General features: G+C 38.3%; 1 protein-coding gene and 1 non-coding gene across 6 annotated transcripts; one reads left to right on the forward strand and one right to left on the reverse strand.

Moving 5' to 3' along the window:
• The first annotated feature begins 20,278 nt into the window (after nucleotides 1-20,278).
• SLC25A12 (solute carrier family 25 member 12) lies at nucleotides 20,279-120,533 on the forward strand. Of its 5 annotated transcripts, none has more exons than XM_081577797.1 (19): nucleotides 20,279-20,574; nucleotides 21,267-21,314; nucleotides 40,211-40,353; nucleotides 54,813-54,928; nucleotides 59,520-59,623; nucleotides 62,958-63,097; nucleotides 74,976-75,122; nucleotides 77,269-77,407; nucleotides 78,078-78,171; nucleotides 79,761-79,845; nucleotides 91,164-91,245; nucleotides 92,557-92,715; nucleotides 95,990-96,042; nucleotides 96,431-96,511; nucleotides 113,109-113,249; nucleotides 115,276-115,414; nucleotides 117,730-117,888; nucleotides 118,014-118,104; nucleotides 119,429-120,533. In XM_081577797.1, exons 5-19 carry the CDS (start codon nucleotides 59,572-59,574, stop codon nucleotides 119,625-119,627), a joined length of 1,761 nt encoding a protein of 586 aa, XP_081433923.1. In that variant the 5' UTR covers nucleotides 20,279-20,574; nucleotides 21,267-21,314; nucleotides 40,211-40,353; nucleotides 54,813-54,928; nucleotides 59,520-59,571; the 3' UTR covers nucleotides 119,628-120,533. The 5 variants fall into 5 exon arrangements, with proteins under 5 accessions (XP_081433923.1, XP_081433922.1, XP_081433921.1 ...); XM_081577796.1 differs by having other exon boundaries at nucleotides 20,279-20,316; XM_081577795.1 differs by lacking the exon at nucleotides 59,520-59,623.
• LOC145543858 (U6 spliceosomal RNA) lies at nucleotides 34,888-34,994 on the reverse strand. The gene has a single exon (XR_014081106.1). It is a non-coding gene; the product is annotated as a U6 spliceosomal RNA (small nuclear RNA).
• Nucleotides 120,534-134,374: the final 13,841 nt, after the last annotated feature.

The following is a 134,374-nucleotide window of genomic DNA, read 5'->3' on the forward strand; positions in this document are numbered from 1 at the left end:
GCACCACTTGTTAAAGAGATTGTCTTTTCTCCATTGTATATTCTTGCCTCCTTTGTCGAAGATAAGGTGTCCATAGGTACGTGGATTTATCTCTGGGCTTTCTATTTTGTTCCATTGATCTATATTTCTGTCTTTGTGCCAGTACCATACTGTCTTGGTGACTGTGGCTTTGTAGTAGAGCCTGAAGTCAGGCAGGTTGATTCTTCTAGTTCCATTCTTCTTTCTCAAGATTGCTTTGGCTATTCGAGGTTTTTTGTATTTCCATACAAATTGTGAAATTATTTGTTCTAGTTCTGTGAAAAATACCATTGGTAGCTTGATAGGGATTGCATTGGATCTATAGATTGCTTTGGGTAGTATACTCATTTTCACTATATTGATTCTTCCAATGCATGAACACGGTATATTTCTCCATCTATTTGTGTCCTCTTTGATTTCTTTCATCAGTGTTTTATAGTTTTCTATATATAGGTCTTTCGTTTCTTTAGGTAGATATAGCCCTAAGTATTTTATTCTTTTCGTTGCAATGGTGAATGGAATTGTTTCCTTAATTTCTCTTTCTGTTTTCTCATTGTTAGTGTATAGGAATGCAAGGGATTTCTGTGTGTTAATTTTATATCCTGCAACTTTACTATATTCATTGATTAGCTCTAGTAATTTTCTGGTAGAGTCTTTAGGGTTTCCTATGTAGGGGATCATGTCATCTGCAAACAGTGAGAGTTTTACTTCTGAATACACTAACATTTAAATTTATCTATATCCTTTCTTCTTAGGCCCACTCTCGAATGTTTGTCTCCTTCCCCTTCGCTGTCTGGTCCTTAAGGTCTATTCTTATATAAGTGAAATTATCTATTTACTGCAATACTGTCTTATATTCTCCATTTATGAAATCTTATCTAAAAGTCTGAATATTAACTTTAAAAAATATGTAATAGTCTCAATTAAGAATGAATACTTGGAGAAGTGAAAACTTCCCATTTAAAAAAATCACAGGAATAATATCAAGGGATTCCTAAAATATTTAAAAATATTAACAAATAATTATAACATCTTATGTTATATAAGTTTTGTTAGACCAATATTACAGGAAAAAGCAGGACAAAAATTTTCTTTTTCAAAAAAGTGTGATTGCACATCTACATTGCCCTTGGATGTGTAGAAGCCCTGTTAAGCTAAATTGTCTGTTTCATTTGGTAAAGATTGTTGCTTTTTTTTCCTTGTCAAGCAGACTTTCAAGTTATTTTATTCTCAGACCTTGAACTACATGTTGTTCTTTTGAATAAAATGCACAGAAGAACTACATCAGGGAGATGACAAATATCCAATTCATTTAAATAGTATTAGTATGATTTAATTATCTTAGGTTTTGCTTTGCTTTATGTTAAATAAAATAAATTAGATAATATGTTTAAATGCTAAATGACAATTTTATTTATTATTAGGAGACTTAATTGTATATGAGCCCTTACCTAAGCACAAATGAACGCTGCACAGTTAGGAACTTCTCTGGTAGTTCAGTGGCTAAGACTCCATGCTCCCAATGCAGAGGGCCTGGGTTTGATCCTGCTCAGGGGACTAGAATCTGCATGCTACAACTAAGACCTGGAGCAGCCAAATAAATAAAAGTAAATATTAAAAACTCAAAGCATGGATAACATATTATCCATTTATTAAAGGTGGATAAATATTTACCTAAATTGTCATTGTAACAGAATAATAGCTGTAATTTGAAAGGTCATTCTTTGGTGAGCTTTACTTTATTTTTATGCTATCTAGTTCATATATATTTCTTATTGGGATCATAAGGGTTGAAATTTAAAAAAAGATAGCCGTAAACTTTTTATCTCTTACTAGGCTTGGGTTAAGAAGGGGTTAAAAGGCTTTACTGTGCATGGTATCAATATGCCACAGGAAATTCTTACCCTGCTCCAGTATCCTAAAATATTCCAATGTGGGAGAAAGACTTCATATATTAGAGTACTTGTATAAATATTTCCAATGATGCCGTAGAAATTGGAATGAGAGATAGAATAAGTTATGGTAGATGATTTCACATCAGGTGGGCCTAAAGGAATCTTCACTAGAGGGGTCAAAGACATGTTTTGTGCAATATCTGCACTATTAACAATTGTATGTGTGGATTCCCTGCAAACTGGAATGATTGCAGATAATGGAAAAAGTCAAGCATAATACTCGGTTTTTAATGGAAAAGGGAGGAACTGGAAGATCACACTCTGTTTAGTCTTCTTTGAAATACCATGGTGTTAATCTTTGAAAAACAACAACCAAAAGCAAAAAAAACCCAAAAAACCCTGTAACTTATAAGTCCACAGAGGGTGGCCAAGTATCCATTGTCTGATATGAGTTTGTGAAAAGCAATCTTACTAAATAAACTTATTTTACTTCTTAAATAAATGGCAAAAAGAAGTGTGTATGATAATATGGCACAGTGGTAAAGAATCCGCCTGCCATGCAGGAGATGCAGGTTCAATCCCTGGGTTGGAAAGATCCCTTGGAGTAGGAAAGAGCAACCCACTCCACTATTCTTGCCTGGGAAATCCCATAGACAGAGGAGCCTGGTGAGCTATAGTCCATGGGATTACAAAGAGTTGGACGTGACTGAGAGACTGAACATACATGCATGCATGTTCAATTAGATATATGATCATTGCTGATCCTATGAAAAATGTGATTTAGAGAAAATTCAGTTATCTGCTCCTGGCCTTGTTTAATATATTCAGATTACTCATACAATTGTACATGCTATATATGCACAGTTTCAAGTTCTGATTAATTCATTTAACATTATATCATAAACTGCATACTACTCTTTTGTGACCAAGTTACTAAGAAATCTGAACTTGGTGGGGATATAAACATAAAATATTGTATTTTTCCTCTGGTCACTGCTCCCACTGTACTATATTGAATAAACACCCTTTCTCCACAGGCAGATTCCATAGTTTTCTGCTCTTTTAAGTTACTCAAAGTCCAGCCTGGCCTAGTTTCTAAAATTTTGGTGTCCTAAAATCCCCTCCAAAGCGGGCCAGACTTGTAGCCAAGGGGATGTGAAATGAGGGAGGGAGTATAACCCATTTTTCACTCCTCCTTCTTCGGGCCCCTAAAGACTGGGCTGGGTGTCTGGTTCTAGGATTTTTTTCCCTTTCTTTTGCAAGGCTAATTCCTCTGGTATTGAGGGCTAGAAGTAGGAATAGAGGAGAAATGAATCTTGCTCTTTGTCTTGGTCATCTATGCTTCTCCAGCTGACACCGACTACCCTCAGTGTTCTAAACTGCCTCTCCCATAGCACACATCAGTTCCTTCAGCGAGCAGAAGGGGCCTCTGTATTGTACCAACACCCTCACAAGGAAACTCTGGCACCTTTCTGTGTTATTTATTGGATTTATTTACTTGTGTTTTCCATGGCATATTCTGGAAAAACCTGAGCGAACTTTTTGGCCACTCCAACTCCAATACTTTGTTAGTAGTCTTCCCTTTTGGTGGAACACTGCAAAAACAATTCAAGCCCCAATATCTTCCCGGTGTCTCTTGACCTACAGAAAATCCACACATTATTTCTTGTATGCAATCAATGTCCCCAGTGCATTGGACACACACAGTCCTATCAGCTATCATATCATCACAAGATAATTAAATTTAAAATGTTAGCCAATGCCAATGCTCTTCATATAAGGTGGGGGTAGGGTGGGGAGTGAGAATAATGTATAGCTGCTACTGAACCTTGCCTTCTGTAGGTGGCCATGAGGCCTACGTTGATACTCATAACTTCATTTTTCAACCCTTCATTTCACATCCCTTTATCCCTCTAAGCATCTTGACCTTGCATTCTTTATCTAGTTCAGTGCCTAAATCTTAATTCCCAAATGATCTTGGTCCACTGTGGACTTATTTTTGGACTTATATTGGCTATTTTCACCGAGTTGCCTCAGTTGGATTTCAAACATCATCTATGTCCCATGTACAGCAGCAACTGAATTTCCCTTTGATGACTGGGATGAATCACCACATGGCTATGGTGACCCTTTTCTGCCTTTAATTCTATAGCTCCAGGAGCCAAAGATAGCCAGGGGAACTTTCAGCTTCCAACTCATCTGAACCCTGATGGAAGCATTCCTCCCTTAGATATAAGATCTCAGTAAGCATGAGCCCAATGTTGTTGGGAAGAAAAGCAAAAATTTCTTCAGTGGATTACTTGGTGTGATAGTGAGAGGTCCATTTTTACTTCCTCTTTTATTTAGTATGTGGGTTAGTACTACAGGAGATCCTTTTTTAATCTCCAGTGTTCTGGTATTTTATAATCTGCCTTGGTATTGAATCTTTTTCTTTCATTGTTCTGGGTACACAGAGGACACTTTGAAACTCAAAACTCATCTTTTGAATTTGAGAAATTCTCATTTTTTTCTTTGCTAATTTCTTCCCCATAATTTAAAATCTCTATTTTCTCTGGAGATCCTAGTAGCCAATGATTAGTTCCCCTGGTTTAACTCTCTGTATTTAAATATTTTTTTCTTTGATTCTTTGTGTATTGTCCTACTCTCTGAGATTTTTACAACAGTTTAATTACAATCCTTTTACTAACCTTTTTACCACTCACTAGCTGTATAACATTGGGAAAGCTGTTTAATATCTCAGTCTGCTTCCTCATCTTTGAAATGGAGATATTGGCAGGAGATAACCATATTTCAGAGTGTTTTTTTGAGGATAGAGTCGTAAGAAGTGCTTAGAATATTTTGACACACACTAAGTACTCAATAATAAATGTTAATATTAGCTATTCATCAGTATCTTGTGAGCTTGGTTAGAGTAAGTGATCTTTGGGCTTTTTAAAAGATAATTTCTAACCGGATCCTGACCTTGGCCTCTTGACAAGACCAAACAGTTGGCCTTTGGCAGTCATGCCTCTCTATCTCATTATGTTCTTCAAGTGCAGCAGTTTTCAAAGTCCTCCTCCAGTTTTGCCTAAATCTGCACCTGTGGTTTATTGTTGTTTAGTTGCTAAGTCATATCCGACTCTTTTGCAGCCCCATGGACTGTAATCCCCCACGCTCCTCTGTCCATGAGGTTTCCCAGGAGTGGGTTGCCATTTCCTTCTCTAGGGGATCTTCCCAACCCAGGGACTGAACCCAGGTCTCCTGCATTTCAGGTGGATTCTATACTGCTGAGCCACCAGGGAAGCCCTGTATCTGTGCTTACATGTGTATATTTTGTAATGTAAAATTACATGTATTGTGTTGTAGGAAATTCTTATTCTTAAAAAGGGAAATGATGGAGGGAAAATGATGATTCATGAGAATGGTCTGCTCCAGGAGTGTGCATTTATCCTTTTATCAAGCACCTTTATTTAACACTGCTATGTGTTTAACCTCTGCTAATTGCTAAGGACAGACATTTTGTTTATATCATCTTCTTACTTACTTTGAGCATCTACTATGCTTGAGAATCTATATAAGTTCACAATCTATGACAGTATTTTTAAAGTATGGGTCATAAAATCAATTCAGTGTGTTGAAACTTGGGTTAAAAAAAGAAATAGAATAGTATAAAATAGTAAGTACCAGGGTACATTGCATGTAATAAAGTTCAGTATTGCTTCATGGAATTTTTATTTCAGTGTGTCCTGGGGTTGTGATTTTAAAAACATATTTTTTACTACTTAAGTCTGGGTCAATAAAGTTGGAAAGCCATCAATTGAAAAGCCAATAAACAAAGAGGTATTTGTAACACAATGTGGTAAAATATTATGGTGAAAAGGGGAGTTAAGGATTGTATTCTGGAAGAGGGATTCTTGATCTGTATTTTAAAGGCTAGACAAATTGTAATAAATGTGGAGTAATATATTTCCAGTAAATGAAATAGCATAAAATCTCAAAAATCCTTGTGACTAAAGGAACAAGTATAATAGTAATATACAAGTAAGAGGAAGGGGCCAGATCAGGGAGCTTCTACTCTTCATCATCTGAGGAGCTTGGATTTTATATTGACATCTCTAGAGAGCTACTAGAGGATGGGGAAATGACAAAATTTAGTATCTGTTTTGTATTGAACACTTGACAGCACTGTGAAGAATGGATCTGAGGATAGTGACAGGAGGCAGAAAGTGGAGAACTGGAGGCATGGAGAGCAATTAGGAGGCATAATAAAGGCTATTTTAATCAAGAGAAGAGATTTTAAAAAGACTGAAGGAGATGGAAAACACAGGACTGGGCAGCTATTTGGATGTGTGGTGTAAGGAAGAGTCTGATACCCAGCTTTCTGGCTTGAGCCACTAAGGCAATGGTAATGGTCTTTTTCTGGAAGGTTGCCTATCTCCACTTCATTTCATTGTTTTTCTGGGGGTTTATCTTGTCCCTTCATCTGGGACATAACCTTCTGCTTTTTTATCCTGATTAACTTTCTGTAATGTGGCTTTTGTTTAGGCTGCTGTGGGACTGTGGTTCTTCTTGCTTCTGCTGTGTGCCCTCTGATGGAGGAGGCTAAGAGGCTTCCTGATGGGAGGGACTGGCAATGGGAAAAATGGGGTCTTGCTCTGGTGGGCAGGGCCTTGTTCAGTAAAGCTTTAATCCAATTATCTGCTGATGTTATGGTGTTTTAGTCACTAAGTTGCATCTGACTCTTGCGACCCCATGGACTGTAGCCTGCCAGGCTTCTCTGTCCTTGGGATTTTCCAGGCAAGAATACTGGAGTGGGTTGCCATTTCCTCCTCCAGGGGATTTTCCCAACCCGGAGATCAAACACAGGTCTCCTGCGTTGCAGGCAGATTCTTTACCAGCTGAGCTACAAGGGAAGCTATCTGCTGATGGGTGGGGCTATACTCCCTCCTTGGTAGTTGTTTGGCCTGAGGCCACCTAGGGTCTGCAAGCTCTATGGTGGTGTTAATGGAGACCTCCAAGAAGGTTGGCACCAAGAGGGTCCTTTCCAGACTGCTGCTGCCAGTGGCCCTGTCCCTGTGGTGAGCCCCTGTCAATCCACCACCCCCCACCTCCCACAGGAGACCCTCCAACACTAGCAGGTAGTTTTGGTTCAGTCTCCTGTGGGGTCACTGCTCCTTTCCTCTGGGTCTTGGTGCATGCAAACTTTTGTTTGTGCCCTCCAAGACTGGAGTCTCTGTTTCCCCCAGTCCTATGGAAGTCCTATAATCAAATCCCACTGGCCTTCAAGATCAGATTCCCTGGGGATTCCCAGTCCCTTTGTCAGATCGCCAAACTGAGAAGCCCGACATGGGGTTCAGAATCTTCATAACAGTAGGAGAACTTCTTTGGTATTATTGTTCTCCAGTTTTTGGATCACCTGCACAGCGGGTATGGGGTTTTATTTTATCGTGATTGCACCCCTCCTACTGTCTTGCTGTGGCTTCTTTTTTGTATTTGAATGTGAGGTATTTTTTTTTTTGGTGGGTTCCAGTGTTCTGTCAATGGTTGTTCAACCACTCGTTGTAATTTTGGTGCTCTCACAGGAGATGAGCACACATCCTTCTACTCTGCTATCTTGAACCAGAAGCAGTGTCATGGTCTTTACTTAGGAAATATTGATAACAGGACTAATAGCTTGTGGTCTTGACCACGTAAGAATAATCAAGAAACACTTAAGTGGTACCTATGTAGTTAATGTCAAGCATTGAGATAAGTGTTAGGGCCAAGAAGGAAGGATAGGATAATAAGATATGTCCTCGAAGAAACAGGAATCATAAATTCAAAAAGTGGCAAATCATAATTTCCATGAAACCTTCTGAATATCACTCAGCTTGAACTGATTTTTTTCTTTTTCTGAAATATATTGCATATTTACCACAGTTAAGTATATGCATTATTTTTTAATATTTATTTTATTATTTGGCTGCACATCTTCTCTGGTGGCTCAGTCAGTAAAGAGTCTGCCTACAATGAGGGATACCTGGGTTCAGTCTCTGGGTTGGGAAGATATTTTGGAGAAGGAAATGGCAACCACTCCAGTATTCTTGCATGGAAAATTCTATGGACAGAAGAGCCTGGTGGGCTACAGTCCGTGGGGTCACAAAGAGTCAGACACAACTGAGTGACTAACACTTTCACACTCTGGCTGCACCAGGTCTTGGTTGTGGCATGTGGAATCTTCAGTTGCAACATTCAAACTCTTAGTTGCAGCATGTTCCCTGACCAGGGATTGAACCCAGGCCCCCTACGTTGGGAGCACAGAGTTTTAGCCACTGGACCACCAGGGGAGTCCCCTGCATTGTTAGTTAATGGTATTATCTGTATTTTTTCTTCTTAATACATTATGAGATTTTTATCAGTTAAGTTCAGTTGCTCAGTCATGTCCAACTCTTTGCGACCCCATGGACTACAGCATGCTAGGCCTCCCTGTCCATCACCAACTCCTGGAGTTTATTCAAACTCATGTCCATTGAGTCGGTGATGCCATCCAACCATTTCATCCCCTGTCGTCCCCTTCTCCTCCCACCTTCAATCTTTCCCTGCGTTAGGGTCTTTTCAAATGAGTCAGCTCTTTGCATCAGGTGGCCAAAGTATTGGAGTTTCAGCTTCAACATCAGTCCCTCCAATGAATATTCGCGACTGATTTCCTTTAGGATGGACTGGTTGGATCTCCTTGCAGTCCAAGGGACTCTCAAGAGCCTTCTCCAACACCACAGTTCAAAAGCATCAATTCTTTGGTGCTCAGCTTTCTTTATAGTCCAGCTCTCACATCCATACATGATTACTGAAAAAACCATAGCCTTGACTAGATGGACCTTTGTTGGCAAAGTAACATCTCTGCTTTTTAATATGCTGTCTAGGTTGGTCATACGTGTCTTTTAATTTCATGGCTGCAGTCACCATCTGCAGTGATTTTGGAGCCCCCAAAAATAAAGTCAGCCACTGTTTCCACTGTTTCTCCATCTATTTGCCTTGAAGTGATGGGACCAGATGCCATGATCTTTGTTTTCTGAGTGTTGAGTTTTAAGCCAATTTTTTTCACCCTCCTCTTTTACTTTCATCGAGAGGCTCTTTAGTTCTTCTTCACTTTCTGCCATAAGGGTGAGATATTTATAGAGAGGAATAATTGTGTTCCCTTTATATTTCCTGGCTTACTATGGATACTGTGTCTAAGAGATGGAGTAGAACTTCACGGCCATTTAGAATTCCATATGATGAAATGCTCTATCATCTTTCTGTGGTTCTCTAGTATGTTTGAACAAAGTGGGGTTTGCCTCAGCTACTACTGAGCAGTTTCTTCTCTGTGATCCATGTCCCCTCTTTACCATGCCTTGGGTTTCATTCACTTGGCTGCTCTTCCGTATGTAGAACTCTGAACCTACTGTCTTTGATGAAATGATGTTGCTGCTGCCACATGGGTCTCAGTGAAGGAGTGATATGAGGAAGGCTACATTTAGCATTACTGCACCTTAATTTTTCTTCCATACCATCAACACAAAACTAGTTCACATAAAATGCTTTACTGAAAGTTTGGGGATGATTAAGAGAAGTATAACTGCTGACTGTCTTATTCCCCATCCTCATCCTGTACTGTCCAGTTAAGCCCATCCATTCATCCATCTAGGCTGAGGGAAGAGCAGGATGAGCAAACAATGACTAATTTCTGGGGCTTCTTACCAAGCCGTAAAAATAAGACATAATACAGGCAAGACCATGTAGATCTGTAAGTCTGATTTTTTCCCATGCTGACCAGAGTCAATGAAGAAACTGCAGGTTAGGGTTATCCAGAAGCTTCCTCAAAAGTGCAGAATATAGTTAACTCTCTCTCTCTCTCTTATTTTTTGGTATTTTTGCTGCATCACAAAACCTGCAAGATGATTCCCTGACCAGGGGTCAAACCCAGCCCTCTGCAGTCAAAGTGCTGAGTCCTAACCACTATGCCATCAGGGAATTCCCTAGTTAATCCTTTTTATACATAAATTTATTCTTATCCATTGTGACATCTTTTGAAGTACAGAGACCTTATACCACAGTGAAGACGTCTTATAACTATTTCATTGTCACGTTTTTATTATATTGTCATTACCTTGAAGTAAACTGAAATGTTAGTCACTCAGTTGTGTCTGACTCTTTGAGACCCCATGGGCTGTAGCCTGTCAGGCTCCTCTGTCGATGGAATTCTCCAGGCAAGAATATTGGAGTGGGAGTGCCATTCCCTTATTCAGGGGATCTTCCCAATCCAGGGATTGAACATGGGCCTGTTTGCAGTGCAGGCAGATTATTTACCATCTGAGCCACCAGGGAAGTCATTATCTTAAGGTGGTATATATCCTATTGTCAGGGCCACTGGGAATGGAAAATGCAGAATACTACTTTGAGACCTTTTAGCAGTTCTTGGTCAAGTTCCTTCTGTGTTCTCAGCTTCTGACCTCTTCCAATCAAAAGAAAGCCAGTTATTCCACAATTCTGCCCACTTTTCCTCCTTGATTTGTGTCTTTCCACAAGGTCTAACTGTCTTCTAGGTCTGGCTCACTCATGACATTTCTCCATAACTTTCTAACTTAAACTTTCAGATTATGTTTCTGGTCACTACAATTTTATGCTGATCAATATTACATTATTCCTTTATAGTGATTCTTCAGAAGGAGTTTCTTCCTGGGCATACCCTGGTTCCTAGCTTCCTTGTCTTGATATTTGTGGCCCTCTCTTCCTTTAATGAGTCCTTTCTTTAGGTCTCTCACTACAAATATGCCCTTGGCTTTTTTGGAAACTCTCTACTCTCTGGGGTTTGTTTCAAACTAGGATGAGTTCTCCTTTCCCCAAAGGGCAATCCAAGGACACAGTGACCCATTGCAGGATATTTCCCATCAAAGTCTTGAATTTCTTAGCCTAGATTTACACTCTAGGGGCATTTCAGCAGGGGCGGCCCAGAGCAGACTTCAGTTTCCAAGTCTGGTACTTTCCAAGGTTTCTGTCATTATGGTATGCAAATATACCTCTACATTCTTCCTCTAGTTTTCCTGTGGGTAACTATTAGACCAAACAGACACATGGACACAAACACACGACTCCCAAGGACGTATAATTACTGTCTAAATCCATGATAAGGAAAATATTTTTTTCTCAATGCAATATATGTTTCACAGATTTTGCCGCCCACACTAGAGATATACTAGTTGTCAAGCAGTTTCAGTTTCTTTCCCCTACTCTCCAACAATGCACAGAGGCATGTCAGCTTAAGTAACAAGTTCTATTACAATTTCTAGCCAAATAATGGAATTACATAACTGGGTGACATTTTTCAGCTTCAAAAGACCCGGCACAATTTCCCCCAGCATTTGATTATGAAAAATTTCAAAAGTATACAAAAGTTGAGAGAAGTTTTGCAGTGAATTCCCAAATACCACCCCCCACCCCAGTGTGCCTCAGTTTCCTCAATAACAACAGAATTTTTATAGTATCTGAAAACTGAGGTGGTGGTGGGGCATCCCTGGATGGCTGAGACAGTAAAGAATCCATCTGCAGTTCAGGAGACCCGGGTTCGATCCCTGGGTCACGAAGATCTCCCAAAGAAGAGAATGGCTACCCACTCCACTACTCTTGCCTGAAGAATTCCATGGACAGAGGAGCCTGGTGGGCTGCATACAGTTCATGGAGTTGCAAAGAGACAGCACTAACACATGGCCCAGTTGGGCATCACATTGTCTATGTATCTACCCATTCATTCTCTTGTTTCTTTTATGGATTTCAAAGTAAATTTAATAATACCAGTACTCTTCTCCTGAAATACTTCATGTCATCACTTAGAGTTCAATATTTATTTACAGATTTTTTTTTTTCTTTGACCTGGGCTGTCAGGGAAGTCCCCAGGTTTTTTTTTTTTCTTTTGAGGGAAAATTTACACGCAATGAAATTTATAAACTTTATGTGTATATTCCTTAAATTTTGGAAAATACGTACATGTGTGACCTAAACCCCTACCAAGACATAGACTATTACTATCACTCCAGATTCTCTCATATCTCTTTCCAGTCAATTCCTCTCCCTAAACAACCATGGTTCTGTTTTTTCTACCATAGGTTAGTTTTGTTTGTGCTAGAACATTACATAAATGTAATCATACAGTATATGCTCTTTTGTACTATGTAAAGCTTCTTTCATTTAGCATGATACTTTTTTTTAAGTTGTAAGATAATTGCTTTACAATGTTGTGTTGGTTTCTGCTGTACAACAGTGTGAATCAGTCATAAGTAAACATATATCCCCTCCCTCATGAGCCTCCCATCCACTCCATTCCCCCTATCCCGCTCCGTTAGGCTGTCACAGAGCACCGGGCTGAGCTCCCTGTGTTATTCAGCCACTTCCCACCAGCTATCTATTTTATGCATAGTATGATACTTTTAAGACTCATCCATGGTGTTGTATTTGTCAGTAGTTTGCTCTCTTTTACTCCTGGATAGTATTCCATTCTATGAATATAGCATAGTTTGTTTATCCATTCTCCTGTTGATGAATCACTGGGCTGTCTCCAGTTTTGGCTTTTATGAATAAAGTAGTTGTGAATATTCCTGACCAGGTCTTTTTAAGACTTGGTCAAGAATAGTGACCATATTTTCATTTCTCTTGGGTAAATCCTGAAAAGTAGAATTGCTGAGTCATAGTGTACTGTCTGTTTAGTTTTATAAGAACCTGCTTGATCTTTTCCCAAAGTAATTATACCATTTACACTTCCACTACGGTGCATGAGAGCTCTGGTTGCTCCACATCCTTGCCAGAACCTGGTGGGGTCAGTCTTTTTAATTTTAGCCATCCTAGTGGGTATGTAGTGCTATCATTTTACTGTGACTTAATTTGCATTCCCTGATGACTAATGATTTACAGTTTTTCATGTGCATATCGGCTACTAGTATATCATCTTTTGTGAAATGTTCACTTCTTTTGCCCATTTTCAAACTAGGCTGTTTATTTATCACTGAGTTCTAGGAGTTCTTTATATCCTAGATATCAGTCCTTTGCTGTATATATATTTGCTAATTTTTCTCCCAGATGTGACTTGCCTATTTCTTTCCTTTTTTGTTTTTTTTTTTTCTATTAATTTCTTTTTTCCCCCGTACCCTGCTTTATTTTATTTAGAAAAAAAATTTTTTGACATTACACACAGCTGTATTTATTTATTTATTTTTGGTTGCACTGGGTCTTCGTTGCTGCACTTGGACTTTCTCTAGTTGTGGAAAATGGGGTCTACTCTCTAGTTGTGGTGCACAGGCTTCTCATTATGGTGGCTTCTCTTGTTGCAGAGTATAGGCTCTAGGCTTCAGTAGCTGCAACTTGCTGGCTCTTGGGTGAGTAGACTTCAATAGTTGCAGCATAGGGGCTCATTAGTTGTGGCTCATGGGCTCTAGAGCTCAGACTCAGAAGTTGTAGAATGTGGTCTTAGTGGAATCTTCCCAGACCAGGGATTGAACCCATGTCCCCTGCATTGGCAGGCAGATTTTTATCCACTGTGCCACCAGAGAAGTAATCCTATTAATTTTCTTCATGCTGTCTTTTGACAAGTAGACATTTTTGAGTTTAGTGAAATCTAATTTCGCAGTTTATTAATTTATGGTTATTGATTTTTCTGTTCTGACTAAAAAAACTTTACCTACCTCTGAGTCATGAAGATATTCTTTCATGTTTTCTACTAAAGCTTTATGGTTTTAGCTTTTGCATTTAGGTCTATGATTCATCTCAAATTTATTTTAGCGTATATTTAGAGGTAGAGGTTGAAGTTTCTTTATGTTCCCGCATAGATATGTCTCTAGTCGAGTGTCATTTGTTGAAGAATTTCCTTGCCCCCACTGGATTGCATTAGTATAATACTTTTGTTAGAAATCAAATGACTTTATAATTTTGTAACTATTTCTGGGCTCTCTATTCAGTTCCATCGATCTGTTTATCAATTCTTTTGCTAGCCAATACCATACTGAATTGATTTCTTTAGCTTTGTACTGGGTACTGAAGCCAGGAAGTGTAAGTCCTTCAACTTTGCTCTTTTTCAAGTTTGCTTTGGATATTCTGAGGCATTTGCTTTTCTCTCAGCAGTTTTTAAAGTGCAATTTTTTTTCTTTACTTTGGATCAGATCCAAAGCTTCCTTCCTTACTGACCTCTAAGTAGGAGGGAGGCAAAAACCAGATCCAAGTAAATCTCTGTGGGGTGGGGTTAGGGGTGGGTGGTTGAGGGACCAGGCAGGATGTTTGTTCTCCCAGTTATATACTTTTTTTTTTTAATAAATTTATTTATTTTAGTTGGGGGCTAATTACTTTACAATATTGTAATAGTTTTTGCCATACATTGACATGAATCAGCCATACGTTTACATGTGTTCCCCTTCCTGGACCCCCCACCCACCTCCCTCCCCAGCCCATCCCTCTGGGTCATCCCATTGCCCCTGCCCTGAGCATTTGTCTCATGCATCGAACATGGAATGGTGTTCTGTTTCACATATGATAATATACATGTTTCAATGCTATTCTCCCAGAACGTCCCACCCTCACCTTCTCCCTCAGAGTCCATAAGATTGTTCTATGCATCTGTGTCTCTTATTCTGTCTCGCATATAGGGTTATCGTTACCATCTTTCAAATTCCATATATATATGCATTAGTATGCTGTATTGGTGTTTTTCTTTCTGGCTTACTTCACTCTGTATAATGGGCTCCAGTTTCATCCATCTCAGTAGAACCGATTCAAATGTATTTTTTTAAATGGCTGAGTAATATTCCATTGTGTATATGTACCACCAGTTATATACTTTTGATTGGAATGGGAATATGTGACAAACCACAGAGTTTTTACTGCATTATTACCTAAAGCTGCCTTGACTTTTGGCACATGCAAAAGTTTTGGTATCATTCTTTCAGCTATATTCATTGAAAAAATTAATGATAGTAGTTGCCGCAGTAAAACATTCTCCACACTTTCAGAATCATGCTATCTATTCTTTTCATATTTCCTGTAGCTGCAAGAGCTAGTTTAGTACCAACACAAGGCACTTAATAAATTTTGTTAACTAAAATTTGGGTTATTACAAATCATAATATCAGAGTGTTAAAAGAAGCATTAAAGCTCACCTAGTTCAATCCTCCATCTGATCATAAGGTTTCCTACTGAATACCAGCTTGTACTGACTTATATAGTAATAGGGTACTCACAGTCTTAAACATCTGCAACAGTTCATTCCATGAATTCCTTCAAAAATCCATTGGGGAAAAGCAAAACAAAACAAAAACCTGACTGTTACTGCTTCCATAAGGGAATAAAGAAGACTGGTCCCAAACTAAGATCGCTGTTATTCCCACTGCAAATTTATAGGACTTAGAGTCAGACTGTGAGGAAGAGCAGCTTAGGCAGATGCAATTGCAAGAGTATAGCTATTTCATCTGATTCTGATATGCCACTCTTCCCTCTCCACCAAAATGAGAATTTTATTTCAATTAGAGCAAATGTTTCTACAGGGAATATAATACTTGTACAGTATAGAGAAGTCCTGAAATGTGTCATTTATCTAGTATCTAACTGTGAGTGGCATGGGTTGAAATAATCATTTCTGATTTATTGATTTCCAGGTCAGCCTTCCAGTTGGAACGTAATTTGCTCATACTTGGACACTTAACTCTTTACACTTCTCACCTGTCTACCCTCTGCCATTTCCCCATATAGACTCTTAGCAAGGAAAAAGTTAAAAGCACAACTTATAAAATTTGTAGGTTTTGGAATATTTCAATAAAATATAAAGAACTACTTTGTAATTTTAAGTATAGACCAAAATCAATATATACCCTTAAAATTTCCAGATGTTCAAATTCCTTTGTGTCTGTGTCATTTATTTCATTATGCTATTTATTTAAAAAAAAGATTTACTTACTTACTTTACTTTTTGGTTGTGGTGGGTCTTTGTTGCTGTCCTTAGACTTTCTCTAGTTGCTGTGAGTGGGGGATATTCTGTTGCGATGCATGGGGTTCTCATTTCAGGGGGCTTCTCCCTTGTGGAGCACAAGCTATAGGTGAACGGGCTTCAGTAGTTGCAGCTCATGGGCTCAGTAGTTGTGGTTCACGGGCTCTGGAGCATGTGCTCAGCAGTTGTGACACACATGCTGACTTGCTCTGCAGCATGTGGGAATGTCTCAGACCAGGGATCGAACTATGTCCTTTGCGGGATTCTTAATCACTGGTCCACCAGGAAAGCCCCTATTCTAAATATTCTAAGTGAGCATCTTGATGTGGGGGAGGGATACAGTCCAGCTTCTTCCTCATCATAGTGTCAGTGATGACATAAGTACCTTTAGTCTAGGAGGAGCCCCACTCCTGGTTTAATTAGTCACTGACATCCTAATGCTCTACTAGTGTTTGTCGATTTACTTCTTGAAAGATGAAATCTATCATACCTGTGTGGGATATGGAAACAGGAACAAAATGTATTCCTGTCAGTAGGGCTTCCCAGCTGGCGCTAGTGGTAAAGAATCCGCCTGTCAATGCAGGAAATGTGGGTTGGATCCCTGGGTCCGGAAGATCCCCTGAAGCAGGAAATGGCAACCCACTCCAGTATTCTTGCCTGAAGAATCCCATGGACAGAAGAGCCTGGCAGGCTACAGTCCGTGGCGTCACAAAGAGTCAGACACAGCTGAGCACACACATACTGATGGCCTGTGCAGGATCTCTCACCTCTCAAAATAATGAGAGGAAGCTAGAAAATAAACCGAAAGAATATGTTATTAAAGATAAAAGGAGGGCCAAGAGTTGTGGCAGAACAAGCTCATTGGAAATTGCCTCTTGTTTTAATTTTGGTTTATTAGGGCACTAGGCATTAGCATCGAAGAAGGCAATGGCACCCCACTCCAGTACTCTTGCCTGGAAAATCCCATGGACAGAGGAGCCTGGTGGGCTGCAGTCCATGGGGTCGCTAGGAGTTGGACACGACTGAAGCAACTTAGCAGCAGCAGCAGCAGGCAATAGCATAATTCTAAGTTTCACCCACAAAGTTAATACAGTGTAAGCTGCCTGGGAGTTGGAGACATATTTCTGCGGATTGGTCTAGTAAGCACATACTTTGCTTTTGCATCTGGGGGTAATATTTTTGGGGCAAGGACTTCACAGGCAGATTTAAATTCCCAGCTCAGTCAAGCTACATATTAAATATTTTATGAAACCAACACTAAAAAGTGACTATTGATGACAGTACTTTTGCAGCTAGTTTCTTAGCCTTTAACTTCCAATTTTGCTTACTGCAATGTTATTCTTTTCAACTCAATCTTCAAGTTTTCAACTTACAGTTGTTGTGCCACAGTTTTCGGAGAAGGCACTGGCAACCCACTCCAGTACTCTTGCCTGGAAAATCCCATGGACGGAGGAGCCTGGTAGGCTGCAGTCCATGGGGTCACTGAGAGTCAGACACGACTGAGCGACTTCACTTTCACTTTTCACTTTCGTGCACTGGAGAAGGAAATGGCAACCTACTCCAGTATTCTTGCCTGGAGAATCCCAGGGACAGGGGAACCTGGTGGGCTGCCGTCTATGGGGTCACTAAGAGTCGGACACGACTGAAGCGACTTAGCAGCAGCAGCAGCCACAGTTTTAAAATTACTTCTTGTTTATAAATATCATTTTGCAATCTAAAGAAAGAGTTATATTTTTATTTTTAAAAATTGTAAAAAGTTTTGAATTATTCCTACCTCCTTTTCCCAAATATACTGTGAATCTTATTTGACAGGTTTGTCTTTTGCTATCCCATTAACTCATAAATTTTCCCTCAACCCTGATCATCTACAATTGAGGAAAAAATAAGTTTTAATATCTAATAATACTGTTAGCCAGTCATCATAATAGAATGACAGATTGCAAAGTTTTTGAGGGCAGAAGCTCCAATTCATATGTTTTTGTATTCCTTTCAATACTTAGTTCATCCCATAGTACCTACTTTTAATACCTTTATTTACTTTATTGTTTGTTGTATTTGGATAGATGAAAAATCCAGCAAAATTCACCTTTATTTAGGGTAGCTGAGTTTTTCTAACTTCTTATTATTTACGGTAGCTGGCAGCCTTAGTTTTAAGTTGTTAATATCATCTCCATTGCAACTAGATTGGCACCAGTGAAACTCTTAAACTTGCTTAAAAATCATCTATTTTTTATCCAGGAAAATTGTTATTATGGCCTGGTGTTTATTCCTATGAATTATTGTGGTGAGTTCTGTCTAAATGTAGTGTTGTCTTCCTCTCTCCAAGTGGCCAGTCTGACCCTAAATTTCACTCCAACAGTATGGATTTGGCAAACAACAATATGTTCCATTAGCAAATAATCCCTTCATTTAAATAAATACCTTCCTTTCCCTTAAGTACTTTTATTCAAACTGAGGGACTTTGGGCTACAAACAGACATCCTTCCCTTGAAAAGTAACATACAATAAACATCTTGAGATTCCTACTTAGAGAAACTTCATAAAATAAGACAACAGAGTGTCAGGGACATAAGGTGCTAGTAAAACAAATTATAAATTTGTAAATCTTGGTCCATAAGGTCACAAAGAGTAGGACACGATTGAAGTGACTTAGTGTGTATATCCAATTACATTCTTAAAAGAAGTTTGAACAGACTGAAGAAAGAGATGTGATGGTGGCAGACAGTTAAATCTACTGCAGAAGAAAAGCTCACTTCAGGAGTATTTGTAATATATTCCTTATCCACAATTTCCATCTGCTGCAGCACTTTTCTCATTTCTTTGGGTGTGTGTGCGGGGTGCTCAGTCATGTCTGACTCTTTGCAGCCTGATGGACTGTAGCTTTCCAGGCTTCTCTGTCCATGGAATTTTCCAGGCAAGGAAACTTTCCTGGAGAGGGTTGCCATTTCCTCCTTCAGAGGATCTTCCTCACCTAGGAATCCTGCTTTGGCAGGCAGATTCTTCACCACTAGTGCCCCCTGGAAAGCCCATTAACTTGGATAATTAACAGAAATAAAACCATTAGTGAGACTTTAGAAAAGGGAAACCTCTTGTGAGATTCAACACTGGCAACATGAAAGAGGGTGGAGGAGGGATTATTGCACTAAATGAGATAAGATAAAGCTTGGAGTGTTAGACTTTTTTTTTAAATAGGGAACATACTTTCTTTGGGCTTCTCTAGTGGCTCAGATGGTAAAGAATCTGCCTGCAGTGCAGTAGACCTGGGTTCGATCCCTGGGTTGGGAGATTCCCTAACGAACGGGAATGACTACCTACACCCATATTCTTGTCTGGAGAACTCTATGAACAGAGGAGCCTGGTGGGCTACAGTCCATGGCATTGCAAAGAGTTGGAGAAGACTGAGCGACTAACACTTCACTTTCATGCTTCCTTTAAAGACACAAACAAAATACACAGAGCTGGGATTGTGGCATGCACTAACCATCTGTAAACTAGAAGTAGGGACTGTATGTTATTAATCTTTGTATTCTTTATAAGCAGGACTGTGTCTGTCATATAATAGATGCCTAGCAAACAGTTGTTGAGTGACTCAATATTCAGCTCAATATAGTGGTAATGGCAAGACGCAGTTTGAGAGACATTATTTTGGTTCAAAGTAGAGCTACTTATTTTTGAATGGGGCTGGAAATGCTTTTGTAGAGGGAAGTTGGGCCAAGATTCAGTGCCAGCCCTGGCAGATAGATTTTTTTTCCCCTGAACATTTGTGTCCCACCTCAACCAGAAAGGGATCTGGGTGATTAGGAAGGTGGAGGCTACTAATAAAGCTTTATAACAGTACAGGAGGCACTCGTATATTAAGTGTATTCATCCCATGCCAATTTAAAGGCATATTTCTCAAGTTACGTTTACCTAGGTTTGCCCCAGAATGAATGAGTCCCGGTCTGTTTTATTGTCAGTATTTCCCTCTCGTCAACGATTCAATTATTATTGTTGTTATTATTATTATTGAGACACGTTCTTTGATCCTTCGAAATCCTGCTCAATCCAGGCCTCAAGTGTTCCTGTAAGTCTCAAGGGAAAACAACTTTGGCTGAAGTCGGCGCGCAAAGCCACACCCTCCAAGAGGCCTTAAGAGACCTGGGGCTTTCCTGGCAGCTACTCAGCTGCTGGCAACCACACGGCGCGTCGGAATCCCACGGCTTGGCACCGAGGTCATCCCGGTGGGAGGCCGGCCCTCCTACTCCGCGCCGCGGACCAGCCGCTTCTGGCCCGGACGCGGCCCTTCAAGCCGCCCCGCCCGCCCCGGGCTCATTTGCATAGGGACGCGCGCGGCGCCGGCGAGCGGGAGGGCGGGCGCGGCCGGGGAGGCGGCGCGCGCGCGCCCTGACAGCTCGGCCCTGCTCGCTCACTCGCTCGTCCCCGGCTTCCGAGCACAGCATGGCGGTCAAGGTGACTCTAACTCTCTGCTGCTGCCTTTATTTCATAAGAGACATTCCGGGGACCCTGCCTGCAGTCCCTCACCTCTTCCCATTGACTTTTTGGCCTGATTGTTAGATGGCGTGTCCTGGGGCTCCAGGGAGAACTGTGCGGGGCTTGGACCGGAGGAAGAGGATGCCCGGCGGGGGGAGGGGAAGGAGGAGGGATTGTGAGTTGGAGGGGCTTGTAAGGACCACTGATCGGTGAAGGAGGAGGAGTATCCTGCCCTAGGTACATGGGATTGTGAGCCAGCAGTTGGAGGGCATCAGAAAAGGAGTGGGAGGAAGTGGCATGGATAGCCGGGGATACCCAAGACATCCGTGTATTGTGGTGGGGGAGGGGGTGAGTAATTGAGTGTTTGGGGGCCTCTGGAGCCAGGGGCAGTGGTTGGCATTTGAGCTGCAGGTGGCAGGATGTCTAAAGTATTTAGAAACGTTGTAGCAGCTTTCATTATTTTAGGTTGGGTGGAGAAAGAAATAGGCATGGAGATAATTATATTCTGCATTGCTTTCCACGGGAAGAAAGGCCAGTAGGCCGTGTGATTAATTTGGGTGTTTCAACTTTGCTGTTGTTTCTACTCTTACTGGACTCTTGGTTTGAAGGTGGGTGGATGCTCACTGTGTCACTAGTGGATGTGGAGTAAAGTAAGGGCTTGATCCTCATGGCCTTTCCTTTCCAGCCCAGGGGAAATCTATCTGATAGATTTGCTGTTTCTTAGGCTCTTCACACCTGTCTTTCCACCGTGTGATCACACAACTCCAATTTGACAGTTGTTATCAGTATTAGTGCTTTTAATTTGTTTTCAACTAAATGCACTTGTAAAAGATAAGAGCATTGATTGTTAGCATCTGTGAACTCTAATCTGCAGAGATTATGTGATCTCTAGTGAAGCATTAACTGGCTTTTTTTTTTTTTCCTTACAGACAACTAAGCGAGGTGATCCTCAGGAGTTAAGAAACATATTCCTACAGGTAATGGCTTATGTGCTGTGCTTCTTCTTGGTAGGGCAGGGGTGGTGGGAAGGTGTAAGTCTAGTACTTTTCAGGCCTTAGCTTTCAGGAATGTTTTATCAGTATTTTCATGTATTCTTCAGAACATGAGAATAAATAATATAGATTATAACTCTTATTTTATTAAGATTTGATAAAAAGATTTCCCTCAAATTATTGTTTTTTTTAAATGACTTAAGACATAAAAAAAATCACTAAGGAGAAAACTTTCAGCTTCCCTTAAGCATTGTGACCAAAATAAAATTTCAAAACATATTGACACACTTGTGCAATTGATAGGTATGATTAAAATTCTTTGTTCTTTGAAAATTATGTTTATAAAGTTTTCCTGCTTCTAAGCAACCCTCTGTGCAATTTATTACAGAGATAAGAATATTATAGTTATTCTTAATTTGTGTGTGTCTTTTCTTCCTCTGTTTATTTTAATTATATCCATGGGCTTTGGGGGTTGTGTTACAAAATGTTACTATCTGTGATTCTTGCAAGAATCCACCTTCTGCTAAGTTTTTATGATCAGTGACTTGGCTGTAGACTTTTAAAAAATTGGCATAGTTCTTTGTTTTGCTTTCATTTCTTAATTTTAGAAGTTGTGCATGCAGGAAATTGTGCTTAAGTACATATAAAGGGAGACAAGCTTAGGTGTCCTACCAAATAACTGTGTTTTTCTCTGAATTCTTCTTTTGAGAATTTTTGAGAACGGGTCTATTCTGGACCCGTTCTTGTATAGAAACTTTGACCTTGGGCAGGTCCCTGCTGAGTGTTGGTTTCCTCTGTAAAATGAGAGGTGATCTTCCAAGGTTCCTTCCAGCTCCAAAAGTCTATGATTCTATATTAGGAACAGATTCTAACATGCACATCAGCCTGGTGCAGATGACATTTTTATCTGAGAAATGTGGATTGCTTAAGCTATTGTTGGGGAGGAGGCTGCATAGATGACCAATTAGTGAAAATGAGAATCTTAAATTTTATAAACTCTGGTAAAGGGAAGCATCATTTCCAGAACAAAAGTAATAGAAATGCTCTGTTTGTGGTTTGAAACCTTGATTTCTCACAAGTGTTCTTGAAAATAACCAAAAATATGTCAGTGTTAACCATGCCATGTACTCAATTGTTTCATGAGGAATTCATGTGATATAGTTAATTTTGTTTTCTAAATAAAGTAGGCATAGGAAAAATCAGTGGAAATGCTTCATGAACTAATGAACAGAGCATTGACCAGGTGTTGGCAACACTGGGTTCAATTGCCAGTCCTGCCCCTATCTTGTGGTTTTACCTGTGAGCTAATTATCTGGCCTTCCTGGGCTTCATCTTCTCACAGTAGTAGTACTCAATGGGCTATAAGGAAATGGGAATTGAAGTCCTTTCAGCTTTCAAAATCTTGTGGAAAAAAATCTGTGATTCTGTATGGATTTGATTTTGGAGAGGAGAGGGCTGGGACTATGCCTAGCTTTTTGAAAACTTTCAAATTTTATCTTTTTAACATTATTTTGATGATGCCCTTACTTTTCATACTGAAAATTTGTGGAATTCATTAACTACATGTTTAGCACTAATGGTAAAGCATTGACCCAAGAGTTATTGATAAGAGTCAGAACGTAGATACTACCTTCTGGTAACTGAAACAGCTTGATATAGAATATAGTTAGTTGAGTCAGTTTGAGGGCTACTAGCAAGTAACATAGGTTTTAAATTTATATCTTAAATACTTCAAACTATAGTTACTTGAAACTCTAGGGCATTATTTAGAAACAGTTTTGGTTTAGATGCATATGGTTTTTTAATATTTTAGAAACAGTAGCAGGCAAAAATACATACTAAGTATGCATTCTTTAGCAACTTAACATATTTATCAAAATATTCACTGGGAATTATTTACTGTTTGTCATGTATGTACTTGTATTTAGTTTAATAGTAGACACTAACATGTTGAATAATTAAAGGGGAGAATTGAGCCAAGACTTGAATGGACAGGTAAACATGACTAGCCCCTCCTTGAGACCTGTCCCATGTCCCACAACTTGTGGTTGAGGGAGTCAAGAACAATGAAGGCAAATATATAGCCTTTGGTACGATAGTCAAATTGATTTGTCTAGATCCTTGTGGTCATGTAATAATAATGACAATGGCTATCATTTACTGATCATTCTGAAGTATGCTGGGCATTGGCCTAATCTTTCAGCGTATGATATTAATTTTTTTTCTTTTTAAACTGATGTATAGTTAATTTACAATATTTCAGGTAAGGATGTTTTATTAATTTTCATAACAACCTTCCTGCATGCTTAGTCACTCAAGTCGTGTCTGACTCTGCGACCCCATGGACTGTAGCCCACCAGGCTCCTTTGTCCATTGGATTCTCCAGGCAAGAATACTGCAGTGGGTTGCCATTTCCTTCTCCAGGGGATCTTCCTAATCCAGGGGTTGAACCTGGGTCTCCTGCATTGCAGGCGGATTCTTTAACGACCTTAGGAGATAGCATTATTGTCCCTGTTAAATCATGCTCAGTCGCTAAGTTGTGTCTGACTCTATGACCCCATTGACTGTAGCCCACCAGGCTCCTCTGTCCATGAGATTTTTCTAGGCAGGAATACTGGGGTGGGTTGCCATTTCCTTCTGCAGGGGGTTTTCCCAACCCAGGGATCAAACCTGTATCTCTTGATTCTCCTGCGTTAGCAGACAGATTGTTTGCCACTGAGCCACCTGGGAAACCCCTCCTGTTAAATAGATGAAGTTAAATGAGTTGGTTAATGTCACTTAGCTCATAAATGGTAGAGAATGGATTCTAATCAAAACTCTAGAATCCATATTCTTAACCCTTACATGATACCACTTGTGGTTCTTGAACTGTAATGACTTTTGAAAGCTAGAGACATGTAAAAGTCTAACCGTAGCTGTGTTTGTTAAGAAATTAAAGAAAAAAAACCTGATTACTTAGGTGATGAAATAAAATACCTTTCCACTGTGACTATCTAGAACATTTGGCCAAGGACTTTGGATTTGAAACTGTAGGAGGGCCCTCTGGGTTTCTCAGTGGGCAAAATGAAGTGGGTAAATTCTGGCAGCTCCTTGTGTATGTTGGATAAAGTGTGGAGAGGTTGAAAGTAGGTAGAGAGATCTGTTAAGAGGCCATTGAAATAATTCATGTGGGAGATAATGACCTGGAGTGGCTGATGGCTGGGGAAATGGAATGGAAGGATGATACCAGGAACTTTGGAAGGGCTGAAATCAATTGACTGTGGTATTAAATATGAAAGTAAAGGAGAGAGGAGTGAATCTAGCATTTTTATGATAGATGTTAATTTATAAGGCATCTATTTTAGGAGTTGGGTGAGGGGATTGTTAAAGTTTGGTTGCTAAATAAATGTGTCCCAATAAGTTGAAGTCAGATACAAGTTTTGTATAGGTGGTAGATGAAACCTTGGATTAGGAGGATTAATTATAAAATAAACAAGACAGGGAATAAAGGACTGATTTATAAGTGATATTATCAACTGAAATGGAAGGAGGAGGAGTGGCAGTGAAGGAGGGAGAATGGCCTCATGGGAGTTTAGAGTGTCACAGAAAAGGGTCTAGTCAAAGAGTAAAATCTAGATTATTCTGTTATTAATAAAATTTTGTTTTGGTAGGATTTGAGGGGTCGCTTGAATTCAGGGTCATTTGAGCTACTTAAAGAGTACAGAGAAGATATAATTTTGAATTTTAGAATGCAATTGAAAAATTCTGGAAAATTTAGATCTATGGCATTGACTGTCTAAATTCACAACTAGCTGGTGTGGCTCACAGTCATTTGTTTTGTAAACAGCAAAATACTCCTGTTTGAAAGTGATGTTATACCTGTGTTTAATGACACTCCATTTTATGTGCAAGCCCATTTATGTGCAAGTTGATAAGTGAGCATTTTGATTCTGAGTATAGAGAAATAGGTTTTTTTTTATGTTCATCATTTCTCAAATTTTGATGAGCTATATTTTCTATTAATTAAAAAAAAGAACAATAGTATTCACTAGGATTCTTTTTCCTGCCCCCCCCAAGTTCATAAAATTGGAGCACAGCAAATGAATTCTTATGTCTTAGACTGCTGTAATTTTACAACCAGCTGTCAAGCTAATATTTTACCGTTGCTGCTGCTGCTAAGTCGCGTCAGTCGTGTCCGACTCTGTGCGACCCCGTAGACGGCAGCCCACCAGGCTCCTCTGTCCCTGCGATTCTCCAGGCAGGAATACTGGAGTGGGTTGCCATTTCCTTCTCCAATGCATTAAAGTGAAAAGTGAAAGTGAAGTTGCCCAGTCGCTTCCGACTCTTCGCGACCCCAGGGACTGCAGCCCACCAGGCTCCGCCATCCATGTCCATGGGATTTTCCAGGCAAGAGTACCGGGGTGGGTTGCCATTGCCTTCTCCATTTTACTGTTAGTACCCTTGAAACTGTCAATTCTGGATTTATGTCTTCTTTTACTTCTCTCAGCCACACACTATCATTGACCCAAATCTGCTACATCAGAGGTATATAGTAGCAAAAGGAGACAATGGAAGCAGTGAAGAGGGAGGTGAGGTAAGGACAACAGGAATGTCATAGGCTGTTTGTTATAAACCTGGCAGATTTAAAAATGAAGAGTTAATCTGGTTTGGTCTGTGTTTTGTGGCAAAGTAGGTTTATCAAAAAGCTGTTTTAAGGGACTTCCCTGGTGGTGCAGTGATTAGGACTTGGCTCTTTCACTGCTGTGGCCCTGTTGAGGGAGTTAAGATCCTGCAGGCCATAGAGTGCTGCCCAAAAACAAAAACAAAAAAATGTTTTAAGTGAATGATTTTTGAAGATCTCTTTTTTTTCTTTTTAAGTTGATAGATTTTCTGTTGATCGTTTACCAATGTATCCCATGATAAAAGCAATATATGTGGAGACTGTAGCATAATATATGCTAGACCCAAAATGTGTGGCAATGTAGAAATCAAATACTAGTTTTATCCTTTTTTCTCATCACCAGTGTAACTAGAAGATCGTATCCCATATCAAATTATGAAAATCCATTTTTTCTGTCTTATTTATTTTACATTAGCAAGTAAGTAGAAGATGCTGCTGCTAATGTAAAGCCAACAGTGATTCTTCTTTAGGGTTTTTATGACAACATAAATTTTTAATTGGAAGAAATGTCCTTTATTCAATAAATATTTTTTTACATATTATGTATTTGTTTACTTTTGGCAAAAACCTGCAGCTGAAAAGGGAATTCACTTTTAGCAGGAGACTCTTCTATTTTGTTGAAATATGAGTTAGGGCTATGTTTTCCAAAGTGTAGGAAGTGTATCACAATATTACAGTTATAATAAGAGAATCATGTATTGAAAGATGATAGCATCTACTGAGGCCAAATGTGGAGAAAAAAGGTGCTCTCATAGTGCATTTGTGGAAACAAAGACTCTTTGCAAAGCAATTGGCAATGGTTTAAAATAAAAAGATACCATTTAAAGAAACAATCCTATTTTGGGGATATTTATCCCAGAGAAATAAAAATACTCATAAGAATATATATGTACAAGGTTGTTAGTGGCAACACTCAGTCGTTCCTCAAAAACAAGAAAAAGTTGAGGGGCACAAAATAAATGCTATTAAAGGGCAGTGGTAGAAAAATTATGAAATAACAACTGTGGAAAATTAAGCAGATACTAAAAGAATGAGTTAGCCTTACTCCAGCTGATTTAGAGGGATTTTAAATGTACTGTAAATGAGTCTGCCTGCAGTGTGGGAGACCCAGGTTTGATCCCTGGATCAGGAAGATCTCCTGGAGGAGGGAATAGCTACCCACTCCAGTATTCTTGGGACTCCTGGTGGCTCAGATGGTAAAGAATCTGCCTGCAGTCAGAAGACCCAGGTTCAATCAGGAAGATCCCCTGGAGAAGAGAATGGTTACCCACTCCAGTATTCTTGCGTGGAGAATTCCATGGACAGAGGAACCTGTCATGCTATACTCCATGGGGTCACAAAGAGTGGGATGCAACTGAGCGACTAACACTTTCTTTTTTCTTTATAAATGAGGAAAGACAGGTGTATATACGGAAGGATAGATAATGTTAACTTGGTTGAGGTAAGAATTCAGGAGAAGTAAAAACAAAATCTCAATGTACATGTGTTAAATTTTGAGCAAGTGCATAATTTAAAAGTAAGAACTTAGTAATTCAGAACACGAAGTTAAAAGAGACTTCCCAGCATGAACTGGGTTGAAGAAACCAGTAAGAGACACACAGAAAGGGATCTATAGTTTTCTTAGCCACCCTGATTAAGAATTTTCACCATTTTTTCAGGCTATAGTAATTGAAGAGGATAGCCTTTATCTTTACTTTATAAAGTATTTGCCATAAACTATATAGAGTTCTTATTTTAAAAAAAGTATTAGGCATTAAGGGCATGCTAGCAACATAGTGAAGACTTTGTCCTTGAATCAACTAGACAGATGAAAAAATAAGATTAAAACAGAGTTATTAAATGCTATCTATGTCCTACTACCAGTCAATACATTTTTAATTGCCTAATAGGCTAGGCACTATGCGAGGTTTGTAGGTACGACAGAGGAGTTTAATGAAGGTATGACCTCACATTCTAGGTAGGGGCGAGACAGACAATAATAAAGCCCACACATTAAAAAACAAATATCAACCATAGGATTGTGACAATTCCAATGAGTAGAATGATGGAAAAGGTGATCGTTTTTCAAGGTGGTGGCCAGTGAAGGCCCCTAAGGAAGTGATATCAGGGCTGAGAACTGAAAGGTAAGTAGAGAGAATTCCACATGTGCAAAGGCCTGGATGTGGATAGGATTTGGTATGTTCAACAAACAAAAATGAGGCCAGTGCTCCTGAAACCTCAGTGAGTGAGGGGGTGAATGGCCAGTAAGAGATGAGGCTGAAGGAACCACACCAAGCAGGACCTTGTTTATAGGCCATGAAGAAGAGTTTGGATTCTTTTCTAAAAAATGTTGTGGAACCTGTTGGAGGTCTTTCACCTTGAGAGTGGAATGATTCAGTTTATATGTTAAATAGATTGTATTTAAAGATAGATCATATTGAAATGTAAGCTTACTCATATATTTCTGTGCTTTCTCATGGATATTCTACTCTACCTTGAGTAGACTGTGATTCTTCCAATTTAATTTCATCCTGTCTGTAGCATTCTTAGGATATCTTGATCTGGGCCTTGGTTGACTCCTTTTCATCCAGGAGGCAACAGAATGTAGCCAGAACCTTACATGGGCTTTGTAGTCTAACCAGAATCTGAATCCTCTTTGATCCCTTTTGCTGAGTGACCTTAGGTGTTTACGTTTCTGTGGGAGTCTGTCTTCTTATCTAAGAAAGGATAACTGCATCTAGCATATAGGGATGTTACAAAGATAAGATAATGTGTTAATAGTGCCTGGCACTCAGAGAACCTGGTGAAACTTAGTTCTTTGTCCCTTTCCTTTTCTTCTGAGCTGAGGACTTTTCTTTCCTGAAAAGGATCTCAGTCCCTTGTGTTGGCTGGACCTAGAAAGTGACTAAGGAAGCTAATAAGTATTTATGATTATGTACATGTAATCAGTTAATTAATAATTACATTCTTGAGATATACATCTGAAGATCTTCACAAATCCCCATATTCAGAAATATCTCCACAAAAGATAATTTCTCTTTTAAGTCTGTAGATCCTGAGAAGGGGTAGAGCCATGATTAAAAACTGGGAGACTGTGGAATGTGCAGAGTTTTCATTTAAACCTTCTGTTGCTCTGTCTTAACCAGAGAAGTAATAGTAGTCCAACCAAGGAATACCAAGACACAGACCTGAAAGAGAGACTTATAATTAATTCTTTATGTTTGTGATTTGTAAAAAATCATCTCCCTGTTCTGTCCAGCTCTCTTTTACTTAGCACTGCTGAAATTTCTGAAACATGGCTCACTGAAACCAGTGCCATGGCTTCTAGAACTGTACTATTGTTTGTTAACTGTTATGTTGTAGAGACTATTTTAAGCTTTTTATACAAATCACTGTATGTAATCCTCAGGAAAACTCTATAAGGTAGATGCCATTAATATTCCTCTTTTATAGATGAGAAAACTGAGCCCCAAAACGGTTAAGCAACCTGCTCAAGGTTATATAGTAAATGGAGGAGACTTGCTTTATGTTAATACAACTTGCCATATATACTTAATATTGTATGGCAATGCAGGTATGGTAGTACATATAGAATCATCTCATTTTTGGGGTAGCCTTTTTTATTATGAAAAATTTCAAACATATATGAATTTAAAGAAAATAGCATAATGAATTGCCATCTACCATCACTAATCTTCGAGTATCGTGGCTAATTTTGCTTCATTTATATTGCAGCTGCAGGGGATTATTTTGAAGCAATTCTCAGACATCTTATCACTGCATCCATAAATACTATCTCTAAAAAGATGATGACTCTGAAAAACAAACCAAACAAACCACAATACTTTCTTGCACCTAAAATTTTTCCTTAACAAATGAATTTCAATTCAGAGTTGTAGTTTCCATGCTTGTTTCATTTTTTTTAAGTTACTTTATTAAAATCAGGATCCAAGCCAGGTTCCTACGTTGCATTTTGTTGATCTGTCACTGCTCCCTACCAGGATAAGGGGCCTTTTTTCCCTATGGCAAAAATGTTGCTATGTAATCAAGGCTTACCAACAGTAAAGCATTGGATACACCTGGGAGCTGCTCCTTGATTATCAAACACATGATTTGTCCAGGCTTGTAAATGTATATGCCCCTTGAATGTTCCCATGGTTACTTAGACCAAGAAATTGAAGTATTTATTTTAAGAACAATGCAAATTATTCAACTTAATCTGCTATGAAACATTCTAGTTCCAGTTACTGAATTCTCTGGGGTCATTATTTCCAAGGTTTTTGGCCATTTTTAGGGGTTAAATTGTTTTGAAAGACTTAGCTTATTATGGTAACTTCTGTTAATTTCAGTCATTAACTGGAGTCTTGCACCTCTTCACTTTGTTAGACATTGCATGGTAGCTGACAGTAGGCCTTGATGTAATGGATAGTAAAAATACACATATTAACACAAAAAGATAGTATTTCATGAAACAATCTGAGAAAGGCAGGTTTCTGGAGAGTTTTTTTTGCAATATTAAATAGGTTTTGTTTCCAGTGTAAGTGAAATATGCGACTGAAAATGCTAATTAGATGTATAAAACTGCCTTTTCCTAAAAAATGCATGTGTAGATTTTAGGAAATAGCAGAAAAATTTTGTGTCACTCGTTAAAATCTGTTTTAAAAAATTAATGTGGCTTCATAGAGTTGTTAAAATCAATGTGGCTATATGTATTAAATTTTTTTTCCCATTAAAATATTATTTCTGCTATTGAATTCCACATTGCACTATTGTAACAGAATTTGTGTTGTTGGATCTGTTGTAGTCTTTGCTTGTTACATAGAGTGCTTGAGTAGTGAAAGGGCATGCATTCCAGACTAAATTTGGCTTGCATTAAGAGTAAGAGCAGTAATAGTGAAGGACAACAAGATTAGCTTCATGTGCTCAACTCTTGCCTTGGTACAAGCCTTTCTCTTCCTTTGCTCATGTAATTCTTTTTTCTGTGTAAGAAATGCTCTGTGTGATATTTGTGGTTACCAAATTTTGTGACATTGTCCTTTGAGAGTTAGAAATCGCAAGGATGTTGCAATCAGAAAATGTCAGTTTATCTCAATTGGAACAAAGTCAAGGAGGAACCGTTTGTTGTGACTCATGTTACAGCCACATGTTGGATAAGCAGAGATGAAGCTGCTTAGACCAGTCAGGACTGATTTTCTGGTAAACCCAAGAATAGTAGAAGCCAACCCCAAGGAAACCTTGGTTAGAATAAGGGTGAAGAGTTAGAACAGTAACTCCTTCATGTTTGAGCAAAAGCAGAAAAATTCAGTATGCAAGGAGGGAAACTGGGATCTGCTGCTTTTCTGTGTTTCTAAGCATTTTAGAATAACTGTGTCAATCTGCATTAGCTTTATAATTTCAAAGTACTTTGATGTTCAAGATCTCACTTTTTTCCCTTACAAAAAGATCTACCTTTCTGTAATTTCTTGTTAAAGAGACTCTGAGAAGTATGTGTTTGCTCCAGAAATCTCTACTATTTAACAACACAGGAGATTAGAACCTCTTTTCTGACCTTAGTTTCAGTGTCCATCATGCCATGGTCTCTGAGTGACCTGGGGGCAGAAACTATGTTTTCTTGATTCTGCCTCCCTAGTGCTAGGCCTAGTGCCCAGCACAAAGTTGGTACTTGATAAATGTTTTAAAATGAATGCAAAATAACCTGAAAGATTTAAGCAGATTTTCGGCTTAATAAGAAGTTTTTCTAGATATATATTACCTTGGTTTTGGTGGGCGTACTGAAAAAGAAAATCCTTGATCTTGACACACTGTATAATTTTTAAAAAGTAACCAACTTTCTAGTCACAGCCTATCAGAATTGTCCTTTATAATTTCTGGAAAATCTTTTAGAAATATAAAAATCTCTTTTGAAGCTAGAGGTAGTTCAGTGAAAGTGTAACATAAATCTGTGTATGAAACCATACTGTCTTTTATCAGCAATGATTTTGATTAAATGTATAAAGATTCTAATCTTTCATTAAGATCCATTTTCTTATGCTTCAGAATGTCAAGGCTTTTTCAAATACACATGAACTATACTGAAATTCAAATATTTCTAGAAATGCCAAAGCTATGGGCACTTTTGCATTAAAACACTTCAGCTAGGTTTTAAAAAAGTTTGATTGAGAAAATAGACCACCTATTTTTTTTTTTCAGATACTGTCAGCTACTTCTTGTCTGTGTCTTTTATGTGTCCTTGACTTCTTGCCCAAGAAAGATTTATGACTGCTTAAGAAACATCTTTGAAATGGCAAATGATTAACTCTAAAGTTATTTGGAGTATGGATATAATACTTGGCTGATTTCACTTCAAGTCATTTTAGTTCAGTCTTTGAAATGATAGGAACAAAATAGAAACAATATTGTGCAACTAAATTAATATATTAATTTTTTAGCAAAAGTGTTAGCTTAGGAGATCCAAAAGTTTGTTTTAAATTGCTTTTTTTCATTTTTAGTGTAAACACGCGGGTCATTTTGGTTAGCAGAAAAAGTCTTAGTAAGCCCACTTAACCTTTTCTTATTTCTAGCTGTGTTACTTTGAGGCCATGTTTCCTTTTTTTGTTTGTTTAAGCGTTATTATCCAGTCAATTAAAATCAGCATTAAAAGTAATGAAGTTATCTAAAATAAATAGGTCATTCTTATTTTAAAAAATATTTTTAGTTTAAATGTATTACCCATTTTTGAGGTACCTGCTTTTCTTTGTTAAGGAAACGTTCTAGCCTTTTGGCTGACTGTGGGTAGATTCTAGTTTCAGCTCTAAATTCCCTCTTCTGTTTTGTCTGTTCAGGCAGCAGGCTCAGTGACATTGCCAAGTAATTGTCTCTAATTTAATGAGTTAATTAGTTAACTGTCTCCTGCAGAAGTCAAGTACTGACTCCTTGTGGCTGACAAGACTTGTGTTTTTTTCCTCTGAGCTATGTACTTTATCTTTCAGTTAAAATAGACTAGGAGAGTTGGGAAAAACACTAGCAAAATACCTCAGGGTAAGTGATTCTCTGGCATCATTTATAACCCCAGATATTGGCAAAGCCTGTTCCAAGTACACGTCAACAAAAGCAATTGTTTTCCTTGTTGGCTACTGTATCCTTGGTGGTTTGTGCTAAGGCTGCTCCATTTTCTGATAGTTTTAAAGTTCAGAATGTTGGAATTTCTCTCTGTGTGTACATAATCTGTGTATATAATGGTGATAGTCCTGGCAATAATATTCAGGTATTAGATATCAGACATCTTTGTGACAGAAAGAAATGGACACTTCAGTCAGTTCAGTTCAGTCATTCAGTCGTGTCCGACTCTTTGCGACCCCATGGACTGCAGCACGGCAGGCCTCCCTGTCCATCACCACCTCCCGGAGTTTACTCAAACTCATGTCCATTGAGTCAATGGTGCCATCCAACCATCTCATCCTCTGTCGTCCCCTTCTCCTCCTGCCTTCAATCTTTTCTAGCATCAGGGTCTTTTCCAATGAGTCAGTTCTTCGCATCATGTGGCCAGAGTATGGAGTTTCAGCTTCAGTGTCAGTCCTTCCAATGAATATTCAGGACTGATCTCCTTTAGGATGGACTGGTTGGATCTCCTTGCAGTCCGAGGGACTCTCAAGAGTCTTCTCCAACACCATAGTTTAAAAGCATCAAATGGACACTTAGTTGCTTTATTTTGTTAATACTGAAATGTTTTCATATTGTTCCTTTTGAAAATTAATATCTGCTAATTAAAGCAACTCAATTGTGAAGTGAGAGAACAAAGATCACCATAACCCATCTCTTATATTTTCTTGTTTTATATTTAGTTCTTGTTTTTAATTTTTTATTTATTTATTTTTTTAAATTTATTTATTTTAGTTGGGGGCTAATTACTTTACAATATTGTAGTGGTTTTTGCCATACATTGACGTGAATCAGCCATGGGTTTACATGTGTTCCCCATCCTGATCCCCCCTCCCACCTCCCTCCCCATCCCATCCCTCTGGGTCATCCCATTGCCCCAGCCCTGGGCATTTGTCTCATGCATCGAACCTGGAATGGTGTTCTGTTTCACATATGATAATATACATGTTTCAATGCTATTCTCCCAGAACGTCCCACCCTCACCTTCTCCCTCAGAGTCCATAAGACTGTTCTATGCATCTGTGTCTCTTATTCTGTCTCGCATATAGGGTTATCATTACCATCTTTCAAATTCCATATATATGCATTAGTATACTGTATTGGCGTTTTTCTTTCTGGCTTACTTCACTCTGTATAATGGGCTCCAGTTTCATCCATCTCAATAGAACTGATTCAAATGTATTCTTTTTAATGGCTGTGTATATGTACCATAGCTTCCTTATCCATTCGTCTGATGATGGACATCTAGGTTGCTTCCATGTCCTGGCTATTGTAAACAGTGCTGAGATGATCATTGGGGTACACGTGTCTCTTTGAGTTCTGGTTTCCTCAGTGTGTAGGCCCAGCAGTGGGATTGCTGGGTCATATGGCAGTTCTATTCCCAGTTTTTTAAGGAATCTCCACACTGTTCTCCATAGTGGCTGTACTAGTTTGCATTCCCACCAACAGTGTAAGAGGGTTCCCTTTTCTCCACACCCTCTCCAGCATTTATTGCTTGTAGACTTTTGGATAGCAGCCATTCTGACTGGCGTGAAATGGTACCTCATTGTGGTTTTGATTTGCATGTCTCTGATAATGAGTGATGTTGAGCATCTTTTCATGTGTTTTTTAGCCATCTATTATGTCTTCTTCGGAGAAATGTCTGTTTAGTTCTTTGGCCCATTTTTTGATTGAGTTGTTTATTTTTCTGGAATTGAGCTGCAGGAGTTGCTTGTATATTTTTGAGATTAATTCTTTGTCCATTGCTTCGTTTGCTATTATTTTCTCCCATTCTGAAGGCTGAAAAATATGGAACGCTTCACGAATTTGCATGTCATCCTTGCTCAGGGGCCATGCTAATCTTCTCTGTATCGTTCCAGTTTTAGTATATGTGCTGCCGAAGCGAGCACTATATTTAGTTCTTAATTATTTTAAATTTCTCATAGAAATTGGCCCAGGAGTCTTTATCAATGAATATGAGCATTTTTATGGTTCTTTATGGGCTTCCCTTGTGGCTCAGCTGGTAAAGAATCCACCTGCAATGCAGGAGACCTGGGTTCAGTCCCTGGGTTGGGAATATCCCCTGGAGAAGGGAAAGGCTACCCACTCCAGTATTCTGGCCTGGAGAATTCCATGGAGTGTATATTGATGCTTTTGAACTGTGTTGTTGGAGAAGACTCTTTAGAGTCCCTTGGACTGCAAGGAGATCCGACCAGTCAATCCTAAAGGAAATCAGTCCTGAATGTTAATTGGAAGGACTGATGCTGAAGCTGACATTCCCAACACTTTGGCCACCTGATGCGAAGAACTGACTCATTGGAAAAGACCCTGATCCTGGGAAAGATTGAAGGCAGGAGGAGAAGGGAATGACAGAGGATGAGATGGTTGGATGGCATCACTGATTTGATGGACATGAGTTTGAGTAAGCTTTGGGAGTTGGTGATGGACAGGGAATCCTGGCGTGCTGCAGTCCATGGGGTTGCAGAGTCAGATATGACGGAGCAACTGAACTGACTGACTGATAGTTCTTTATATATTTTATTTATATATACATATATATATATATGTTTGTGGGTATGGATTTATATATTGCTAAATTACTTTTTTTGTTTATTTTTTTTTAATTGGAGGATAATTGCTTTACAGTATTGTGCTGGTATTTGCTGTATAGCAGAATCACTTTTTTAAAGGACAGAATGTGAAAAAGCCAGATGGATAGAACAACGTGATTAGTATGTTATCATTTGTGTTAAAAAGACATGGATAAGAATAATCTTACATACATATTTGTGGGTTCATTCCATGGGTTGGGAAGATATCCTGGAGAAGGGCATGACAGCCCACTCCAGTATTCTTGCCTGGAGAATCCCCATGGGCAGAGAAGCCTGACGGTCTACAGTCCATAGGATCGCAAAGAGTCGGACCAACTGAAGCAACTTAGTGTGCATGCATGCTTATTGGTGTCTATATATATATATCTTATATACAAAATTTACTTGTTTATGCACAAAAATAATCTCTGAAAGCGTGTGCGAGAAATTGATTGCCTCTGGAATGAGGAATTGAGTGACTGGGAAGAGGTAGGGGGAAGACTTTTTTCATTGTATATTCTTATTTTGAATGGGGTGAATTGACAGTATTAAAACCACAAATAAAAAGCCTCTAGCAATGGGTGAAAATTCCCATTGATTTTTCATTTTCACTCCCACTGCTTTGGTGCCGGCCTCAATCTCTTTCCGCTGGATCTTTGCAGTAGCCACTGCTTGGTCTCCCTGCCTGCAGTCAGCTTATCTTTTCTCCAGTCCATCTTTCACATTGCTGCTGGGGAAAGCACATGTCAGATCATGTCTCTCACTTCCTAAAATTTTCAGTGGTATCCCATGGCCCATAGGATAAAGTTCCAACTCTTTGTTTTAGCGTTCCAAGTCTTCCACTATCTGGTCTCAAATTGCCTTTTCAGTGTCACTTTCTTCTACATATCTTTGTATACCCTCTCTTTGTTATCTTTCTCCAGACAACAACGCCCCCCCCCCAAAAAAAAAATGAAATAAATTCATTAAAAAATTTTCTGTTGTTTTTTTTTTCAAAGCGTGAAATACCCTGTCTCTTGATTTGCAGTCAAAAACTGAATTTTGCTTTCAAGGCCTGTTCTGAACATTATTTTCTTTTTCCTCTTACCAACTCCCTGCTGTCTATCCTCAAAATGAATCATCTATTTTTGGTTCCCATTGTATGTTTCTCATACCTTTGGTGCTCATTCTAGTTAATTGCTCACTTATCAGTTGCTTAAATTCTATTTTTAGACTTCCTTGTATTGATCCCTCTTTCTAGTTGCAGTAGTCTTGCCAACATTGTGCCTTTCTCCACTCCTGCCTGTCTTTAACCCTGGTGGTTTTCATATCTTGGTAAATGTGTCAGATTATGTTATACATTGAAGAATTTTGAGAAGAAGCAATTGATTAGAATTAGTAGAATCCACTCAATATCATACAGTTTATTTTTTCTTTATCCTGTTTGCATGCCTGTTTTGACATGTCAAAGATTATTTAGTTTTCATTTTATAGATATGTGATACATATCTAGAGGCCTGGGAGGAGAATGGCATTGTTGAAGGACGCACAGTGAATAAGTTTAGAGCCAGGGTGTAAACACAGGAACCTTTCAGGTATGACTTTTATAGCATGTAGAGAGAACATGACTTTATTTTGGGGTTATACTAGTTAGGTGCTTTTGGTAGTACCAGCTAGTAAGAATGTGTCCACCTTTGGGCTACTTCTTATGTTGGCTGATAGAGCATTTGCTGTGATAACCTCAATGATATTTTTCAGAATACAACAAAGGAAACAATTTAAAATTTAATTCTATCTTTATTGAAAGAGCTAATGGCTTGGTTTAGGCAGATTCCCAAATGAGGACATTTGAAATGCTTGACCAAAAGCAAACCAACAGTCCTTTGATCTTTTGATCCTTGTCTTTCCTAGAAGCAACCTCTTGTAACTTTTCTAGCTCTTCATTTTTCATCTTTGAAAATTCAATATTGAATTCAGTGTTTTCATATTTGAAAATTCGTTATTCATCTTTGTACTGCTGCTTCTAGACACTATTGACTTTCTCTCATAGCAGCTGAGGTATTTGACTTCCTCTCCCATTCTTCTCCCTCCACGCTTATCAGTATATTTATAGTTGTTATTAATGTTTGATATCTATATTATTATAACTCTAAATTATTTATTTTCTGCCAAATCATGTAATGTTTTCTGTTTTTATATGACAAAAATACTTGTTCATAATTTACTTTTTTGTAGAGTTAAAAATTGCTTAACTTTTCGTTTACTTAGTGATTTGTGTACCTGTTACTGATCCCTTAACAAATAGTTACTGAGTGCCTACCGTGTGTCAGCTATTATTCTTGGTGCTTGGAATACATCGGTGAACATACTAGGCAAAAATTCCTTCTTTTGTGATATTTACATGCTACTTGAGAGATAGACAACAAACATAGTAAGTAAAATACATAGTGTGTGGTAGTTGGTAGGTGCCGAGGGGGAAAGCAGACCACCATAGGGGAATTGGAAATATAAATACAAGTCTGGGTGGTAATGCTAAATAGGGTCTTAAAGGGTAAGTCTCATTGAGAAGATGACATTTGTGTAAAGATTTAGGTTCCTCCCAAGGTTATTTTCCACAAAGCCAAATGCCTCGAATAATCTGTCATTGCAGTTTCCCTGGCAGCTTGCTCTCTTGGAGCCCTCCCTCTGCCAGCCAGGACTGGCACTCCAGAGACCTGCAGCACAAATGTTGTCCCGGGGTTTCCCTTGGCCACTTCACTGGGTTGGATCATCTGGTTTCCTGGATCCTCCATCTTTCTATTACTTGGTTCATGCTGTCGTTTTGATGGGGCAGATTATCCCATAGCTTCCTGAGAAAGGGTACATAAAAGGGAGGAAAAGCATATTGAGAATATGGATATTCCAAAGTACTTTTAACCTGCCCTTACAATTGATTGAAAGTTTGGCTCAGTTTAGAATTCTTGGTTAGAAATCATTTCTCTTAGAATTTTCAGTGCCTTACTGCATTGTCTTCAAGCTTTCAAAGTTTCTGTTAGAAAACATTGAGGCCCATGATTCATAGTTGTTTATACATGACCTATTTTTTCTCTCTGAAAACATTTAAGATTTTCTCTTTATTCTGATGTTCTATAATTTTATGATGATGAGTCAAGCCCTGGTGTGGGTTTTTGTTTTGTTTTAATTAACTGTGCTTGGCACTTGGTGGCCGCTTGTATTCCTCAATTCTGGGAAATTTTCTGATGTTACTACTTTGATAGTTGACTGAAGTAGCTAAGTTAATCAGCTGCAACCCATAGAGGAAGGCTTTGTTTGTTCATGTTTGGTCACCAGTTCAGTCAGTTCAGTCATGTCTGACTCTTGGCCACCCCATGGACTGCAGCATGCCAGACTTCCCTGTCCATCACCAACTCCTGGAGCTTACTCAAACTCATGTCTATCATGTCGGCCATGACATCCAACCATCTCATCCTCTGTTGTTCCCTTCTCCTGCCCTCAGTCTTTCCCAGCATCAGGGTCTTTTCCAATGAGTCAGTTCTTCGCATCAGGTGGCCAAAGTATTGGAGTTTCAACTTCAGCATCAGTCCTTCCAATGAACAGTCAGGACTGATTTCCTTTAGGATTGACTGGTTTGATCTCCTTGCAGTCCAAGGGACTCTCAAGAGTCTTCTCCAGCACCACAGTTCAAAAGCGTCAATTCTTTGGTGCTGAGCTTTCTTTACCATAGTACATAAAACCCTTACTATATATTGAGGTGTTTATGTAATAAGCAGGTATTATTTTTGCAGATTTTTTTTGTTTCTTTTTTCCAGCTCCTGGTACTTAGAAGGAATACCTGTGTTGGAAGGTCTTGTTTGTGATGCTGTTGTTGTTCATTTCCCTTCTAAGGTTTGGCAGGTGTGTCCCCACCCCCAACTCTTGCTGTCAGGAAGCCTCCAGAGGCTTTGAGGCTTTGAGGCTTTTTACCTTGGTTGCCCTTTCACCTTTGTTTTTCTTTCTCATATTTCTTCATGTGTATATACACACACACACACACACCCATAAAATTCACCATTTTAAAGTGTCCAAGTCAGTGGGTTTTTTTTTTGTTTGTTTGTTTTTTTCAGTTTATTTACAATGTTGTGTGACTGTCACCACTGTCTAATTCCAGAGCATTTTTATCACCCCCAAAGTAACTCCCCCCTATGTAAAGTGGTTAACTCCATTCCCCCCTCCTTCCAGTTCCTGGCAATTACTCCTGTACTTTTCTGATGCTATGAATTTGCCTATTATGGACAGTTCATATAAATGAGATCATGTGGTATGTGGTCTTTTGTTTGGTTTCTTTAAGTTAAAGTGTTTTCAAGGTTCATCCATATTGTAGCATGTATCTATACTTTGCTAATGTTCTGAACTCAGGCTCTGGGTGTCTGTTTTTGGACTATCTAGAGAAAACTTCTGCATTTATTGTTGCCTTGATTATGATACTGGCATTTAATTTATTTTTTCAGAAAACTTGTGTTGGGTACAAAAAGATACTGAACAATTTTAATTTTAAGTATGCATTATTTACTTTCTAGTATGCCAGTACTGAGGTTGATGGAGAACATTACATGACCCCGGAAGACTTTGTCCAGCGCTATCTTGGACTGTATAATGATCCAAATAGCAATCCGAAGATTGTGCAGCTCTTGGCAGGAGTAGCCGATCAAACCAAGGATGGGTAAGAACTCGTATGCTGTTCTTAAAAGCTAATGTTATTCAATATTGTACTAAAAAAATGGGAAAACCATAAACTTACCCATGACCATTTAGAATTTTAATATTAATAAACCATATCTTAGAAGTTTAAAAAAATTGTTATTTACTGCCACTATCAAGTATACTTGCGTTTCTTTCATTTTTTGAAAAAAAATTACATGCAAAGCTGTATTTTATGTTGAATAATCTGAGCAGAATGGTTTTCATATAGCTAAGTTATCTTTTATTCATTCATTCAGTAAATATTGAGTACTTACTATGTTTTAGGCACGTTCTATGTACTAGAATTCTACCAGTGAATAAACCACAGGAAAACAATAAACAAAATTTAAAAGTAAACTCTAATGTTAGGTGGTTATAACTGCTGTAAGGAATAATAAGGAAGCATTTAGAGTGATACTTGTTCATTTATCTGTCCATTTATCTGTCAGGTATTTATGAGACAGCCATCATTTGCCAGGCACTGTTGAACATTAGAAATATAAACAAAATGAGGTTCATGACCTTGAGAAGAAACTCATGGCTTAGTGAGAAAGGATGAGTAAACAAAGAAAAAAAGTAATACTTTGGGAATAAGGTGCTATGATAGAACCATATGAAATATACAAAGGACACCTAAGACAGCATATTTAACTCTGTTTTGGATGTTCAGGAGAGCATCTTAGAAGAAGTGATGCTTGAGTGAATCTGACAAGACAAAAAGAGTTTGCTGGTTGCTGGACAAAGAGGGAGAATTCCAGGAAAGGGAACAATTGGCATGAAACATCAAGGAACACGCAGTTTTGAGGGCATTAGCCTACTGTGTCCCCTTTGCCTAGCAAAGCAATAAAGCTATTCTTTTCTACTTCGCCTCCCCCAACAAAACCCATCAAGGGGCACCTGCATGTCTGTGTTGCCTCCACAGTGGGCAGGTTGTTAGAGTAATGGTCCGGGCACAGCTGGGGACCTTGGGTGCTAAGCTTTGACTGTATCCTATAGGCTTGTGACTCTCAGACTTGGAGGTATTTTTAGCCTGGCATTGTAGGCATGTGTGCAGTCACAGTAGTTACAAAGTGCATCTTACTTGAGTGTCAGTTTACTCAAATCAAGGGGGAAAGGCATTTTTATATTAAAATCTAGTAGTACTGTACTATGGAGGGAATGGAATATTAGTATTCTTTGCTTTGTGAGTTCCGCTCTAGAGCCCCAGGACTCCAAGGGCCCAGTTTCTTTCTCTTGCCTGTAGAGGGGCTTGTGTGAAAAACTAGGCAAAATTAGTTTTAACTCTTTAAAATGTTCATAATACAGTGGAAGTGTTGGTTTCTAAGTTCTTTGAATCCAGGGTTATTGTATTCATTTGTATTTTCTCACAGAATTTAGCACAGTGCATGAAATTTACTATGAGTATTTCATATCTTGGAAAGATTTGATATAATTCATCACTGACAGATATTGAGGAACTTGTATACATTTTGTGCCCAGTCTCTAGAAAAAGTCAAATTGGATGCTAGGTTACTGTGGACCATTCAGTCATTGGGTCTCTCAATAGTGATTAGACAGTGAGGCATATAAAAATCATTTTTAATCAGAATTCCTTCTTCAAATTTAGAAATTTTAATTATTGTCAGTAACTTGGTCTGAGGCTTGCCAGACATACCTTTTCAGATGCTTCCTTTTGTGACCATATGTTTTGATCCATTCCACTGGTGTATCTTATTTGAAGCTTCATGTGGTTCTGTCAGAAGCAGTTGTGTTGTTAAAGTGTGGTCAAGTGGAATTGAGTGTTTAAGTTGCCAGAGTAGAATCGATCAAAAGTGGGTTTTGGCTAGTAAAGAATCTAATAATGTTGAATACTGTTTACTTAAAAAAAGCAAGCTGTTTCTCTTTTGAAAAGGTATATCTGTTCTATTTAAAATTTTAAAAACTGCTTAAACTTCCATTTTTCCCCTCCCTCCTTAGAATGAGTAAGATTGAGATTGGGTAGGAAATTTGATTCATAGAGTTAGGTCATAAAAATTATAAACATACAGACTATTTCTAAAAGCAGAGAAAGGTGGAATTTTCTAGAAACCTCCCATTCATGGATGGTCTTCATAGTTTCCTGAACTTACTGAAATATAATGCAAAAATGAATGATTTTGTGTTTTTATTTTTCTGGGGAGAAATCACAGATTTTTCAAAGGGTCTATGACTTCAGAAGGGTTAAATATCATTGTTAAAGTTGTTTTTTTTTTAATACTTTTAATTTAAGAAAATCAAAGGCGTTGATGATGTTTAAACTTGTTCCAAGTAGCCAGCCCTTCCCATTTCACATTTAAGGAAAATGAACTCCAGAGAGATTGACTGACTTGTCCAATAACACAAGATTAATTCTCTTACTTAATTTTTAGCTCATCTTCTTGTAATCATTTAAAAAAGCTATCTTTTTTCTACTGTTCCATTTCCTACTCCTTTAAGCAGAGCAGTGATGAAAGTTAGGATAGTTTAGTTGGTTTATCTTTTTTCCAACTCCAAGAGGTATTCCTTGATTCTATTATAGTTTTTTGAGGACAAGTCTTGTAGGTATATGGGCTTCCTAGGCGGCGCAGTGGTAAAGAATCTGCCTGCCAATGCAGGAGATGCAAGAGACACGGATTAGATCCCTGGGTTAGAAAGATCCCCTGGAGTAGTAGGAAATGGCAACCCACTCCAGAATTCCTGCCTGGAAAATTCTGTGGACAGTGGACTACAGTCCATGGCGTTGCAAAGAGTCGGACATGAACGAGCACAGCATGGCCTATAGGTTTGTAACTTGACAAGAATCGCATAATACTGTTCATAATTACTCCAGACAAAATCTGAATTAATAGAACTAGCATAAACAAATCTGAGTGATTTAGTTAAGTGTATGAGAAAAGCAGGTTTAGGAGTGGTCAGTATTACGTCCATTTTGTGTTCTATCCTTGCCTGCCCTCCCAAGTTTTCTTAGCATGTTAACTGCTCCCTTTCTCTTCTCCTGGCTCCCTTTCCTCTAATAAATAGTAAAATAAGCAAGAGTTTTGATACAGGTGCTTGCTATGAACAGCCATGTTTTTTTTTTGTTTGTTTTTTTTTTTACTGTTTTTTGTTTTCTAAATATTTCGTTTGGCTGTGCCACACGGCATATGAGATCTTAGTTCTCTGAACAGGGATCAAACCCAGGCCCCTTGCATTGGAAGCTCAGAGTCTTAACCACTGGACTGCCAGGGAAGTCCCTGGAGAGCCGTGGAGAAACAACATTGTATAAATAGCATGATAGGTTGTCTAAAAGTAAAAGCCATTCAGTTCAGTTCAGTTCAGTCACTCGTATCTGACTCTTCCCAACCCCATGGACCACAGCACACCAGGTCTCTCTGTCCATCGCCAACTCCCGGAGTTTACTCAAACTCATCTGCACTGAGTCTGTGATGCCATCCAACCGTCTCATCCTCTGTTGTCCCCTTCTCCTCCTGCCCTCAGTCTTTCCCAGCATCAGGGTCTTTTCCAATGAATCAGCTCTTCGCATCAGGTGGCCAAAGAACTGGAGTTTCAGCTTCAACATCAGTCCTTCCAATGACCATTCAGGACAGATCTCCTTTAGGATGGACTGGTTTGATCTCCTTTCAGTCCAAGGGACTCTCAAGAGTCTTCTCCAACACCACAGTTCAAAAGCATCAATTCTTCGGCATTCAGCTTTCTTTGTAGTCCAACTCTCACATCCATACATGACTACTGGAAAAACCATACCCTTGACTAGACGGATGTTTGACAAAGTCATGTCTCTGCTTTTTAGTATGCTGTCTAGGTTGGTCATAACTTTCCTTCCAAGGAGTAAGCATCTTTTAATTTCATGGCTGCAGTCACCATCTGCAGTGATTTTGGAGCCCCCCAAAATAAAGTCTGTCACTGTTTCCCCATCTTTTTGCCATAAAGTGATGGGACTGGCTGCCATGATCTTAGTTTTCTGAATGTTGAGCTTTAAGCCAACTTTTTCACTTTCCTCTTTCACTTTCATCAAGAGGCTCTTTAGTTCTTCACTTTCTGCCATAAGGGTGGTGTCATCTGCATATCTGAGGTTATGGATATTTCTCCTGGAAATCTTGATTCCAGCTTGTGCTTCCTCCAGCCCAGCGTTTCTCATGATGTACTCTGCATATAAGTTAAATAAGCAGGGTGACAATATACAGCCTTGACGTACTCCTTTCCCGATTTGGAACCAATCTGTTGTTCCATGTCCAGCTCTAACTGTTGCTTCCTGATCTGCATACAGATTTCTGAATAGGCAGGTCAGATGATCTGGCATTCCCCTCCCTTGAATTTTCCACAGTGTATTGTGATCCACACAGTCAAAGGCTTTGGTATAGGCAATAAAGCAGAAATCAATGTTTTTCTGGAACTTTATTCCTTTTTGATGATCTAGCAGATATTGGCAATTTCATCTCTGGTTCCTCTGCCTTTTCTAAATCCAGCTTGAACATCTGGAAGTTCATGGTTCACATGTTGTTGAAGCCTGGCTTGGAGAATTTTGAGCATTACTTTACTAGCGTGTGAATGAGTGCAATTGTGCGGTAGTTTGAGCATTCTTTGGCATTGCCTTTCTTTGGGATTGGAATGAAAACTGACCTTTTCCAGTCCTGTGGCCACTGCTGAGTTTTCCAAAATGTCCATCGACAGAGGAATGGATAAAGAAAATGTGGTACATACATACAGTAGAATATTACTCAGCCATTAAAGAGAATGAATGCTATTGCAGCACCATGGCTGAACCTAGAGATTGTCATGCTGAGTCAAGTCAGACAGAAGAGGAAAAATATTGTATGACATCTCTTATATGCTGAATCTAAAAAGAAGTGATACTAATGAACTTACAAAACAGAAAGAATGGATACATTCTAATATGCTGTCTAGATTGGTCACATGGACTACAGCCTTGTCTAATTCAATGAAACCATGAACCATGCAGTGTAGGGCCCCCCGAGGTCATGGTGGAGAGTTCTGACAAAATGTGGTCCACTGGAGAAGGGAATGGCAAACCACTTCAGTATTCTTGCCTTGAGAACCCCATGAACAGTATGAAAAGGCAAAAAGATAGGATATTGAAAGATGAACTCCCCAGGTCGGTAGGTGCCCAATATGCTACTGGAGATCAGTGGAGAAATAACTCCAGAAAGAATGAAGAGATAGAGTCACACCAAAAACAACACCCAGTTGTGGACATGACTAGTGATGGAAGTAAAGTCCGATGCTGTGAAGAGCAATATCGCATAGAAACCTGGAATGTTAGGTCCACGAATCAAGGTAAATTGGAAGTATCAAACAGGAGATGGCAAGAGCGAACATCGACATTTTAGGAATCAGTGAACTAAAATGAACTGGAATGGGTGAATTTAACTCAGATGACCATTATATCTACTACTGTGGGCAACAGTCCTTTAGAAGAAATGGAGTAGCCCTCATAGTCAACAAAAGAGTCCAAAAGGCAGTACATGGATGCACCCTCAAAAATGACAGAATGATCTCTCTTCGTTTCCAAGGCAAACCATTCAATGTCACAGTATTCCAAGTCTGTGCCCCAACCAGTAATGCTGAAGAAGCTGAAGCTGACCAGTTCTATGAAGACCTACAAGACCGTCTAGAACTAACTCCCAAAAATGATGTCCTTTTCATTATAGGGGACTGGAATGCAAAAGTAGGAAGTCAAGAGATACCTGGAGTAACAGGCAGATTTGGCCTTGGAGTACAGAATGAAGCAGGGCGAAGGCTAACAGAGTTACGTCAATAGAATGCACTGGTCATAGCAAACACCCTCTTCCAACAACACAAGAGAAGACTCTACACATGGACATCACCAAATGGTTAATACCGAAATCAGATTGAGTATCTTCTTTGCAGCCCAAGATGGAGAAGCTCTATACTGTTAGCAAAAATAAGACTGGGAGCTGACTGTGGCTCAGATCATGAACTCCTTATTGCCCAATTCAGACTTAAACTGAAGAAAGTAGGGAAAACCACTAGACCATTCAGGTATGACCTTAATCAAATCCCTTACAATTATACAGTGGAAGTGAGAAACAGATTCAAGGGATTAGATTTGATAGAGTGCCTGAAGAACTATGGATGGAGGTTCATGACACTGTATAGGAGGCAGTGATCAAGACCATCCCTAAGGAAAAGAAATACAAAAAGGCAAAATGGTTGTCTCAGGAGCCCTTAAAAATAGCTGAGAAAAGAAAAAATGCAAAAGGCAAAGGAGAAAAGGAAAGATACACCCATTTGAATGCAGAGTTCCAAAGAATAGCAAGGAGAGATAAGAAAGCCTTCCTCAGTGATCAATGCAAAGAAATAGAGGAAAACAGTAGAATGGGAAAGTGTAGAGATCTCTTCAAGAATATTAGAGAAAACAAGGGAACATTTCATGCAAAGATGGGCTCAATAAAGGACAGAAATGGTAGGGACCTAACAGAAGCAGAAGATGTTAAGAAGAGGTGGCAAGAATACACAGAAAAACTGTATAAAAATGATCTTCATGACCCAGATAATCACCATGGTGTGATCACTCATCTAGAGCCAGACATCCTGGAATGTGAAGTCAAGTGGGCCTTAGGAAGCATCACTACAAACAAAGTGAGTGGAGGTGATGGAATTCCAGTTGAGCTATTTCAACTCTTAAAAGATGATGCTGTGGAAGTGCTGCACTCAATATGCCAGCAAATTTGGAAAACTCAGCAGTGGCCACAGGACTGGAAAAGGTCAGTTTTCATTCCAGTCCCAAAGAGAGGCAATGCCAAAGAATGTTTAAACTACCACACAATTGCACTCATCTCACATGCTAGTAAAGTAATGCTCAAAATTTTCCAAGCCAGGCTTCAGCAATATATGAACCATGAACTTCCAGATGTTCAAGCTGGTTTTAGAAAAGGCAGAGGAACCAGAGATCAAATCGCAAACATCCGTTGGATCATAGAAAAAGCAAGAGAGTTCCAGAAAAACATCTACTTCTGCTTTATTGACTATGCCAAAGCCTTTGACTGTGTGGATCATGACAAACCTTGGAAAATTCTTCAAGGGATGGGAATACCAGACCACTTGACCTGCCTATTCAGAAATCTGTATGCAGGTCAGGAAGCAACAGTTAGAGCTGGACATGGAACAACAGACTGGTTCCAAATCGGGAAGGGAATACTTCAAGGCTGTATACTGTCACCCTGCTTATTTAACTTATATGTAGAGTACATCATGAGAAACGCTGGGCTGGATGAAACACAAGCTGGAATCAAGATTGCCGGGAGAAGTATCCATAACCTCAGATATGCAGATTACGCCACCCTTATGCAGAAAGTGAAGAAGAACTAAAGAGCTTCTTGGTGAAAGTGAAAGAGGAGAATGAAAAGTTGGCTTAAAGCTCAACATTCAGAAAACTAAGATCATGGCATCTGGTCCCATCACTTCATGGGAAATAGATGGGGAAACAATGGAAATAGTGAGAGACTATTTTTTTGGGGTTCTGAAATCACTGCAAATGGTGACTGAAGCCATGAAATACACTTGCCTCTTGGAAGAAAAGCTATGACTAACCTAGACAGCATATTAAAAAGCAGAGACATGACTTTGTCAACAAACATCCGTCTAGTCAAGGGTATGGTTTTTACCCATGGTGTTGGAGAAGACTCTTGAGAGTCCCTTGGACTGCAAGGAGATCAAACCAGTCCATCCTAAAGGAAATGAGTCTTGAATATTCATTGGAGGGACTGATGTTGAAGCTGAAACTCCAGTTCTTTGGCCACCTGATGTGAAGAGCTGACTCATTTGAAAAGACCCTGATGCTGGGAAAGGTTGAAGGTAGGAGGAGAAGGGGACGACCAAGGATGAGATGGTCCATCACCGTCTTGATGGACATGAGTTTGAGTAAGCTCCGGGAGTTGGGGATGGACAGGGAAGCCTGATGTGCTGCAGTTCATGGAGTCACGAAAGTCGGACACGACTGAGTGACTGAACTGAACTGAAGCACATTCACATTCATTTCATCACCACTGTTCAACTCCAGAACTTTTTCATTTTCCCATATGGAAACTCCACACTCATTAAACATGTTCCCATTCTCCCCCAGTACCCAGTTCCATTTAACCACTGTTCTATTTTCTGTCTTTATGGATTTGTTCTAAGTACTCCATATCAGTGAAAAAATATATTTGTCCTCTTGCATCTGGATTATTTCACTTAGCATGATGTTTTAAAGATTCATTCATGTTGCAGCATGTATCAGAATTTCATTCCTTTTTAAGGCTGAATAGTACAAAGTGACTTATTTTGAAGTTGCTGATTCTTTTGTGTTGCTTAATTGACTTTCTTCAAAAATCACCCTGTATAACAAAGGTAACTGAGTATTAAGGTTTGACTGAGTATCCCCCAAATGCCTTCTTATAATAATATTCTACTTGCTAGAGATACTGGATACCCTTTCTATTTTTCAGCTATAACTTTAAATTTGGGGTTGGGGGACAGGATGGTGTACACTGGATTGATTGAAGGTAGGAGTTGAGTCTTCACCTTGGCTCACTGAGTTGCTGAATGTCTTTGTACAAATCACTTCTTTGAATTTTCTAAGGGTTCTTCTGACTCTAAATTGCATAAATATATGATTTGCCTTTCTGAATATACTAGTAGATAAAAATGTAGATATTTAATAAAGTTCATAAAATGTGTATATATTTTTTCTCTGTCTGCTTTTTTATTAATTTAACTATTTTATTTTTTAACTTGTATTTTACATTGGAGTATATAATTGATCAACAATGTTGTGTTAGGTTCAAGTGTATAGCAAAGTGATTCACTTATGCATATATATACATCTATTCTTTTTCAAATTCTTTTTCCATTTAGGTTATTATAGAACATTTTTTTTAATTGAAGTATAGTTGGTTTACAATGTTGTGCCAATCTCTGCCATACAGCAGAATGATTCACTTATATACATATATACATTCTTTTTTTCAATTTTATTTTCCTTTATGGTTTATCACAGAATATAGTTGCTGTGCTATACATGAGGTCCTTGTCATTTGTCCATTTTAAATGTAATAGTTTGCCTCTACCAACCCCAGACTCCCTTTCCCTCCCCACCTTTCCTTTGGCAACCACAAGTCTGTTCTCTGTGTCTGTGAGTCTTTCTGTTTTGTAGATATGTTCATTTGTGACATACTTTAGATTCCACATGTAAGTGATATCAACGTGACTATCCACACACTCCTATAAAGCAAATGATTGGTTTGCCAGCCAACCATTTATGACCTTTGCTAGTTAAGGAAAAAAACCTTTGACCTCTTCTCATAAATACAGAAAGTTTTACTACTGAACATGAAATATGTTTAAAATCGAATATTCTGTATTTCAGGGTAATTGTATTTTTATGTGTAGTTGCTGAGACTTGGCCTGTTTTGGAAAAATCAAGATGCTGTGCGTTGTTCTTCTGCCCCTATAATGCCTAGTGACTTTTAATTTTTATTTCAAAAGTTAACGTTATGAGCAAAAGAAATAATGCTGCTGCTGCTGCTAATTCTTCATTATAAATATAAAAATTTCAAATGTTTCTAAATTACATAATGTAGAAAGTGACAGCCTACTCTAACTGGTTCCCTAGATCACTATTGTATTTGTGTTATACATTCTTATTGATCTTGAGTTTTGTTCAAAACTTAAAATCACAAATTGCTCCTTGCTTTTTAGGAGTGTGTGGATATAGTCATGATGATACCACTGTTTTTACTACCGTAAAATTTGTGTACTCATAATCATACTTTATAGAGTTTTACTATATTTTTTAGTAATGCATAAGATGTGTTATATGACATGTGGCTTGATAAAGTTTTTGATTGGCTTGTTCCTCCCAGGATTCTTTAGCATGAGCACAGTGAGGGCATAGTCTCCAGTGCCCTGAATACTACTGCCACAAAGCCATTCTTTTCCCTCAATAAAGGGCAAAGGCTTAGAGTATATTGGGATTCCCAGGTGGCTCAGTGGTAAAGAATCTGCCTATCAAGCAGGAGACTCAGATTTGATCCCTGCTTTGGGAAGATCCCCTGGAGGAAGAAATGGCAACTCACTCCTGTATTCTTGCCTAGAGTATCCCATGGACAGGGGAGCCTGGTGGGTTACAGTCCATGAGGTTGCAAAAGAGTTGGACATAACTTAGCAACTAAATATCAGCAGCACTGCTTTTGGATATAATGTAATTTGTGTAATTTAAACATACTTCAGAATGTTTTAAGCAATAAAAATGTAACTTTGAATGTGTAATATGATTTAGATGAGTGAGGGCATAAAATGAAATGTGAAATGTAGTCATTTTCTTAATAATGTGTTGGAAAACATGTCTTTAAAAAGTCATATATCCTAAATTGAGTTTATTCAAGAATATTTGAGTTCCTGCCCTGAATCAAGCCTGTGCTCTGACAAGCCTACTTTCCAGCAGGGAATTAGATTTGAAATAATGAGTTATGTAATTCCTTTAACAGGAATTTTGTGAGGGGCACTGAACAAATGCTGTAGGGATGTGAAGTCATCTGGGGACTTTAAGATGATTCTCTTGGGGAAATGATGTTTGAAATGAGCTATATAAAGATTGTGTGTGGGGGTGTGTGTGCTTAGTTGACTTTTTGCAACCCCAAGGACTGTAGCCCACCAGGCTCCTCTGTCCATGGGATTTCCCAGGCAAAAATACTGCAGTGGGTTGCCATTTCCTTCTCCAGGGGATCTTCCCAACCTAGGAACTGAACCTGCATTAGCAGGCGGATGTTTTTTTTTACTGCTGAGCCACAGGGGAAGCCCAAATGCTCCATAGAATCGTTGAAGGCTCTTGCCCACTTTTTGATTGGGTTGTTTGTTTTTCTGGCATTGAGTTGTATGAACTGCTTATATATTTTGGAAATTAATCATTTGTTAGTTGTTTCATTGCTATTATTTTCTCCCATTCTGAGGGTTGTCTTTTTGCCTTGCTTATAGTTTCCTTCGCTTTGCAAAAGCTTTTAAGTTTTATCAGGTCCCACTTGTTTACTTTTGTTTTTATTTCTGTTTCTCTAGGAGGTGGGTCATAGAGGATCTTGCTTAGATTTATGTCGCGTGTTCTGCCTATGTTTTCCTCTAAGAATTTTATAGTTTCTGGTCTTACATTTAGGTCTTTAATCCATTTTGAGTTTATCTTTGTGTATGGTATTAGGAAGTGTTCTAATTTCATTCTTTTACATGTAGTTGTCCAGTTTTTCCAGCACCGTTTATTGAAGAGGCTGTCTTTGCCTCATTGTATATTCTTGCCTCCTTTGTCAAAAATAATGTACCCATAGGTGCATGGGTTTATTTCTGGGCTTTCTATCTTGTTCCATTGGTCTGTATTTCTGTTTTTGTGCCAGTACCATACTGTCTTGATGACTGTAGCTTTGTAGTATAATCTGAAGTCAGGAAGGTTGATTCCTTCAGCTCCATTCTTCTTTCTCAGGACTGCTGTGGCTATTTGGGGTCTTTTGTGTTTCCATATGAATTGTGAAATTTTTTGTTCTAGTTCTGTGAAAAATGCCATTGGTAGTTTGATAGGGATTGAACTGAATCTGTAGATTGCATTTGGTAGTATAGTCATTTTCCCAGTCAAAAAGTGGGGAAAAGACTTAAACAGACATTTCTCCAAAGAAGACATACAGATGGGTAACAAACACATGAAAAGATGCTCAAACATTGCTCGTTATTAGAGAAATGCAAATCGAAACTACAATGAGATATCACCTCACACTGGTCAGAATGGCCATCATCAAAAAGTCTACAAACAATAGATGCTGGAGAGGATGTGGAGAAAAGGGAATGCTCTCACACTGTTGGTGGGAATGTAAATTGAGACAGCCACTATGGAAGACAGTATGGAGATTCCTTTAAAAAACTAGGAATAAAACCACCATATGACCCAGCAATCCCACTCCTAGGCATATACCCTCAGGAAACCAAAATTGAAAAAGACACATGTTTCCCATTGTTTATTGCAGCACTATTTACAAAGCTAGAACATGGAAGCAACCTAGATGTCCATTGACAGATGAATAGATAAAGAAGTGGTATATATAGACACAATGGAATATTATTGAGCCATAAAAAGGAATGCATTTGAGTCAGTTCTGATGAGGTGGATGAACCTAGAACCTATTATACAGAGTGAAGTGAGTCAGAAAGAGAAAGGTAAATATCATATTCTAACACATATATATGCAATCTAGAAAAATGGTACTGAAGAATTTATTTACAGGGCAGCAATGGAGAAACAGACATAGAGAATAGACTTATGGACATGAGGAGAGGGAGGAGAGGGTGAGATGTATGGAAAGAGTAACATGAAAACTTACATTACCATATGTAAAATAGATAGCCAACGGGAATTGCTGTATGGCTCAGGAAACTCAAACAGGGGCTCTGTATCAATCTAGAGGGGTAGGATGGGGCGGGAGATGGGAGGGAGGTTCAACAGGGAGGGGATATATGTATATACCTATGGCTTCCCTGGTGGCTTAGAGGGTAAAGCGTCTGCCTGCAATGTGGGAGACCCGGGTTCTATCCCTGGGTCGGGAAGATCCCCTGGAGAAGGAAATGGCAACCCACTCCAGTACTCTTGCCTGGAAAATCCCATGGATGGAGGAGCCTGGTAGGCTGCAGTCCATGGGGTTCACAAAGAGTCGGACACGACTGAATGATGACATACACGTGGCTGATTCATGTTGAGGTTTGACAGAAAACAGCAAAATTCTGTAAAGCAATTATCCTTCAATAAAAAAATAAATTAGAAAAAAAATCATTGAAGGCTATCTCAATGTAGTTTTGGCCACTGGCTAGTATCACAGCCTTTAGTATTATAGGATGAATAAGCTTTGGTTTTCCTTTTGTTTTGAATTTTCCTTTAAAGTTTTTATTAGTGACATTTCAAATATATAAAACAAAGAGTAGTGTAATGAATTCAATATACTCATCACCCACCTTTTTTTGAGGTTAATTTGTGCTTTTATTTGCCAGTATAGTTTAACTACAGTGGCCTACAAACTCTTTTGATCTTTTGATCTTCTCTACTTTTTAGTAGATTTTACATCACAATGCACAAGCACACATACATATATAATATATATATGTAAAAGTGAAACAAAACTTTGTCAAAATTATTCACCTTGAGTATTAATTCTTTTTTAAGACTTTTGTTTTTCACCAAGGATAAACTGTACTGATGCATGTGATCACCCCAGTTCACGTTAGAGTTCACTTTAATAAAGTTTGACTACACCTTTTTTTTTAAATACATCTACTTTTAATAATTGTGAAGATAATTACTAAATTTGTTTCACTTATATTTCCACCCATTCCTCCATCCCCTGGATTATTTTGAAGCAAATTCCAGGTGACATATTTCATCTGTAAATATCTCAATGTGTATTTCTAAAAGATAAGAAAAATTACCAAAAACAAACCTCAAAGATGTTGATGTCTCAGTATTATCAAGCATTTGTGTTATATCAATATTTTCATTTCCTGATTTTCTTATAAACTAAAAAAATTTTTTTTTACTTTGTTTTAATCAGAATCCAAATAAGATCTGTATCTTTGTAATTTATTGCTATATCCTCTAGGTCTTTAATGTGGTTCTCTTCCATATCTTCTTTAAAAGTTTTTTTTTTTTTTTTTACCAACTCCAGAATGTTTACTTCTAGTTTCCCACATTTCTGTCGTAGTGTTTAATTTAACATGTTTCTTTGTCCTTGATATTTTTCTGCAAATTGTTGATTACATCTAAAACATTGGTTCTCAATGTGCTGGGTGTTGTTGGCATCTAGTGGGCAGAGGTCAGTGATGTTGCTAAACATGATACAATGCCTAGGAGGCCCCCACAGCAGAGTTACCAGTTTCAAATGTCACTGTTGAGTGCAGAGGTTTAGAAATTCTGACATAGAGACTTGGTCAGATTCAATTATTTTTCATCCAGTCTCTTTCTTTCTGTGATATTTAGGGACTGTTGATTATTGCTTAGATCCATTAATGTGTTAAGAGTTTACAAAAGGGTACTGTTCTATCGTGGGCTTCCCTGGTGGTTCAGTGGTAAAGAATCCACCTGCCAGTGCAGGAGACGCAGGTTCAGTCCCTGAGTCAGGAAGATTCCCTGGAGAAGGAAATGGCAACCCACTCCAATATGCTTACCTGAAAAATTCTATGGACAGAGGAGCCTGGTGGGTTACAATCCATTGAGTCACAAGAGTTCGACATGACTTAGCGACTACACCACCACCAACCAATATTCTATCATTCCTTCTTTCTTTATTATCTGGAATACCGCTATAGAGAAACTTCCCTTCATCAGTTATTTGGTTACCCTGAGCTATAGTTCATGCTGTAAAGGCAGGTTACCAGCTGATGGTATTTTATATTTTATTCCAGATTGATCTCCTATCAAGAGTTTTTGGCATTTGAATCTGTATTATGTGCTCCAGATTCCATGTTCATAGTGGCTTTCCAATTGTTTGACAAGAGTGGAAATGGAGAGGTGACATTTGGTAAGGAAAAAAAAAGATTATATGGTTAAGTGAAGTTAGTGAGGCTGGTTCAATCTTTAATTGCTAAATTTAGTAACTGCATACAGACTGCTGCTTATTTAAGAGCTAGTCAGAAAATGAAGTTTTAATTTCCTAAAAGAATTTGTGTAGATAAAATTAAAATGGTTTTATTTTCTTTAAAGCATTAGACTATTGCAAAAAAAAATTAAGGAATGTAGGAATGTTGTTGCTTCAACTCATTGCTTCTCTGATACTTTCACATTCCTAAAGTTGGTGGTATAAAATTACCTTGTTCTGGGCCAGCCTGGGATAGATTTTTTATGAAACAGACTGAACAACATGAAGTAATCATCTCATTCTTTAAGGGGTTTTAGGGTAGAGAATTCAGAGCTTCTCTGGAGCCTCTTTGGAAAATTGCCACTGTGTCATTTTAACGCCCAAGAATGGAACTGAAGGAAGGAGTTAAGGCAGGAATAGTTAGCATTCTCTGAAGCCCCATTAAAATTTTTTGATTTTGGAAAACAAGGCTAGAATACTAAAGTTGCCTTCTGAATTGGGTGTAGAAATCCATTTAAATCATTTGGTAGGCACATCATTGAGCACACTGTGGATGTCTCAAAAGTGTACAAACTAGGATTTCTATATATAGCTATATATTAGTTTTTTAAAAGAGGCTTACTTCCAGAAATTAGTATGTGTTTAGTAAAAGTATCAGCTAATTTTTCCTACAATAGGCTTTTCAATTAAAAAGTAGTGTTTTCAAGGGCCTAGAGCACTCCTCCCTTTTTTCAATATTTGGATTTTTTTTTCATTGTGGTAAACAGTACCTAACACTAACCTTAGCATCTTAACCATTTGTAAGCGTGCAGTTCAGTAGTGTTGAATATATTCACATTGCCATGAAACACATCTCCAGAACTTTTTCATCTTGTAAAAACTGAACTTGAGCCCTTTTAGCGGTATGCACTGTGAATTGGCATCAGTTTGTGGTAGAGAGACTCCTGAAAATCCAGCTTTCCCTGGGCCATGGTGCTAAATATTTATTCACTGTAGTGTTTGTTAGAAAACAAATATCCTCTTGTTAAACCCAAAGGGAGAAGTATCACTGCTGTGGTAAGAATGGTGAGAAAGTATAGGCATTGGAAAGGACTAGTGTTGCTTTTGCTGTCATCTTCGTGGGCATATGTTCTAGCATGGCATTAATTGATTTCTTCTGCCCACTGACCCAGTTGTCTTCTGTGTAAGAACATTTTCCCAAATAAATACCTACGCAGAGCTCGTTAGGTTTCTGCGTTTATCTTGGCATTCTCTCTTTGGAGCAAGCCCTGGCCTTTTCTGCTTCCTAAAGAACGTTGGCTTTCCTCAGAAAAGCCTAGATTTTATAGTTTAAAACATAAAGGCTTTATCATCTCATCATTCAGCATTAACTTTGTACTTCTAAGAATGCTGCATTTTCTATTTTCAATAGTTATCACACATGTTCGTATGCCTTACTTCTAAATATGGTGCACAAATGCTTGGGAAATAACTTGATATAAATATCTGTATTAGTGACAGTATACCCATACTTCTATTGTGTGTCCTTGCTTAAAAATTAGATTTCCCAAAGCCAAATTCTAACTTACTTTGTCCCTTTTACCTTGGTATTATGATTCTTTGATTGCTTTTTCCAATTTCTATTTTAAAAAATAAGTCACTCGAGTCAGTTTATTCAACAGACTAACAATAGAGACTCATGCCATTGTTGATTAGTGGATTAAAATGTGTAGGAAGTAGCTGAATGGTTTATACACACCATATTATTTCATGCAAATGAAAGCTTATAGTTATTAGACTCCAGCTTTAGCATTTTATAGATCTTTTGTTTTTCCCCTCATACTGATTTATGAGTTAAGACTTCAAGAAAATACAAATAGAATTAAAAGCAAAACGAATCAGTTTTAGTTTTTATAGCACCTGGTGTAAACAGAACATGTAATTCCTCCAGAATCCTTCATTCTACTGCTCCATATTAGAGTTGGGAAAATTCTTACAGAATAAGATAAATTTGAACTCCCTTTTGATGTTGTTCCTGTGATCCCTGGCCAATTGGATGGTTCTCTTGATGGTGTTCACCTAAATCCTAGGGACCTGGACCATTCCCTTCCCTAATGTTGAGGATTCATTTTTAGACAAACCTTCTTAACTATAATGAAAAGAATCATAATGAAGGAGAGAAAAAAGCACTGAAACTGTTACAAATGCCATTTAACAAGATTTCTAAGGCCCACTCATTTCAGGCTGTATTCGACTACAGAATTTCAGCATAAGGAAATAATTAACCTGGAGTTAATTTTAATAGAATTTTGGATCTGTGATAAAGGTCAGTTTTCATGTTTGTACTCACTTAATAAAAAGAATTATGCTTATATCTTTATAGATGTATGTTTAGGTAGAAAGAAAATTTAGATCTATTCTAACTCAATCCTTTTCACCTGATGGACTTATGTTTTCTAGTTTGGAGCTTGTTTTAAAGTATAGTTTTTTCTTGTGCACATCAGGAGAGAAAGCCAGGAGAGAATATTGGATGCAAAATATAATGGAATAGGGAAAGACTATTATGCCATCAGTATTATCTCTATCTCATGGACTCTGATGATTTATGTGTACGTCTATATATATTGTTCTCATCTATGCTTTTGTTTTTTTAGATATGGCTTTTATACACATCAAATTGTATACTTAAATTATGTACATCTTTACAAGTATTTATATATATAGCAGTATTGAATAACATTTACTTGAATGCTGGACAAATTTTATTTTTTAAAGATACCTTTGCTCTAGGGGAGAGGACTTAAGATCAAGACATTGATAATCATTTCAGAATGTACAAGCTCAGGAGAGGGTTCTGAAGTTTCTAAAAGAATGAATAACATCATTAGTTGTTTCTTCTTTGGTGTTCTTTTAGTGAAACTTCTAATGCATGCTGTGGATGATTACTTAATGGCTTGTATATCTGTTTCTACCTGGTGGCATGAGCCTTCTATGGGCCATTGCATGACTGGTGTGTGCTAGATATAATGTAAACTTGCCTTGCTTTCACACTATCATCCCCTAGTGTACTGGGTGTTCTGCTCAATAGAATTGGATTGAGGTAACCAAGATAACCAGCTATTCTATACTGTTGTCAATAGTTGCCATACCTTTGTCCTAAGTTTAAAAAAAAAACAAAAACCTACTGCTTTAACAAGGATTCTAAAAAACCCAACAATACTCTTACCTATTAACTAGTAAATGAATATAAAACATGTTATGTATTCTAAATTTCCTATTAAAAATCTCATCAATATTGTGTTCTAAAAGTGTTTGCCTAAGAATGGGAACTGTTATAAGGAAACTTTTCCTGGGGCATATCTTTATCCCCTGACTGTAGAACTCTCAAGAAGTAGGGTTTCCTTTTGATTTTATGCTGTTTGACCATCAGTATGACTGTATAACTCTCAAAAAGTAGGGATTCCTTTTAATTTTATGCTGTTTGACCACCAATATGTATAGCAAATAAATACATGTTCCATTTGTGCCTCTAAAATACTCTTTTTCCATAAAGGGAATAATAATCAGATTGGAGTGTTTTAGGCATGACTGCTGCTATGATTAAAAGGTTTAAGAGATGGAAGTCTAGATATGAAAAATGTCATATCCTCTGTCAGTGGAAACAAAGCTATAGGCGTGGTATAATATGAAATTCTAATGGTAATAAATACCTAGTTTAACTTGGTAAGAATGAGAGCTTCACTTGGGTGTTCAAATTAAATCAGTAAGAATTTTTGAGACTCAGATATTGCAGAGAAGGTCACATTAATACTCAGGACTGCTAGAGTAGCTTAGAGTTTGAGGTAAAAAAAGGACATGGTATCACTTGTTTTTATGCCATTTGGTGATAGATTGTTAGAGCATCTACCTTCTATGGTAATAGATGCTCTTTAAATGTAATCTTATTTCTCCTGAGAAATGGACCTTTACGTATATTTGGCAGCAGGACTACTGTGTGGACTGATTGTACAGTAGTCCCTTTTGGAGGTAGGTAAAGGGGTTAATAGAAATACTTTTCCCTCAGTAAAACAGAGGAGGTCACCCCAGAAATTAACAAGCCACCTGAAGTAGGACTTAGAAGTCTGGCTTGACATGCTGTGTTGGCTGGGACTTCTACAAGCTCCTGTTGTTGATCTTTTTATTGTTGTTATTTGTTTTCTTTTGTTTTCTTTTTCAGTCTCTTAGTTGTTCCTCTTCTTTGCTCTCAAGTTTTCTTTCTCTGAGAAACTCTTCCACAAGTCTTGCCATTGTTTTTGTTCAGTTATACACAAGGATATTCATTGTTCATGGTGGGAGTCCTTTTAAAAGCCTCTCTGACTTCACTTTAAGAACTGTGCAGGTGAAACTCAGCTGTTGAGGACTCTCTTTTTTCCCCTCTGACAATAAAAATGTTTGCTCTCAAGCCTATAAGCTGGAAGCAGTGGCTCCTGCTGGGCTGGAATCCTTGGAATCAGGATGTCGTTGGGCTGATGGTAGGTGGGCTGTGTCACAGGGCTGATGGCTTGTATACCTACAGGAGGAGTTCTCTGGCCACACCGTTGGTACAGCAGCTCCTTCCAGGCTCATTCATGGAACAGGCATGGTGGCAGTCTTGGAGAAGAGTGCCAGCCCCGGTCAGAGGTAATTTTGTACTGCAGAAAGGTGAACAAGACCAGTAGGAAGCTCCCATAAGGACCAGGGGAGGGATGAGGGTGGATAAGATGGGGAGACACAGTGTGGGCTGCTGGGGAAATTAAAACCTCTGTTAAGACATATTTACATAATATATATGCTTCAGTGTATTTCATTTAGTCCAATCATCATAAGTGACTGATACAGCTAAACTGACTAATGTTATAGGTCTGTGAACATTTTTACTTAATCACAGTTGTCACCATTTACCTGCCCTCCTGACAAATCATTGTGCTCCTCTCCTTTAAGCAAAGAGAACATGACAGGCTACTTTTGTATCTGACCCCGTTTCCCTTTTCAAAGGAATTATAAACCATCTCTTTTATAAGCCATGCTCTGCAGGAAGTGAAAAAGTGGTCTTTTGTTTTCTGTATGTCAGAAAACAAATGGATTCCTATTTCCCTTAGCAATGCCAACCTGATATAAAACACTCGATCATGATCCTGTTGCCAATAAGATGTGACTCATATCACTTTCATCCAAGCCAGAACTGTGGCCACTGAAATAGCCCTGCTTAGAGAGCTAAAGACCTTTGTTTGCCACTGGAAAGACGGGATTCTCTCTGGGGAGAAACTTACTATGTAGTTTCAGTTGGATACATTGGGTGTTTTTGAGATTATTGGTGCCCCCTTTCATGTCATACAGAGACTGATAAAACTGGATAAGAGGAGATCATTAGCACTTCGGGCTATTGCCTCAGTATTAAACTCTCCAGTTCTGGAGCTTTTGTACAGCTTTTTTTTTTTTTTTGATAAGCATATCCTGGTAAAAGTGAAGTGGTAATTATGAATTTGACTTTAAAACAGTAGTTGTACTAATTATTTCTCTAAGCTTCCTGATTTAGCCTTAGGGAGTTGGTAGTGGAAACAGTAACAGAAAGAAAGTGGAATACATCAAGAGATGCCAGAGTAGGTTTGAAAGTCTGCAACCTGTGACATGGCTAAAATAATTAAAAGTGTCTGGGGGTAGTTAATAAACCATAACACATAATAATGGTCATAATAAAACCATATACAAACCTGTCAGTTGACCACTTTGGGAGAAGTGGGGAATGTTTAAACAAATATTAATGGAAAATGACACTTCTGTATTTGGAGAAATTAATATGAGTAATTGAAGCCATCAGTTTAATTGTTTCAAAGGTATTGTAAGATCTTATTTAAAGGTTGCTAAGAAGTTTACTAAATAGGATTTTAGTTAAAAGTTTTTATTATAGTGCTATTTTTTTCTGAATGTAAATTACACATTGTAATTTTGGTTTATAAATGTCCTTTTTGTGATAGAAAAAGCAATTTTTATGGTTCATTAAATTTTCATAAGTTTGAAAGATTTTGAGTCTGGTTTTATTTGATATAGTTTCACATGAGATTCTGGTATTTTCCAATCATACAAAGGGAATTCAGTTTTATTCTGCTATTGTATAAAACTTACTTAGGTAGCAGTAAGTATATTTCTTATCAAGCAGTTGAGTTTTGAGAGTTGTGACCTTTAAGTAAAGGTTATAAAATAACTTATTCCCTTTAATAATTTATCTTAATGTAATTAAATTATCCTAATATGCTTTCCATCAATTTCTTCATATTCCCTTAGTCTAATACTTAAAATAAGAAACCAAATTAATTTGGAAAGAGAAGCAGGTAGGAGGATCCTAAAAAAAAATCTTTGCTAAACTGCCATAGTATTTTTAGCTCAAAAGAGTTTTCTGCCATCCTTGTTATTTTAATAATTTCGTAAACTTTAACGTATTTTACAACTTGTTGCTCACATAGAGTTGAGGGTGATCCTCTGTGTTGCTTAGGATCCCATAACTTGTTACTACATTAATTCTTTGCTTTCAGAAACTAAAGCTCATATCTTTGATTTGTGTTTATGGAAGATGAAAATAATTGACCTGATTTGAAAACTCTGAAATACTGTTGCTATTTAGGCCAGAAATAGATGCTACATTCCATTTGAAAGAAAAGATGAGAATCCCATCTCCCCAGTGACATCCAATGCCGCCTTCCAACTGACCGATCACTGTGACCTATTCAGAGCTGTCGTGTTGAGTCCAGACTGGTAGGATTTCCAGTTCAGGATTCTTACACTTCCCCCACTTCCCCACCATAGCAATGCTTTTATCAAAAAAAAGTATATTAAAGCTAAAGGGAATCCATTAAACCATTTACAATGTGAGATTTATATCTGTTTAGTGAATTTTCAGAAATTAGATAAAATAGCATAGTTAGAGATTATAAAACATTAAGCTTATATTTACTAATTCTTAATATAATTGATAGCTATAGATAGTAAAACCCTTTCACTAATATAATTGGCTTAAATTTGAAAATAATTTTGTTCTTAAGACATCAGTAAAAGAGGCTTCCTGCTTTCTTAACTTTGTTAATGATTTTTTTTTTTTTTTTGGCATGAGCTTCTAAATTAGTCTATCCAGTCTATGCTTGTTAAAAGTACCAGTCATTTGTGAATTGACTTTTCTAGTAAGTGTAGAACTGTGTAAGAAAGTGAATGCCATTGTCAGTGCATGAAGACAAGCTGTCAGAGGGTTTTGGTTATATATTAACTGGTGTGACTGGTTCCTATCTAAAAGTTAGTATACTGTGTTTAGTCCTTCTTTATTTAAAAGTGAATCGCTAATTTCACTTATCTTAAAATATTTTAATAGCTGAGACTAATAATCATGGTTTTTATGGGGATTTTGAAGCTTTGTGTCAAGACCATATTTTTGACAATATCAGAAGCTTTTAATAAGGTGCTTGCTGCTGAGCTAATGATATGCTTTGGGTAGTATTTCTTATACCTATCTTCAATAGATATATTCAGGCTAGTGTGAATGTAATAATCAAGCCTCAATCAAGCCATACTTAGTATGACAAATATTGCATTATACCGTAATTTAGGTATTCATGCTTCTGATAAAGGGCTTAATTCGACTCCTTGAGGAACCGGGAAAACACTATTGATTTTATACTGGAATGCAAAGTAGCAGCCATTTATAGTGCAAGATATAAATCACTTCCTAATTAAAATTAAATCAAGAGAAATTAAGAATCTCATGGCCTTATATGTAATGGTACACAATCTTAACTGTAAAATTATATTTTGTATCAATTGTGTTCCTGTGCATGGGTTTCTGGGCACAAAAAATTTTGCAGCTAATCTTAATAGAAGCAGATAATATTGACGTTTTAAATTTCTCTTAATTTCTTTCTGTAGGAACATTGCAGTGGACTAAACTACTTATTCCAGATATAATTTATTTATTTTTATTTTCCTTTTCAAGAAAATGTCAAAGAAATTTTTGGACAGACTACTATTCATCATCATATCCCTTTTAATTGGGACTGTGAATTTATCCGGCTACATTTTGGGCATAATCGGAAGAAGCACCTTAACTACACAGAATTCACACAGTTTCTTCAGGTGAGCTTAGTTTTTCATAACCAGTGTAAATACATAACATTCCATCTCCTTCCCTTTTAGTTTTATTAGGTTTATTACAAAAAAATAGCAATTCTCTGTGGGATTTTAACTTCATTTTTCATTTCCCAATCCCAGAGGCAACTTATTTAAATTCTTATAATTGTTTCTCTCCTTCAGTGTTTACTTTCATAGCTTTAAACAATAAACATTATTTAAATGTTTTGAAGTGCTGATACTTCGATTTTTAATTTTTCACTCTCAGATATTTTTTAAATTTAATTTGAACTATTGAAGATTAGCAACTAGCTCTTTCACCTTTCCCTCTCAGACGTTTTCTGTCCCCACCCTCCGTATAATTGTGTCATGATTCTGCTTAGATTATCACATTTGAATCACCACAATTGTGTAACATCATGCATGACGAAAATGATTACTTTTCTTAGAGACTCTAATTTTTATTGGTCCATTTTCTGTGTGTTAATGCTAATTCATTCTCAGACTCTGCCTCAGTTATTAAACTCTCATTTTTAATATGTTTAAACAGAGTAAGTGTTCGATCAGTTTTGTTCTCTTGGAGCAATCCAGGAGCTTTCTTTTTTAAAAAATACTGAGATAAAATTCACTTGACATTAAATTAGCCATGTGAAAGTACACAATTTAGTGGCATTTAGTACATTCACCAGCTCTAATTCCAAAACCTTTTCATTACCCCAAAAGAAAACCCTGTACCGAAGAAGCAGTCACACTCTCTTCTTGCCTCTCCTCAGCTCGTGAAGCCACCAGTTTACTTTCTGTCTCTATGGAGTTCCTTATTCTGGATATTTCATATAAATGGAATTGTACAATATGAATTCTTGTGTCTGGCTTTATCTTAGCATAGTGTTTTCAAGGATTACCTATGTGTAGCATGTATTAGTACTTCATTCTTTTTGTGGCTGAATAATATTCCATTGTATGGGTATATCGTATCTTGTCCATCTCTTCATTAGTTGATGGAGACACTTACTTGGGTTCTCGCCTTTTGGCTGTTATGAATAGTGCTGCTGTGAACTTTGGTGTACATGTATTTGTTCGAATACCTGTTTTCGAATCTTTTGAGTATATCTCTAAGGTGTGGGATTATTGGATCATATGATAATTTTTAACTTTTTGAGGAACTACCAGACAGTTTTCCACAGCCCCTGCACCACTTTTCTGGAACTTTCTGATACCCGACTTTGTACTTATTAAATAGCTATCAGGTTGTGATCTCCCTTCACCTTCATGCTGGGGAGTCCATTTGCCTTTCTGTTATGTTGAACCTTCCATTTGCTGGATTTCATCTCTTCATTTGCTATGATTTTTTTCCCCTCTTTTTGGTAGAATACTTACTGCAAGGGCTTCCTAAGGAAAGTAAAATAATTCTTTTGTGAGACTTTTATATCTGAAACCTCTGCTCTATCATTACATTTAGTTTGGCGGGGTATAGAATTTTAGTAGGAATTTATTTTCCACCTAATTTGAAAATAAATCTTTTTTTTTTTTCTTTCTAACATCCAGTGTTGCCACTGAGCAGTTAATTACCATTCTAATTTTTGGTTCTCTTTTGACATTTTTTTTTTCTCCCACTCTAGAGGGTTTTAAGATTTTTTTAATTTCAGTGTTTTGAAATTTCATGGTGATGTACTTTGTTGTGAGTTTGTTTTTATTCATTGTGTTGGACATTCAGAGGCTCTTTTAATTTGAAAGCTTGTGTACTTCAATTCTTGAAAATATTCTATTTTTTTCTTGTCTTGAACTAGTAAATATAATAACTGTATGATCCTTTAGTTCTCTTTTCTCTCCTGAATCTTTAAATTTAATTTGAACTATTTATTTATTATATTATAGAAATATAATAAAATATAATTTTATTATATTTCTAATTTTCAGGAGTTCTTTTTGGTTTCCTAATATTCCTTTTAAAATACTGTACTGTTCTTCTTTCATGAATGTACTATTTTCTCTCACTTCTTCAAAAATATTATAGACAGGTGTTTTGTTTTAAAATTTTCTTCTTGCAATCTGCCTTTTTCCTTCAAGTTACTTTATTTCTGTTTGTTTGGATCTCTGTTTTTCATGTTAGTAGCTCTTCTTCCAAGTCTGATGATTCTGTGTCCTCTGCTCATATTAAAATTAAGATTGAGGCTTATTGGGAGCTTTGGGTTCATGTACCTTACTGTAAAGTTCTCTGGGTGGGTGGTCTTATTGGGGACCCTCTAGTTCAGGTCTTTTATTTTGGATAGGGGAATCAGTTTGGTTTCCCATCTGAAGTATTAGACCTGGCTTTTGATATTCTGGTTGCTGAGTAAGACAAGAGGGTTACAGATCTCAGTATTCAGTATGGAGGTGGTATGTGTGCTCAGTCATGTCTGACTTTTTGCAACTTTATGGACTGTAGCCTGCCAAACTCCTCTGTTCATGAATTTTCCAGATAAGAATACTGGAGTGGGTTGCCCTCTCCTCCTCCAGTGGAAGTGGGCTTTTGTTTATTTTCCTCCTTTCATCTGTGCCTTGTCTCTCTTAGTTCAGAGATCCTCTGTTGAAACTCACCTAGTTGTCTGCCAGGGTTGGGAAAGGGCCAGAGACTTGGCTATGGTGGAGTATGGCAGGCAACTAACTGCTTTATAAACAAACTTCCATCTAAGTTTCCTATTCTCAGTGCCACCTTCACCATCACTCTAGGGGTACTGGTACAGCCAATTCACGAGTCTTTGGCAGATTCTGTTATGTGCATTGGATTGCTTTTTTTGCTTTTCTAGTTTTCTTGGGCCTTCTAAGCCAGTTATCATTTGCCTCTTTGTGCTCTAATCTTAAAAATGTAGTTGCTGTCTTCTTTTTTTGTTCTCTTTGTCTTTGAGCTTCTGTTTTGTTTTTCATTCTTTACTGTGATTTTTGGTGAGCAATAGAGTTTTGAAAGACAGAGCTAAATGTATGAGTTCAGTCTCATTCAAAGACACAGTATTTCTGAAGCTCTGCTATTTTTATCTCATAGTTAGATGAGATGCATTTCTAAGAACACAAGATCTTTAGCTTTAGCATAACTTCCTTTATTTACCCTTTCCCTCAGTTCCTTTTCCTGCCCTTTGAATCTAGAAGCAGATTTATTTTCTTTTATTTATTAGAATATTTTTTATCTCTTTAGAATATCTTTATTTTATCTTTTATAAGTCCAGAGTATTGTTTTTTTTCATTAGGGTGATCACATTATCTATTTTACTCAGATGTTTGGATTATACTACATAAATGGAGAACTTATGTGCAGAACTTTTTTTCTTTAATTGCTTCTTTTTGAAGGCCTTAATTTTAATTTTTTAACTTTTTATTTGGAAAGATGTCTGTATTAAAAAAAAAACCCATGTACCCATCAACCAGCTTCAACAATTATATATTGACCAGTTATTTATTCATTTTTTTACCTATACTTTCCACTCTGTTCCCTACTCGAGAATTTGGAAGCCAATTCCATTTAATCTATAGTTGCATATGTGATACTTCAAATACATATATCTTTAAAAGATACAAAAGAGTCCTTCAACTGTTGACCTGATAGAAAATAGAAAATCTATTCTTCTGACATTAGTCTTGCAATGAGGATTCTGCTTTGTCTTTAACATAAAGGTGCACATTTTCTTCAGTACTGAGTGTCATTAATAAGGCTTAATCATGCCCATGGTTGCCACTGGATATTTCTGAGAGGTTAAGATGTGTGCATGGAGAAGACAAAGATATAACAAAGGCATAAATCGGGAGGGAAATAAGCAGGAGTGAGGAAGAGAAAGCCTATACAAGATGGAGTAGATGTGTGTCTGCTTCTGATGCTGCTCAGGAATATCCTTTCCTTGGGGAATGCTTTCAACCATATTTTAAGGCTGAAATAGAGATTAAAAATGCCTGTTTCATTTGAAGGATGATGTGGTTGGAACTGAGGTGATAAAAATATGAAGTGGGTTAGGGAGAAGGACTAAAGTAGAAGAGGAAAAAATTTACAAATTGGAGATTGAACAACATGCTCCTAAATAATGGTTCATAGATAGAATCAAAAGGAAAGTAAAAAAATATCTTGAGACAAATGAACATGGAAACACAGTGTACCAAAATGGAAACACAGCATACCAAAGCATTCATTCTTTGGTGCTTAGTAAAAGCAGTTCTAAGAAGGAAGGTTATAGTGATAAACACCTACATTACAAAAAAAAATTAAAATCTCAGTCTACCTTTGTACTTCAAGGAACTAGAAAGAGAATAAGCTCAAAGTCAGAAGGAATTAACAAAGATCAAAGCAGAAATAAATGAAATAGAGACTAGAAATACAATAGGAAAGATTAATGAAACCAAGAATGGGTTTTTTTAAAAATGTAAAATTGACAAACATTTAGCTACACTAAGAAAAAAAGAAGACTCAAATAAAACCAAAAAGAGGAGACTGATTCAGTTCAGTTCATTCGCTCAGTCGTGTCCGACTCTGTGACCCCATGAATTGCAGCACGCCAGGCCTCTCTGTCCATCACCAACTCCTGGAGTCTACCCAAACCTATGTCCATCAAGTCAGTGATGCCATGCAACCATTTCATCCTCTGTTGTCCCCTTCTCCTCCTGCCCCCAATCCTACCCAGCATTAGGGTCTTTTCCAATGAGTCAACTCTTCGCATGAGGTGGCCAAAGTATTGGAGTTTCAGCTTCAACATCAGTCCTTCCAAAGAACACCCAGGGCTGATTTCCTTTAGGATGGACTGGTTGGATCTCCCTGCCATCCAAGGGACTCTCAAGAGTCTTCTCCAACACCACATTTCAAAAGCATCAATTCTTCGGCCCTCAGCTTTCTTCACCATCCAACTCTCACATCTATACATGACCACTGGAAAAACCATAGCCTTGACTAGATGGACTTTTGTTGGCAAAGTAATGTCTCTGCTTTTAAATATGCTATCTAGGTTGGCCATAACCTTCCTTCCAAGGAGTAAGCGTCTTTTAATTTCATGGCTGCAGTCACCATCAGCAGTGATTCTGGAGCCCAAAAAAATAAAGTCTGACACTGTTTCCACCGTTTCCCCATCTATTTCCCATGAAGTGATGGGACCAGATGCCATGATCTTAGTTTTCCGAACGTTGAGCTTTAAGCCAACTTTTTCACTCTCCTCTTTCACTTTCATCAAGAGGCTCTTTAGTTCTTCTTCACTTTCTGCGATAAGGGTGGTGTCATCTGCATATCTGAGGTTATTGATATTTCTCCTGGCAATCTTGATTCCAGCTTGTGTTTCTTCCAGCCCAGCGTTTCTCATGATGTACTCTGCATATAAGTTAAATAAGCAGGGTGACAATATACAGCCTTGATGTACTCCTTTTCCTATTTGGAACCAGTCTGTTCCACGTCCAGTTCTAACTGTTGCTTCCTGCCCTGCATACAGGTTTCTCAAGAGACAGGTCAGATGGTATGGTATTCCCATCTCTTTCAGAATTTTCCACAGTTTATTGTGATCCACAGAGTCAAAGGCTTTGGCATAGTCAATAAAGCAGAAATAGATGTTTTTCTGGAGCTCTCTTGCTTTTTCGATGATCCATTGGATGTTTGCAATTTGATCTCTGGTTCCTCTGCCTTTTCTAAAACCAGCTTGAACATCTGGAAGTTCATGGTTCATGTATTGCTGAAGCCTGGCTTGGAGAATTTTGAGCATTACTTCACTAGCATGTGAGATGAGTGCAATTGTGCGGTAGTTTGAGCATTCTTTGGCGTTGCCTTTCTTTGGGATTGGAACGAAAACTGACCTTTTCCAGTCCTGTGGCCACTGCTGAGTTTTCCAAATTTGCTGGCATATTGAGTGCAGCACTTTTACAGCATCATCTTTCAGGATTTGAAATAGCTCAACTGAAATTCCATCACCTCCACTAGCTTTGTTCGTAGTGATGCTTTCTAAGGCCCACTTGACTTCACATTCCAGGATGTCTGGCTCTAGATGAGTGATCACACCATCATGATTATCTGGGTCATGAAGATCTTTTTTGAACAGTTCTTCTGTGTATTCTTGCCACCTCTTCTTAATATCTTCTGCTTCTGTTAGGTCCATACCATTTCTGTCCTTTATCGAGCCTATCTTTGCATGAAATATTCCTTTGGTATCTCTAATTTTCTTGAAGAGATCTCTAGTCTTTCCCAATCTGTTGTTTTCCACTATTTCTTTGCATTGACTGATTACAACTGATAAAGATCGTAAGAAACTACTCTAAACAGTTATACACCAACAAATGAGATAACCTAGAAGAAATGGATAAATTCCTAGAAACATACAACCTACCTCCATTTCATGAAGAAATGGAAAATCTAAACAGACTAGTTACTAGCAAGGAGATTGAATTATTAAATGAAAACCTCTCAATAGAGAAAAGTCCAGGACCAGATGGCTTCACTGTAGTTGTTCAGTTGCTCAGTTGTGTTCGACTCTTTGTGACCCCATGGACTGCAACACACCAGGCTTCTCTGTCTTTCACCATCTCCCGGAGTTTGCTCAAATTCATGTCCATTGAGTTGATGATGCCATCCAACCATCTCATCCTCTGTTGCCACCTTCTCCTCCTGCCCTCAATCTTTCCCAGAATCATGGTCTTTTCCAGTGAGTTGGCCCTTCATATCAGGTGGCCAAAACATTGGAGCTTCAGCTTTAGCATCAGTCCTTCCAGTGAATGTTCAGGATTGATTTCCTTTAGGGTTGACTGGTTTGATCTCATTGCTGTCTAAAGGACCCTCAAGAGTCTCCTCTAGCACCACTGGAGGAAATCATTCATTCTTTGGTGCTTAGCCTTCCTTATGGCCCAGCTCTCACATTTCTACATGCCTACTGGAAAAACCATAGCTTTGATTGTAGGCCCTTTGTTGGCAAAGTGTTGTCTCTGCTTTTTAATATACTGTCTAGGTTTGTCATAGCTTTTCTTCCAAGGAGCAAGTGTCTTTTAATTCCGTGGCTGCAGTCACAATCCACAGTGATTTTGGCTTCACTGATGAATAACTGCCAAACATTTTAAGAAGAATTAATACCAATCCTTCTCAAACTCTTCCAAAAAACAGAGGAAAGTACACTTCTTCCACATTCATTATACAAGATCAGTATTATCCTGATACCAAAGCCAGATAAGGGCACTGTAAGAAAAGAAAAGAACAGGTCAGTATCCCTGATAAAGATAGATGGACATATTCTCAACAAAATATTAGCGAACTAATTTCAATAGTAGACTAAAAGGATCATAATCAAGTGGAACTTACTCCTGAGATGTAAGGATGGTTCAACATATGCTAATCATTAAATATGATAGACCATATTAACAAAATGAAGGATAAAAATCATGATCGTTTCAATATAGATTCAGAAAAAGCATTTGACAAAATTCAAGATCCTTTCATGATAAAAACTCAGATGTAGATGGAATATACTGACATAATAAAGGCTGTAGATGACACATCTACAGCTAACGTCACACTCAATAGTTAAAATCTGAAAGCTTTTCCTCTAAGATCAGGAACAAGTCAAGGATGTCCACTATTGTCGCTGTTATTCAAAAGGTAATGGAAGGACTTCCCTGGTGATCCAGTGGTAAAGAATCTGCCTGCCAATGCAGGGGACATGGGTTTGATTCTTGGTGCAGGAAGATTCCACATGCCACCAGGCAGCTAAGCCCACAACTACTGAAGCCGACATGCCCTACAGCCATGCTCCATGACGAGAGAAGCCACCACAAGGAGAAGCCTGGAGACACAACTAGAGGGTAGCCCCCACCCCCTGCAACTAGAGAAAGCCCGTGCATGGCAATGAAGACCCAGTGTAGCCAAAAATAAATTTAAAAATTGTTAAATTAAAAACAAAGAAATGGAAGTCCTAACCAGAGCAATTAGACAAGGAAAAGAAATAAAAGGCATCCAAGTTGGAAAGGAAAAATTAAGGTTGTCGTTGCTTGCAGAGGACATAATATATGTAGACTACCCTAAAGATTTTATGCTTACACAAAATACTGTTAGAACTAATAAATAATTTCAGGAAAACTGTCAGAAATAAAATTAGTATACAAAACTGAGTAGCATTTCTGTACACCAGCAACAAACTATTGAAAAGGTAAATTAAGATAGTCTCATAATAATATGAAAAAGAAGGAAACCAGAATAAATTTAACTAAGTGAAAGATCTGGAAACTATAAGATGTTGATGAAAGAAATTGAAGACATAAATGAAAAGATTTTGTGTTCATGGATTGAGAAATTAATATTGTTAAAATATCCATAATACTCAAAACAATTTATGGATTCAGTGCAATCCCTATCAAAATTCCAGCAGCGTTTTTCACATAAATGGAAAAAAACAATCCTCAACTTTGTATGGAACCACACACACAAAAAAACAAAACCCAAATAGCCAAATCTGTCTTGAGAAAGAACAAAGCTTCAAGGATGCCACTTCCTGAATTCAAACTATGTTGTAAAGGTATAGCATTCAAAATAGTGTGATATTGTCATAAAACAGACCCATAGATCAATGGAGCAGAATAGAGAGCCCAGAAATAAACCCACGTATGTATGGAGAAAGGGTAGTCTCTTTAATAAATGGTGTTGGGGAAACGGGACTCCTATCTTAAACCATACACAAAAGCCAACTCAAAATGGATTAAAAACTTGAACGTAAGACCTGAAACTTTAAACCCCTAGAAGAAAGCATGGAGAGTAAGCTCCTTGACATCCATCTTGGCAATCATTCTTTTGAATTTGACACCACAAGCAAAGGCAACAAAAGGAAAAATAAACACGTAGGACTACATCAAACTGAAAAGCTGCACAGCAAAGAAAACCAACAACAAAATGAAAAGTTAAGCTATGGAATGGGAGAAAATATTTTCAAATTATATATCTGATAAAGGATTCGTATCCAAAAAATACAAGGAACTCATTCAACTCAGTAGCAGAACAAAGCAAACGCCCTCAAGTGCAATTACAAAATGGACAAGGGACCAGAATAAACATTTTTCCAAAGAAGACATACAGATCGCCAACAGATACATGAAAACTTGCTCAGCATTGCTAATCAGGGAAATGTGAATCAAAACCACAATGAAATATCACCTCACACTTACTATGTTGTCTATTATTAAAAAGACCAGAGATGACAAGAATCGTCAAGGGTGGTGGAGGAAAGGGAACCTGTGTACACTGTTGATGGGAAAGTAAACTGGTACAGCCACCATGGAAAACAATACGGGAGTTTCTCAAGGAGTTAAAAGAGCTACTGTGATCCAGCAATCCTACTTCTGAGTGTGTATCTAAAGGAAACAAAGTTATCATCTCAAAGAGACTATCTGTATTCTTGTTTATTGCAGCATTATCATAGTAGCCAAGGTATAGAAACAAATGTCCATTGACAAAGGAATGGTTAAAGAAAATGTGGCACACACACATATCATTCCACATTTATGCAATGGAATACTATTCAACAACAACAGAAAGGGAAATCCTGTCATTTGCGACTGCATGGATGAACTTGGAGGGCATTCTACTAAGTGACATAAGCCAGACACAGAAAGACAAATACTTCCTGGTATCACTTAAAAAATAAAACATTGTACACATAGAACAGTAGAATAATGATTGTGATTGGAGGGGGTAGGAGAAATAGGAAGAGGCTGGAAAAAGGGCATAAATTTTATTATAAGATCAACAAAATCTGAAGATATAATGTATAACATGGTGATGAAAATATTGTGTAATTGAAATTTGCTAAGAGTAGAACTTAAGTGTTCTCGTCAAAAAAAAAAATGTTAAGTATGTGAAGTGATGGGATGTGTTAGTTAACTCAATGGTGGGAGTCCTTGTGCAATGTATTCCTATAACAAATCATAACGTTGTACACATTTTAAATATAATACAATTTTATTTGTAAATTACACTTTAATAAGTTGGAATTTAAAAAGTAGAAGGGATGGAAAAGAAAATTACTTTGTCAAATCATGTGTGTGCTTAGTCGCTCAGTTGTGCCCGACTGTCTGTGGCCCCATGGACTATAACCTGCCAGGCTCCTCTGTCCAGGGAATTTTCCAGGCAGGAATACTGAGTGGGTTGCCATTTCCTGCTTCAGGGGATTGTCCTGACCCAGGGATCGAACCCGCATCTCTTGAGTCTCCAGGATTGGCTGGTGGATTTTTTTACCACTAGTGCCACCTGGAAGTCCTTGTTAAATCATGCTGGTTGCTTATTTTGTGCTCTATCTTTCATATATTTTTACCAGTTGATTTTTAGTTTCTCTGCTTCTGTTGGTCTTTTCAAGAAAATCCAAAAATGTGTGATGATATTATTAAATTTTTTAAAAGTTAAGATTATTGAAAGATTTTAGTAGATTTGATAAACTTGTCTCTAGCTTATCAATCTGCTAAGAAAATACTTAAAAATTTGTTTTATTGTTAAATATCATACAACTATGGACATATTTATATGTATGTTTTATACACATTATAAAACAAATATATAGTTTAATGAATTACGAGTCAAACCAATTTTAATGTCTTTCAATCACTGTTGAGATACAGAGAAATATAATTAGTAAAATGGAGAAACTTCTATCAAAAGCTGTTTTAAATGTCAGAAAAGGGTAAAGCAATATTGATTTGTAGGCTTTTATAAATGAATGATAATGCTAATTGCAATGTTTAATATATTCTATGAATAATATTTATATATTTAGATAGGAATATTGTTTCCAAGGGCTTCCCTGGTGGCTCAGACTGAAATCCATAGGGAAGATACCCTGGAAAAGGAACTGGCAGCCCACTCTAGTGTTCTTGCCTGGAGAATTCCATGGACAGAGGACTTGGAGTGCTACAGTCCATGGGGTCGCAGAGTCGGACACAGCTAAACGACTCACTTTCATTATTTCCAGAGTTGCAGATAGTGTGAAAATGGCATCTACTAGCACTATTATGATGTTGTGATAACAGATTTATTTGGATTATGTCATATGTCCTAGGAAAGAAATGCTCTAATTTTGACTTTTAAATAGTCCTTAGGGTATTACTTGCACTTAAAAAAATTATTTAATTAATTTATTTTTGGCTGTGCAGGGGCTTTCTCTAGTTGCGACGAGTGGGGAGCATGGTATCTAGGTTGCATGGGCTCAGTAGTTACGGTACATGGGCTTAGTTGCCCCACAGCACGTGGGATCTTCCCGGATCAGGTATCAAACCTGCATACCCTGATTTTGGCAGGTGGATTGTTAACCACTGCACCACCAGGGAAGCCCACTTTTTTTTTTTACTACAAAGTTTGGCTGCCCAATAGTTGAAAAGTTCTGAGATCTTCTGGATTGTTCTACGGTTTGTGGGTATCGCTCAAAGCCACATAGAGTGATAGATGAACAGTGTTTATGCAGTTTGTTATTCATAACTTTCATATTAGAATTTGAGCTGTGGTTGATTGAATCTAAGGACATGAAACCCTTGGATAGGGAGAGCCACCTGTAATCTAGAAAGTTCTCTGGGATGACAAGAACTTCTTCAAGTAGGATAGTTACCATATATTTTAAAAGCAGAACTTAAAGCACTGGAAAGATACTCTGTTTTCAGTAATGAAAACTTTTCAAGTAAACAAAGGTTTTTTTTTCCCCCTCCCTTTTTATTGACATTCTGTGACTCACTTTTCTTCCTGAGGAATAACATGTAGGAAGTATATTTTCAGGAAAATGTGCTCTTTGAAAAGAAATGAGTTTTGCTGTACATTTAGAGATGTGTATTATTCATTTTTAAAGTAAATGCATGTAGAGGAAGGATGTCCATGCTTTTCTGAAACACACATTTGGGGTATGCTTCAGTCAGCCTACTTTCTGACTTCTCCCTCCAGGAACTACAATTGGAACATGCAAGGCAGGCCTTTGCTCTCAAAGACAAAAGCAAAAGCGGCCTGATTTCTGGTCTGGATTTCAGTGACATCATGGTTACCATCCGGTCTCACATGCTTACTCCCTTCGTGGAGGAGAACTTAGTCTCAGTAAGTAAAAAACAATGACTTCAACCTTCTGTTTCCTTAAACCTTTGAAACCATTGTCCTGGATTGCATCCCTCGGCATGTCCGCCTCTCATCTGTTGTAACTTTACTCTTAGTTGGTAGGAGGTAATCAGATGTGTGTAAGGGAGGTGTGTGTGTGTGGGGGGTGATAGTGAATAGTTTTCCCCCAGATCAGCACCGCAGTCTTGCTCTCATATACTTCCAAATTGTTTATTTCCATTTACAGAGTCCACCTAAAGAAAATAGGGGAGTGTGTAGATAAGGGTGTGCAATTACTTTTTCCCGAGGGCAGTGCTTCTCACAGACACTACTGCCTTCACCTTTGGCCTCTTTCCATCCCACCAGGCTCCCAAAGCCTTGCTATAAGGATGGCTCCTTCCTTTGTTGCCTGCAGGGTGCTGTTTGCTAGAGGGATCATCACTGGCCTCTACACTGTTTTAATAACCATGGCTGTGGCAGAAGGTATGGAGGAAATATGTGGGCGTCAGCCTCTGTGGCTCACTCCTCTCTCTGCCCCTTCACCTGTGCGTTCAGTCTGCATGGACCAGACAGTTTTTGTTCTCTAAACTGCTAAACTCTGTCAAGTAAGCCTCTGGGCCAATAGCAAACTGATGTCATCCACTTCCTCACAAAGAATGGTGAAACTGTCCTCACTTACCAGTTTTCTTGTTCCTGTATTGTACTTATGTATAAGTTTTTGATTGCTGCTTGTTTTAAATGGAGGGAAGCCAATGAGCGCTTTTGTTGTCTCAGCTGAAGATCATTATCCCTGATTTAGACCAGGGTAGAAAGATCAACTTCTGTTCTTTTTCTTCAGTGAATTTGAACATGGAGCATGTCACTTTCTCCTACACATTTCACCTCCTTGACACCCATCTCCCACTCCCCTACCCTCACCTCATACCCTAGCCAAAAAAATGAAAGAAGGAAGAAAAGAAAGTAAGGGAGAGAGGGAGGAGAGAAGAAAAGAAAATCCTTGAGAGAAGAACTCAGTACCTTGGGGTGAGGGGACCTGTTTAATCTTTTCCAGTTGGGTTAGATAGACCTGTTATAGCCACAGTTTACCAAATGCCATCTCAATTTCTGGAAGAATGTGTTAAATAATTTGAATCTGGCTTTTTGGGTCACTGGTATCCAAATTCAGGCTAATACAAATATCACATATATTTGGGTTAAGGCTTGTGTGTGAGGGATGGGGATGGGAACATATGCCCATCATTACCTATACTGTCCTTAATATAGATCTTTGTGATTAAGATTGTCACACTGTCATTTTCATAAGTATTCGAGTTTTTCATAGAGAATGTTTTTAATCATCTGGATTCCTCTGACTCTTGGCTTAGAAATTAAATGTTTGCAAGCTACGAAAAATATTCTTTTTTGAGTTTATGTACAACTGTTGGGTAGAGGAAGAAGTTATCTCCTACCCTGCAGAGCAGGGTAGGTTGTATTGTCCCCCTTCTTCCCCGGGCATGAGAGAGCCTCTTTAGCACTATTCCACTAAAGACATATTTATAGCAAGTAAATCCTCCCTAGATTTTCTCTACAGCTTTTTGGAGTTTTTTGATAGTTTTACATTTTGTCATAGAGATTCAGAGCTCAGCACAGACCATTCTATATGTTAATTATCACAAGGAGCTTAAAAAAGAAAAGATTAGTAAAGTTGATAAAGTGAAATCGTCTTAAAATTTAAAGTTACCACTGGTTTTTGTATATGGGTGTGAGAAAAAAAGCAAGTTTAAAAAATGTTTCTTATATTGTACGTTGAGGGTTGGATTATCCAGAAATAGCAGGAGTTTCATAGTTGAAGGTCTTGAAAATCCTGTTTAAACAATCATTGGTTTTGATCTGTGATAATTACATTTGTTGTTTTTGACCTTATAGGTAGATGAACCATGAAGTCCAACTTCCAGATGTTGCTTTCTTCCTTAACACCTAAATTACATAGACTTTACTGAGGGCTTGAAATGCACTGACAGTGTTTCAGCATGTTACCTTCCTTGTGTTTATGGACTGGTTGTTTATCATTTTAGTAATGAAGACTCCTTTGCTTCTTCTTTGAGAAAGTTCAGTGTCCATAAATGTGTTTTTGTTTGTTTGTTTAACTTTCTGTGTTGTCATTTCCTAGGCAGCTGGAGGAAGTATCTCACACCAGGTTAGCTTCTCATACTTCAATGCATTTAACTCCTTACTGAATAACATGGAGCTTGTTCGTAAGATATATAGCACTCTAGCTGGCACAAGGAAAGATGTTGAAGTCACAAAGGGTAAGATTTTTAAAATACATATTGATTCGAATCTCAGCATTTCACTTTTCTTTATCCAGGGCGAGAGGTTGATCTAGGTTTACTACTGTGAAGCCACATCTAGAAAGTATGTTACCATGTGTGTATATTTCACTTGGACCATCATGGTCTCCAAAAATCCAGTTGGATTTAATGGGATGCTGAGGGCAGGAGTGGAAAAGTGGCTTTGACAGTTTTAAAAAGAACCTTGGCCCAGTCTGTCAAACAGGTCAGTGGCAACGGCTTCTTTGTATGAGGAAGGAGTGGCCACAGAAAGATGGGCAGGGCTACTCCTTTTGCTGAATTGTAGTGGGATGTTTTAAGTGACTGGAGAAGAGCTAGTTCTTTTATCTTGTATCTCTGGAGACCAAAGCAAATAAACAAGATGAGGTTAGAGGAACCTAAAGAGATTGTTTTACCTCTGAAATTACTTTACCTGCTTTTACTGTTTCATCATCTTAACATTTAATCTTTTGTCAGTTTTCATATTTTTGTAGTTATTTCTATGTAGCTGAACTTAGATATTGAAATTCAGTTTTAGATTTTTAAAATAATACTAAAATGTTTTTAGCTTTCAGATAATAGTTAAGGTAGAAGTTTGTTATATGTTAAGAGTCTTTGCAGATTTTAAAATATTTTCTTTTTCTTCCAGAGGAATTTGCCCAGAGTGCCATACGCTATGGACAAGTCACCCCACTAGAAATTGACATCCTGTACCAGCTTGCAGACTTATATAATGCTACAGGGTAACTATTCCAGTAATTCCTCATGATACTTTTGAGGACAGTTACTTTAATGTGAAGTAGTGGTGTTCTTTTAGCTCATTTAAACAATAGTGTGCTCAGTATATAAATTCCAAGAAAAAGACACAGGCAGATATGAGAAACGGGAGGAGGATGAGACAGGTGAAGACAGACTGAAGGTAGGGGAGATGGAGGAAGGGACAGGGAAAGCCAGAAGGGGTGGGGAAGAGAAAGGATGGGAAGAAACGGAGAGAGAGAGGTAAAGAGGGGAGTAAGGGTTGTTGGAGAGTGTGAGAGAGGGAGATGGGGAAGGAAGAATGATAGAGGAGGGGGAGAGGGAAATGAGAAGTAAATGAGGGACAGAAAAATTGATTGAATCTGGACTCTGTAGAGGTGGTTAGAAATTTTTAGTGATTTGTGGATATTTGCCTAAATTTATAAAATAAATTGAAGCACATGTTCAGGAATCTTATAACCTTTTTTGATTCATTGTGAGTGGGTATTTTCCTAAACAGTATATACCATTTTGTGTTGGAGGGTATCATTTTCTTGAAATATGCCTGTGACATGATTATCATGGTTATCATCATAATTAAGCTTAGATGTTTTATGTCTCTTTTACAGATTGAAAAAACCCCAAAGCACATAGAGAGTTTTTAATTTGTGAAGTCTTACACAAATCCAGATGAAAAAGCTTTGTCTGTGGGCATCCAATAGGACCTTGGGATAGGGGACTCATGATCTATTAAGTGATCAGATTTTCTTAGTGAGCTTTAGCAGTTATGTAAGTGTAGGCATATCTGAAAAATAGGTTTTAACCCTAGAACTGAAGACCAGTAGAAGTTGAGTGTACATAGATAATTTATTGCCTTCATGTTACATAGGAAATTGTCAAGCTGGAGTTGATACTGGATAAACCAACCAGTCTTTGATGATTGACATGAAATATCAGGCCATACCTCATCCATCTAGAATTTACATTTGTAGTAAAGGTATTGAACATCCTTCATGATAATAAAAGCTTGCAAAGAGTGCTTCTCAAAACTGGATCTGAAGTGACCTACTACCTGGTTCATGGAATGCACTTATTTTAAAACAGTAGTTCATTCACTCAGTTCAAAACTCAAAGAGTTTAAAAGAGCCTGCTGTAAAAACATCTCCCATCCACCCCTTCTCCCTTCTACCCTTAAAGGCAACCAGTATCTATCACTTTTGTGTTTATACTTATCAAGATACTTTGCACTTAAGCATTAAAGATGTATGCTAAAGAAATATATTCAATGTGTATGAACTGAACAGTCAGTGTTTATACTTTGCTTCTGAGAAGAATTATTTCTTTAGTTTTTTTAATCTATCTTTAGAGTCATTAAATTTGTGTACTCTCTATTATTTCTTTAGAGTCTTGCTTTTTGTGTGGCAAGCAAGGTCTGAAGTTTTTTTTTCCCTCTTACTAAAATGATCTGTGTGAATAGGGAAATACTACTTTTAAACCATAGGTCTTTTTTTACCCTCTTCTTTCTGAAGAAAGGTGATCTTAGTATGAGGTGTCTGTCGGTGTCTAACTTCTTTCTTTCTCATATTTTTGCCTGAAGGCGCTTGACTTTGGCAGATATTGAGAGAATAGCCCCACTGGCTGAAGGAGCCTTACCTTATAACCTGGCAGAACTTCAGAGACAGGTAGGAGGCATCTCATAAACAGAATCATCTTCAAAAACGCTAAAGTAGTATGGACATGACAGCCTGAACCTTCTGAATCTATGGAAATGAAAGCATGATTTACAGAAAGACTTTACTTAGCTCAAAGATTACCTTTATCGAACTGTAACCCCCACCCTTATAGAGTATTCTTATGGGGCAGCTAGATTTATGTTTGTTTTATTTTTTTTTTTTCTTTTAGCTTTTTTAAGATGAGGAAAATAAGATTGTAGACATATATGGGCTTGGCTTCCCTCCCCCAGAGCAGCAGTCTTTTCCTTTCATTTGTCTAGTGACATTTAAAGATTAGTGTGAAGTTCACTTTGTATTATCAAACTGGTGTTTATAGGGTTTTTAAAATACAAGACATTCCTCCACTGAAATGAATCTTTCACTGAGACTCTTTCACTATAGTGTCTTATAGACTACAACAATAACACAGGAAAACTATGTAAATAATGAACCAGAAAGAAAACCTTAGTTTTTTGTTTATGTTAAGAGTGATAAAAACAGTAACTTCTGAGTCCTATAATGTTAATACAGCCTTATTTCTGGTTTCAAAAATACTCTCTTGGTAGGAAAATAAACTCCATGGTATTATCTTGAAGAGTGGAATTGAGCAGATTTTTAAAAAATCTTGTTTTAAACTGAAACCCTATTTTGGAGGCATTTGGAAGAAGCCTCAGCTGCAGTGGTGGTTACATAGTTTTGGAGGTGGGGATAAAGGTTATAGGAGGGCTAGTCCTTGTCTAACAGACATGAGACCTGTGTCCCTCATGATTCTTAAGAAGACTGTGATGCACTATGAGGCTGGGAGACGTGGAGAGGATGAGGGGAGACGGGAGGAAGAAGACAGGAGATGAGGAGGGTGGGGAGGAGAGAGAGAGAAGCTACGTTGGCATACCACGGAAAAGGCCCATGTCTATTTTGCTGCTACCACATTGATGAGTAGCCAGATGTGCTAGCAAAAGAGCAAAGTATCTGAGTGTGGTTTACTGTGGGAAGTTTCAGTAGCAAAACTTTCTTCTGTTTGAGCTCCATGGAATGATGATGCTGCCTCTGAAACAAATTAGAATTTTCAGTTTTACTCTGTGTAATAATCAGGAACTTCATAGGTATTAAAAGATCTTATTTCAAGGCTGCTAAGAAATTTACAAAGTACGATTTTAGTTAAAAGTTTTTATAATAGTGCTATAGTCAGGTAAGTAAATTGAAAATGGAAACATTGCTTTTATATCTACATTTTATGTTAATACTTTGTTTGCTTGGGGTGTAGTAAAGCTTCCTGTAAATTAAAATATATCAGTAACCCGCTGATATATTATAGCCTCTTTAGTAGTAAAAAGCTCTTATTTGCTGCCTTCAAAGTTTATTTTTGTTATAAGTTCTCAGATCCTTTAAAAAAAAAAAGGTGGATTTATCCCAATTCATTGATTTATAGTAAAATTTAATAAAATTACTTAAAATTTGGAGATGTGTTAAAATACTTAGAGCTCTTACATAATATAATTTTGTATTTTATAGTACACATTTTATAAACAAGCATTTTTTCTTAAAGTTTGAAAAATTTCGTTTCAAAAGGAGTTGGTTTTTTTTTAGTGTTACATGTGTATGAATCAAGCTTTCCTTGGGGGTGTCCTTAATAATTGTTAACTGGGGAGTATCTCATTTAGCTTATTAAAAACAGTGTAATGAATTAAAAAGCCCAACTCATTTCCTCCTTTTTCAACCTTTCTGGTGCTCTTCTTATTTTACTGGCCTTTCTCGCCCCTAGCTATTTTGCTGGAGGCCATCAATGAAGGTTGCTTTTGTAATCTTTGGCGCCCTAAGTCTGCATTGCTCATAGTTCTGATTCCTTAGGAAGGTGTTGTAATTCTGCTACTGTTGGAAATTTTCTTGAAACAGGTTAGAAGATGATTTGCCTGCCTTCAGTGGCAGCTGCTGCCACTGCTGCTAAGTCACTTCAGTCGTGTCCGACTGTGCAACCCCATAGACGGCTGCCTACCAGGCTTCCCCGTCCATGGGATTCTCCAGGCAAGAACACTGGAGTGGGTTGCCATTTCCTTCTCCAATGCATGAAAGTGAAAAGTGCAAGTGAAGTTGCTCAGTCGTGTCTGACTCTTCGTGACCCCATGGACTGCAGCCTACCAGGCCCCTCTGTCCATGGGATTTTCCAGACAAGAGTACTGGAGTGGTCAGTGACAGCACTGATGCTCAAAGCTCTTGTCAGTTACTTAGAAAATGGGCAGTGACAGAAACCACCATTATGTCTTACTGTGTCTCTGATTGGCATCCATGGTGGTGGTAGAGTGCCTTCTCTTCCTTTTCCCTAACTGGTAGAATGGCATGGGGACCTGCAGTCTCCAGAGAACAGGTAGACATCCTGGGTATACTTATACTGGTGCCAAAAGAGGAAGCTCAGAGCCTGTATTGTTAATTTTTCTTTTCACATATCAGTTAGATTGGGTAGTCTTATTGCTGAGGGGTTGGGCTTCCCAGGTGGTATAGGTGAAGAATCCACCTGCCAATGCAGGAGATGTAAGAGATGCGGGTTTGGTCCTTGGGTCAGAAAGATCCCCTGGAGAAAGAAATGGTACCCCACTCCAGTATTCTTCCCTGGAAAATTCCATGGACAAAGGAACTAGAAGGCTACAGTTCGTGGGCTTGCACAGAGTTGGACATGACTGAATGATTGAACACACACACACATTGCTGAAAATTTGGAATAAAAAAATAAAACTGAAGATTTAAAATCTGTGTTTTTCCCTGTAAATCATTGTAAAAATGACACGTGGAAAAAGTAAAACTCAAGTCATAAATAATTTTTAGAATTGCATGGAAACAGATATGTGAATATTATTTAAGAGGGATTCAAATTAATATCCCTAGTTACAGCCATTGTAAAATCTGATATTTACTGTCTTTGGGATCAGATATAAGTTTCTATGGACCTTGGTTTCTCTTTTAGTAAAATGAATACCTGCAGATCTTTCTTAAGAATCCTTCAAGATCCTGCATCCTATAAAAATTATGTGAAGCAATGGATTTTTTTCTTTTTCAAAAATTTTAATGCATCTCCCTTTTTCCTTGTAACATTAAAAGCTTTATAAGGAATATAGGCTAGGACCTAAGTAGAATAATATAAAAATATGCCTAAGTTCCTGCAGTAAACGAAGTAATAAACTTTCTGCAGTTTTTAGTCTAGAAAAAACTTTTCTTAGTTAAATTATTTTAAACTTATTAATATGAAGCATTCTGTAGATGGGGAAACAGTGAAAACAGTGTTAGACTTTATTTTTTTGGGCTCCAAAATCACTGCAGATGGTGCTTGCAGCCATGAAATTAAAAGATGCTTACTCCTTGGAAGGAAAGTTATGACCAACCTAGACAGCATATTGAAAAGCAGAGACATTACTTTGCCAACAAATGTCCGTCTAGTCAAGGCTATGGTTTTTCCAGTAGTCATGTATGGATGTGAGAGTTGGACTGTGAAAAAAGCTGAGTGCTGAAGAATTGATGCTTTTGAACTGTGGTGTTGGAGAAGACTCTTGAGAGTCCCTTGGACTGCAAGGAGATCCAATCAATCCATCCTAAAGGAGATCAATCCTGGGTGTTCATTGGAAGGACTGATGTTGAAGCTGAAACTCCAATACTCCAAGGGTGAGAAGACAGCTACACAGAAGAGAAAGAGGATATCCAAATGGGGGAAGGAAGGAGGGAGGGTAGAAAGAAAGGGGGGAAAAAATTCCGTATCATTAGTAAACAGAAAAAAATACATATTAAAACTACAATTAGATGCCATTTTATACTATCCAGATTGGCCAGAATTATATCTGATAATGGCAAGTGTTTAGGAGGTGGAGGAATGAGCACTGTCAAACTGCTGGCATCACAACTTTGAAAATTATTTGGGAGTATCAACTACAGTTGAAGAAACAGGTATCCTGTGACCTGACAGTTCCTCTCCTGGGTGTAGTCCCTAACAGGAATAAGTATGTTGATTAAAAGGAACATGAAACAATGTATGTAGCAACATTATTTGCAATATATATCAATAGTAGAATGGGTAGATATGCTGTGGTATAGAGATGACCAATGAGAAAAATGGAAATTTTCATTTGATTAAAATGAGTTAAATAAAAGAACGTGGGTTGCAGAGAGAAGAAAATGTGACATTTTTGGACCATGAAGTGCTTTGGAGATTAAAGACCAATTCTAGTCCAATATGAGGCTAGGTAGACAACTTCTTTATTTTTTCTTTACTGTATATCACATAATTACTTTTTCAACTATATGGGGTAAATTTTATCTATGATGGACCTGCTTGGGAATATACATATGTTTTAAAAGTTTTGTTTCTATGGGAAATTATATTTAAGCTGCAGCCCACTCGCACAAGAAACTTTTGGAGTATAAGATGGCTTGGGTTAGGTCAGAACATTATTAGAATGATTTTTCCCTCTGTTTCATGTATAGCATTTCTTAGACATAGGAGTTTGTCTGTGTATTTTTCATTCTAATAGACCTTCTTTAAAACTTTGGATAGCTGCTGAGTAAATATAGAAGCATTATAATCCAGTTACTGATTCCTCTTTTTTTTTTTTTGAACTTTTAACACCTGTCATCTGTGATAATTTTACCATAAATTGAAGTCTGTTCTCAGAAAAGAAGAGATTGACTTTCTATACTAGATTTGTCTATTTATTAACCATTTATCTCATTTAAAGTGTTAGAATTAAAGATTTATTACACTTTTTAACACAATTTAACCTCACTTCTTAGTCAGAAAGAAGTATATATTGTTTAGCATTAGAGAGAAATACATATGCAAATATGGGCTTCCCTGCTGGCTCAGTGGTGAAAAATCTGCCTACAACGCAGGAGATGTGGGTTCGATCCCTGAGTGGGAAAGATCGTGGCGAGAAGGAAATGGCAACCCATTCTAGTATTCTTACCTGGGAAATCCCATGGACAGAGGAGTCTGGCAGGTTACAGTCCATGGGATTGCAAGAGTCAGACACGACTTAGTGATTATGCCACCACATATATATGTGTGTGTGTGTATATATGTATATATATAATTTTTTTTTTCTTCCATCTCATAGACTGTCATAGCTTTGGATTATAATCTTGTTTTGTGAGCTCAAATTCAGGTGTATTAAATTTGTAGATGTGATTTGCAGACAAAAGAATTTTGTTTTATTTTCCCTAAACTTTTAAGGGGCTTCCCAGGTTGCCCTAGTGGTAAAGAACCCTCCTGCCAATGCAAGAGACATAAGAAATGTGGGTTCGATCCCTGGGTTGGAAAGATGCCTTGGAGGAGGGCATGGCAACCCACGCCAGTATTCTTGCCTGGAGAATCCCATGGACAGAGGAGCCTGGCAGGCATAATATAGTCCATAGGATCACAAACAGAAAGGACTGAAGTGATTTAGCGCAGCACATTTTGCCATTACAGTCATGCATTTTAGTTGGTATAAAGTCTAGTCTTCCCCTCCCGCCCCAACCCATGCTCAGTATAAAAAACTTTAGCCTTTCCTTCTTTTTTTTTTTTTTCCTGTTCATCAATAGTGTACCATTTGAAAGAGGCACTTCTCTTTATTGGGTTGGCATACTACGTGAAGTAGCTTGGTTTGGGCAGGGTGCTTGACTTGTTAACTGACATGATCTTGCCTTATCTAATTCTCATTTATAGGATGAGTTATGGTTAACAACAAAGTAAAAGAACGTTCTCTTCTGCAAATGAGATCTTGAACCATTTCCTCATTTCCTATCATCCACATAGCTTAGAGAGCAGGTTAAAAATCGTTTAAGGTTCTCAGCTCTTATTGTGCTTTGAAAAACACTTAATTAATCTTGTTAAATATCACCTTCATGATCATAATCACAACCTTAAGGAAAAGAGTGCCTCTTTCCTTTGGCCCATTTGTTCACGGTGGGTGATCTTCTTAGTGCTGAGATTTTCTTTCAGCCTAAATGCTAAAAAATTCAGTACACAGTCATTAATAGAGATGACAGCTACAGTAGCATTGTACTTATGAATATTCATGAAGTGAAATCCATAGCATTAATTACATTAATTTACATACCTGAATATAAGTGAACCATAAGTGATAGCTGAGCCTAAAAAAAAGAAACAAAAAAAACCCTTAGTAGCCGTATATTGTATGCTTTTTAAAAAATAAATGCTATTTAATAAGGGTGGAGATGACATTTCTTTCAAAAGGCATTTGGGTATTTAAAGATGTTTTTAGTTAAGGATTAAATCACAGTATAATCCTACGGTGTTCATAGGATTTGTAGGGCTTAAAAACGTTCTTTAAAGGACGAGCATATAAAGAAAACATATGATTGAACACAGGAGAAACCTTTTATATGAATAAGGGAATTAGTGGTTACTAGATTCTTTCTTTAATTGAGGTGTAGTTGACTTACAACATTACATTAATTTCAGGTATATAACAGTGGTTCAGTATTTTTATAGACTATACTCCATTAAAGTTATTACAAAATAATGACTGTATTTCCCTGTATGATATATCCTTTTTCTTTATTTTATTATACATAGTAGTTTGTCTCTTAATCACATGCTCCGCCTTTAGTTTTAGTTTTTTAAAAAATTTTATTGTATAGTTGATTTATAATGTTGTGTTTAATTTTCTACTGTACAGCAAAGTGACTCAGTTACACACATATACATTCACTGTTTTTCATAGTCTTTTCTGTTATGGTTCAAGATATTGAATATAATTCCCTCTGCTATGCAGTAGGACCTTCTTGTTTATCCATCCTATATGTAATAGTTTGCATCTGCTAATCCCAAACTCCCAATTCTTCCCTCCCCTGCCCACTTGGCAGCCACAGTTCTGTTCTCTATGTCTGTGTGTCTGTTTCATAGATAGTTCCTTTTTGTCATATTTTAGGTTCCACTTATCAGGATACCATTTGGCCCACACCTCTATCTTTCCCCTCCCCAATACTTGATTCTTATTTGGGATCATAGCTGTTTTAGTCATTGAGTTTTAAATTCAACATATTCTTTTGAAAGGAGTCATGATTGGAAATAATTCATATTCTATGAGATTGAGATTTATTTTCACCCAGCTTTGTGATTGAGAAACTCCAATTTCAGAAAAGTTTCCTGTGTGTGTGATTAGAAATTAAAAGCATACGTGCTATCGAGGTAGTATAACAGCTATAGTGGTTATGAAAGATTTTAAAATCTAAGCCAAAATGCCATAACTTGAATTTCTTTAAAATATTTGATGTTGAACATCATCTTTGCCTCAAAGATACAGATTATGTTTGTTTTCAAATGAATTGTCCTTGAAATAGCATATCAGAATTAACTGGTTAGCCTCATTGTATTCAGTCAATATTTAAAAAACTGAAGCATTTTCAGTTAATATAATACTTTAAAGTGACACCAAGAAGGGTTTTGCATTAATAAATTCAAAATAAATTTAAATTATTTTGTTTCATTTCAGTTCAGTTCAGTCGCTCAGTCGTGTCTGACTCTTTGCGACCCCATGAACTGCAGCACGCCAGGCCTCCCTGTCTATTACCAACTCCTGGAGCCTACCCAAACTCATGTCCATTGAGTCAGTGATGCCATCCAAACATCTCATCCTCTGTCGTCCTCTTCTCCTGCCCTCAATCTTTCCCAGCATCAGGGTCTTTTCAAATGAGCTAGCTCTTTGCATGAGGTGGCCAAAGTATTGGAGTTTCAGCTTCACCATCAGTCCTTCCAATGAACACCCAGGACTGATCTCCTTTAGGATTGACTGGTTGGATCTCCTTGCAGTCCAAGGGACTCTCAAGAGTCTTCTCCAACACCACAGTTCAAAAGCATCAATTCTTTGATGCTCAGCTTTTTTTATAGTCCAACTCTTACATCCATACATGACTACTGGAAAAACCATAGCCTTGACTAGACAGACCTTTGTTGGCAAATAATGTCTCTGCTTTTTAATATGCTGTCTCGGTTGATCATAACTTTCCTTCCAAGGAGTAAGTGTCTTTTAATTTCATGGCTTCAGTCACCATCTGCAGTGATTTTGGAGCCCCCCAAAATAAAGTCAGCCACTGTTTCCACTGTTTCCCCATCTATTTGCCATGAAGTGATGGGACCGGATGCCATGATCTTAGTTTTCTGAATGTTGAACTTTAAGCCAACATTTTCACTCTCATTCTTGTATACTTTCTGTTTTTGTATGTTTAGAATATATATTGTATGTAATTTAATAATATATTATTTAGATTTTTACGCATATAATCAATGCAGTGAAACATACATGTAACTTATAAATGAAATCATATAGTACCTGGTAGGAGTGTTCAGTCAGAAACAGTTGTTGGAGACTGTTGACTTAAAGAATGATGGAGAAGACAGTGGGGTGGCACAGGCCATTGCTCTGCTTACTCCCCATTCCACAGTAAGGCCTTTGGCAAGTCACCTGTCCTGTCCACAGTGTGGCCATCTTACCTGTGTATGTATAGTGGACTGACTGACAAATTAGTACAGTGTGGTCTCAACTGTGGGTAGAAATTGCTGAGAGCAAGCACCCTTCTGATGATCTCACAGGGGAATTTATTTCCAGAAGATTGAAAAACATTGGACCCCCAGAAACTACCACAACATTGTAAAGCAATTTTATTCCCGTAAAAAACAAGAAAGAAAGAAAAACATTGGACCCCTTGAGGGCTACATTTGATCACCAATCCTGAGTGCTTGGTAAAGTGCTTTCATCTTTTGGAGGACAGCAAATCTCTAAATAAAATTAGTAGTAGTATTATAGTAATAAATGGAACAAAAAGTAATTATCTTTTTGGATAGCATATTTTTTTTTACTGTTCTCTGAATGAATCAAAATTAGACTATACACAAGGTTTTGTTAAAATATTCTTTCCCTTTTTAAATTTCAAACAAAATATCAGTATTAAATGATGAATTGCTCACTTTTATTACAGCATATAAATCAAACATAATGGATGGCTATGTAGTTGCTTGGGCTAACTTACTAGGAAAAAATGTATCCCCTACAAAATCATAACTATGTCCTATGTGCAATTTTTCACCTTTTTATTTTATTTAAGATTTATCGATTGATTTATTTTTGGCTGTGCTGGGTCTTTCTGCAGTTGTAGAGAGCAGGGAACTACTCTTTATTGGGCTTTCTCTAGCTGCAAAGCACAGAATCTAGGCGTGTGTGAGGGCTCAGTCGTTGTGGCTCAAGAACTTAGCTGCCCTGTGGCATGTGGGATCCTCCCCACCAAGTATGGAACCATGTCCCCTGCATTAGCAGGCAGATTCTTAACCCCTAGAGCAGCAGAGAAGCCCTCACCTTGTAAATAATGGTTTCTTCCATATATTAAATTCAGTTTTAGATGTAATGGATGTATACTTTCAGCTAATTGTATGGGCTTCCCTGGTGGCTCAGATGGTAAAGAATCGACCTGCAATGAAGGAGACCTGGGTTCGATTCCTGGGTTGGGAAGAGCCCCTGGAGGAGGGCATGGCAACCCACTCCAGTATTCTTGCCTGGAGAATCCCCATGGACAGAGGAGCCTGGTGAGCTACAGTCCATGGGGTCACAAAGAGTCAGACATGACTGAGCAACTAAGCATACAAATTTGGTATATTGGGACAGTTGACATTTATACAATAGTGATTTTATTTGAAGTAATGATACTTGACTAATTGCCAGATTTTCCAAGGGTTTCATATTGACTTTTCACCAAACATTACTGATTTTCCTTCTTAACTATAGAATTTATTGAACCACAACACTGCGGCAAGCATAATGAGGTTTTAAAGATCTCTGCCTACAGAGATCACATTCAGGTAGTAAATATTAGTATTTAGATATCAGATGCTTTTGTTAAAAGAAATGCTTACTGTGGTGCAAAATTTACAAAACAAGAACACAAAACCTTTCTATAGGCTGCTTCCCAAATTGTTAATAAATATCTGGTTTTGTCATTTTTAGCTTGTTTCATTGAACTTTGAAGAGATTTTACAAATGAAAGCAAATCAAAGTAGATTAGCTTACTTTTTTCCTTCCTTTAGATTTTAGGCATGGAGTCCCTTTCCATTAAATTATTCTAGTGAGAGTATCTAAACTTTTTATTATGCTATGTTTTAAAAGCTCATTCAAGTTGATATTTTTCAAGTTTTCTTATGATAAAACAGTATTTCATTCAGACTGTTATCATTTGTAGCTACTATTTTTCATGATCAAAATATTAAAGAAGTCTGACACATTGATATAGACAAATTATTTCAGGTCATTAATGCTGTGGGATACCAATGAAATAACATTCTGAATCATAATAGGATTTTCCCATTTGCTTTATTTTCAACACAGATTTTGTATTAGAACTACAAATATGGCTAGGACAGTGGCTCTCAACCTAACTATACAGCAGGATGATTTGAAGCCTTTGAAAAATTTACAAGCCCCAGGCCTCAAGGATATCTATAAGTCTTTCAGGTATTCTCTTTGCATAGGCAGAACTGAGGAATACATAGGTGTAGGAGAGCAGATGCTCAGTAGCATAGGTGAGAAGTACTATAATTATCTAGTGGTAACCTCAGTGGTTAAGCTTCAGAGCCACAAGTAAAGGGGGCAAAGGCTCTCAACTCTCAAAATACAGCAGCTATTAAAGCTTTTCACGTTAGCCCAAAAAGACGTCTTTGACCTTGCTTATGTCTAATCCTAATAGTTCTAGTTATGTGATTTCTCCAGCCTTGGTAGATGGGAGGGAAACATCAAAATCAAACTAGGAGGCTGTTGGTAAAAGAAGTTATAGCTGTCAAGCATGGGAAGATAGCACAAACAGCTACCTTAGATCCTGGTCGTATGAATGGTCGTATGATGGTTGTATGAATATGCTGACCTTCTGTCATTAGAGATGGTAGATTATGATCGGTATTCTCTGATTGAGGACACAAGATCGTTTTTGCACATTTTAGAAAGATTTTTCAATTTTAAGTTGATTAAAGCAAAGAAGGCATAAAGATTTTATACCTAAAATATTTATTTACTTGAAAGATTCACTTCAGTAGAATGATAGTGTGTTCCCCAGTGGTAGCAGATAAATGAGGCATTAACAGGCTTGTGAAAATGAGGGGGGAAAGCGACTGTATCTATTTGGCCAGATACGGTTTTCAAATGTTGATAGTAGAAGTATCTATTTCAGAATCTTAAATTAACATAGCCAAATTATAGCTTTTTTCAGCTGCTGTATGCTTTTCCAATTTTTTTTTTTTTTTTTTAATATTTTCTTCTCCCCCACAGCAATCTCATGGTTTAGGCAGGCCTATCTGGCTCCAGATTGCCGAGTCTGCTTACAGATTCACTCTGGGCTCAGTTGCTGGAGGTGAGTGACATGTCTGTGTGCTGTTTCAAGCTTGTGTTCATGTAATATTATCTCACTAGACTGGGACAGATCAGCAAAGGTGCAGTTCATTGTTTGCAAGGGTCACGAGTTCAGGGCTTTCTGAAGTGTTCTTTATTTTTACCTATGATCAGAGGACTTGTCATAGCACAGCCATGGCCCCTCTGGCTCCAGTCTGTCTTCAGGACAAAAACCTCTGGAATCATGTGAACGTCTTGGATGCGTGTTGCATTCCGCTAGTTATTATAGTTAAAGCCAGTATGAAGAAATGGAAACTAAGACTGTTTTCTGGTGTTCGGAGTGAGGGAAGGTGGGAAATCAAGATTTGGGGTACAAATCCCAGATGCTTAAGAAATAAAACAGCCTCTTAAAGTGATTCACTTTTGCTTTTCTGCTTGTGTTTGGTGTCTTGCTTTCCCTCCGCCCCTTTCATCTTTTGTTGGTTGAAGAATATCTAGACTTGTTAGTGATTTGCTAAGATGAACCTCCTTTCTCTGCTCTTGGGCAAAATTTAAGAGGCTTTTTTTTTTCTGGCTCAAATCTCTCCATAGAATATGTTTAAAACCTGAAGTTGCTTTGTTGAGAAGAACCTAGTAGATGTGATTAAAATACTTACAATTTTTCAAAACAAGCCTGAACTGATGAAACTATTATTTTTTTCTTTTCAGTCTCAGTTTTAGAAGTTGCAAAGCATGTTTTGGTTTTCAACAGTTGAAAAATTTAATACTCTAATTCATGTTATAAATTTTTTAGTGCCTGAGATATTCTGAAGCCTGGCCTTTTTTTAAAAAAAAAAACAAAACTGGGTTCTGTAAGTAGGGGGAGGGTCATGTTGAGATTTGCTTTCAATATTATAGCTGTAACTGAAGTCAGTTTACCAAAGTGCTGTGGTAAACTAAATTGTAAATTTATACAACCACTTCTGTGTACATATGTAGTTATTTTAAGGGGTAACTGGTATAATATATGGACACTTATTGGAACATATAAAGAAATATGTTATATATAATAGTTTAATGTTAAAGAAAATCGAGTGTTGACTATCTAATGTTGGTGACAACTTGAAAATTCGCTACAGTTGTTCTCTGTCACAACTGTATTTATGGATCCCAGTGGTTGCTAGACTCTGATCCTTCAGCTGTGTATGAAAGAAAGAAAAACTACATTAAGTCTCTTTTGTGAGAATAGATACTGTGTTCTATTTCCTAGTCCTCTGAGATGAGATTTGTTGTCCTTACAGATTCTCCATTTAATTGTGCTCTCTTTTAAGCCTAAAAATTATTTTCTTTGTAGCTGTGGGAGCCACCGCAGTATATCCTATAGATCTGGTGAAGACCCGCATGCAAAACCAGCGTGGCACCGGCTCTGTTGTGGGAGAGCTGATGTACAAAAACAGCTTTGACTGTTTTAAGAAAGTCTTGCGTTATGAGGGCTTCTTTGGACTCTACCGGGGTGAGTAAGTGAGTTTATCTCACCACAGCAGACTTGGCCTCACTCATTATGAAAATCAGCGCGTAGCCTGTTCAGTCAGACCAGGGCTGTTTCTCTTATTGTTGTCTCCTTGTTCGTGTCCCCTTTTTACATTCTTGCTGGTAACCAGCTATATTAGTCTGCAGACAAGGTCTTTATTTCTTATTTCTGCCATCCAAAGCCTGCATTTGTCCCAACATGGGTTTGTAGTCACTGTGCTCTTACAAACTGAAGCACAGGTCTGCAGGTGGAATACAAGGATGACAGGTAAGAAATAGAGAGCTTCTTTTCTCAGTGAATTATAAAGGAGAAATAACACCTCTTCTCTGTGAAAGAGAAGCCAAGCTGCCCCTTGGAGGTGAGTTTACTCTCTATTCACTTGTTTCAGCTGAAAGAAATAGTGAATGTTTTTGTCTCTTCCAAGGAGACCATTCTTAAGTCTTTGCCAGTGAGTCATCTGAAGTTTCAAAAAAAACAGAAAAGTAAAGCTTTTTGCTCCAAGTCTCATTCTTGCTCCATTCTTAGCTTAGAGGCACTGAGTGGAAGCAGACTGTCTTTTGCAGGGAATGTGATCACCAGTGTAAGCTGAGCACAGTGCTGTCGGCATCAGAGGCAGCAGCCCATGCAGGATTCTCCCCACCACCGTCGGCTTTGTAGGAACTTGTTCTCTTGGGAGAGGGAGACTTTCATGTATGTGTTTTCACATTAGAATTTAGAGTTTCCTTTGGGAGGGAGATTAATTTTTTAATCCCTTTGGGCGCCACTTGGAATTCTTTGAAAAACTCTCTCCATGCTCAGGTCCAGGGCATTTATGTAATTTACTGTACTTGTTTGTTTGCACACACAGTCTCATTAATCCTCAGCTCATTCTGAGCCTGAACAAAGACTGGGCCTGAACAAAGCTTTATGCTCGTGGACCGGAGGAGAAACACCTCTGATGGGTAATATGTGCAGATACTCAAGTGAAAATGTAGTTCTGATATACTTGAAGGAGAGGATCACAAGGATGTTTTTGGCATTTTATTTAGAACAAGAGAAGAGAGTGGTTCTGGAACCAAATTAGGCTCAAATACCCTTCCCTTGAGAAAGAATGTGATGAATTTTCTTAAGATATTCAGAACTCTGCTAAGCTGCTAAGTCACTTCAGTCGTGTCCGACTCTGTGCGACCCCATAGACGGTAGCCCACCAGGCTCCCCCGTCCCTGGGATTCTCCAGGCAAGAACACTGGAGTGGGTTGCCATTTCCTTCTCCAATGCATGAAAGTGAAAAGTGAAAGTGAAGTCTCTCAGTCATGTCCGACCCTTAGCGACCCCATGGACTGCAGCCTACCAGGCTCCTCCGTCCATGGGAGTTTCCCGGCAAGAGTACTGGAGTGGGTTGCCATTTCCTTCTCCGATTCAGAACTCTAGCCTGTCTTAAATTCTAGCCGTACAACAAAATTCTAGCTGTACAACATGTGCAGAGGTGTACGTTATCTAGAATGCAGATATGTGCATGTCAGTCTTGTTTGAGACTTTATTAATCACTGTATATCTGAATTCTGTTTATATGAAACCTGAGGGTTAAGTGGTGCTAAGTGGTTTTTTTCTTTGACATCTCCAATCTTTCTTTGTTGAATAAGACTCTTTCTCCCTGTTTGGTATACTTTAAAAGAGAAGGAACCTAGATATACACACTGCACAGTTTATCTTCTCAATAGATGGATGCTTACAGAAGATTTTATTTGAGAGAGATGTCATATTATTTGGGTCCAATATAGCAAGTTGGGGGTAGGGGGTGAAGAAATTACTAGCTTGATTTAAGATGTGAGCTGATAAAATCAGTCCTTTAAATGAGAAACTCTTATATTGGGGGGAAGATTGTAGGAGTCCTATATATGAACACCATGTTGAGATGTCATATATTGTTTAGAGCTGGTCCATTATTTTGTCAGATGATTGACAAAACTGTTGACAGATTAGCCTAAACTTCTTTATAGGCAGCAATGATAAAATGACATAAACCATCAGTACTATATTAAAATTCTATGAGCCTTACTGAGGCAAGTTATAAAACAAATACTCATGCTGACATGGTTGTGTGGGAATCAGATTAAAAGTAATAAGGCCTGATAATCATGAGAGAAAGTTAAGACTGCCATCTGCTGATTTATTCTTTTAAATCAGCTGCTACCCATTAAAGGTGTGGGCAGATTTGTGTTTGTCATTGATAATTCAGTTTGACTGACAGTAGCCTGTATACACGATTACTTGCTGGCTCTCAACTCGTAGAAAATCACTCAGCAATATCCTCAAAGTAGGCTTAAGATCAACAGTGAGCATGCAAACACATACATAATTTCCCCTTGCCTGGGTGATTTAAAGGCTATAATATGTTTATTGTTAGCATCTTTAAAAACTGTATGCAAAAATGTATTTTAACAATTTGGATAATCTTTGTGCTTTAGAAAGTTGAGCCCTGTGAATAGCTACAGATGTTGAATTGTTTATATATTTTTTTCTTTTACAGCCAGCCTGGAAAAGAAACTTTCTAAGAATAATGGTTTCCTTTATTTTAGGAGAATTCTTTTGAAATGACTTACATTTGACATATATTAGTACATAGGCTAACAGTGGGCTGTGTTTTGCTTGTAGAGCATACCCATTAATTGGTACTTTAAGCTGCATTTTTCTTTATAGTTTTGGCTTTCTTTTAAATAAATGAGCACTAAATTCTGCATTTCTCTAAAGAGAAAATTATGGGAGTTGATTTTCTGTAATAGCCAAGCCACTGTGTGCTATTACACAGGTAGTATCATTTGTGGCAGAACCTGGGTCTCCTTAACAGGACGCTTTCCAGAGCTTTTCCAGGCATACATCATTGGCTTCTCTAAAATGTCTATGCACGTTAGTATGTTGTTGGTTGTAAAGGGAGGGAATGTGGTTCTATTGTTATTGGTAGTGTTCTGGGAGTAGAGAAGATCCATGGGCTCCATTTCTTCCTCATACTTTTTGAGAGGTGTTAGATAACTAGCTAGGCTTTAAAGGAAGCATGCTTAAGAAAAGGATTTATAGCAACAGACAGTATAACATTGTATTTGACGTAAATAATTATTATATACACATGCATAGTTTTTAGGATAATCCATTTTTTCCCATTTTCATGAAAATCCTAAGATGTTTGATGGGTAAATAATGTGGGGAAAAATGCCTTATTGAGCTTGTATGTTCATGTCTAGTACATCTATGTTGCTAACAATTCTCTCTGTTTACCTAGGTCTGATACCGCAACTTATAGGGGTTGCGCCAGAGAAGGCCATTAAACTGACTGTAAGTTGCTAACTCGTTGAATTTATGCCATTTGTTTAGATTATCACTAAGCCAAAAATTAAAACTGCTGCTGGGACTTCCCTGGTGGTCCAGTGGTTAAGCCCCACACTTTCATTGCAGGGGCCACAGGTTCAGTCCCTGGTTGGGGAACTAAGATCCCTCATGCCGTGCGGCATGGCAAAAATAATTTAAACAAACAAACCAAAACTGATGCTGCTAAGACTAGCACACTGTCGAGGCATTTGTATAATTTTGAATTTATATGTAGCCATCTGCTAATTTTAAATTTTATATGAGACAAGTATTTTGCTGACTTGGAAAACTAATAATGTAGCACTAAAGGCAATGATCGGGAGTTCTGGTTAATTAATGTTGTCTTTCTAATTAGGTTAATGATTTTGTCCGGGACAAATTTACCAGGAGAGATGGCTCCATTCCACTTTTAGCAGAAATCCTCGCTGGAGGTTGTGTAAGTATTAATATTGTGATTTCTCATGACAAATATGTTCCTTTAGCCTTTTTGCACACCAGATATAATATCTGAGTGACATCCCCTCAAGCTCAGGGAACTCTAAGCAGTTTTCTCAGATTGTATGATTTTTTAAAATATTTTATTGCGTAATCTAACTGGTTTTGAGGCAGCAAAGAGTATTTTTGTCAGCTCAGTCTGTTAGAAGCTCCTGAAACATTACCTTTCACACTTGTTGAAGTTCTAATTCTGTTTCTTTTTAAATACTACAGAAAACAGAATAGCAGGTAGAGTTACCATTTATTTTTATTGACTGGAATAAGTGTGATGTGACTGATTAATTGGGCCCTTTTATTTTAGGTGTAGGATTGAGTAAATCATTGTAGTATCATTGCAATTTCCCTTCTTTTAGGGACCAGAGCAAGCAACCATAAATATGTTGAAGCTGTTGACAATTCTGAACATAGAGACTTTATCTACAAAGTGTGAGCATGACATTGGATTTTGTCCAGTTCTCGAATCTAAGTTTGCAGCTCAGCTAATCTGTGGTGTTCCTTTCACATTTAGTAGTACCTAATTTATTTAATCCATTTTGTCCCTGAAGCCTTTAATGACTCCAGCTGACTTGGCTGACAGTCTTGGCTCAATCCTCTCAGTTGTCTTGTGGAACTGAGGTGATGAGGTCAGTGACCTTTGCAGCTTTTAATTCAGAGAAGATGGCCCTGAGGGTCAGAGAGAGCTGTCGCTCTGGGTTCTCCTTCATGATATTTGTCAGCCTGGCACATACCTAGGTCCTTACCTTTCTGCAACCAAAGCTCTTATGGAAGAGGTAGCTGGGTGCACTCCCTGTGTGTTTATGTGTGTTTGCCTCTACACCTTCCCGTATGCCCAAGTGCATTCTCAGAAAGAAGACTCATGTCTTTGGCTATCTCTCTTTTTTTCACGAAGGACAAATAATAAACATAGACTAAGACCTTTGCTAGCTCTTAGTATAGTTTCTCTTCGTCTTTACTCCAATTAGATGCTACAGTTGTTTCTCTTCAAATTAAAGACCCATTGCAAATCATATTCTTTTTCTCAGTGGTTTTAGTTTTAATTTGGTTAAGAAATTTCCTAACTCAGTTTTGCCGCAACACATGTTATACATTTGTCAGGAATCTCTCAAATCATGTTCTCTTGTTCCATATAGATAATTATTTGTTTCCATTTGTAATATCCAGAGGTTTTTGCCCATGAAACTGGCTTGTTCCCCCATGTCTGACCTGTGACCTAAGTAGTTACATTCTGATCAGGTATTTGGTTCCTTTGTTCTTCCTAGGTAAAGACCTTGTTTCTAGGTTTGAACTTGGGGAATTTCTGTTGAAGTCTGGGGTGCCTCGAGGGTTGTACTGACACTCGACATTTCTTCCTTAATCATGACTCATTTCTGGAGGCTTTGATGGATTGTCTAGCTGGAAATTGACAGCATGAAAAATAGTTAGGTTGGGCTCTAGGCAGAATGATTTCATTGTCTGCAATTCGTCACCACAGACACTTCTGCTTCCCTCTTCTCTCTAAATCTCTTCATTCAGGGATAAAAGGAAATGTACAATTATCAAGTTTCCCCTGATAAATTCGATCACACTATAGTGTAAGTGATTGGTGAAGCACAATCTGCTACTTCTCCCAAAAGTCTGCTTATTTGAATGGAGAATAAAGCCCTAAACAAAGAAGAGGTCTCTGTTGATAGACTATCAGGCATTGTGGAATATAGGAATAGTCTTTTTTGCTGAATGAAATCTGGTTAAGCAGTCACCAGGTAAACACTAGGAAGAGCGGCTACCCTAGAGGGAGGGAGGGGGGAGGTAGGGGTGTGTGTGTGTGTGTGTGTGTGTGTGTGTGTGTGTGTGTGTGTGTGTGTGTGTGTGTGTGTGTGTGTGTGTGTGTGTGTGTGTGTGTGTGTGTGCGCGCGTGCGCGTGTTGCTGAGTCATGTCTGATTCTTTGCAACTCCATTCTTTGCTTAGTCATGTCCAACTCTTTGCAACTTTGTGGACTGTGGCCCACCAACCTCCTCTGTCCATGGAATTCTCCAGGCAAGAATACTGAAGTGGGTAGCCATTCCCTTCTCCAGGGGATCTTCCCAACCTAGGGATTGAACCTGGGTCTCCTGTGTTGCAGGCAGATTCTTTACAGTCTGAGCCACCAGGGAAGCCTGATCATAAAAACCTTAGGATCCTGGGTATGGGCAGTGATAGAATGTGGAGTGCCCTATGGGTGTTTGGCTAAATGCTGTCAGTGCCACCAGGCAACAAGAGTGTGGTCACTCAGTTTTAAAGATGTACTTAATGTGTTAGCCTAATTCAAGTTAATTCAGAAGAAATAGTCAGTATTGACTTTACAGGTTTTTTTCTTAGCAGAAGGGTCAGGTAGGACTAGGGCCTCAGGTTCCCTACATGTGCAAGGGAAAGTCTACTGCTCTGAAAATGACTGTGCTGTCCTTTAGGCAAAATGATGTGCACTGACTGGATCATGCGGTAACCAAGAAATGAAACTATTTGGTCCGTAAGCATTATGTATTTTCTTGTTTTTTGTTTTGTGATCTATTTTAAAAAGTATGTGATATTAGATACATGCGAAAGAGAACACATTATACAGATTAAAAGTTATAATAAAATGAGCATCCATAAACCTACCACTCCAACTAAATATTGCTATTACCATTGATGCTGGGTTTTGTTTTTACTCTAGTACTAATCTTCTAGAATGCTAATGAGCAGTAGGGACTTTTCTTATTGGGTTGAACATTTTATAGGCATGGTCTCATTATTCTTTCCAATTGAAGTTGAAGAAAATAAAACCTGAGAGAAGATACAGCACTTAGTGAATGACAAAATTGACAGTCAAACCACTTTTGTTTCCAAATCTCTGTTAGTACATATTTGGTATGTTTTCATTCTCTCTTTCTTTCATTTATTCATTCTCATTGAACAAGCTGTCAAGGCTGAGAATGATTTAGAGTTTCCTCCTGCGCAAGAAACCAAACTTAAGATATGTTTATATCTCATAGAAAACGGGTAGTTCTGGCCATTCTCACCAGATAAACTTAATCTTGAGTCTAATCATATTCCACTTTGGTAATTTGAAAGTAGAATTTCTTATCGTGATTTACTTCATTTCTACATGTCACCAAAGAAAATACATGCTTATGATTATAATTCATCATAATAGCTACCATTTCTTGAGCATCTTGTACTAGACTGAACACTTTATAGGCATTATTTCTTTGTTATTCCCAGCTGTTAATAGAGTTGAAGAAACTAAAAGCTCAGTGAGATCAAGCACTTAGTAAATAGAAAAATTGAGATTCAAACCACTTCTGTCTCTAAATCTGTATTCTTTCATATTTGGTATATGTTTCTATTCATTCAGTCTTTCACTCATTCTCTCATTTGTTGAATGATTGCTATGTTTAAGGACAAGTTTTGAAATAACAGCTTTATTGAGATAGAATTCATATATCATGTAACTCCCCACACATGAAGTAAACAGTTCAGTAGCTTTTAGTATATTCATAGAGCTGTGCAATTATCACTATAGTCAATTTTAGAACATTCTTATCCCCCAGAGAAACCTGTTACCCTGTCTCTTAACGATTCACCATTTCTGGACATTTCTTATAAATGGAATCAAACAACATGTGGCCTTTTGTTTCTGGCTCCTTTGGCTCAGTGGTCTCTTCAAGGTTCATTCATGTTGTGGTATGTATCAGTATTTCAAGCCTTTTTATTGCTGAATAATATTTCAGCATAATTATATATAGGTAATACCTATATATAATATATATAAATAATACCTATAAATAATATATAGGTAATACCATATTTTGTTTATCCATTCATCAGTTGTTAAACATTTGGGTTTTTTCCACCTTTTGGCTTTATGATTAAGTGCTGCTATGAACATTCATGTGAAGAGTTTTGTGGACATATGTTTTCATTTCTTTTGTGTATATATACTTAGGAGTAGAATTGGTAGGTCATATGGTAACTCTAATTAGTATTTTGAGGACCTGTGAGACCATTTTCCAAAGTAGCTGCACCATTTTGCAGTCCTCGCAGCAATGTATGAGGGTTCTTATTTTTCCACATTCTTGCCAATACGTACTATCTGTCCTTTATAGCCATCCTAGTGGGTATGTAGTGGTGTCTTACTGTGACCTAATGACTGACACTGTTGAGCATTTTTTTGTGAATGTACTGGCATTTATACATCTTTGGAGAACAATCTATTCAGAATGTTTGGCCATTTTTAGTTGGGTTGTTTGTCTTATTATTGAATTATAGTTCTTTTTATATTTAGTGTACCTTATCAAATATATGATTTCCAGATATTTTTTGCTTTCTTGACTGTATCCTTTTGCAGAGTTGAACTTTGATTTTAATGAAGTCCAACTTACCTTTATTTTTTGTTGTTGTTTGTGCTTTTCATGTCATATCTAAGAAGTCATTGCCTAATTCAAGATCATAAAGATTTATACCTCTATTTTCTCCTAGGGGTTTTATAATTTTAGATCTTACATTTAGCTCTTTGATCTTTCACACAAATTTTTAACCTTATTTTGCAGTATTTTGCTTTGAGCAGAGATATTACCAAATGAAGGTTTTATTTTTTATTGTCAACATCTCGTTACATTTCCTCTTAATGTTTTTATATACATGATCGTGTGCATGTACACGAGCACATGCACACATGCATGCATCATATTTTTTAAACCAGGTCCAAGTTTTGTTAACTGTGACTTCCTGATTGGAATGCAAGCAGCTCTCACTGCTTTTAATGGCAGCAGAAAATCACAGTGGAGCTTCTCACTTTGGAAATAGATACGACCTTTGGGAAAAAAATTATAAACAGAGTGTGCATTTTCATATTTTCAGTCTTCATCATGAACATTAACCAAACTTACTTTATATCTATATTACAGTCTTCTCAAGAAACACTTCCTAGTTCAGCATTTGTGGTTTAGATGTGATTGCTTGTTTTTTTGTTGTTTCTATAACTTGAGTTTTAGATTTAATAATTTCTCCACCATTTTTTAGGTGGAGATGGGCTAAGAGTGTGTACATGTGGGTTCAGTTACTCAGTAAATATCTGTTATGGGTGCATATGAGTAATGTATATGTAACAACAGGCTTCAAATAATTTTTCTCATTGTTCTCATAGGTAAGCCATCCTTATCAGGCTGTATGTTTTTATTTTTCTATAGAAAGTCTCTCTTTATATATGTATAAGTATATACACTTATTTGTATACACACATTACATGTCCATATCAGACATAAATATAATTGTTTAATTATGATATCTGTTGTGTGCAGAATAATACTATGTCAACTCAGAATTTTTCAAAGTACTTTCACGTGCACTAATATCATCGCCTATAAAATGGGTAGATGAGGAACAGAAGCTCAGAAAGTCTACCTCTCACCTCAGATCACACAGCTAATATATGTTGCAGTTTTCATGTATTCCCAAGTATTTTGATTTTAAGATCAACTCCTTTTGTTCTGTAATACTATCTTAGGAAATCAAATCAAGGCCTTGTCTGTTTATCAGAATAAATCTAGATGAGTCCATACAACTTTCTAGTGGCTTTTCTTTTTTGAAAAATATTATATGGATGTATATTATAATAATTTAACATATATCTGAATATATATGTTATTTAGGTATAAAATGTATAAAAAAATCTTAGATGTCAGCTTAATGAGTTTTAACAATTGTATACACCCATGAAATCAGCACTCAAGAGTGAGATGAAGAACATTTCACCCCAGGAAATTAATTCATGCCTCTTTCCAGTCAGTCATGCTTCCCCTCTGCCAAGCAGCCACTGTTCTGATTTCTGTCAACAGTTTTGTTTCTTCTTGGATTTCATATCAACAGACTCATACAAATGCTTTCTTTTATGGTTGGCCTCTTTTGCTTAATAAAGTGTTTTCAAGAGTCATCCTTGTGTGGGTATCAGTATTGGTTTTTTTTGTTTGTTTGTTTTAATTTTACTGAGCATTATTCCATGGTATGCATTACCTACAATTTGCTTTCCATTCTTCTACTGAAGGACATTTTGGGTTGTTTTCAGTTTTTATCTATTATAAATAAGGTTGTTACAAACATTATTTAGTACCTAAGAGTAGACTAGGGTAGATGTATATTCAGTTTATTATAAAAGAAACTGCCAGTTGGTCCTTTGACGTGGATGTATCATTTTACAGTCTCATCAGCAGTGTACAAATATTCCAGTTACTCCCCATCCTCAAAATGTTTGATATTTTTAGTCTGTTTTAGTTATTCTGGTTGGTCTGAAATGATATCTTGTTGTGGTTTTAATTTGCATTTTTCTGATGCCTAAAGATATTGAGCATCTTTTCATGCATTTATTGGCTGTTAATCTTTTTTGGTGAATTATCTGTTCTAGTCTTCTACCTGTTTTTATTAGGTTACTCATTGTTACTGTTGATTTGTAGGAGTTCTGTATACATCATGGATACAGTCCGTTGTCAGATATATGTGTTATGAATATTCTTCCCAGTCTGTGACTTGCCTATTAATTATCTTAATGGTCTCTGTAATGGTTTTATGAAAGAAAAGGATTATGTGAATTTCTTAGACATGTCCATAAACCTAAGTGGGAAAAAATTTAGTGTCTCTCTGAGTCAACAGAGAAGTCCCTTGAAAAGTCTAAAGGGACTGACCTATATGAATTTTCTAATGATCTGTCTGGTTAAGTATCTGTTTTTATGTTGTTAAACTCGAGCCAGAGCACTTAGCGGAGAAGGCAATGCAACCCACTCCAGTACTCTTGCCTGGAGAATCCCAGGGACGGGGGAACCTGGTGGGCTGCTGTCTATGGGGTTGCACAGAGTCGGACACGACTGAAGCGTCTTAGCAGCAGCAGCAGCAGAGCACTTAGGAGCTTCCCTGGTAGCTTAGCTGATAAAGAATCTGCCTGCAGTGCAGGAGACCCCAGATTGATTCCTGGATCAGGAAGATCCCCTGGAGAAGGGATAGGGTACTCCCTCCAGTATGCTTGGGCTTCTCTGGTGGCTCAGATAGTAAAGAATCCGCCTGCAATGCGAGAGACCTGGGTTCAATCCCTGGTTGGGGAAGATCCCCTGGAGGAGGGCATGGCAACCCACTTCAGTATTCTTGCCTGGAGAATCCTTATGGGCAGAGGAGCCTGGTGGCCTACAGTCCATGGGGTCGCAGAGTCAGACACGACTGAGCAAGTAAGCACAGCACAGCACAGAGCACTTACCTAACTGATCACATTTACCTCTTTCAGGTAAATGATCACATTTACCTACTTCTAAAAGGGTAAAAGTCATAAAATTCAAAATGTATATATTGCTCAACAAAGGACTGATGGCCCCAATATGCTGCAGGTGTTTTCATATCCTCGTATGAACATACGTCCTGGAGAACACATCCCTTCCCTTGTATCTTGCTTTCAGTCTGGGTGGTGCTCTCACCTTAGTTACTGCACAGAAACTATGTGAGGTAGATAAGGTAGATTTTGGAATCTCTATTGTCATATTAGGAAACCAAGGAATGAAAAGGTTATGACCTATCTACCATTACAAAGCTAATAACCATATAGGTCGACAGCTTTCCAAACCCAGAATCTTTCTGTTCTTTTTTCTCCCTTTGGCCTATGTGTGCACATGGGCTCACACATACCACCATATCCATGCCCATGTAGGTGTAGCAAGAGGCCCACTTGTTAGTTAGAGCATTTACTAATCCTGGGCCCGAAGTGGTAGCTCACCAGCTCCCTAAGCCATGTCTTTCTCAGCAGGCTCAGCTTGCAGATCTCTACAAGCTGTTTGGGAATGGTCTCTTCAGCTCCCATCCCCAGGAACCAGTGTGGTCTCAACTTGATGCTTGCATACTTCCATGAACACACATACATATGCACACATATTAAAAGTCCACATATATTATGTCAGTATGTGTAATTTAATCTATTCATATCTCTGAACACCCTGGCATTTATCATCACTCCTTTTAAACTATGACTGTCTTGGACTATTTTAGAGCAAACCATAGTGTTTCCCGTTGCTTTATAAAATAATGCTTGGTTGATGGCATTGTGAGCCAGAGCCACTGTCTCTTTTCATCCTGCTTGAGTCAAAGTGACAACTAATTCTATGACTTTTATTTGTTTTTCTGGCTGTTTTAAATGCATATATTTTGTATATCTGTTCAAGGAGCTGATATGGCCTTAAATTGAAGTTAGATTTTCTTTTGTCTCTTTATAAAATGAATTGTTTAGATTGGACATTTGGCAGTTGGAGGGAAATAGTTTCAAACTGTAAGAGACAACAGATCAAAGAGGGAAGTAAACAGGGTACTTGGTGCACGGGGGTGGAGGGGTGGGGGTGTGGGTCACACAGCCGGTGACTGGATCCCCAGCCTCTTTGTGGTCTTTGCCCCTGGGTAGGATTATGCGGGCAGGTCTAACAGGCCCAATCCTGTGTGCAGCCCCTTGGTCTCAGGCACATCAAAGGTGAGTGGTGACGTCTCAGTATTACATCCTTTTCTCCTAACTTTTGCTGTCAGGTTTGTCTGTTATTCACTCAGTCATGTCCAACTCTTTGCGACCCCGTGGACTGTAGCCTTCCAGGCTCATCTGTCCATGGAATTCTCTAGGCCAGAATACTGAAGTGGGTTGCCATGCCTTTCTCCAGGTGATCTTCTTTACCCAGGGATCGAACCTGGGTCTCCTGCATTACAGACAGATTCTTTACTGTCTGAGCCACCAGGGAAGTCACTAAAGCTTTAATAACTAAAGCTGTCAGCTTTAGTTGGTTTATTTTCTCATTAAAAAATTGTGCAACACAAGATAATATGGAGGTTTTTCCATTCTCTCTATTTTCTATTGGATGTGGGTAAGCCTCATTCAAAATGAGATTTGTTCTGTCTCATTGTGTCATTTGTAATTCAGTTCTGGAACAAAGAAATGACAACGGAATACTGAAAAATAGAAGCATTTAAGTCAGTTTTAATATTAATGCTTCCATCTCTTTAAAACAATAAACAACAAGTTTGAGAGGGAAGTTTAGCAGTTAGAGGTTAGAAATTAATTTTGGTGATTTGGTGAGTGAAAAAATTCACCAAAGGTATTATTGTATGAGATGGTATGCCAGTTAACACAAGTATAAGGTAGGAAGGTAGGAAGACATCAAATTACACAGTGTTCATTTAAGACTACATAGCTGTGTATCATCATGTTTTAACCTGAAATTTTATTTATCTCAGTGTCTATTATTTCAGATCACTAGCTTTACTTAGGTTGATTTTTTTTTTTGATGTCCATATATGCATAGGTAGATAAGCCTATTAAAAATTTTGGATCCGCAAGTAACTAGGGCTAAGTGGTTTTTTCAAATGCATTTAAAGTATATGAATTCCCAAGTTTACCGCGGGGAAGCATGTATGAGAGAGGACCTGGTCTGTAAAAAGAGCCATTGTTTCTAAGACCAGTTCTGTTTCTTATTTCTGGTGGTGGGGGTAGGGGTTGTTTTTTGAGTAGTTAGTACATTCATTTGATTCAGAATTTAAAAGATATAATGGCATATGCTTTGCAAATTCTTTCTCCTAGCTATTTACTTCTCCTCCTGGGGGTGCAACCAATGTTTTCCTCTCTAAGCTATTCTGCTTTTGATAAACTTAACTAAATTTTGACATATTTGTGATAAATGGGTGCCTAATGTTTTATGTTCTGTTTATGTCACTTAGCAGATTTTATTACCTAATATTATAGACTGAATAAGAGCATAGAATTATTTGTGCTTAAATATTTACTTATTGGTCATTTTAGTTTTTTTGTTTAATTTTGTTGCTTTTAAAAATAGCAAATGTCAGCCTATTTGTAAAAATACAGATACTTTTTTAATTGAAAAGTTACTATATTTTTATTTCACACTTTAACACATCTGAAATTCTGTATATTCAGTGACTATATTTACTGTAAGTAGTGTTTTTTTCCCTGTGAATATCTGTTATTAAATTCATGATATCAGAATCAGTAGAGTCTTAAAATAGAGGAGAAATGATATTTTCCTGGTGTGTTTGTTTCTCAGAGGGGAAACAGTTAAGGATGTGATAACATCATAATCTTGTTCTTTGTCACTAGATTTCTTATCAGAGTAATTGAATTAGTTGCAGATTTTATTCCCCCTTCTCCCTGTTCCCAGTTTAATATGTATGAGAGTGGTTAACCTCAGAGCTTAAAAAAGGACAGTGTGTTGCCTTGTGTGTTTTCTTTTAAGTGTTTTAATGTACCCAAAGTTTTAGACAAATCAGATAGCAATCTTTATTATTCAGTGTTTCTGTGTTACTGAACTCAGGCTTGGCTGCTTGCATCTTGAAAGCCAGTACTTGAGAAGTAAGTGTTGGTTAGAAAAGGAAAGGTTGCTTTATTCAGGAGGCCAGCAATCTGGGCAGAAGGCAGTTCAGTTCAGTTGCTCAGTCATGTCCGACTCTTTGCAACCCCATGAATTGCAGCACACCAGGCCTCCCTGTCCATCACCAACCCCTGGAGTTTACCCAAACCCATGTCCATCGAGTCGGTGATGCCATCTAACCATCTCATCCTCTGACGTCCCCTTCTCCTCCTGCCCCCAATCCTTCCCAGCATCAGGGTCTTTCCAATGAGTCAACTCTTCGCATGAGGTGGCCAAAGTATTGGAGTTTCAGCTTCAACATCAGTCCTTCCAATGATCACCCAGGACTGATCTCCTTTAGGATGGACTGGTTGGATCTCCTTGCAGTCCAAGGGACTCTCAAGAGTCTTCTCCAACACCACAGTTCAAGAGTATCAATTCTTCAGCGCTCAGCTTTCTTCACTGACCAACTCTCACATCCATACATGACCACTGGAAAAACCATAGCCTTGACTAGACAGACCTTTGTTGGCAAAGTAATGTCTCTGCTTTTAAATATGCTATCTAGGTTGGTCATAACCTTCCTTCCAAGGAGTAAGTGTCTTTTAATTTCATGGCTGCAATCACCATCAGCAGTGATTCTGGAGCCCAAAAAAATAAAGTCTGACACTGTTTCTACTGTTTCCCCATCTATTTCCCATGAAGTGAAGGGGCCAGATGCCATGATCTTAGTTTTCTGAACGTTGAGCTTTAAGCCAACTTTTTCCCTCTCCTCTTTCACTTTCATCAAGAGGTTCTTTAGTTCTTCTTCACTTTCTGCCATAAGGGTGGTGTCATCTGCGTATCTGAGGTTATTGATATTCCTCCCGGCAATGTTGATTCCAGCTTGTGTTTCTTCCAGCCCAGAGTTTCTCATGATGTACTCTGCATATAAGTTAAATAAGCAGGGTGACAATATACAGCCTTGACATGCTCCTTTTCCTATTTGGAACCAGTCTGTTGTTCCATGTCCAGTTCTAACTGTTGCTTCCTGACCTGCTTACAGGTTTCTCAAGAGACAGGTCAGATGGTCTTGTATTCCCATCTCTTTCAGAATTTTCCACAGTTTATTGTGATCCACACAGTCAAAGGCTTTGGCATAGTCAATAAAGCAGAAATAGATGTTTTTCTGGAACTCTCTTGCTTTTTTGATGATCCAGCGGATGTTGGCAATTTGATCTCTGGTTCCTCTGCCTTTTCTAAAACCAGCTTGAACATCTGGAAGTTCACGGTTCACATATTGCTGAAGCCTGGCTTGGAGAATTTTGAGCATTACTTTACTAGCGTGTGCAGACACACTGAAACTATAATTACAGAAAATTAATTAATCTGATCACATTTACCACAGCCTTGTCTATCTCAATGAAACTAAGCCATGCTGTGTGGGGCCACTCAAGACGGATGGGTCATGGTGGAGAGGTCTGACAGAATGTGGTCCACTGGAGAAGGGCGTGGCAAACCACTTCAGTATTCTTGCCTTGAGAACCCCATGAACAGTATGTAAAGACAAAAAGATAGGACACTGAAGGAGGAACTCCCCAGGTCGGTAGGTGCCCAGTATGCTACTGGAGATCAGTGGAGAAATAACTCCAGAAAGAATGATGGGATGGAGCCAAAGCAAAAACAATACCCAGCTGTGGATGTGACTGGTGATAGAAGCAAAGTCCGATGCTGTAAAGAGCAATATTGCATAGGAACCTGGAACGTTAGGTCCATGAATCAAGGCAAATTGGAAGTGGTCAAACAGGAGATGGCAAGAGTGAACGTCGACATTCTAGGAATCAGCGAACTAAGATGGACTGGAATGGGTGAATTTAACTCAGATGACCATTATATCTACTACTGTGGGCAGGAATCCCTTAGAAGAAATGGAGTAGCCATCATGGTCAACAAAAGAGTACAAAATGCAGTACTTGGATGCAATCTCAAAAACGACAGAATGATCTCTGTCGTTTCCAAGGCAAACCATTCAATATCACGGTAATCCAAGCCTATGCCCCAACCAGTAATGCTGAAGAAGCTGAAGTTGAATGGTTCTATGAAGACCTACAAGACCTTTTAGAACTAACACCCAAAAAAGATGTCCTTTTCATTATAGGGGACTGGAATGCAAAAGTAGGAAGTCAGGAAACACCTGGTGTAACAGGCAAATTTGGCCTTGGAGTACAGAATGAAGCAGGGAAAAGGCTAATAGAGTTTTGCCAAGAGAACGCACTGGTCGTAGCAAACACCCTCTTCCAACAACAAAAGAGAAGACTCTACACATGGACATCACCAGATGGTCAACACCGAAATCAGATTGATTATATTCTTTGCAGCCAAAGATGGAGAAGCTCTATACAGTCAGCAAAAACAAGCCCGGGAGCGGACTGTGGCTCAGATCATGAACTCCTTATTGCCAAATTCAGACTTAAATTGAAGAAAGTAGGGAAAACCACTAGACCATTCAGGTATGACCTAGATCAAATCCCTTGTGAGTATACAGTGGAAGTGACAAATAGATTTAAGGGACTAGATCTGATAGAGTGCCTCATGAACTATGGACAGAGGTTCGTGACATTGTGCAGGAGACAGGGATCAAGACCATCCCCATGGAAAAGAAATGCAAAAAAGCCAATGGCTGTCTGAGGAGGCCTTACAGATAGCTGGGCAGAAGGCAGACTCGTGTCCAAAAACCAACTTCAAAGGTTCTGCTCAACTGTGAAAGTTTTTAAAGGGAGAATCATTTGGGGAGGGGGCTCAGTCTTCATTATCTTCCATTGTGTACAGAGTCACTGGTGAGGTAACAGGGCAGTACGCCTGCAGTCTTGTACTGAGTCTGAAGTCGCCACCCTCCACCTGCATGGGGGCCTTAGTTCCTATAGAAGTCAAAGGTAATTTGTTATGTATATTTCTTGGGGAGGAACCAGAACCCTGCTTCCTGGCTGCATTGTTGTTACTTGACTGCTTCTGCTTTGTCTCTGGGCTTCTGCTCCCTCCCTTTCCTGAAAAGCAACTCTTTGAATCTGTCCTTTGGAACTCAGGGAAGGTCAGGGAGGCTGAAGGAAACCTATTTCCTACAAACTAGAAACAGGAGACAAAGGATCCCACAGGGTCTTGTTCCATTTCATCTGGATGTTGTCTGTATATTCCTAGGTCTGTCATAAAGTTCTTAAAAATGATTATTTTTAAAGAATATATAGATCATGAAATTGGTAGAAATTTTCTCCTTCAATCATAGTAGAGTACATACATAGGTGTGTGCCTTGCTTATAGTGTCATTTCATTGTTTACATTCACTTGTTATATTTCATCTATTTTACATATATATGAACATAAATATATATATATATATATTTAGTTTTGTGATTGTGTCCAATGTGTTGATGAGACTTAGTATATGTTGTTGTTGTTCAGTTGCTCAGTCGTGTCTAACTTTGTGACGCCATGGAGTGCAGTATGCCAGGCTTCCCCGTCCTTCACTATCTCCCTGAGTTTGTTCAAACTCGTTCTTTGTGTCAGTGAGGCCATCCGACCATCTCATCCTCTGTCGCCCCCTTCTCCTGCCTGCCTGCAATTTTTTCCAGCATCAGGGTCTTTTCCAATGAGTCATGTCTTCGCATCAGGCGGCCCAAGTATTGGAGTTTTAGCTTCAGCATCAGTCCTTCCAATGAATATTCAGGGTTGGTTTCCTTTAGGATGGACTGGTTTGATCTCCTTGCTGTCCAAGGGACTCTCATATCTTCTCCAGCCCCGTTTGAAATGATCAGTTCTTTCTAACTGATGAAAGAAAGCTGAAAGAAAAGCCTCTTTTATGGTCCGACTCTCACATCTGTACGTGACTCCTGGAAAAACCATAGCTTTGACCATATGGCCCTTTTTGTATTTGTAGTACAGGTGCTGGGTAACAGATCTTAAAGACGTGTAATGGTTCATGTGTTTGTGTTTTCCTTCTTTTAGTTGTACTGTTTTAATTGAAAGTCTATTACATGTACATGTAGAAAGAAATTTGGAGAGTTGTTAAATACAAACTTCACTACACTGACAGTTATTTCCAGAAGGGTCTTTGAGAGACAGAAGAGGAGCAGGGAGCTGTGTCTGTGTGGTTGGGGGCACAGTGCTGTTTGGAGAATTCCTGCTCTGCAGGATGTTATAATTTACTAATGATTAAAAACATGAAAGAACTTTGTATTTATTTAAACATAATATCCATATTTAATGAGTAGAACCCAGGGGTTGACATCATCTGGTGGTGGCGAATTTGGGGGATTATAATAAAAATTTATGCTTTTTTTTTTAATCTGCTTTAGTTTAGAACATACAGTGCATTTTCCCAGAGATAGTCTTTGCAACCATTATTTAAACAAGAGGTTTCAAGGAAGTAGTAAACTTCTGTAATTGGTTTGGTCTTTAATACTAGCTACAGGAGCAATTACTTGGATTATCATTTTAACATAATTTTTCACCCAGCAATCCTTTTCAAAGTATTGTTTCCTTAGATTGAAACATTGAAATACTTTCTCCTGCCTGCAGTGCACCAGATTAAGAGACAGAAGCAGGGGCAAATCAACATGTAAAATTGGGTCAGTTGTCATTCAGGAGTGGTCTGGGTTGTGTAGATTTGGGAGTTGCAGGAAATCCAGAGAGAGACAGCAAATTGCTGCACCCTCAGTACTTGGTGGACAAAAAGAGGATTAGGGCCCTGAGGAATCCAGGGCAATCAACTTCCCTCCAAGAGAAAAGGAATCATGTGTCAGTGTTGGCAGTTGTGGATGTTGATAGGAATGAGGGATCAGGGTGAGAACAGGAGTGTTTTATTGGTTTATAGCCCCCCTGGTCAGTTAGGAGAATGGTCTGGGACTTTTTGCTGCCCCTTGGAAAGGGGGTCTGGAGGGCTGTGGGTTTTAGAAAAATGAACAGGAATATGGGTGAAGGTAGAGTATTGAAGTGGCATTGAATGTTGCTTGTGGGTTTTATGGGTATTGTTTATAGTCCTTCTATACCTGTGGAATTCCAGTGCCCAATGAGGCACCTGTTTTCCTGTTTCACATGTGACATGCTATTACAGTGAAGTTATGATTATGTAATGTAATTATGATTATGTGAGTGTGGTTCTGATTATATAATGTAAACAGCTACACTTAAGATGACAATGTGCAGATGAGATTTTTTTTTCACTTCATGAATGGAAATGTATATATATTTATGTTTTTAAATTTTTATGTATTTTTATGTACCCATATGTGAACACACACACGTTTTTTTTTTCTTATGGAAACCAAAAAAGGAGTTGGTAGCAGTTTTGTTAAACATTCTCTCCCATCCCCCCCCAACAGATTTCCAGTGCAGATACACTTTCATTATCTAAATTCAAATATCTCTGTGGTCGCTGACCACGGGTGAGTGTGGAGTGTGGCTTTGGTTTGCCCTCTCTTGTACTTGTGATAACTAGATGCTCCATTTCCCACCTCTGTCTTGAACAGTGTTTCTAGTTTGGTCTTGAAATGATACTGCAATTGTCCTTCCAAATTATCTTCTTTTGTGTGGATGTAGTTGCAGAGTTTTGTTCAGGATAATACATTTTAGAATTTGAACCAGAGGAGACTTTCCACCTTTGACTAGCGTGGGGCAAAAACACCTCTGTGTTAATTGCTCTACAGTCCAAGAAAGTGGCAGCAAGTGGTTGAGCTAAGGATACTGCTTGCTTTTAAGAAGAGGAAAGAAGCTATGTAGATCGGAATTTTAGCTCCAGCTTGGTAGAAGATACCAGTCAATCTCCTACCATCTCTTTCCCCTTCACTGGAGCACCAGCTGCCACATCTGGCTTCACTTTTGTTTTCCAGATGAGTTTATTAGTTTTGCCATTTTGGATATGGCTGGGTTGACCCAGGAAAAACTGGTATGGGAAACACTCCTGACATTTCAAATAGAAGCAAAACTAGACATAAGTTGATTTGAGACAGAGTTTGGGGCCATCCCTGTGAGCCCTTCCAGCATCAGCCAAAGCATTGGACTCTCATTCCCCTCCCTGCAAAGGGGGAGGAGTAAAGAAGTGGAGTGTGGAGTATGGAGGTCCCAGATTTTTTTTGGCTGTACTCTGGGTCGGTCTGGCTCTGATATGGAAATCTCCTCTGTCTTTCCTTTCTTGCCTGCAGGCTGGCGGCTCTCAGGTCATCTTTACTAACCCCCTGGAGATAGTAAAGATTCGCCTACAGGTAGCTGGAGAGATCACCACAGGACCCAGGGTCAGTGCCCTGAATGTGCTCCGGGACCTGGGACTCTTTGGTCTGTATAAGGTGGGTAGATTCCCTTGGGTTATCTCAATAGAGAGGTTGTAGTGTACTCCATAGAAATGTGAAAAAATGTCGAAACCAGACTTCTTCCCCATAAATGGAAAAGCAATCTTGTCCAGCAGGGTAGTTCCTGTAGTAGAAAATCAAAACAAAAAGAAAAAATCAGGACACTTCTATTAGAGGCAGTGGGATGTGCAACCACGTCGTCCTGTTGTCATCTTCAGGCTTTTATGAAGCTGCCAGCAGGGAGGCCAGCATCACAGACCTGCTGGCTTCAGGCTCACAGCCTTTTATTTACCGGTGGATATGGGAAAAGTTTCTCTGGCGTTCTTTTGGGACTGGTTTAGGACTGACTTCAAAATAGTCTTATGTTTATTTTGAGTCTGAGCTATCTCTATTGTTATCTTCCCAGTAGGAGCTTGTCTTTGTCTTAATAATTTGACCACAGTGGAACAGTAGTAGAGTTTGGTAGGATTCAGGTCTTTAAGAAGTTAAGTGGTGGGATTTGTCAATAATGAATTGCATTTTAAAAAAGCAAAACAAAAGCAAACCAGAGTGTACTGTACTTTAGCAAAATGCCAGTCAACAGATTCCTTCCCTGCAGGTATGCTTACTCCCATCATTACAGATCAGATGTAATGGAGCAGAAGCTATTATTTTTCTTAAACAAGGAAGAGTATTTCTTTTTCTTCTTTTGCCTGGTGTAAGGGGAGGGATACGAAAATTTAGCTTTTATAGACAACTGTGTTTCCACAGCGTCTGATTTATTTATAGATCCATCACTGTAGAAATGTGTAAATTGGCTTCTGTAGCTGCAAATTGGAAATTAGAAATTCTCTCGATTAGAATCACACAGCTACAAAGCTCTTAGGAGACCAGTAAACCAATGATGCCTGTCCTGAGAGTTTTGTACATACTTTCTCCCTTCTACCCCCAACTGCCATCCTTTTTAGAATTCCCTTTGAAAGCTGACTTTATTAAAATTATTTCTCTCTGTAGCATCTCTCAGAGAGTCCCAGGAATTTTATTTTCTTTAATGTTTGAGTTTGTCTTTTAAAAACAGAGCCATCTGGAAAACAAGTACCAAAGATGTAGTGTTTGCCTGGCCGGGTAAAGCCTCAGCAGTAGGCTAGTGTGGGCTGAGGAAAGGGGCAGTGTCAGTCACCAAGACAAGCTGTCTGACTAGATTTCTACTCTCAGGGATACTTCCTGTTAAAATATTTTGTCTGGGTTTCCCTGTCCTCTGCCATTTAGGACATGGGAAGTGAGGAGGGAAGTTTCGTGGTTTCTTTTTCCCCTTCCCTAGAATGTGTTAGTTGTTCAGTTGTGTCCGACTCCTTGAGACCCCATGGACTGTAGCCCACCAGGCTCCTCTGTCCATGGGATTCTTCAGGCAAGAATACTGGAGTGGGTAGCCATTCCCTTCTCCAGGGCATCTTCCCAGCCCAGGGATCAAACCCAAGTCTCCTGCATTGTGGGCAGACTCTTTACCATCTGAGCCACCAGGGAAGCTTCCCTTCCTTTTCCATGGCTCCTACCCCATAGCTTCTTACCTGGTACTTCAGGGGCTCTCAGCTGAGGTGGATTGAGCTGGTAATTTGTTAGTTTGAGGAGCTGCCTTTGTTGGTTGCTTTGAAATCAAGCTATCAATACTGGGTTTCTAAGTCTGTTCCCAGCCACACCCCATCCCCTGGCACTCACCAAGGCAAACCAGAACAAGACAGCCTAGAGGTTTGAACATTGAATTTTTATTAACCTTAAAATCTGAATCCATACCAGAAATGCCAGAAAATTCTTAGTTGTCAGAATACCATTGTTAACTAACTCTAGGACTCCCAGATCCACCAGACTTTCTCAAACTTGGAGCCACGTCTCGATTTCCCTGTGCCTGACTTGTTATCCTGTTTCTCTTCCACGTCAGTCTCAATGCTGTCTGAGGGACATCTCAGGCTTGTCACCCTGGATCCGTCGTGGTCATTCCCACATTGTTTATACAACTGTTTTGCACTATTTCCTCACTCTGTGACAGGGTGCCAAAGCGTGTTTCCTCCGAGACATTCCCTTCTCTGCAATTTATTTTCCTGTTTATGCTCACTGCAAACTACTTCTGGCTGATGAAAATGGACACGTGGGAGGTATAAATCTCCTTGCAGCTGGAGCCATGGCAGGTAACTATTTTTTTTTTTTTTTAAGCCAAAAGAGTCCCTACCCACCCCACACCCATTCTCTTAAGTACAGAATCTCTGTGCTCCTCTTCTTTATTTCTGGAAAGGTTATTGTTTGTATCTGACTTAGTTTAAATATGATCACTTTTTCTCCTTTGTGGGGTGTGCCATAATTCTGATGAGTGTTAATTACATTTGCATAATGTGGATAAACAGCTTAATGCAGCTTAGGAACTCGCAGCCAAATTAGCTCTGCCCGTCTCAATTGGGCTTTCATCAGTACCGTGTTTCTTAGCCTCCTCTGCCCCTGAAACCTTGGGTGCAGTCAAGCTGAGCATTAACGTAGAAAAGTTCTTCATCACAACAGTTGCTTTGTTGTGATGCACAGGTCTAGCATCCCCTCACTTTCTTATTCTGTGTATTGGAATCAACATGATTTGGCTTCAACTTGAGTTTGAAACTGTCCATGTTCCTTCTACCATCATCCTCATCAGACCATACCTCCTCAGCAGCACCACCCCACGGTGGCTTCTCTTCTCGGCTCTTAACATGCTCTGTCTTTCATTAATGGTTGTTTACATAAATTCTGCCCCCTCTCTCCTGGGCTGGGAGCCCCTTGAAGGCAGGGGTTTCAAATGTAGGAAGGTACTGAGAAGCTTCCTCTCAATCCCATGCTCCAGCCTTTCTCTTGTGTTGAGAGGGAGCTGATTCCAGATAGAAGGGCAGGACCAGGTTGTCCTTCACTGCAGCAATCCTCAGACTTGGCAGAAGAAGGAAAGGGCGTCTGTTTACTTGCCATTACCGCTGCTTAGGGAGAGAGACGGGCGAGGTGAATGAATGCAAGCCCAGTGCTGTCCCTGGGCGCTCAGGTGGTTCTGACCACCCAGGCTCCTGCACTGTGTGGCTCTCACTGGGTGCCTTCCCCTCTGGCCTGCTAGCTCAGCACAGCAGGACAGCCTGGGCACCCCTGGGGGTGTGTATGTAGCAGGAACCCTGGGTTCCAGGGGTGCTGGGTGGACGTGTTATTCTTCTCATCCATGATGACAAGGAATGACTCGTGATGATTAAGAAACTCTCCCAGGGAGCTTTGAGCCCTTATTTGGGGCAGTCAGTTGCAGTTATAATTCAAAAGCCAGTAAAGCTACCAGCTCAGTCTTGGCACTGAGTGTTCATCCAGCTCCTTTCAGGTATTCACCAAAGCCTCCCCAGTTGAAGTGAGGGCCAGCACGTCTTTCCTCATCTTTGCTCTCTGCTATCCAGACAGCAGCAAAGAACACTCTAATCATGGACGGGCATTTTGCCAGTGGCTGATGGAACCAAGTAAACATTTTCATGGAACTGTCAGCACCAGCTTCTTGCCCACAGATATTTGATGTCAGTTTTCACAATTAGAAATGAATTTTTCTAATTTTTACCTGCAAAGCTTTGCTGGCAGACACTGAGAACATTCAGGATTCAGAACATTCCAAAGGCAGCGATTCACCTAGTTTCATGTGAATAAGGTAGAGGGCTTGGCGGAAGGATATTTGCATCGTCTCGAACAGAGCACTCCCTGCCCCCCGCCCCGACGACCTACCCTGAGTGGCCAGCTCTATCTGCCTAGTGATGATTCAGTGAAATTCAGGCCAAATTGAATTTCTTCCCTCTAGGAAGATTATCTTGCTCCTTCGTTCCCTGTTTTGTTTTATAAGTGAAAGGTGTGGTTGTGAAATCCATCTTGAGTGCCCGGCCTCCTCTGCTTCAGTTGTAATGACTTCTGTCGTGTAAGCATGTCTGAAAGGAGTCACAGTCAACTCTCAAGTTAGCCCTTCAAAGGGTGAGTGGATAGGAGTATTGATATTCACCTCATACAGTAAGGCGACAGGAATCAGCAAAAAAAAAAAAAAAAACACTCCAGTTTGCTATCAGATATATTTAGCAGTTCATTAAATTGACATTATCCTCATTCTTTATTATACATGAAAATACTGTCTTATTTAAGAAAAGGAAAGAGGTAATAAAATAATTGAAACCCAAAGGGGAACACTGGGAATTGTCCTAGTAATATTGCTTCATTTATTCCTCTCACTGTTCTTTGGGATCGATCATGCAACATAGAGTGATTTTCCTAATTCAGAATGAATAAGAGGGTTTTGCCCTGACTCCACTGAAGCAGCTAGTGGGATTATATATCCTTTTTCCATTAGTGCCCAGGGTATCTATATAAGAAGCACTGAGTTAAAGCAGTTAAAGTTGCTAATTGTCCTGTTAGTTGTTAGCAGTCTGTCTATCCTTTGTAAGGTATTTGAGATGAATTAAACGTGCCTTTCTCCTGGAAGGTGTGCCTGCTGCTTCTCTGGTGACCCCTGCTGATGTCATCAAGACAAGACTGCAGGTGGCTGCCCGCGCTGGCCAGACAACATACAGTGGTGTCATCGACTGTTTCAGGAAGATACTCCGGGAGGAAGGGCCCTCAGCATTTTGGAAAGGAACTGCAGGTAGGGGCTGGAGCCGTGCGGAAAGGCTGGTTGGCTTTGGGGTCCTGCTCCCATTACTCACATGTGGTCTTTGCTGTAGCCATCCTGCTGTTAACTGCCCCTCTCCCCCTTTCTCTCTCTTTTAGCTCGAGTGTTTCGATCCTCTCCCCAGTTTGGTGTTACTTTGGTCACCTATGAACTTCTCCAGCGGTGGTTTTACATTGATTTTGGAGGCCTGTAAGTGCAACGTTTCAAACTCCCTTATAAAGAAACCCCCGACAGGTGTTTGTTCAGCCTATAAAGGCATTTTTGGGATAGCAACTGACAGGTAGAGGACCCTGCAGGAGCAATACGTTTAAATCAGATCATGGGCCTGAGATTCTTCACTGTTAGAGGAGTAAGACTTGGACAGGGTGACCCCATACACAGCATTAAGCAGCTGCTTGGGGAAAGTTTAGAGAGGAAGCAAATTAAAATGTAATATGAATAGTTGCCTTTTTAGTGTAAGCAGATACTAAGCTTCATGGATTTAGGTCCTTATTTGGCCTTTTTACCAGAAGTAATATAAATGTGTGTTAGTTACACTTGTGTAAACTTTCCAAGACTCAGTCAAGCCCTTTCACACCCTCATGATTTCATTATTCACCGTAATTTATTATTAGATAGGTTTAGAAGTTCTTAGAACTATTTTTCTGCAAAAAAAACCCCAAAAACCAAAGGTTCAAAGAGAGGTTATGCCCATGGACATAATCACTGGTGAGATTTAGGCCAGAAATTGGGCCTTTTGACGGTTAGTACTTGAAGCTTGCGCCGTGGACAAGAGGAGTCACTTGAATTTGCTGGGAGGGGAAGGTTGTACCCAAAGCAAGCAGTTACCAGCTTTTCAGCAGAAGATCAAATCTCTGTTTACTGCATAAACCTATGAACTCTTTTCCTGCTCAGAAGCCAGGTAGGGAGTTAGCTGTTGAACCAAGAATTTGAGGGACGTACACAAAGAAAGTAAGGACAATCTCAAAGTTTCAGGCTTTTCAATACTTTTGCATTCTGGAAAAGTAAGAATTATATTTACTTCTGTTTAAGTAATTTTAGTAATAACCTTCATGAGCTTATTACTTAAAAAGTTAGCTTTTAAAATTATGTCAAAATAAAAGAACATGTAAATTTTCTGCAGTTAATTTATGCTTAGTGTAGAAAATTGGGAAAATAGAAAAATCATTCAGAATCCTACTTCCCAGAGTGGTAATATATGAGTGTATTTCTTTCCGGTTTCTTTCTGTAGATCTATTTATGTGTATGAAATGGAGGCCATTTCTCTTCTAAATCAAATATGTGAATGTGTTGCTTTCAATGCAGCTATAAATCATGACTAGTGCAGCATAATTGACAAGGAAATAATTGGACACTCTTCTTGGTGGCACATGGGTCAGACTGAAAGTGTTCAGTTGTGTGTTATCTTCTTCAGTTTTTTTGTTTTTTTTTGGAGTATAGTTGCTCCACAGTGCTGTGTGTCTGCTGTTCATCAATTTTGAACACACTGACCATTGACTTTTCCTATCAACAGCAAACCCTCTGGCTCAGAACCAACACCTAAGTCACGCATCGCAGACCTTCCTCCTGCCAATCCTGATCACATCGGCGGATACAGACTCGCCACCGCCACTTTTGCTGGCATTGAGAACAAGTTTGGCCTTTATCTCCCCAAATTTAAACCTCCTAGTGTTACTGTGGTTCAGCCAAAGGTGGCCGCAGCAGCTCAGTGATAAGACAACCATTCAATGTGGCAAAATGGCGCCCTAGAAAGAGAAGCCTAGGAGAGCAGCCTTGTAATGTATCCAGTCAGCTGCATGGTGCTGACTGAGCTGAAGAATCAGATTATTCTTTCTATATGACATATACATATATTTGTTTATAAACTAATCATTTGCCCAGGAAAAAAAAATTACAACGCAGTTTGAAGCTTTAGTTTTATGTGTTGAAATGTTTTCTAAGCCTTGGCATGAATTAGTGTTCTAGACTGCTTTGCACAGCTTGCACTTACAGCGACTGTACATATTGTACATCTTTGTACAGAGACATCTTGGCACCTCATCCCAACAAATCTCATTTATAGAATGTAATGCAGTTCCGAGTGGCTTGAAATGTACAGAATGTTTTGAAAGTGTTTTATTAAGAATCACATGAAAATAAATGTATTAAAATTAAATTCATTCTTTTATTGGTGACTTATGGAAATAATGCATCAATATTGGATGTATTTAATTCCCAGCTTGTTTTCCATTCTGGAGTAGAAAAGTATTTGCTGATAAGAGGCATAACGAGACCAAGTGCTGACACCATTGAATAAGAGACCCTTTGGAACAGATGCATGCCAGCGGATGCCAGAGGACCAGGCTAATGACTTGCGTGTGCTGATGTGTTTCCATTTGTATTTCACATGTGTATAGATTCTCCTCTGTTCATCAACCAAAAGGCATTTCCTAGACAGCTCCTCTCCTGTCAGTGTGCATATGGAAGCAGGGATGTCTCCAGCATTACCAGCTTAGTTTTTGCCTTCCTCTGACACAGCAAGGCAAGGGCCTAGCTTTCAAAAGAGTAAAGAATACTTTGGCAATTTTCATTCGTATGGATATGATTCCAATCAAAAATAAAATGCACACCAAAATGTATGCATGGAGTTGGATTTTCCTTCATAAATGTACTGATAGTGCTTTTGATTTTGATTCACTACCAGTTGCTAATGACTAGTGATCAGGTTTCCCTCTTTTCCACTTTTATAGGAAATCATTTGACTTGGAAAGGGCTATGGTGGAGTAAGTGGAGAAGATTTAGTGGGCTCTAGCTTCTTCCTTATGAATCTAAATACAAACTGCTTATTCCAAAAGTCACTCACCAAGGGTGTGATTGCTAATTTAGATCTAAACATACATCTTGACAGCCACATCTACACTTTGCTCTAGTTGTGATTTGATGTGTAGCATCAGAATTTATTTACTTTAGCAAAGTGCTTTGGGAAAACATTATTGCCCTTGCCGATTAGCTGGGATAGGAGAATGTATGCAAATATTTTCAAGGGGTGAGCCTGGAGATGGACCAAGTCACTTAATATCCTACACATGGTTCATCAGTTGATGGCTGACAGCCCTGTAACACACGATAGGCTCTCTTGAGGCCTTCCAGGAACAAAAGAATTAGCTTTGAAAGCAAGTTATTTCCAAATGTATTCAGTTGTTCTCATTGGAATGGAATAAATAGCAATACAGTTGTTTTGCTATTACCACCTGTTAAAAATGAACAAGTAGTCTGTGGATGTGTTCTTAAAAAAATTCAGAAATAGAGCGTAAGATGTAAAAGTACCCTCTTTACCCTACTTCTCCCTTCCCCTCCCTGCCCCAAAGGTAATCACTGCTCACAGGTTTGAGTATAAAATTTTAGTCTGTTTTCATACATATATATATATAAATTCATATACATTTTTATATTTTAAAAATAGAATTATGCTGTGTATGTGTTCTGTGACTTGCTTTTGTTCACTTGTTCACTTTTGAGATCTTTGCATGTCAGTTCATAAAGATTTATCTTAATTTTTAACAGCTGCATAGTACTCCAGTGTGTGGGTTATGGTAACTTTCGTAAATATACCCTTATTGACACTTACTCATTTTTTTCACTATTGCAAGCAGTGCTGTACTGAACAGTATGCACCTTTCTACACAGATTTTGTACATGTGCTAGTATTTCCTTAGGATGTATATTTAAAATTGGCATTGGTACTTCATGAGATATATGGGTTTTACATTTTTATATATATCGTCACATTGCTTCAAAAAGGCTATACGAATTTACTTTCCTTCTGACAGCATAAGGAGAACTCTTTATTTTTTTTGCAACTTCAGCAAAAATGGATATTGTCAATCTTACATTTTAGGCAAATCATGATAGGTAATGCTGTTTTAGTTTTCATTTTACTAATTACTAGTGAGGTCAAATGTCTTTTGCATTTACTGACCATTTGTGTATCTTTTTATTATTGTAGAGTATGCAGAAAGTCTATGAAAACATCTTTATGTGTATGTATACACAGATATATACTCATCGATATTTTTTTAAGGAGATGGTCATAAACACCTATGTAACTACGCAGGTCAAGAAAGAGAATATTTCTAACACCTCAGAAGTTCCCTCAGAGGATCCTTCCATCACAACTCCTGTTGTCCTCTTTTGCACCATCCTGGCTCTTCATTTCTTCGCATTTCTTTATAGTTTTACCACCCACGTATACATTCTTAAACACATTTTTTAGTTCTTATTTTTGAAATGTTTGTGAGTCAAATTATACTGTACACTTTCAAGACTTGTTCCCTTTTTTAAACATTATAAGATTCATCCCTGTAATTTGCTATATAAGCTATAGTTTGCTTATTCCATTGTTTGAATATAATAATTTATTTTGCTGTTTTACTCTGAACATCTGCATCTGGGTTGTTTCTAATTTGGGGATATTACAAATGGTGCTGCTCTGGATATTTTGTATGTGTGTTTTGGAGTATTTTTTTTTTCAAATTTGGAGTATGCAGTTTGAAAGATTTCCTAGCTGGCTCAGTGGTAAAGAATCAGCCTGCCAGGCAGGAGACCTGGGTTGGATCCCTGGGTCGGGAAGATCCCCTGGAGAAGGAAATGGCAACCCACTACAGTATTATTGCCTGAGAAATCTCATGGACAGGGGAGCTTGGTGGGATACAGTCCATGGGATTGCACAAAGTCAGATATGACTTAGTGACTAAAAAGCAACTTCTGCATGTGTTTTTAAAAGGAAATATACCTAAGAGCAGAGCCCCAGGGGTACAGGGTTTATTATAGTCAACTTAGCTAGATCATGCCAAACTATTTCCCAGAGATGTTCATCCTGATTTTCATTCCATCAAGAATGTATTGAGACTTTAATTTTTACTAATCTGTTGAGTGTATAATGTTATCTTGTGGTTTTAATTAGCATTTTCCTTACATCAAATGAGGCCGAACACCTTTCATCTGTTCATATATATTACCACATTGTTCTTCAGAAAAGACTTTACTAATTTACTTTCTGACTAATAGCATGGGAAAATGCCTCTAAGTTTATTGACTATTTGGATTTCATCTTTGGTGAGTGAAATATGTGTTCAAGTTTTTTGTCCCCGTTTTTCTTAAGAATTTACAGGGGGTTCTTTATATATTCTGGATACTACTCCTTTATGAGTGGTATTGCAGAATCTTTTCTCAATTTGTGGCTTGTCTTTTTATACTATTTTGATTAACGTTTTCATATGTTCAAATATATTAATCTTTGCTTATGGGTAGCATGTTTTATATTTCACTTAAAAACTTATTCTCTCTCCAGGTTATGAATATGCCTGATATTTTCTTCTTAGATGGTTTATAGTTTTGCCTCTCTCATTGAGGTTTCATCCTACTTGGAACTGTCTTTGACATGTGGTAATTTTTTTTTTTTTTGTATCTTTATGTGGTTAATCTGTTGTCCTAGTACCATTTGTTGAAAAAAATTTCCTTTTTCCTACTGCTTTGAAGTGCCTTTTCAGTTATACATTAAGCGTTGATATATGCAAAGATTTATTTCTGGACTTTTAATTTTGTTTTATTGATTTCTCCTGTGTTGTATACACTCTCTTCAATACTCTTTTAAAAAAAGTTTTAATATATGGTATAGCAAGTCCTTGCACCTTGCTGCTGTTCTTCAAGAGCTTGTGGCTCTTCTTGGTTTGTTGTTCTTCCATGTCCATTTCAGAAACAGCTTGTCAGTTTCCTCCCCAAAACTAAAAAAGCAAACAGGGTGGGCCTGATTTGTTCATGATTCTGTGGGCCATTTGGAGATCATTATACTGGGCCTTCTAATCCATGAACATGTTATATGTCTTATTCTAAGTCCTTTTAATGTCTTAATAAAATTTTATAATCACCAAAGAGATCCTGAACATCGTATGTGTAAATATATATACTCATTCCTATGTAAGTCATATATTTAGATGCCATATATATACACATGTATACAGGCATATACACACACATATATATATTTCTTAATGTCATTCCAAGTATGCCTGAATGAGGTTTCCCCACTTTTTATTTTAAAAAAATTTTAAACCTACAGAAAAGGTTGAAGAGGTAAAATGAACTTTTTTAATACCTTTCAACCAGGTTCACTTCCCTATTTGCTTTATCTTTACAAATACATATTTATTTTTGCTGAACCATTTTAAAGTACGTTGCAGACATAGTACTTCATCCCTAAATATTTCAGCATCTATATACTAAGAGGACATACTGCAACTGAACAATACCATTATCATGCATAAAAATTGACCAGTAATTTCATAATATCATCTAATATTCAGTCAAAATTCAGACTTCCCCAACAACTCCAGAAATGTCTTTTGTTTTTCCAATGCAGAATCTGATCGAGATTTATGCATTCTAGGTTGCTGTGTACCTTTAGTCTTTAATTCTGCAATGATCCCCTGCTTGTTTGTCCTGAGCACTGTAAATTGTTTCTTACAGAATGTCCCACGTTTTATACCTGATTCTTTCCTCATGGTGTTGTCTAACTTGTTCCAGTGTGTAAACAGGAAGTTAGTTTAGTGGTGAAATTTTCTTTTAATAGCTCTACTAAGGTATTCTTTACAGAGCTGTGTAACCATCACCACAATCCAATTTTAATGTGTTTCCATCACCTCCCCGAGGGAAAATACATATCTACTTTACACATTCTCACCAACAATTTATTACTGTCTGTCTTATAGTTATTCGATGGGTGTGAAGTGATACTACATTTTGGTTTTCATTTGCATTTCCCCAAGGACTGAAGATGTTGGGCATCTTTCATGTGCTTGTAGATATTTGTGTTTAAGTCTTTAATCTATTTTTAAGATAGGATTTGCCCTTCTATTATTGAGTTATAAGAGTTCTTTATACATATTTATAGGATATGAGTCCTGTATAAGATTTGCAATTATTTTCTCCCAGTCTGTTGTCTTAATGGTCTTTTGAAACCCACGAGTTTTACATTTTAGGTCCAATTTATTAATTTTTATATTTTATGGATCATGTTTTTGGTATCATCTAAAAACACTGCCTAAATCAAGACCAACCAGATTTTCTCTTGGTTTTTTGTTTTTTACTTTATCTTTTGTTGTTTTTGTTCAGTCTCCAAGTCATGTCCAACTCTGCAACCCCATGGGACTGCAGCACTCCAGGCCTCCCTGTCTTTCCCTATCTCCTGGAGTTTGTCCAAGTTCATGTCCACTGAATCAGTGATGCCATCCAACCATCTCATCCTCTTGTCGCCACCTTCTTCTTATGCCTTCAATCTTTCCCAGCATCAGGGTCTTGTCCAGCAAGTCGGCTGTTTGCATCAGGTGGCCAAAGTATTGGGGCTTCAGCATCGGTCCTTCCAATGAGTATTTAGTTCTTACATTTAGACCTGTGATAGATTTTGAGGTAATTTTTATGTATGGTGTGAAGGGTCTAAATTTGTCTTTTTGCATTTGGCTATCTAATTTTCTAAGCATCATTTGTTGGAGAGACTATCCTTTCCCCAGTGAATTGCTTTGGGTGCTTTTGTCAAAAATGAATTGACTGTGCATATAAGGGTTCATTTCTAGATTCTCTGATATCTTTGTCTTCTTCCTCCTAGTGGAAAGCTGTTCCTCTTCCACCTTAATGAGGAAGCTTCATGTTTCTCACCATTTACTATGATGTTAGTGTACGTTTTTTTGTAGATTTTTTTTTTCCTATCATGGTGAGGAAATTCCCCTCTCTTCCTAGTTTACTAAGAGTTTTTATCATGAATGTGTAATTTTTTTAATGCTTTTTCTTTATCGATGTGATCATGTGATTTTTCTTTTTTAGCTTATTGATGTGGATTACATTGATTTTCAAATGTAATGTTGAACCAGTATTGCCTTGGATAAATCCCAATCTGTTGTGTTATATAATTCTTTTTATACATCGTTAAATTTGATTTCCTATCATTTTATTGAGGATTTTTGCATCTGTACTTAAGAGAGATACAGGTCTATAGTTTTCTTGTAGTGCTTTGTCTGGCCTAGTATTAGGTTATGCTGTCCTCATAGAATGAGTTAGGAAATATTCCTTCTTCTTGTATCCTCTGAAAGAGATTGTAGAGAATTAGTAAAATTTCTTCCCTAAACGTTTGGTGGAATTTGCCAGGGAACCCTTCTGGGTGTGCTGCTTTCTTTTTTTGAGGGTTAATTATTATTGATTCAATTTCTTTGATATAATCCTATTCAGATGATCTGTATCTTCTTTTGTGAGTTTTCGCAAATTGTGTCTTTCGGGAATTAGTCTATTTCATCTAGGTGTTATCATTAAGTATGTGGGCAGAATTTTTCACAGTTTTGCTTATTGTCCTTTTAATGTCCTTGAAATCTGTACTGATATCCCTTCTTTCATCTCTGTTATTAGTAATTAATCATTAGTCTCTTTCTTTCATAGCCTAGCTAGAAACTTGTCAATTTTATTGACCTTTTTAAAGAAACAGTTAAAAAAATTTTTTTTTAATTTTTTTATTAATTTCCTACATTTAATTAATTCTGCTCTAGTCTTTATAATTTCTGATGCTTCAGATTTAATTTGCTCTTTTTCTAGTTTTCTAAAATAGAAACTTAAATGATTATTTTTAGATATTTTTCCTTTCTAATTTTTCCTTTCACTCTGCTATAAATTTCCCTCTGAACACTGCTTTGTTGCATCCCACAAATTTTGATAAGTTAATTCAAAATATTTTAAAAATTTTTCTTGAGACTTCCTCTTTGGCCCTTATGTTACTTCAGGTATGTTAATTTCCACATATGGGATTTTCCAGTTGCCTTTCTGTTATTGATTTCTAGTTTAATTACATCATGATCTTAGGGGAGGCATTGTTGTTCAGTCGCCCAGTCGTGGTCCCACTCTTTGCAACCCTATGGTTGCAGCACACTGGCTCCTCTGGCTTCCACTGTCTCCTGGAGTTTGCTCAAATTCATGTCTATTGAGTCAGTGTTGCTATCTAACCATCTGCTGCCCCCTTCTCCTTTTGTCTTCAGTCTTTCCCACCATCAGGGTCTTTTCCAATGAGTCCGCTCTTCGTATCAGGTGGCCAAAGTATTGGAGCTTCAGCTTCAGTCCTTCCAATGAATATTCAGGGTTTATTTCCTTTAGGGATTGACTGGTTTGATCTCCTTGCTGTCCAAGGGACTCTCAAGAGTCTTCTCCAGCACCACAACATGATTTCTATTGGTTAAAATTTGTTTATATATCATAGCCCAGAATGTGGTCTATCTTGGTGAATGCTCAGTGTGAGCTTGAGAACAATGTGTATTCTGTTGCTGTTGGATGAAGGAGTCTATGGGCTTCCCTGCTGACGCAGTGGTAAAGAATTTGCCTGCTAATGCAGGAGACATGGATAGGTTCGATCCCTGGATCGGGAAGATCTCCTGGAGTAGGAAATGGCAACATGCTCCAGTATTCTTGCTTGGAAAATTCCATGGACAGACGAGCCTGGTGCACTACCGTCCATGGGGTCACAAAGTGTCGGACACAACTGAGTGATTGATCACGTGTGTTGAATTTTGTCAAAAGCTTTTTATATACATCTATTGAGATGATTATATCTATTTATGCATCTGTTAGAGATGATCTTATCTACTTATGCATCTGTTGAGATGATTGTTCTTGTTGGGATGTATCATATTGATTGATTTGCAGATACTTAACTGTCCCTGCATCTCTGGGATAAATCCCACTTGATCATGGAGTTTTATCTTTTTAATGTATTGTTGGATTCGGCTTGCTATTTTGTTGCGGATTTTTGCATCTATGTACATCAGTGATACTGGCCTGTAATTTTCCTTTTTCTTTTTTTGTGGTATTTTTGTCTGCTTTTGGTATTAGGGGGATGCTGGACTCAGAATGAGTTCATAAGTATTCTTCCTCAGCAGTTTTTTGAGCATAGTTTGAGAAGGATAAGTGTTAACTCTTCTCTAAATGTTTGGTATTATTCACCTGTGGATGTTTGGTATTATTTACCTGTGAAGCAAATCTGGTCCTTGACTTTTTAAAAATATTGTTTATTTGGCTGCACCATGTCTTAGTTGCGACATGAGGGATCTTCAGTTGTGGCATGTGGAATATAGTTCCCTGACCAGGAATCAAACCAGGGTCCCCCTCACTGTGAGCGCAGTCTCAGCCACTTAGACCACCAGGGAAGCCCCTGGTCCTCAACTTCTATTTGTTGGGAGTTTCTTTGTTGTTGTTGTGTATTGATTCAAATTCATTACTAGGATTGGTCTCTTCATATTTTCTATTTCTTTTTGCTTCAGTCTTGGGAGATTGTACATTTCTAGGTTGTCCATTTTATTGGCTTTTAATTGTTCATAGTAATTTCTTATCTTTTGTATTATATGGTGTTGGTTGTAACATCTCCTTTTTTATATCTTATTTTTTTGGTTTTGCCCCTGTCTCTTTTTTTCTTGAGGGGTCTGGCTAAAGGTTTATCAGTTTTATCTTTTCAAAGAAACCAGCTCTACTTTCATTGATCTTTATTTTTAAAATCTCTTATTTCTTTAATATCTGCCCTGATCTTTATGATTTCCTTCCATTAATTTTGGGTTTTGTTCTTCTTTGTTTAGTTCCTGTAAGTGTAAGGTTAGGTTATTTATTTAAGGTAAGCTTATATTGCTATAAACTTTCCTCTTAGAACTGTATTTGTTGTGTCCCTTAGGTTTTGGATCATTGTGTTTTCTTTTTCATTTGTCTTCAAGTATTTTTTAATTTCTTATTTCATTTCCTTAGTGATCCATTGGTTGGTTAGTTGCATATTGTTTAGCCTCCAGATGTTTTGTGTTTTTAGCAGTGTTTTGTTCTCATAGTTTTTAGTCTCACAGCATTGTGGTTAGAAAAGATGCTTAATATGATTTCAATTGTTTTAAGCTTACTGAGGCTTGTTTTATGGCCTAGCATGGAATCAGTCTATCTGGAGAATGTTCTGTGAGCACTTTAACTTGTAGTTTGTTGCTTTGGGATGGAATGTTCCCTCTCCCTACATATATATAATCTATTAAGTCCATCTAGTCTAATGTCATTTAAGGCCAGTGTTTCTATTATTGATTTTCTGTCTGGATTACCTGTCCATTGATGTAAGTGGAGTGTTAAATTCCCTACTATTATTCTATTATTATCAGTTTCTCCCTTTATGTCTGGTAAAGTGTAAAGTGAAGTCACTCAGTTGTCTCCGACTCTTTGCAACCTCGTGGATTGTAGCCTACCAGGCTCCTCCGTCCATGGGATTCTTTAGGCAAGAATCCTGGAGTGGGTTGCCATTTCCTTCTCCAGAGGATCTTCCTGACCCAGGGATCGAACCTGGGTCTCCTGCATTGCAGGTAGATGCTTCACCCTCTGAGCCACCAGGGAATGTTTGCTTTATGTTTTTAGGTGATCCTATTTTGGTTGCGTATATATTAACAATTGTTATGTATTCTTCTTGGATTGATCCCTTGATCTGTGTCCCCAGGGTAAGCTCCAGTTGCCACCTTCCTCTTCAAGACTCTCCAAGATCAACAGGTAGGTCTGAACCAGGCTCCTTTCATATGACTGCTTCTGCCCTGTATTCTGGTGTGTGTGAGATTATGTGCGTGCCCTTTAAGAATGGAGTCTGTATTTCCACAGCCTTATGGTTCTCCTGAAAGTAAAGCCCCTCTAGCCTTCAAAACCAAACGTTCTGGGCTTTTGTCTTCCTAGTGCAGACCCCCTGGGCTGGGCTGGGGGATTTCATGTGGGGCTCAGATCCTTGCTGAGGAAGAATTCAGTAATTGTAATTATTCTCCTGTTTCTGGGTCACCCACCTGGGAGTATGTGTCCTGAGTATACCACAACTCTACCTTTCCTGTCTTGTTCCTTCTTTTTAGTTGTAGATCTTTTCTTGTAGGTTCTGGCCTTTTTCACTGATAGTTCTACAAATAGTTGTAATTTTGGTGTGAACCATGAAAGGAGGTGAGCTCAGAGTCTATTTCAACATTTTGAAACTCCTTCTCCCTTCATTTTTGAAGGATAATTTCACAGGCAATAGAATTCTAGGTTGGTGGGTTCTTTTTTCTGTCAACACTTAAAATATTTCATTCATCTCCCTTCTTGCTTTCATGGTTTCTGAGGATAAATTGAATTTTATTTCCTCTAGCTTCTTTCAGGATTTTTTTATCTTTGATCTGTAGTTTCAATACTGTGTACCTCAGTGTAGGTTTTTTTGGTTTTTGTTTAGCATTTATCTCTAAGCTTACTAGATTTGTGGTTTTGGTGTCTGACATAAATTTGGGGAAAATTCTCATTGTTTCAAATATTTGTTTTGTCCCTTTCTTTTCCTCCTGGTATTCCCATTACACGTGTGTTATACCTTCTGCAGTTGTCCTGCAGTTCTTAGATATTCTGGGGATTTTGTTTGTTTACAGTCCTTTTTCTCTTTGTTTTTCAGTGTTAGAGATTTCTAATGAGATACCCTCAAGGTCAGAGATTCTTTTCTTAGCCATGTCCAGTCTACTCATAAGTCCATCAAAGGCATTATTCATTTGTTGCAGTGTTTTTATCTCTAGCCTGTCTTTTGATTCTTAGAATTCCTGTCTCTGCTAAGTTTCCCACTTGTTCTTCCATCCTGCCTCAATAAAGTCCTTAACATTTCATAGTTTTATCTCAGCCTGATAATTCCAACATCCCTTCACATCTGCCATATGACACATGTGCCGTATTACATAATTTTGATATTTGCTGTCTCTTCCAACTGTGTGTCTTAAGTTTCAGTATGCCTGTAATTTTTTTCCTGACAAATAAGCATGACGAACCAAGTAAAAGGAATTAATGTAAAGAGGCCTTTGGTGATGTGGTGAGGTGTGGGGGGAGATGTGTATATGCCTGTGATTAGAGCTCAGCCTTTCAGTGAGCCTGCCTCTGGATGGGCTTCCCTGGTAACTCAGATGGTAAAGAATCCACCTGCAAAGCAGGAGACCTGTGTCCAATCCCTGGGTTTGGAAGATCCCCTAGTGTTGAAGACTCTTGAGAGTCCCTTGGACAGCAAGGAGATCAAACCAGGCAATCTTAAAGGAAATCAGTCCTGAATATTCATTGGAAGTACTGATGCTGAAGCTCCAATACTTTGGCCACCTGATGTGAAGAACTGACTCATTGGAAAAGACCCTGATGCTGGGAAAGATTGAAGGCAGGAGGAGAAGGGGATGTCAAGAGGATGAGATGGTTGGATGGCATCACTGACGTGATGGACAGGGAGTTTGAGCCAAGCTCCAGGAGCTGATAATGGACAGGGAAGCCTGGTGTGCTGCAGTCCATGGGGTTGCAAACAGTTTGACTGATGCCTCTGGACTGTGAATTAGATGTGCTTCTCAGTCCCCCAGTCCACCACACTTAGGTGGGACAGGATGGCTAGAGTGGGAGTCGGGTACTTCTGTCCTCCCAGGTCAGTTTGGCTTTGTTCAAATAGTTTCTCCGAGGGTAGACTTTAGTAAATAAAGCAAAATGCTCTGATGTATTTCAGAATAGTTCCTTTCCTCTTCCTGGAAACACACTGGAATTATTCTCATACATTCACTGTGAGAAACTGGTAGACACTGAGGAGGTAAAACTCACAAGTGTCCCCATCCTACCCGCTGCATGATTGGGTTCCCCTGGCATTTTAACTTAGAGTTGTCCACACTGAACCTCCAATGATTTGTCTATTATGGTTCAGATTTCCTTACTCTGGCATTTGTTTCTAAAGAGGCTACTGTTACAATATGTTGTGATCTTCTGTATGTGCCTGTCAGTCTAATTCTGGAGACAGTGCTTTGCCCTTTGACCTTACTTCCCTTATAGATCTAGGAGGAGTTATTTTCAGTTCGCTTTTTACCTCCTTTTATGATGGACTAGCAGTGTATAAGCTGCTTACGTGCAGGACTGGAAACGAGTCTAGGATTCTTGGTTCAAAGTAAGTTCCTTTCTCATACATTAATGTCAAAGAGAAGCCTGATGACTTGTACATAACCTGTTTTTTGGCAGCTAGCAGCTTTTAGGACTTGTTAATCATGGTTATTTTGAAATTTTGCCTTTTAAAAATTCATCTGGTTCTATGCTGTGTAGGGATGAACCCTTTCATTCTAAGACTTTTCAGACCACTCCCCCCCATGCCTAAATCTACTCTACTCTGCTTCTCTACATACTTTTATCTCCTGTCTAGTTATATATTGGAATATTTGAACCTGTATCTGTTAGCTTTCCTTGATATTTTCTCCATCTATACTTCTAGGTTGAGTAATGAGAGTCTTGCCTTGTGGTCATCCTGCTCACAGCTTTGCTCTTAAGCTGTACCCCTCTACTGTTTAGTCTTTATTTAATGCCTATGATGTCTTCTTCTCTGCCCTTGGGATATGGAATCACTTATCTTCTTTCTTCTGTGGATTTTTTTTCAAGTTTTTCTTTAGGCCTTTCTTGAAGTATTTTGGTGATTCGTAGTTGTAATTTGCTTAGTTGCTCATTTAGTTGCTGATTGAGAGCCTCTTTTTGTGGATGTTGTTCTGTTTATCAGAGACAATGATGGGTTAGGTAGGTTGTGCTTCCAGGCAAGGATATATCAGTAGTTGGATTCTGGATATTGGCTTTTTTTCCTCTTGAGGGTAAGCAAGTACCTATGAGGCACTGCCCTGCTTCTCCAGTTCCAATGGCTTCACCCACTGTTAGGGTATAGTGGCTTCACCCACTGGGTGTAAACACCCCATCAATACCCAACTTGGCCCATGGTTGGGGGATGGGACTGATCTAGCTATTCTCAGCTCCCTAGTGAACCACCCTGCCCAGTATCCATGGGCATGCTTCTACTTTTTGTATCTATTGATTGTGGGCTCCAGCCCATTCCTCCATCTGTTTAGTGTTGTGATTTTCTCTCATTTTATTTGCCTATAGCCTTAATCCCATCTGCTATCTTTTTGGCATTCCTCACAAATTTCAGTTCCATTGCTAGCCCTCTCATTTTCAGTGCTATAGCATATTTCTTATTTTTCTTCTGCTCTAGCACCTTATGGAATTTAGGGTTGAAAGAGTAGATGCTTCTGTTCCACCTGCCACCTTCATCCAGGCTCACTACTACCATGTTAATTTATGTAACAACTAATTTTTGTAGTGTTCCTTTTGCTCCAATTAATTTTCTTGAGAAGAACTAGTACTGCAGTGGCTTCTCAGCTGGTCCTGTAGTTACACAATGTGCTGTACTATTAGCCATTCACAGAAAGTACTATTTACAAAGAATTATTGAAATACCAGCTCTTTTCTCTGCTTCCTAGTATGCACAACTTTGTGATGAACCTACAGATACTCGAAAGCAAATCCTAGTAGTGAATACTCTTAGGGGTCACAAAATAGTATTCAGTAATAACCTATATTTTATTTGCACTGAAAGATTAGAGACAATATATCTTAAAAACTACTGTTGGTCAGCATCATGGTGGGGTAAGACATACCTTTTTGTCCCTCCCTTTTAAGCAATGAATCAGACATCCATCCACAAACAAAAGCACTACTGTGAAAACAAGAACCGTATGTCAGGGGACCCAGGAGGAGTCTCCCCAACCTGTTAATGCAGTATTGGGCTGTGGAACAAGCAAAACTCTCCCAAACCCTTTCTTCCTAGTCAGAAAAAAACCCTGCAGAGTGCTGACCTTCGCAGATACCATGTTAGCAGAAAACCTGTAGAAATTCAGACTTCCAAAGGAGAGATTCCAGCCCACCATCAGAAAAGGAAAATCAAATAACCTCTTCCACCAAGTTTGGATGACTGTTAAGAGGAACTTTCCCTTTGCTGTTCCCCCACCTCCAAGCAACACTGCAAGGGGCTGAACTACCTAGTGATGGCAACCTCTGTTGGAAAAAAGGGGAGTAATGAGTGTGTGCCCAGCTACCCCAGTAATGTAGGACACAGTTGGAGAAACCAGTTTCTCTCCAGCAGTACCCAAAGTACTGAGGCAGGACCTTTGTGACTAGGGGGTTATCAGGAAAGAGGCATATAAGAATATCAAAAGGCATTACAGGAATGCAGTTTCTGCTGACCATGTTCGAGGCTTTAGCAGGAAGCCTATCCACAATCCCCAGGGAATGCCTCACCCAAGGATCACCCTACTGGATCCACAGGCATCCCTAATGCCCCAGGAGCTAACCTCCTGTCTCCCCTACTCTGTGGCCAGGTCCTTATGCACTTTTGGGGCACAGCTGCGAGAATAAGCCAAGTGAACACTCAGAAAAATACACCAGGATTGGTGGGCAAGAGAGCAACCACAAACTGGAGCTATAGCGCCATCTTCTGGAAAACAAGAGATTTCCTGCAGCCAGTCAGCCGAGTGGTAAGAACCAGAGAAGACATAAAAGCTTAAGAATTCTGCCACAAGAGGGAGCAAAAAGAGTGCAGTAGGTATTCCTGTACAAAGGCAAA

The sequence above is a fragment of the Giraffa tippelskirchi genome, chromosome 3 (assembly GCF_054371585.1).
Source record: "Giraffa tippelskirchi isolate mGirTip1 chromosome 3, T2T-mGirTip1v1.2.pri, whole genome shotgun sequence".
NCBI classification, from domain to species: domain Eukaryota; kingdom Metazoa; phylum Chordata; class Mammalia; order Artiodactyla; family Giraffidae; genus Giraffa; species Giraffa tippelskirchi.

Bases quoted from the DNA above. Each gene is read 5' to 3' on its own strand.
- SLC25A12 (XM_081577793.1), top strand. The intron at 54,929-62,957 runs GTAAGGAAAAAA...TTCCTTTTCAAG, and splicing joins AAATGGAGAGGTGACATTTG to AAAATGTCAAAGAAATTTTT. The intron at 91,246-92,556 runs GTGAGTGACATG...TTTTCTTTGTAG, and splicing joins TCTGGGCTCAGTTGCTGGAG to CTGTGGGAGCCACCGCAGTA.